The 144179-nt window shown below is 35.1% G+C and overlaps 12 protein-coding genes, 1 long non-coding RNA gene and 1 pseudogene across 24 annotated transcripts in view; 7 read left to right on the forward strand and 7 right to left on the reverse strand.

Moving 5' to 3' along the window:
• The window catches only part of LOC117924636, a 3550-nt gene extending 1051 nt beyond the window's left edge, over positions 1–2499 (reverse strand). Inside the window, exons 1-2 of one of the 7 annotated variants that reach the window (XR_004652840.1) lie at positions 2161–2499; positions 979–1075 (exon numbers count right to left, since the gene is read on the reverse strand). Coding sequence is in view for 1 of the 7 variants with exons in the window: in XM_034843321.1 (XP_034699212.1) it covers positions 2161–2384 (224 nt within the window). In the remaining 6 variants the exon portion in view is untranslated. Of the gene's footprint in view, positions 1–978; positions 1076–1326; positions 1630–1780; positions 2004–2113 lie in introns of those variants that run through there. The other 6 variants (XR_004652837.1, XR_004652841.1, XR_004652839.1 and 3 more) reach the window with 6 other exon arrangements.
• A 9719-nt stretch (positions 2500–12218) lies between these two features.
• LOC117925322 (uncharacterized acetyltransferase At3g50280-like) lies at positions 12219–12683 on the reverse strand. The gene has a single exon (XM_034844319.1). It carries the CDS (start codon positions 12681–12683, stop codon positions 12219–12221), a length of 465 nt encoding a protein of 154 aa, XP_034700210.1.
• A 3394-nt stretch (positions 12684–16077) lies between these two features.
• Positions 16078–18620, forward strand: LOC117924658 (anthocyanidin 3-O-glucosyltransferase 7-like). The gene is made up of 2 exons (XM_034843356.1): positions 16078–16603; positions 17636–18620. The coding sequence occupies exons 1-2, from the start codon at positions 16114–16116 to the stop codon at positions 18520–18522; spliced, it is 1377 nt and encodes a 458-aa protein (XP_034699247.1). The 5' UTR covers positions 16078–16113; the 3' UTR covers positions 18523–18620.
• A 15292-nt stretch (positions 18621–33912) lies between these two features.
• Positions 33913–34768, reverse strand: LOC117924659 (pathogenesis-related protein PR-1-like). The gene has a single exon (XM_034843358.1). It carries the CDS (start codon positions 34754–34756, stop codon positions 34232–34234), a length of 525 nt encoding a protein of 174 aa, XP_034699249.1. The 5' UTR covers positions 34757–34768; the 3' UTR covers positions 33913–34231.
• Positions 34769–54280: 19512 nt separating this feature from the next.
• On the reverse strand, positions 54281–55091 carry LOC117925325. The gene is made up of 3 exons (XM_034844321.1): positions 54870–55091; positions 54334–54794; positions 54281–54290 (listed from the first exon to the last, which is right to left on the reverse strand). Exons 1-3 carry the CDS (start codon positions 55089–55091, stop codon positions 54281–54283), a joined length of 693 nt encoding a protein of 230 aa, XP_034700212.1.
• Positions 55092–62050: 6959 nt separating this feature from the next.
• Positions 62051–63369, forward strand: LOC117925326 (cytosolic sulfotransferase 15-like). Its single transcript, XM_034844322.1, is given in 4 exon segments — positions 62051–62120; positions 62232–62281; positions 62283–62468; positions 62918–63369. Coding segments are annotated over 4 exon segments (633 nt in total). The 3' UTR covers positions 63245–63369.
• A 4121-nt stretch (positions 63370–67490) lies between these two features.
• LOC117924467 (anthocyanidin 3-O-glucosyltransferase 7-like) lies at positions 67491–70812 on the forward strand. Its single transcript, XM_034843080.1, has 2 exons — positions 67491–68018; positions 69610–70812. The coding sequence occupies exons 1-2, from the start codon at positions 67529–67531 to the stop codon at positions 70497–70499; spliced, it is 1380 nt and encodes a 459-aa protein (XP_034698971.1). The 5' UTR covers positions 67491–67528; the 3' UTR covers positions 70500–70812.
• A 6047-nt stretch (positions 70813–76859) lies between these two features.
• Positions 76860–79486, forward strand: LOC117925327 (anthocyanidin 3-O-glucosyltransferase 7-like). The gene is made up of 2 exons (XM_034844323.1): positions 76860–77547; positions 78512–79486. The coding sequence occupies exons 1-2, from the start codon at positions 76860–76862 to the stop codon at positions 79387–79389; spliced, it is 1566 nt and encodes a 521-aa protein (XP_034700214.1). The 3' UTR covers positions 79390–79486.
• A 13403-nt stretch (positions 79487–92889) lies between these two features.
• LOC117925742 (protein DETOXIFICATION 16-like) lies at positions 92890–98224 on the forward strand. 4 transcript variants are annotated; one of them, XM_034844846.1, is made up of 9 exons: positions 92891–93249; positions 94925–95469; positions 95576–95662; positions 95790–95846; positions 95932–96170; positions 96539–96657; positions 96773–96859; positions 96957–97031; positions 98137–98224. In XM_034844846.1, exons 1-8 carry the CDS (start codon positions 92974–92976, stop codon positions 97002–97004), a joined length of 1458 nt encoding a protein of 485 aa, XP_034700737.1. In that variant the 5' UTR covers positions 92891–92973; the 3' UTR covers positions 97005–97031; positions 98137–98224. The 4 variants fall into 4 exon arrangements, with proteins under 4 accessions (XP_034700738.1, XP_034700737.1, XP_034700736.1 ...); XM_034844847.1 differs by lacking the exon at positions 98137–98224 and having other exon boundaries at positions 92890–93249; positions 96079–96170; positions 96957–97247; XM_034844845.1 differs by lacking the exon at positions 98137–98224 and having other exon boundaries at positions 96957–97247.
• LOC117925739 (protein DETOXIFICATION 16-like) lies at positions 98031–106919 on the forward strand. 3 transcript variants are annotated; one of them, XM_034844840.1, is made up of 10 exons: positions 98031–98423; positions 100617–100688; positions 104131–104675; positions 104780–104866; positions 104989–105045; positions 105133–105371; positions 105735–105853; positions 105966–106052; positions 106140–106212; positions 106626–106919. In XM_034844840.1, exons 1-9 carry the CDS (start codon positions 98127–98129, stop codon positions 106203–106205), a joined length of 1569 nt encoding a protein of 522 aa, XP_034700731.1. In that variant the 5' UTR covers positions 98031–98126; the 3' UTR covers positions 106206–106212; positions 106626–106919. The 3 variants fall into 3 exon arrangements, with proteins under 3 accessions (XP_034700731.1, XP_034700733.1, XP_034700732.1); XM_034844842.1 differs by lacking the exon at positions 100617–100688 and having other exon boundaries at positions 98034–98324; XM_034844841.1 differs by lacking the exon at positions 100617–100688 and having other exon boundaries at positions 98035–98423.
• A 930-nt stretch (positions 106920–107849) lies between these two features.
• Positions 107850–111719, forward strand: LOC117925744. Its single transcript, XR_004653022.1, has 2 exons — positions 107850–108234; positions 111228–111719. It is a non-coding gene; the product is annotated as an uncharacterized LOC117925744 (long non-coding RNA).
• Positions 108378–116415, reverse strand: LOC117925741 (protein DETOXIFICATION 16-like). The gene is made up of 8 exons (XM_034844844.1): positions 116112–116415; positions 110207–110751; positions 110016–110102; positions 109837–109893; positions 109511–109749; positions 109028–109146; positions 108829–108915; positions 108378–108741 (listed from the first exon to the last, which is right to left on the reverse strand). Exons 1-8 carry the CDS (start codon positions 116379–116381, stop codon positions 108676–108678), a joined length of 1470 nt encoding a protein of 489 aa, XP_034700735.1. The 5' UTR covers positions 116382–116415; the 3' UTR covers positions 108378–108675.
• A 10659-nt stretch (positions 116416–127074) lies between these two features.
• LOC117925328 lies at positions 127075–129932 on the reverse strand (annotated as a pseudogene).
• Positions 129933–132238: 2306 nt separating this feature from the next.
• LOC117925740 (protein DETOXIFICATION 16-like) lies at positions 132239–140599 on the reverse strand. Its single transcript, XM_034844843.1, has 8 exons — positions 140214–140599; positions 134006–134550; positions 133815–133901; positions 133636–133692; positions 133310–133548; positions 132828–132946; positions 132630–132716; positions 132239–132542 (listed from the first exon to the last, which is right to left on the reverse strand). Exons 1-8 carry the CDS (start codon positions 140481–140483, stop codon positions 132477–132479), a joined length of 1470 nt encoding a protein of 489 aa, XP_034700734.1. The 5' UTR covers positions 140484–140599; the 3' UTR covers positions 132239–132476.
• Between the last annotated feature and the right edge of the window lie 3580 nt (positions 140600–144179).

Consider the following 144179-nt stretch of genomic DNA (forward strand, 5'->3'; position numbering starts at 1 on the left):
ATGTCCGCAATAGAATACTCAAAGGCTGAACCTATTACCTTGAGGCAGGGTTTTCCCATTTGCAAAAAGTAGAGTCATCTATCCCATCTCCAACAAAACTCCAATACTTTTGAAGTTGCTTAAATGAGTAACAAGCACTACATTAAAAGCAATATTTTAGGTAAATTTAAAGCTGCAATCCAAACATATTTGAAACCCACAAAGAATCTAGTTTCCAACTCCCAGTGATAGCACCATATGCAAACCAAACTCAGCTTTCATTCTCTTTTACTAAATTTGTTTGTTGTTTTTTTTTTAAAGAAGTACATGCAATTCATATTATTGAAGACATCATCGAACATCCATCCATGCAGATCATGGTTGACACTACCACCCAATGTGCTCTGCTCCATCAACAATAATTCACTGGACACAAAATGAACTCATCCAAGGCTACTAAAACCTTGAGGCAAAACATATTTCAACCCATGTATTTTTGCTCTAAAATTGATACATGGACATGATAAAAAATCTTTAGTCCCTTCTATGCTATCAGCAATAACAGAAATTTAGATATCACAAATAAGCCCATAATGATATATTCCAAATAACCCATGTTCACGGATAATTGGGAGTGTGTATGGGGAGTTAATAGGACTATGTTCATCTATTTATTGCTAGATGACACTTTCATGTATTTTCTTCATTTATTTTGTAGGTAGACGATTCTGGTAGATATCTTCCATGAATGGTAATTCACTAAAAAAGTGAAAACAACACAAGCAATAATATTGGAAGAGAACTCAAAAGAAGCAAGTGGAAGAATAAAAAAGGAAAGCATGATAGAAGATTCAAGAAAGGTTTACATTGCAAAATGAATTTATGATATTTAAAAATTTGGAGTTCCATTTATGATGGTAGTTATAATGCTGCTCCAAAATGCACAAAAATGAAATTGGGTGGGGGTGCGCTTGCATTAAACTATTAAACCTCAGATACCTTGATTACTCTGCTTGCATTAAACTATTAGACCTCAGATAGTGCCTGCTTTGATCAACAACATATACGAAAGCATCCTCAATGTCATCCTAGAAAGCTTAAGAACCAAAAAAGAAAAAAAAGAAAAAAAAAGAAGAGCATTAGCACCCACAAGTTCTAGGCAGTGAACAATGAAGTTGATCCATGAACCAGCCTTCTTCGTTACATATTGAACACCAATCCAAAACAACCCAATTCTAGGCTGTGAGCAACACTTCTAGCCAAAAAAACCACCCCCTTACTCTTTTTGGAAGATATCAATCTTTTCAATATAATTTTCTGCCAAACGATTACTGGACCCATGTTCTCTTTAAGTTCAAAAATCATAGAATGACATCAAAATTTCACAAATTTTGCAATACAAAATCGAGATATCATCTAGATGCACTCAATTCATATGTTGAGTCAGGGTCAAGATGAATACAAACTGCTAGAACAATAAAATATTATTTCAAACAAATAATTTTTTGATTAATAGATAAAGTTTATTCCCAAAAAATTGCTATTAAAATTAAATTAGAAATGCCCAAAACCAACATACAACATATAGGAAATACTCCCAAAGTAATCCCAAGAGCTGCAGAGAAAGCCAATTGCTTCAGCTCCACCCCCCTAAAAATTCAACCCAATTTCTCATCAATACCTCAAAAAATGATCATTCATGAAGAAATCAGAATCTCGATCATTTGCTGCCAAATTTTAGATATAACAAGTATTTCAAAATCAATCCAAGTAGAGAACATCAAAAGGCAGATTATAAGCAAAACATAATAACCCTTGACAGAGTTGAGCTTGCTTAGTAGTGGAAGTGGAATGGCGTTTTCAGTTTTTCTTTCCTAGTGTTTGCATTTTTCAAAGCTAGTACCATCACGTCTTGTGAAAATGTCTCATATTCAGGAAATCTCCCAAAAAACCATTCCTTGAAAGTAGGTCGGCATAATTTTCCAAAACAGAAAACCGTTCTGTATTCCACCACCAAACGGGCCCTAAATATCCAAACATTTCAATTCAAATCAAATACAAAGAAGCACATTATTCAAATCCAAAACTTGAACTAATTTACACGGAAAAACATACAAAGAGAGATGAGAATTACTTCAAATATCACAAAATCCCAATCAACCGAGACAGAAAGGCAGTGACCTGTGGAGGATTTGGAGAAAAGGATCGAGGATCTTCTTATTGAACCTAGGGCCAACTCCGATCTTCGAGGGGGAAACCGACATTTTCTCGATAAAACTCCGCCCTATTGTCCCGGAAAAAAATGAACTAATTTTAGTTAGGGTTTCTTCAAGCCTCGTCTTCTCTTTAAATTCCTCCTCCATTTTTCTCGGTAACCAAACAGAACACAGTTCATTCCTATACATCTCCTGTCACTAAAAAAGAATCCTTTATTTTCCAAGGAGACACATACACACCCTTTTCACAAGGAGGATTTGTGTTAACTGGAATGGAATTAAACAGCTTCATTGGGAATACCGAAAAAATTGTCCAATAATTTATTGAAAGTGTAAAATTAAGGTATATATGTACTATTGGAATTTTGTATGTGTATATATACTTATGTACGTATTTAGAACATTACATCTACATCATCATCTACGTTATTGAAATTCTCCAAAAATTTGTTACTTCTTTAGTCGGTTCCATCTGTCTCTAGAAAATTTATATAACAACTTCGTTCAACCTGCCACTATTGGGAACCCATTTGGGAGCTCCTCATTTGTGTAAAGTTTGGCAAGCTTCGGAATTTGCTCTAATACCAAAAAAATACGCAGAAGAAAATAAATTATTAAACATGTTTAATATAATACTTGACCAAAAACACTTCCTAAAAGCACTAGTGTGAGCCTATTGATGTTGTATGAGCATGGTTTTAAAAATCGGACTGGATTGGCTAGTCTGATCGGTCCGAACGCCGACCGGTACCAGTTCGACCGTCAGTCGGTCATGGTTCCAATTCGGTCCGATCAATTGGCTTCGAAATAGGTTGAATCGGAATCGGATCGGAAGAATCAATCCAACCAGCAAACCAAACGAACCGACCGGTTCCATCTAAATCGGACGGTTGAATTAATTTTTTTTATTTTAATTTTTACAGTATCAAAATGACGTTGTTTTGATGCTTCTTACATCAAAACGACGTCGTTTTGGAGGATACAAAAACACCTTAACCCTTTCTCCTCCATCAAAACCGAAGGTGAAGAAGCTATTACCCCCTAACACGCCGCGACACCCACGCCATCTCCCATCAACGGTCTTCTCGGTTGTTACACCACTTGCCCGGCCGCCTCGGTGCAAAACCCACTGCAACCATCCCCCCTCTCTCTTCTTCCCTTCCGTTGCAAAGCCCCATCCTGGTGCCGCAAACACCCCCATCCCTTCCCTCTCATCTCTTTTTTTGTTTATTTATTAATTATTAGTCTTCACAACAACATCAACGGTGTTGTGCGGGGGTGGGAGATTGGGAGCTCAAATTGATAAAGTAAAAAAATGCCTTTTATATGAATTTACATGGATGGTATGAGATATGATTTAATGGTAAAATTAAAAACATTATAATTTTAAATAAATTTATGATTTTAAAATAAGTTTTTTATTTAAAAATAAATATTAAAAATTTAAATTTTAAATTAAAATTATGATTTTAATTTTAATTTCTAATTTGAAACTAATTTTCTGATTTTTAAATAAAATTTTAATTTTTAAATAACATATAAATTATTATTATTATTTTTATAATTATTTTAAAATTTAATAATTTATAAATTGTATATTTATGACATCATCGATTTGACCGCGGTTTGATCGCCGATTCGACTAGTGAACTGTGAATCGGTAACTTTTTCGGTTCAATGATCAGTCCGGTTCTGAAAACATTGTGTATGAGTGTTTATTTGTAGAGGAACCTAGGCTGTCATGGAGACGTGCTAATGCTGCAGCCCCCCATGCATAACCCCCGACTGCAACCATATATTCAAGTAGTGGCAGGTATACCTCTGGAACACTTGAATCGATAAAAATGCTTGGATGTATGGCAAATCTGGTTGTCAGTAGCTTTAATATTTTCAGGACCAATTTCAGAGTTGGATCCAAGCCATTGAAAGAATATTATTGCCCTTTTGATCACACCCTCCATACCTAGCAACGGTTTATTGGCTATGTTTTTTGCATATCCAAACCAGTTGTAATGGGTTTGTCATCCATAGACAAACCAGTAATATATAAAACTTCCTCTAAACTTAAAAAGGGATGTGAAGACCACATTTTTGAATGGAATACTTAAATGAAAAGGTATATATAAGTTTCTCAAACTTCCCAATCATGTTAATGGGTTAAAGAAAACACTCTAAGGACTCAAGCAAGCTTCTAGAGTTTGGTACAAGAAAGGGGGAGTTGATAGGACCAATTCATCCATAGGATTAAATCTAAACTCTTAGTGATAGATTTATATTGATGACATTGTTTTTGAAGACACTTCAAACGAATGTGCCCTTAGTTTTGTTGAGGAGATGAAAAAGGAGTTTGAAATAAGCATGGTAGGTGAATTGAATTTTTCTTAGGTTTGCTAATTAGACAACTTAAGAATGATATTTTCCTATCTTAGTCTAAGTATGCAAGGGAGTTAGTGAAAAAGTTTGGTCTTGAGTTAGCTAAACACTTTAGGACACCTATGAGTGTTATTACTAAGCCTTGTTAAGACATATATGCTAAAGATGTTGAGTAAAAGCTTTATAAAAGTATGATAGGAAGTCTCTTATATCTCATTTTGAGTTGTCTTGATATATCTTTTGGGGTGGGTGGGTGGGGTTAGAGGGGGAAGGGGTCCTAGATACCGACATTATCTCTTTTACTTGATTACTTACTTGATGAGTATCAATGTTTATTAAATAACTCCATTAAAGGTATATTTTTAGGGATTATTCACTAACTTAACTGATTTCACTAACAACCCCCTTCAAACTCAGGGTAGAATTTGGTTGACACTGAGTTTGACACGCATGGTGAGGAATCTAGAGTTGGGAACTACCTTGGTGAAGACATCTGCTAGCTAAGCAGAGAAAGGAACATGATGAATGTGGATTTGTTTATGAAGAATTTTTCTCGAACAAAATAGAGATCAATTTTGACATGCTTAGTGCGAGCATGAAGAATGGGATTAGCTGAGAGGTACATTGTGCTGAGGTTGTCGCTTCAGATGATTGGAGTTGTGGAGGAAGATATGTGGAGTTCTTTAAGGAGAGATTGTAACCAAGAAATTTTAGCAACTAAGGTAGTTACACTCTGATATTCTGCCTTGGTGAAAGATTTGGAGATGGTATGTTGTTTCTGTGAGTGTCAGGAAACTAAGTTTGGACTAAGAAAGAGGCAATATAATGATGTGGAGTGGTGATCATCAACATCTGAGGCCCAATTAGCATCACAAAAGCTCAATAAGTCGAAATGTGAAGTGAAGCAGCGCTGAAGATGGAGTCTAAGGTGGAGAGGACTAGCTAGGTAACATAGGATTCTCTTGACAGCCTTCCATTGAGTAGTAAGAGGAGCTTGCATGAATTAGCAAACTTTGTTAACATTATAGATGATATTTGAACGTGTGATGGTGGCATATTGGAAGACACCAATAATGCTTCTATAGAGTTGAGTGTTGCTGAACAAAGCACTTCCAGAGTTAGATAGGGACTGGTTAGATACCATAGGTGTGGGAATCGGTTTGACATGACGCATATTAGTTTTGTGAAATAAATTGGAGATATACTTGGCTTGTGACAAGTGCATTCTAATAGATGCATGCTTGACGTGAATACCAATAAAGTATGTAATATTTCCAAGGTCTTTGAGGGAAAATTGGTTGTTAAGCTGAATGATCACATGTTGAATAAATTGATCATTGTTGTTTGTGATAAAAATATCATCCACATATACTGGAATGTAAGTGGAATGAGTAGGTGTGATGTTGATAAATAGGGATTGGTTGAATTTAGTTGATGAGAAACCAAAACTTCCAAGTGCTTGATGTAGCTTTTCAAACCAAGCTTTAGGGGCCTGTTTGAGGTTGTAGAGAGATTTATTTAGCTTGCAAACATAGTTTGGGTTGAAAGGGTCGATAAAACCTTTAGGTTGATGCATGAATATTTTTTCATAAAGGTCGCCATTGAGAGAGGCATTATTGACATCTAGTTGTCAAACTTTTCATTGTAGACTTAAGACAAGTGAGAACAATGTGAATGGTAGGTGGTTTGACAAACAGACTAAAGATTTCATTGAAGTCAAATCCAACAATTTGATGAAAGCCCTTAGCAACTAAACAGGCTTTGTATTTGTTTATAGTTTCATTGAGATTCTCCTTGACTTTGAACACCCATTTTCAGTAGATTAGTTTATGATCAGTGGGTGGAGGGATAAGATTCTAAGTATTGTTTTGGAGAAAAGTGAGATATTCATCAGTCATGGCCTATTTCCAGTGGCTAAGATGGAGGGCTTTAGGGACTGAAGTGGGAATGGTAGAAGTGAGATAGACCTTAGGTTTGCAAATGCCATTCTTGGACCAAATGACAATAGGATGAGTGAGAAGATGAGAAAAAGAAGATGGTGGAAGGAGTGATGCTACGTTTTGGTTAGAGGTGGTAGGAGGTATAAGTGGGTTGGTTGGAGAAGAGGTTGAAGAAGGGAGAATCATTAGGGGGAAAAAGATTAGACATGGAAGGTAAGTGAATTAAGAGTTGAAAGAAGAAGTTACTGTTAACCAAACTTTTATAAACTTTATGCAAAAATAATTATTTAAAAAATTTTTTTGGATGCATAAAACAAGATAAATATAAGTGCTAAAATAATGATCATATTGTTACTTTGATCCATGAAGTGAGATTGAGTCACCTTGTGAATTATATTGTCAAGGTCTTCAACTCACTACTCTCATATAGTGGATGGGTCACTTTGTGTGGTGTATGTTGTTAAAAATAAGCAACAAAAATGACATAAGAATGAGAGTGTGGCTTGGGACCTCAACTTATAAAAAAATTGTACATCTCTTAGTCTTCCCATCAAAGACTATATGGGAGTTATACTCATTATTTACACCCATTATTTATAAATTAATGGGTAATGGTGGGTTATGAACTTGAATGCATCTATATAATTGCATAGGTTATACTTTTCCATTTTCCTCCATTACTCATAAACATAATGTACAAAATAAATTTCATAATGATGGGGTTACAAAAGTTGTAACACCACATTCATATAAATTAAATTTTCTAACTCCCCATTTGTAATTTGAGTCTTCCATACATAAGATTCTTGGATGCCCAATCAATTGATTCACCTACCTATCAATATTTGATACCCATAAATAATATTCATACAAATATAATTGTATATGGCCACACATTATAGGAAAAAAGCTAACAGTTACCTGTTTTTGGGATTGCAACTGGGCAAATGGGAAGGTATGTTGATTAAAGATAACATTACGGGAAATCAATATGTTACCATCAGGGATGAGACATTTATAACCTTTGTGGTTGAGACTATATCCAAGGAATGTGTAGGGAATGGACCTGAATTGCAACTTGTGGTGGTTGGAGGGTTGGAGGTTAGGGTAGCACATGGAACCAAAGACTTTGAGTTGAAAAGAAAATGGATTTTTGTGGAAGAGAATTTCTAAGGGGGATTTGTTTTTGAGAATTGGAGTGGGCAATTTGTTAATGAGACAAACACAGGTGCGAAATGTTTCTTCCCAATATTTAAGGAAAAGAGAGGCTTAAGCAAGGATCGAGAGTAAGGCCATGTTGGACAATGTGTCGGTGTTTATGTTCAACAAGTTTGTTTTGTTCATGAGTATAAGAACAAGAGATGTGATGGATAATGTCATTGGAAGTGAGGTACTGTAGACCCCCATTTGGGGCTCGTTTTTGTGCAGCCCAATTTTGCCAAGTGTCACGATCTCAAGGAGCCACGTGTCCATTCATGGTTGGTGGGTGAGGAATCAGGCTAGTGGTTTGGAGGACCAATGAGAGGTCGACACATGGCAATAAGATTCCAAAGAGAAAGCTGCAGACGGTGGAAGAGGAGTGCGTTTTCCGTTGAGGTTGCCAGCTGCATGTGGGAGTGAGTGGAGAAAAAGCCAGCTGATGAGTTAGTGGAGGTGGTGTTTGTTGCAGGAAAAGAGGGTTGTAGGGGCAAATCAGGTAGTGGAGATCGGCTAGAAGAGGAAGGTGGCAGAAGTCTTTAAGCGAGGAGGGCTTTTGTTTGGTTTTTTTTAGGAGGGGGGGAGAGGAAGGATTCTAGAGTGTGTTTTTCCAGGAGGTTAGAGAGAGGCTTGAAGGAAGAGAGAGGATTCTGCAGGGGTGAGGGCTTTTTGAGAGCTTGGTGAGAGATATCCTAGGGGGGGAGACGACAGGGAGCTAGAAAACAGGGAGTGACTTGAGGAAGTTAGAGAGGAGGGTCTTTGCAGCCGGGGGGAGAAGGAATTACAGTGAGATATTTTTGGGAGAGTGGAGAAGAGGTGTTGGGAGGAGATCGGTCTACAGGAGGTATTTTGGAGTAGTGTTTGAGGAACGTTTGAAGCTGAACGGAACATCAGCACTCTCAGGTATGAAAGCAAAAGGTTTATTGTTAGTTTTTGATTCTTATTGCTCCTCCATGGTTGTTGTTGATATTGTGAATGTTGTTTAGTTTGTTGGGATGAAATCTTGCTTTCACGGTTGCCATTGTTGATTTTGGTATACTCTGCTTCTATTGTGAATGTGTCTGAATGTGGTGTTTAAAATGGATTTTCTCACTCTCAGAGGGTTCATGGATGGCTCATGAAATGAAACCTCTGAGAATCACTTCACTCGTTTTCTTTTATGCTTCATACTCCATCCATTTGGCTCTGTTTCTGGGTCTTGATCAATGCTAAAGCTGTGGGAAAATGGATCCGGTTTTGGACTGTGTGTTCCTTCAAAGATCTGACATGGAGGGGGGAAGGAGAGCTGTGGCTTTCTCTGGACCGCTTTCTCCATTGTTATGCTTGAACCATCTACTAAATCAGTAGCTTGGGTTCGTGGGATTGCAGAAGTTAAGAAGCTCGCTCTTCCTATAAGTATCCTTGTCGGCATTACTGCTGTTTCAGGAGCATTTGTGCAGGGATTGTGGCGACCATGCCTTCTACTACCAGCTACCTGAGGTGAGGTTTGGGGTAGCACCTTCCCAAGGTAGTGGGCTTCGAACTGTTTACCTCTTTGGAGATGGCTTGGTTCAAAGCAATTGGATCTAGCTCAGAGCTTCAAGAAATCATTATGGTCATGACTCCAGGGCTGTTCTTTAGTCTTGCATTGGTTCGTGATGGTCTAAGACTATATTGTGTGCAAATACCAGTGGTTTTTCTCTTGGATCATCATGGACTTCATGTAGCTGGGAACAAAGGGATTTATTGAAATGTTCTGCTATCTCTGAGCTCTCAAATCGGTTTGGAAAACTAAAGGCTGTCAATGGTTCGTGTTTAGAGAGGTTGGATGAGTGCTGATATTGGTGTGATTATGTGTAAATCATATGGAACTCATTTAAGTTATATCTCGTTACCATCTAAGATGCTTGCTGAAGTTGATAGTGCTGGCGATGCCTTTGAGAAGCAACAGAATACTGAGCATGAAGTTGACGTTTCATGGAGAGAGGAATATTTGCCCAGAAAATATGACAGTAAGTGCAGAAGGAAACACTGATTTGCGATCACCCCACGGCCTAAGAAGTGTAAATATATCAGTATTGGGTGCAACCGTTTCGGGTAAAAGCTTATAAATGGGTGCAAGCCAGAGAGGAGGGAGCAGGGTGCTTTTTGTTACTGGCTGAGAGATAGTTCTGTCCTCGAACGAAGCCGCCGGCGGCGAAACACCTTCGTCACCACCAAATGAAATTGCAGCAGCAGCTACAACAGTCTCATATTCAACAATTGCTTCTTGAATAGTTGTGGCATCATCGCATGTCTGATCCGGGTTTTGGGCAGTCAAAGATGGACCTTAGGGGAGACAACATGCTTGATCAGGCTTTGTTGAGGAAAAGCCTTCTCCATGAATTGCAGTAGAATTCGTTTGTTTCAAGGCAACAGGATCCATCTTTAGAATAGATCATTCAAGCAAAGATTGGTCAGAATGCATATAGAGGACGGTCAAATGATTTATTGGAGCTCATATCACAGGTAAAGCATGAGAATGCATCCCCTTCAGAACATCAGCTTCGTTTTCGCCAAGAACAGTCACATGCCAGGCCTCTTTGGGCACTTCAATCCCCTCCTTATTATCCAAAACTTCTTGCTCGCTTCCAGCTAATAAGTACACCCAATGATAAGCGCGAAGGGGAGTCTGTTCCATCAAAACCTGAATTCTCTCGCAGTGATAATGATGAAAATACAAGTGAAGGTGTTTTGGATGCTGTTCATCAATTGGTTTGTCTTGATCCAAGGAATTCAGATACAGGGATTACCATAGATCCATCCAACAAAGACCCAAAATCAGATGCTGGCTTCTCACAATCCCTGAAATATGATTGCACTAATCTGGAGGGTAACGGAATTCCCCACAATGATATTGAGACAGAAATTGTGCTAGAAATGGTACCGGCAGGCCAGAGATGAAGCAGACAACTCTGGGAATAATGAACTAACATTTGGCTTTGGCAGCAATCACCCTCAGCCTAACGAGGATGCTGTGACCTGTGTTGAGTGGGGAATAAGTTCTGGAAGCTGTTCTTTTGTTTCATCCTGGAAGGATCAAACATGCTTTAAAAATAACACCAATTGGGTTTACGCTTGCATAAAACCCTTGCAGGAAAAAGGTTCTGAAAGTGGTGCTCATACTCCATCACCCCACAATCCATATACCCATTTCATCCCACCACCTTTCTCTTTCTACACCACCGCCCAAAACTACTCAAACTCATCACTACTCACGCCCATGCCTCTGCTCTTCATACCTATATCTCCATGCTTACACCCATGTCTCATATCCCATGCAAATATACCCATTTCATCCACCATATTTTCTCTCTCTTCACCATATCAAATAATCATTGCCCTCATTATCTTGAATCCCCATGCAAACCTGCCTTTATCTAACCCATCGTCGTGCTCGTCACCCCACTCCACATCTCTATTTTTTATTCAGTCCCCAAACCCATTTCTTCCATCACCCCATGAACCCATTTCCTTCACCCATCACTCACACCTCCACTCTCCAGGCCCTCATAAGCCAATCATCCATTCTCGTACCTTAATCCTCACGCATGCATGGGTCTGATATTCACTGCTGGAAATGGAGATGAGAGGGTCTTTAGACAAGATCAGTGTAGGACAATCTGGGAATCACATACACTCATGAAGGACTACTCACATCCATGCATGTCTTTACCCTTGCATGCCCATCATCAATGAATCACTCTCACTTCATACCCATTTCCCTCTCCATCTTCAACTCGATTCATACCATTATGCCCATGCTCCCCTACCCATATTTATACCCACTTGTGGAGCAGCTGGAGCCTGAGATGGCGGCCACAGTGACTGGCATGTTTCTTGAGATGGACCAAACCGAGGTCTTGCACTTGCTCGAGTCCCCTGATGCTCTGAAAGCTAAGGTCGCAGATGCTATGGAGGTTCAAAGGAATGCAGTTCAGCAGCAGCAGGCCACCAATGCAGCTGATCAGTTGGGTTCTTTGTCTCTAGAATGACCGCCTTTTCTTTCAAAGTTGCTGAGCTTGAGATTGGGGATTTACTCATTGAAATGCTTGATTTTGGAACCTCTGGATGGAGCTAATTGGATGAAGACAACTGGTTTATCACCATATTGGTTGGACATGGCACCAGGCAGTGCTGTGCGTAATATAGTTGATATGAAATCATTGTTTCTTTTGACAGGACCTAATGTGGGAAGACATCTAGTGCATTTTCAGGACTGAATGGTTAATGAAGTCAAAGAACACCTGGGCAGTGTCTCATTCAAGGAAGCTGGAGCCGTGAAGCATCTAGTTCGACTTTTAGACCATAATAATGATTTCGGTCAGATTTGCTGTAACTTGTGCTTTGGAAAGGTTGTCTGTCAGCAACAGCATCTGCCAGCTAATCGAAGCTGAAGGTGTTATATATCCTTTACTTAATGCTCTGAAGCACTCGGGAACATCTGGAACTTTGATGGAAAAGACTTTGGATATTTTGGTACAGATTTTAGACCTTATGAATACCTCAGACCATGCGTTGAAGAAATGCCAGAAAGAGGCTCCATGCTGTGATTTGTGGAGTATCCAATGAAGATGCCATCCACAAGCCCTGTGACTTGAATTGATAGCAAAGACAAGGTGTGACCATCGTGGTTAATCACCCTATCATGATCAAAGAATGATTGGAGAATTTGGGGTACATAAATCGATGAAAGGATGTTAGATATTGTCATGTCTGCAGCCGCGTAGATGAATTGCGCTCCAGGACTGTCGTTACAATCTGCAAATACCATGTAAGAGGGGGAACTATCCTCCTTCTTTGTTACAAGGTGGCCTGCATGTGGATAGAAATGGTCGAGTGTGAGAGCGAGGGAATCCTTGAATCCGTCCAAGAGAGTTGCCATGAAGTTTTGTGGATCATCCACATCAGGTAGTTTGCTAAAGAGAAGGCCCTTTCGGGTAAAATTGACGAAGAGCATGGCCAGGCCCCATGATGTCAGGTAACAGGGCTTCTTGGTCTCTTCTGAAGTGAACTTTGGCTTAATAAATCATTCTGAGATGAGCCGTAACAGTCGGAGTTGCCATTAAACCACCAAGGAGTTTCCTCTGTTCGGGGAAGCCAATAGCTTGTCTTTAGCTTCTCCCACTCATTCTTAATGGGTGAATCTGGCTATAGCTACAGATGAGCAGGATTGGCCACTGCATTCTTCAATGAAAATAATCCGTCATTGGCTCGGGCCCTTGCTGAACTAATGCCAGAATCAAACCAAGAAGTGTCTGCTAGGCTTTCATGTTATGCAACTCGGTCTTCTTATGGCGGAGATAGAAGTAACGGTGAGTATGGAACTTCTGGCAGCATTTATGGTGGTGAAGAATGTGACTGCAGGATCTACTATAGGGAAGAAAAGCTACAAGAGACCATACCTCCTATATTGGCCACCTATGCATGGCTCATTTTTGGGCCACGTGCTTTCTCCTATCATTCCCTCTTCTTTGATTTTGAAAATAAATTTCCTGACTTTCACTTTGTGAATAGTTTGATAAATTATGGTTTTTAAGTAATTTCAAATCACCTAAACTTTTCATCCCTAGAGCCCCTTTAGTTCCCAAGAACCCCATTTTTAATAAAATTTGGTCGCCATTTTCTTTCCGGCAAGCCAATTTTGCATTTTCTTTGTTTTTTTTTAAATGTTTTAAAATAAGCAAGAATCAAATTCTGTAATTCCAATTGAGGGAATCTATAGAATTAATTCATGCTAAAGTGAAATGGGCTTTGGTGGGGGCCCCACATATGTGATTTCATGACTAGTTGATTGATTGATTGATTCATTTGTCATGTGTGATTGACTCTATTATGTTCCTTGATATGTGCTTAATTATATCTTGTTCATTGCTCACTAACCCTGTTTCATGATAGCACATTCGAGATTGTTGCCCAGGTACGCATTCACTCGTTCTGATAATTCATCTTATATATTCTGATTCTCATACATGCATGATTGATGTGGGTATTCATTGATTTTATTCATCCATTGTCATGTCGGTTTCATTTTATTAGTAGAGACCCGACTTTAGGGACTTAGAGGGGTGCTACGGTCTTTACCGTACCTTCCCGATAAGTAACCCGACCCTCGAACCCGATCCGGTTTTTCGCAGACCACCTTTTCCAAAAATAAGGAGTCACACTTAGGGTTTTTCTTTCTTATTTTGTTTACCCTTTAAAAATAAAACAAAAATAAGTGGCGACTCCAAGTCATTTTTCATAATCAATAAAAATCAATTTTTCTAAAATAAAAATCAAGCTCGTCATCTAGTGGGAAACACATTGAGCCGAAATGCGGGGTCCACAGGTACCGAGTAAAAGAGCGATATTCGCCACCTCAATCAGATTGCACAACATTGATGTTGTGGCCTAGTTGAAGTTCAACTTGTGACTTGAAGTGAAGAAAAACTTGAAGTGCTTTAGACTTTTGTTTAAGCATGTAAATCTAGGTGAATCAGGAGTAGGCATCAATGAAGTGAATGTAGTATCGATGTTCATGTGAGGAAGGTGTTGAGGCTAGCCCTTATAGGTCATTATTATGTATAATTTCTAAGGGTGTGGTGTAAGAGAATGTTGAATGCAAGAATGAGAGATGAGAGGGGGTATTTTATTAAGATGAAGGAGATTATATTTATTGAGTACATGTAAGAGAAACAATGTGAGGAAGGGTGACTAAGTCTATTATGCTACAATACAAAGGGAGATGTTAATGAAGCAGGTGCTGGTGGTTTCTTGGAGGGGAGAGTTGTAGATACAAATCTAAATATGTATAAATATAATCCCAACCCTTTACCCTTTGTTCAAAATAATTCTTATTCCATTCCCATTAAAAAAATTAAATGGAGTGGGGTACACCCTACCCAACATTGTTTGACCTTTTTATTTTGAAAATTTTTTAATTAAAAAAATTATTTATTTATTTAATTATATTATATAAATATTTTATAAATAATTAAAATATTATAATTTTTATGACTTATTTTATTGAAAAGTATTATATATATATATATATATATATATATATATATATATATATATTAAAAATAGGAAAATAAAATAAAATAAAATTAATTTTTAAAATTATATTATATATATAATTAGGGCGGGACAAGCCAAGGCAGGACAAGGTAATATCCAAATTCGCCTCGAACTTGGTCCCGGGTTAAAAAGAAGAAAAAAAAAATCTCAAATCTATTTCTAATCTGTTTATTTAAATTTCAAACTTATCCCATTAGGGGTGGGGTAGGGTAGGTACCAAAAAAACCCACCCTATTACCATCTCTATCCTATGGTTTTTTTTATTTATCTCTACATGATGTATGTGGAGTTCCACGTAAAAATTCTCTTGTTTTGTTTGTTGGATTGGTTTTAATGTTTTCTATTCTTTGACAGGGCTTAATTAAATTAAAATGATTCAACTTTTGGGCTAATAAGTGTAAAAATACCTCTTCACCCCCCCCCTATGCGTTTACCCTACTGGTAAGTAGAAAAATGTTTCTCATATGGGACTTTCCATACAAAATTTTGTTGATGGGAACAATTAAGAACTGTATTTATAAGTGTACAGCAGCTTCGTGAAAAAGATCATTTCCTTTATTTTCCACCTGTAGCCAAATAAAAAATTTTATAATTCCTTTCCTTAGAATTGTATTGGAAACTACTGACATGATAATATGATATTTCCCTTGTTAAAGGATGCCGTTGAACAATCAGAACGTTAAATTTTCACAATTAATGTCCCAAACCCCTTTAAACGAATGGTAGACGCAGACCATTCATGGCCATAAACAATTCAAAACAAATTTTTACCTATCCATTAACGTCGAAATCAAGTTCATTACCTAATGTGATTATAGTCTTTGGCAATATTTTTTGAAAAAGAGCAAAATTTGTTTAAAAATTTAAACATAAAATATATATATTTTTTCTTTTTCCCTATAACGGGTCATGCATTCATGTATAATACAGAAGTTATAGACCAATTTTTATTTTTTATTTTTTTGTATTTCTAATTTTTTTAAATACCATAAAAAAATGTTAAAAATACCTGAAATTTGTTCCCTAAAATCATCACATTTTAAAAATAAATTCTAAAAAACATTTTTAGTCCAAAATTTATAAAAAATGTTGAAAATTGGAAAAAGTTTCCAATGTGAACAGAAGCCATTTGCAAATTTAACGTACCAAGCACGGACTCTTCATGTCCACAGCCGAGTTCGTGGTGCCATAGGTCGCCACGATGAGCGCCTAAAAATTACCTTTCCTCATCCCCAATATTAAAGCCTCACCTCACCTCACCCCAAAACTCACAAAACCCCCATCACTGCATGCAACTGCCCCAAAAGTCACAGAATCATCAGCAAGCCATGACTGCCACCGCCAGCTCCATGGACAGGCATGTTGCAGTATTGGGGTTCCCTCCCCATGCAGCTACCCTCTTAAAACTCCTGCGCAGATTAGCATCTGCCGCACCCACCACCATCTTCTCCTTCTTCAACACTGCCAAGGCCAACAACTCCATCTTCTCTCCTCAAAGTCCCCACGGCCTTCACAATCTAAGAGTCTATGATGTGGCAGACGGCGTGCCTGAGGGTCATGTGCTTTCAGCAAACCCCCTGGAACGCATCGACCTGTTCTTGAAGGCGACGCCTGGGAACTTTTATGATGCCATGCAAGTGGCGGAGGCGGAGATTGGAAGGAAGATAAGTTGCTTGGTGAGTGATGCCTTTTTGTGGTTTACTGCTGATATGGCTGAGGAAATGCGGGTTCCCTGGGTGGCAATTTGGACTAGTGCGCTCTGCTCACTCTCCGTTCACATTTATACTGATGCTATCCGGGAAGCGGTTAAAGTTGTGGGTAAGAAAAACCTTTTGAGTTTTCTGAGTTTTTTCTTACGTCAAACTACAAAATTATCATCATCCTTGCCTTCCCCCGCTTATTTTCAATGATCATCAGTCATATCAGTAGTATGGTCTCTTGCTTTTAGTTTCTTTACTACCTTAATATTTTAGTTTCTTTAATTAGTAACTTAATATTGGAGGTTGGTATGCTCTTTCTTTTAGTCTCTTTACTACCTTAATGTTTTAGTTTCTTTAATTAGTAACTTAATATTAGAGGTTGGCATGCTAGTGGAAATGCTATAGCATATCTTGGGGAAGCAATAGCTAAGTTTGGAAATTAATGTATCATTTTTCTACTTTACAAACGGAGAAGTTAAAACATTTTATTGAAGGAAATATTCAAGTAAAATCAAGTGTATAAAGGGCATGCAAGAAGACACCCCATCAATATTTCCATAAATCTAGAACAATTAAAATTAACAATAATTGATACTCACAATAATTGATTTTTCTAGATTTATGGAAATATTAATGGGTTGTCTTCTTACCCTCTATGTGCTTGATTTTATGTATCTTCTTAAATATTTCCTTTAACTTACTCCCTTAAGTAAGAGTAGGAATGAATATGGATACCTAACTTATCCTAGTAAATATATCATTTGATAAAGATTTGCTAAAAATTTGAACACAGTTGGGACTTGGGAATGTGTGGAAATATAGCAAGTGAAAAGACTGCCCATAGGTACCTTCTCTAATATAAAATAATAATTAAGCTCAACATATTTAGAAAGAGCACAAAACATAGGATTAACAGACAGAGAATATTTCCTTAAACATACTCTAGGATTGCCAAATTATTTTTCTCATGATCAGCCTTATATACGAAACCTTTTCCAAATTAAAATGACCATTTTCTTGGTGTGATTTCAAGTTACTGCAAATACCAAGTTATTATTTTTCTCATAGAAAGCTTTTTTTTTCTTTGTCATTCATCTTGATCAGTGTTTGTCAATTAATATTAACGAATGCAGCTATTTGCCTATTATAGGGCAGGTGCAAGACCAAACCCTTGATTTCATTCCAGGATTCTCAGCAATAAAGGTTGAAGACCTACCTGAAGGAATAGTTTTCGGGGACATAGAATCTCCATTTGCATGCATGTTGCATAAAATGGGGCTCATGCTGCCACGAGCAACCATTGTTGCCACAAACTCCTTTGAAGAACTAGAGCCCATTGTCACAAATGATCCCAAGTCGAAGCTCCAAAAAGTTCTTGCTGTTGGTCCTTTTGATCTATCTTCACCACCACAGTTGATATTGGACGCTAGTGGTTGCGTGCCATGGTTAGACAATAAAAAAGAAGCATCAGTGGCATATATTAGTTTTGGAAGCATAGCAACACCACCACCCAACGAGATTGTAGCACTGGCAGAAGCCCTAGAAGCAACTGGGATACCGTTTCTTTGGTCTCTTAGGGATCATGCAATGGACAATTTACCAAAAGGATTTCTAGAAAGGACGACCGCTCAGGGAAAAGTAGTTTTGTGGGCTCCTCAGCCTCAAATCTTAGCACATGCCTCAGTTGGAGTGTTTATTACTCATAGTGGTTGGAACTCGGTGATTGAGAGTATAGTTGGTGGTGTGCCTATGATCTGTAGGCCATTCTTTGGAGATCAATGTATCGACAAGCGGATGGTAGAGGATGTATGGGGGATTGGTGTGGGAGTTGAGGGAGGGGTCCTCACGAAAAGTGGAGTAATGAGTGCTCTAGGACTAATTTTGTCCCATGAAGGGAACAAAATGAGAGAGAAAATTAGGGTCCTGAAAGGGCTTGCTAGAAGGGCTGTTGAACCAAATGGGAGCTCAACTCAAAATTTAAGTAATTTGTTGGAGGTAATCACAACATCTAAGTTACATTTGGATACCAATAAGTAGTTGGCTCAATGGTGATTGTTGAGACGTGGAACTTATTCAATATTACAATTAGATTTAGTTTCCAAAAAGTCAAGAATAATATTTTATTTTCAATGTTATTTTAGTTTATGTTTTTGAGTAGTTAACTCCTAGAAGGTTTCTATATATTATTATTAAGAGTGTTTATTTAAATAAGTGTGAGTATGTAATTTTCAATAGGAGATTATGTAATACTTGAACAAGAGAGAGTGGCGGAACACAATAAATTTTTAATTCTTCCAAATTTTATCTTCTTTGAAATTATTTGTATTTCTCTATCAATCCTATTACTCTTACAACGATTGTGTTTTGCCTAAAGTGACTTTAGGAATACAAGATGAAAATTAGTGTCTATATCTCTTATGATTATTAAAAGAGTGCACTAAACTATGCTTAGCCATATAAGAGAATGAAATTGCTAATTCAATCAAAATTAATATAAGATAATAACGAAGATGCACATGAGCAATCTTGAATGAGGTACAATGAAAGTCATGAAATGGATTCAAAGGCCATGATAGTTTTCTTTGGCAAGTAGAGGAAAAATGAAAAGATATGCCATGAATGAGATCACAATAGCTTTAGATTTATACATTTGATCACAAGAGAATATGAGTATGGAAGATTTTCATGTGATACATGCATAATCCCTTCTTTTGTTTATGATGGAAAGATTATTGGAATGAAGTTGGTCTAGATCTTACATAAGTACGATATTATTGTCATGATTTAATTTTGAAAGTGTCTAAATTGACGATTGAGTTAGCCAAAGATTGGAAATGAGGTCAAAGATGACATTTGGGAATCTCATGAGGTTAAATAAAAAAATTGATTCAACAAGGAAGGAGTTTGGATATTGTTTTGTTATATTATAGTTTAAGCTAAAGAATTCAAGGATGAATGGGAACTTGCAGCCACAAGAACAAGAGTTGTTGAGAAGAAAGTGAGTTGAACTGGGTTTGGATTTGGAGCAACTGACTTAAGCACCAAAATAATTCTAAAGAGCGCTTCTAATTATTGGATGAACATTTGATACGATTTTTGAAATTTAGAAAATCACTTTCATTAATTTTATTATTATTAATTAGCATATATTTATTTCGAAAATAAGTTTTTTATGTGTAACATATCACTCAAAACACTATAAATTGTTTTTTTTTTTTTTTTTTTATATCTAAAGAGTAACTAATTTTTCATAAACACATTTCCAACAAAATTGCTATACTTCAAATCACTTTCACTAGAATAATTCCCCATTTTGTAAAAACGTTTATTGATAAAATATTTCTAAATTAAAAGTATTTTTGCCATAATTACTTCCAAATGAGTCTTAAGTTGTAGTCTTGTTGACGGGTTCACAAATTTCACTAGTTTGGGGCTCATGTGATTAATTTTGGTATAGTTTTGATGAGGCATCCATCGTCATTCATATATACATATATATTGTGGGGACTCCTCTCCACATGGCACTTCCCCTTGATACTGCCCGGATAGTTGCCACAGTGTCTGGAGCCTTCCATTCGGACCACACAAACATACGACAAATGGCACCGGACTACTTAAGCGGACGATACTCTCCAGCTAGCCTTAAAGTCCCCTTTGCTACATGTAATCATCTCCATTTAACATGGAAGTGGCTGGTGGGATCTTCCCCAATCCTCACGTCAATGTCCATTAATTATCACGCATTGTCCCATACCTCCAACAAGTTGAAGAGACGGGCAAATGCATGATTGAACATCATGACACAACTTCTGATGGCACTTGCCAACCGCCCAAAACTGTAATGATTGCCCTGCCACCTGCAGGGCAGCCATTATTATAGAGAAGGTCAAAGTGCTTAGTCAGCACTACAGTGACTTTCTCCTGAGCACTATAAAAAGCCCTCCTGAAGCATAATCTAGGTACACACACTTAAGCTGATCTATTCATTCTCTCCCTGAAAGGGTCTGACCTACCTGTGTCTAACTTAGGCTTCAGAGGGGCGTGCCCAGACTACTTGTCCGAACATCATTTGTGCAAGAAAAAAGCTTGTCCATCCCTTTATTGTTGGGCAGAAGCTCTGAGAGGCACAACCTGAAGAGAATATGACTCCAATTGATCTAGCATCAACATTGGCCTCATTTGTGGGAAGTTTTAAGGATGTCAACGCCCTCGAGGAGCCGATCATTAGCCATGGGTAGTGACGGCTACTTCAACTAGCGAGAAAACATGGAGAAACGCCAGCAAGAGAGTGAACGACAAGTATAATCCCTACTTCGAGAGACAAGGAGACTTAAAAAAGAGAATGACGTGTTGCGTGCCCAAGTATCATCATCAGGCCCCTCTCATAGCCGACAACCTAAAAGCCAATGAACAAACTCCAACTTAAACGACGAGGTATTCTTTCCAGGAACACAAAGTTCCCTTTTGGCAGTTAGGAGATTCGACTTGATGAGAAGTTTTCACCAGCTTGTCAAGCGTTGCTAGACGAAAGCTCTGATTCTACCCGTTTGTCAACAAAAAGAAGGCGCGGTAGGAGGTCGCAACTGTCTGATGCGATGTGGGCCTGAGTGGGACCTTAAACACTTGGCATGGATGGAAGACCATGTGTAGAAACAACCCAGGAGGTCTGCCCTGGTCCCTCGCCTGTAGTAGTTATGCTAGAGTGACCTTTCTATCCATCGGTACAACAAGTAGGAGTTCTAACAGATCGATGTCTGTCCCGCTCTATCAATTGACGACTAGATGACATGTTTTCCAAGCCTTTTGGCCATCACATCATCAACTACGAGCCCTCAAGAAGGTTCATGGTATTGAAATTCATGATATACGATGGAACAAGCGATCTGTTCGATTATATCATGCACTATAAATACTCCATACTCGAAGACGACGTTCGTGCGACTATATAGTAGGTCCTGGTCACCAATTAACCTACCAGAAATGACCATGCTGGAAACTCTAATCCCTCAAACCAACTGAGGCAAGCTAGCAGGAGGCGGGATGGCCAGTAGCAGCTAAGCCAAGCTGGCCTAACCCCCCTTAACATTTCATATGATAAAATCCTCCCCATGGTCCATGACCTGTCCGATTTCAGATGACCATAACCAATTAAGACGGATCTGGTGAAATGGGATTGGAGCCGAAAGTGTGCCTATCATAAAGACCATGACCACACCACGGAACAATACAGAAATCTCCACTACTTAGTGAAGAGACTAATTAGGGTTGGGAACCTAAAGCAATACGTCCGCACAACCGGAGGACAAAATGAAACGACCCGGGATTTAGCCGCCCAAACCCCCACAACTTCAACAGCTCCCAGAGCTATCATCAACTACATTCACGGAGGCCTCATTGATGAAAAATACAATTCCAAATGGAAAAGACAAAGATTGCTTCGAGTGGCCTCCGTAAAGGAGCAGGTCAGCTCCATCCAACATAGCTTACCGAGTGGGGGTGCATGCCTAGTGGACGGGATAATCACTTTCCTTCCAATAAACCCCAACCGGGTCCTACAGCCACACGAAGACGCCTTGATCTTGATACTAGGGATAAGTGGGTTCGATGTAAGAAAAATTTTGATCGATCCGGGCAGTTCAGCTGACCTTTTGTAAATGTTGCCATACAGGCAAATGGGACTCCTACCATTAGCCTTGGAAAACCTTGAGTGGATACTATTTGGATTCAATGGAGCCTCGACAACTTTCTTGGGAGACGTCGTATTGCCCGTATAAGCCGGTCCAGTCACCTAAAACGTGCGATTCTCAGTGGTAAAGGATTTATCCCATTTCAACGCCATCATGGGATGCACATGAATTCACATCATGAAAACCATTTCCTTTGCATATCATCAGATGGTGAGCTACCTCACCGAAGATGGATGAATCGACATTTTTGGCAGTCAACTGGCTGCGTGCCAGTGCTATCAAGTGGCGCTTGAGTCTGGACTCCTAAGTAGTAGTGAACCAAGCATGGAACCATCAAATACGGAGGAACAATAACAATTATAGAGCCTGACGAAAAAAGACCTGCCTGCAGCCGACCCACTCCAACCCTTGTATCTCTCATATAGTAGTAATCGTGTTACCTATATGCCAACTCTCTTCTTGCACCGGAAGAATGAAAAGTACTTGAAAGTGTGCTTCAACAAAACAAAGACGTCTTTGTGTGGACTCACTCTCACATGCCCGAGATCCATCCATCTATAGCCTCACATTGGCTCAACGTCATGCCTTCCTTGCGGCCCATTTTCTAGAAGGTTCAACACTTCCACCCGGACATGCAAAAGATTATCCAGTCTGAGGTGGACAAATTGCTCCCAGTTGGGTTTATAAGGGAAGTTGAATATCTGGATTGATTAGCGAACGTGGTGGTTATTCCAAAGAAAGATGGAAAATGACGAGTCTGTGTCGACTACACTAATCTGAATGACATTTGCTTGAAGGATAGTTTTTCGTTGCCCCGAATAGATCAAATAGTGGACGCCACTGCCGGACACGGAATACTATCCTTCATAGATGCATTCTCCAGGTACCATCAAATCCCTATGTTCCCACCAACGAAGAGAAGACAACCTTCGTGACGTCCCACGATCTGTACTGCTACAAGGTTATGCCATTTGGGCTCAAGAATGCTAGCGCCACTTACCAAAGGATGATGACAAAGATATTCAAACCCCTGATCGACTGGACTGTAGAAGTCTATATCGATGATATTGTGGTAAAAAGAAAAACCTGGAGCGAACATGCCCAACACTTAAAGGTAACATTTCACCTAATGAGGACATACAACATGAAGCTCAACCTAGCTAAATACGCCTTTGGCGTCAGTGCATAAAAATTCCTAGGGTTTATGGTAACACAAAAGAGAATAGAAGTTAACCCAAACCAAATAAGAGCCGTTCTTGAGATGCTTTCTCCAAGCAGCAAGAAGAGGTTGCAATGCCTCATAGGTCGCCTAGCTGTATTGGGACATTTCATAGCCCATTTCATGGACAAGCTAAGACATTTTTTCCTCACACTAAAGGAGGCAAGAGCGACTGGTTGGACGGATGAATGTGGACGGGCATTTGATGAGGTTAAACGCCATCTCACCCAACCACCCATTCTGAGTAGCCCTCAATCCGGTGAACAACTCTACATGTATTTAGCCGTGTCTGATTGTGCGGGCAGTGCTGTCCTATTTAGTCATGTGAGAGATAAAGAACAGAGGCTCGTCTACTACGTGAGTAAAGCCATGGTTGACGTAGAAACCCAGTACTCTAAGTTGGAGCAAACGTCTTTAGCCTTGAAAAATGCTGCCCAAAAGCTTCACCCATACTTTCAAGCCCATCAAGTGACTATACTCACGAATTAGCTGCTCATAAGCACTTTGCATAAATCGAATATGTCCGAGAGAATGCTAAAGTAGGTTATAGAGCTGAGTGAATACGGAATCAAGTATTAGCCTAGATTGGCGTTGAAAGGACAAGTCATGACTGACTTTATAGCTGAGCTTCCCCAAAAACCATCCCACATAACGAACTCCCACGAGAAAGGGTGGTGGGGTACTTCATGTGGATGGAGCCTCTAGGGCCTTCGGTTCATGGGTAGGCTTAATTTTACAATCCCCAACTAGGGAGCTACTAGAGCAAGCTATTCGGCTCGGCTTCCCTGCCTCCAACAACAAAGCTAAGTATGAGGCAATCCTAGTCGGACTAGAATTTGCCCGTTCCTTAGCAATAATTAAATTGAAAATATGTAGCGATTTTCAACTAGTCATGGGGAAAATCCAGAAAGAATATGAAGCTAAGGATGAACGCATGGCTCGCTATCTCGCACTAGTATAAGACAGCTTAGCGAAACTAGGTGAATGGGTCGTTGAGAGAGTACCCCGGACAAAAAATTTAAAGGCTGACGTGCTGGCCAGAATAGCCGCTACTCTCGTTATAAAGAAAGCTGTGCTGCTACCCATTTACCTCCATGCCACATCGTTATTTGTGTTTGTGTCAATATGTAGTACTAGTGAGTCTGACACCGACTGGACGCATGACATTGTGAAGTATCTCTAGATAGGGGAACTACTTGGAGATGAAAAACAACGCACAAGCTATCTTTTGGGGGGCGTAATTGAAATATTTGAGCAATCCGAAAGCCCAGTACGTCCTAGCCGAGCTCCACGATGCAGGTGGACGTACCTTAGCACATCGCGCTTACACATAGGGGTACTATTGGCCCACCATGAAGCAAGATGCTAAAAACTATGTCAAAAGATGTGACTGGTGTCAGAAGTATGCTCTCATTCCTCGTATGCCATTTAAAGTCCTCAATCCGATCACAAGTCCTTGGCCGTTCACGCTATGGGGGATGGATATAGTTGGCCCCTTATCCTTCGCATCCACGCAGAAGAAGTTTCTACTCATAGATACTGATTACTTCAGCACATGGGTAGAAGTAGAGGCCTATGCTAGCATCAAAGACAAGGATATTTGTAAGTTCGCTTGGAAAACATCGTTTGTCGGTTTAGAATCCCACGAGCAATTATAGCAGATAATGGATTGCAATTTGATAACATCGCCTTCAGAACCTTCTATTCGGAGCTAAAGATCAAGAATCTATATTGCACGCACCGCTATCTTTAGAGTAATGGACAAGTAGAAGCAACAAACAAAACCTTTCTCACTGCACTAAATAAAAGGCTTGAGGAGGCCAAAGGAAAGTGGGTAGACAAGCTACCCAGGGTCCTATGGGCATACCGGACTACCCCCAGATGGCTTACAAGGACCATTCCCTTCGCCCTTACTTATGGGATGGAAGTCATCATTCCAACTGAGATAGACATGTCCATAACCAAAACAGCCGTTCAAGGCCAAATGAATGAAAATCAAGAGCTTAAGAGACACTTGGACTAGGTAGACGAAGTGAGGGGGAACATAGCCATCCAGATGACATCCTATCAACAAAGAACTATTGCCCATTATAATAAAAAAGCTCGGCTACGCGTGTTCCAAACCAGAATCTTGGTCGTCAGAAGAGTCTTTAAGAACACGGTCAAGAGAGGAGTTGAGAAACTCTAGGAAAATTGGGAAGGACCCTATGTCATGACTAAGACTGAGGACTTGGGGGCATACTATCTAAAAACACTAGACAAAGTGCCCTGGCTCCACCCCTGGAATGTATTTAACTTAAAGCAATATTATCAGTAAGTTTGGTCTGTGAGAAGTGAAATGTGTACGAAAAGAAAAAAAAGAAACAAGTATGTATTAGAAATTAAATTGTTCAGTACAAAACCATCCCCGACCAGGAAAATTAAAGAAAAAAATACAAATGTATCATGTCTGCCCACCAGAGGGGCTAACTATAACACTATCTCCGTTTTCTCGGGCAGGGCCGCCGGCTGCTGGTTTCTCATCATCTGAAGGATAGTTGGGGGTATCCTAGGTGATGCCATGTGTCTTCATGAAGTACCAGTAGCCGAAGAAAAACATGCCATCCACTTGCTTTTGGTACTCGCCCTTTAGTTCCTACAGTAAACCCTACTCGGAGCTCCTCCATCTCCTACTTCTTTTGCTCATTCTTTTGCTTGGCTTTCTTGAACTTAGCTTTCGTCGCTTCTTCCTTCTCTCTCAGTTGGTGGGCCTTAGCCTTGGCCACTTCCTTCTCATTTTCTGTCTTTCTCAGCAACCTGACTACCTCGTCAATAGCCTTCCAAGTAGCAGCAAACTTGTTCTCTGCTAGTTTTAGCTTCGAGCAGAATTTTTCACTACCATCCATGTGCTGAGCAATGTACGCTCTCATAGCCTCAGCAACCTTGAGCCATTTGAGGAGCAAAGCGTGCTGCCGCATCAGGTTGCGGACGTCAGCCACCACCTGAAAACAACAATAAGGAAAATGTTAAGTAATCAAAGGTAAATGTGTCATGAACTAGAGAGGAGCTAGACTTACCACTTCCCCGTCTCGACGGTTGTGCAATCCTGCATAGGCGAGATACAGGAGACAACGAACTTTGGGGTGCTGAATGGGAGATGAGCCACGAAGGAGATACTAGGGCCGCCGCCTAGGTCCATCGAGACCCATTGGGTGGCCAGGAAGAGGTCCCCTATATTATTCACAGGACCCTCACTCTCTATAAAGTAGAGGACCTACTTCAGCAATTCAACCATTTCTTCCCGGCTAGGAGCACGAGTCGTCAGGGGGTGTGGAGGGATATAGGCCACACACTCAACATAATCGTCATTGAGTGGGACCGGACTAGTAAAGGGCCCATCTAGCTCTGGGCGAGTATCTTTTCCAACAAAAAGCCTAACGGTCAACACTAGGCCTTGAACGACTGGGCCCTGTAATATTAGACTGAGGTTTTGGCATTGGATGAATGGTCGAGATGGGTAACGGGCAGAGTACCTCCATGCAGGGTTTCTTAGCAGAAGGAGGGACGACCGTGATAGATTCGGAGAGGCGCTTACGCTGCCTCTCCTTGAAGCTAACTCTCAAGTTTGTTGTCATGTCCTCATCTCCTTCTTTCTTATAAACGATGTGGGAGACCATTATATAGACCCCTGTCTCCTGCTCAGTCCTTGGGGAAGATGAGTTCGCTGAGGAGTCCTATTTAGTGTTAGTCGTGAAGGAAGACGCAGAAGAAGCTGAAACAGACAAAGATGCGAATGGTTGAGTCGGCGCCTTCTTAGTGGGTTGAGCTACAAGTTTATTTTTCTTGGTCGGAGGGCATATAGTAGAGCTAGAAGCCGGACGGTTTCTGCCCAGAGCTTGCCTTAGCGTTCCCTTTTGACACTTCTTCTCTCTTTGGTCCAGCTAGTCTTAGCGTGTCTTTGCGTCTAGCACGCACGACCTCATAAAAAGGAAGATCTTTCAGCACGTGATGCTCATCGGGCACCAAGACCTTAAGAGCCGGACGAGGAATGATAGACATGACATACGACTTGGGCTCCTGGACCATAACAATCAAATTCTTATTCGTCAGGAGGGTCTGGTGGTTTCACCCGACCTCTCTTGTCCTTTCATGTACCACGCAAAAAAAAAAAAAAAAAAAACAATCAGTAACTAATTTACAGCCAGGAAGTTACGAAGGACGCACAAAGAAAATTGCAACTTATTTTACTTGGAATATGCAACGAGTGGCGTGGATGAAATTCTTGGTCCAGACCCTCATATAGGCTAACCTAGGGACTAGAAACAAGGACGTGCCCAATAGCCCCACTATTGTTGGAGTTTGGAAGCCCCATAACCAGCTGGAAAGTGGGAATGTGAGCGGATAGGCTGAATATTCATTTCTGGCTCATTTTGGTGGTATAAACAAAAATGACCTCTAATAGGGAGAGGTCCAGGTGGAAAAACATGTCTAGGATCTTGCACCCCATCAACACCCTAACAACGTTCGGGAGAATGAAGGTCAGAGGGATTTTGGTGAAGTGAAGAAAGTGCTTGAAAATGGAAGGTAGGGAAAAGCAGCCCCAACATTGAACTGTTTCTTGTTGAAATAGGTGGCATTGTGAGACTGCTTTTCAGTGGGGGTAGGTTCGCTGTCGTTCAGGATGCGAAAGCGTTCTCGGAACTCCCATTCAGATAGAAGTTCAGTTGGGCGCTCCGTCCAGGTGCGTCCGACACCCGCTCCCTTCTGGCCACCTTTCTGGCCTTTACTAGCTGTATTGGTGGAAGCAATGTCCTTTCTTGTTGACATACTGAAACACTGGGTCACGTGAGACCTGCACGATACAACGCCGATTGTTAGAAAATAGTCACCTGACCCTTATGCCAACATGTAGTGCCTTAGATGTACAACAAGCAGCCTATGCGGGTCTTAAGCCCGCACCTGAGCAAGATACCTATCCCTGCTTGCAAAGCAAGCCCTAACCAAGCACTCATCCACCATACCACCACAATAACCTCAAACCAGAAGGCTTGGGTATACTCTTTAAGGGACCAACAAAAAAGAAGCATGTGAAAAACCCTAGTTCTAGCAAACACTACCAGTATTTCCCCCAACGACAACTACCTTATCCAGGAAAACACCAAAACCCTATATTCTAGACTTCACAGTGTCCATTTTACATCCAAAGAGTCATAGACTCCAAAAAGCAATCCCCAACAACAAAACAAATGAATAGTAAAAAGAAGAAGAAGAAACCAATGCGAATGGTGAACGAGCTTACCGATATTAGGGGAAAGAGTCCTCTAGTAGAAGAAAACCCGATCGAGGCAAGTGTGAAAGTAGCAGTAAAATAATGGGAAGAGATGGGCAATGACCAGAGTTACAACAACACAAATGCAAAAGACTGGAAGAAGAAGAAGAAACTCCAAAAGCAAAAATGTCCAAAAAAGTAACCCAGAAGGACTAGAGTCCCCTATTTATAGGAGACCAAAACCTTAAGGATCCCAAAAGACAGGCCGCCTAGAAGCGCACCCTAAAGCGACATTCCACTTGATAGGTGGCCTCGGTGAAAACGACCCTCATTAAAACCCTTAAGTGACACGTGTCTCACAAACATTGGGATAATTCGAAGAGACATTTAACCCGTTCACCTCTACTCAGACGTAGGTACACAGATTAAAAGGGTCATTGTGGGGACTCCTCTCCATGTGTCAGTCCACATGCCACTTCCTCTCGGTATTGCCCGGATAGCTACCACAGTGTTTGGAGCCTTCCATCTGGACCACACAGACATACGACAAATGACATTGAACTCCCTAAGCGGACGACATTTTCCAGCCAGCCTTAAAGTCTCCCTTGCTACGTGTAATAATTTCCATCTGACATGGAAGTGGCTGATGGAATCAATCATCACGTCCAAGTCCATTAATTATTACGCATTGCCCCATACCTCCAATAAGTTGAAGGGACGGGCAAATGCATGATTGAACATCATGACACAACTTTCGACGACACTTGCCAGTTACCCAAAACTGTAATGATTGCCCTGCCACCTGCATGGCAACCATCATTATAGAGAAGGTCAAAGTGCTTAGTCAGCACTACAATGGCTTTCTCTTGAGCACTATAAAAAGCCCTCCTGAAGCATAATCCAGGTACGTACACTTAAACTGACCTATTCATTCTCTTCCTGAAATGGTCTGACCTACCTATGTCTAACTTAGGCTTCAGAGGGGTGTGTCTGGACTACCTGTCTAGATATCCTTTGTGTATGGAAGAAGCTTGTCCAGTCCTCCATTGTTGGACAGAAGCTCTGAGAGGCACAACGCGAGGAAGATTTGACTCCAGTTGATCTAACATCAACATATATAACATAAATTATGGAATGAATATTTTCATATATCTCAAGTATATTTATACGAGTATATAAGATTATTTTGAGATAGCCAACTATGCAAAATAATAGATAACTATACAAAAAAAATACAATTGTGTAAATCACCACTATATAATCAATTATAGTTGTAAATCACAACTATGAATATATGCTAACTCTTCTATTCAATTTGGTGCATAGATATTATACATGCCCAACTTGGATAATGATACATAGAACAGACAACTAGTAACAACATAAGTCATCATAATCGTCAACTGATTTGTACTCTTGATGTATGAAACCTTTATCATGTTATAATCTAGGTTATCTTTGTTGTCATCTTAAATCTAAGCAATGGAAGTAATATCAATTTTTGAAAAAATTGATTTTTTAGGGTTAAAGTACCGACCTTTAGGTTTAAATGCTCCCAAATCTTGGATGCAAGTGTTGAGGAATCAAATCGATGTCGTTGGAGGTCTTATAGACCCAAGATCTTTTGCTCGATGGATCTTTCTTGATCTTGACACACTTTCAATGAGGGGGAAGAGAGGGTGAAGATTGTAACTCTTTTTCTCTCTAGAAATGGAAGATAACTCTATGGAAAAGCTATGGAAACCTTAACCCTTAAGAGAGTATTTATAGGGTTTCTATGGGCTTAAGTGACTTGAGCCCATAAAGGGCTTAGGTCACTTAATTTAGCCTAAAATGGGTCTTAATTAGTTAATGACCTAATAGTGCCCATTAATTAATCAATTAACCCAATCCAGAGACCTTGTTCACTTACCTGTGTGCAACCTTGCACAATTACCAAAACGTCTTTATGCATAAAAGTGAGCCTTAACCAATCCAACCCTCACAAACTGTGCCAACAAGGTATATAAGCTTAAGTGGGGACCACTGGGACCTAGAAGACAATACCGAATCCCTTAGAATCCAATTCTAAAGTTGATTCAACATCTTATAACAAAGAATCAATTGCGCTCCAGTACCATATGTAAATAACAATGAGACATTAAGTGCTCGGGTTTGTGACCTACTATCCATTACATTTAGTTTCCCCATGAACTAGTATCCATGGTTTAACATGGTGAAAGCTATTAGTCTTTCAAGACTATCTTCATTATCCTTGAGTTACAAATTTTCCTATCGTGTGTTCAATTTACATGTCTTAGCCCTTAAAGAGCCCATGTCAAGTTCTACTTAAGGAACTACTATAGACATAGTTTTCATTAACATACCTCCTTAGGATCACTTAAGGGGACATTATGTCTCAATCCCATGAGATATCGTGGTGCCCCTATTGAGAATACCTATTGCTATCGAATTCCATCAATAGTGACTCAATCCATAGGAATATATGATCTACTTATGATCTTTAGGTCAATGTCACTATTAACTTTAGCACAAACTCAATATTTTCTCAAGGTTGAGAGACAATAGAATGAAGCTGCTTGGTGAGGTCAGGACCACTTGATAGTCTTATGATTCACTATAGGTCTTTTCCAATGTGTAACATACACACTAGTGCACTCACCTTGGGAAATCCATTCTGATGGTCAAGACCAACCATTCTTCTAATTATGAGGTAGTGCACTACAAACTCTAAGGATTGCCTAAGTTCATGAATCGATTGTGAACAAGTCATCTACTTGTAAGGAACTCATAACTTAGATATTCCGTACAACTCCTAATACATCCAAATAATGTATAATGTTAAAGATACTAGGCGAGAATGCTTATAAAGTTTAATGTCGAAAAATGATAGATAAAAGTGAAACTAAAATATCATTTAATAAAAAATGAATTTTCAAATCTGTTACATCATGTCATACTTTTAAGAGCTCTATCCTAACATTTTTCCACTAGCCCATAAAGCATCATGCTATCAAAGCATACTAGATATTCATTTGAAACTTTTGCAATCCTTATGACTAACAAAGACTCTCCCTGTCAATGTCTTGGTGAAGGGATCTGTCAAGTTCTCCATAGAAGGTATCTTGTCAATCATTACATCACCCCTCTATACTATATCAACACTTTGGAGCACAAGCAAATAACCTCTCATTCTCTAAAGATACTTGAGTATATGCTTGACATAGTGTAATTTTCCTATTCTTGTAATCCTTAAGGACTTTAAACCTAAGAATATATTATGCCCCTTCTAGATTTCCATTTAGAGCCAAGTAAACAACTAGATCTTAACTAATGAAAATATCCTTACATCATTCTCAATAAGTAGATTGTCATCTATCTATAAGATCTTAGAGTACCACCATGCTTTCTTGCACTTTCTTATACACACAAGACTCTTTGCTATGAAAATATTTGGTTACATCATGTAAATGCTAATATCAAGATAATCGTTTAAGAACACTATCTTGACATCTTATTGCAATATTTCATAAATGAGATACACTGCAATGCATATGAGTACTCCAATGGATTTGAGTATGGCTACTAGTGTAAATGTTCCTTATAATAGAAACAATGTTTCGAACAGTAACCTTTAACTACAACCTAGCTACATAAATCTCAACTTTTCCATCTACTCATTTGTTTCTCTTATAGATCAACTTACACCTATGAGTTTTATCCCTTTAGATGCTTCTATAGGAACCTAGAATACATTAGAATCATAAGAATTCCAACTATCCTTTTGTAGCTCCTTGCCGAGTTATAAGCACCAACACGCTTATTGCTTCATCATAATCTATGAGGTATAAAGCTTCTGCTATGATAAGGTACTCATCTATTGGAAGTAATAGGAATGTTATGTTGTCTTGTGTATAGTAGGACTATCTTCTAGTGTTTTCTAATCTATATCACTATTTACCTTTTTACATATCATAAAATCTTCATAAAAAATTTGATATTTTTAGAAACAAATACTTTATGATAATCTTGACTATAAAGTATTAATCCTTAATGTAGTTCCAATCAAGTTCAATGTGCTTAGTTCAATCGTGTTGTATTAGGTTATTTGCAATCTCAATAGTTGTTATGTTTTTACAAAATAGTACCATAAGTTTCTTGGGATTAGACTCAAGCTCACTTAAAAGAATTATATATATATATTAATGAGTCTTTGTTAATTTCTTTTTTCTATTAGTTAAATATAATAGAAATATTAAAAAACTATAAATATTTTAAAAATTATACATATATATATATATATATATATATATATATATATATATATATATATATATAATCATTTCTTTTGTATCATTAATTGCATCTAAATTACATATTTTTGTATAAAATATCTTTTCAAGTTCTTTATATATTATTAATTTAACATTGAATATTACAAACTATATTATACATAAATATTACACATTATTTACAAGTAACAACTTGAATATGAGTGTTATTTCTTATTATATTATTTTTTATTTTTTCTTAAAATTTCTCCCATTGATATTTTTTATAAAAAATTTCATCAATATTTCTTGATATATTTGTCAAATTCAACGACCGATATTTTCACCTTTCACCCTTAATTATATATATATATTAGTGAAAAGAGATGAAAGGAATGCAATAAAATATTAGTTTAGTAAAAATATTATCAATAACCAACCCTACCTGTGGGTTCCAACAATGTAATCAAATTTATTAATATCTGGGTAAGGGCCATGCTTGGGTTAAGCATTAATTCCGGGTCAGGTCTGTTATAATGCCTTAATTCTCAAGGAGGGAGTTCCCCAGAATAAAAAGTATTAAGGATAAATATTTGTGGGAGATCTCTGCATGATATTTTCCCTTGATTGTAGCCTTATTCTCTCCTTGACCACTGCACTGCTTGATGTATATATGCAGAAGCTTGCATTTTTTTTTATTTTTAATTCTTGACTTGAGTGAGGAGCAGCAGCTCCACGTCTTACATATGCTTCAGGGTCCAGATCCCAATTTCAACCACAATTTTTGTAATATATTTGTTTAAATTGCTTCCTGATAAATGGGGTGAGACTCAAGATAAGAAAAGGAGTTGTGAGAACGAGGTTAAGTTAATTTAGAATTCTTTTCCTACACTCAAAAACAAAAACAAAAAGACAAATGATCAGTCGGCATCTCAAATTACGCCATAAATTTAGTGAAAAAGTAACAACCAGTTAGACTATTATGAGGATGTGGATGATCTCTAAGAAAAATCAACATAACCCATTTCCATTTACTTGTTTGACAACATTGAAATATCATCCTCAATAAGTGGAACTTAGGTGTGAAAACATTGAACCATCCTTACAATGTGTAGCAGCATTTTTGTAGCACCAGTTGCGACTTTTTTTTCTCTTGTATGCCCTTTTATTTTTCTTATTCTTTCCTTAGGTTTAGACTCTAATAATAGATAAATTAATATAGGATTATAAAGAGCTGGAAAAAAACAAAAAGAGGACCCCCAAAAGTGTTCATATTACCAGACTCATCCACCATAAAAATGATAAAATAAGGTAAAATGTCTCAGTAAGGCCTCTCTCCAATGTAATTCCCAGGAGGGTCGTAGTTGCAAGTCATGAAGACACCCTTACCACCATAACAATTCACCCTGGCACACCCAACTCTCCGTGTTGAGCCCCACACAATCTGGGTGTAGTGTCCGCATTCTTGGCCATAAGCACAGGCGTTGGACCCGTAGTCGTACCACCTGCGCTCCGAAACCCATGCTGCAACAGCCTGAGCTGGTGTCCACCCACTGCCACTACCCCAGAAGATGTTCTCTCCGTACTGCCCATTTGAGTGCTTCAAGGCACAGTCCCTCCTCCTCTGGTTCGCATACCATTCTGCATAGTGCGCCAGCTTGGAATCCCACACCAGCCTCCTCATTCCCACCGCCGTGCGGGCGGCATTGTGGGGAGCCAAGAACTGGTTCGCAAGGCTCAGGTAGCTGCTGCTGCTGCTGCTGCTCGGCTTGGTGATTGCATCAACAGCACTGCTTGATGTGATCAAGATGAGGTAGATGACAAGAACACAGTGCCATGGACTCATAATTGGGAGAGTTGTAAGGAGTCATTGCACTAGAACCAGACCAAAACATTGTGTATATATAATAAACAATTTGTGGGGTGGTTGGGTGAGAGGCATAAAGTTTCAACTCTGGGGTGGCACCCATGTTCGATAATGATTGCCACATTTTTTGGTGGGGACAAAGGTTCCAACCCATCCTCTTTACTAGATTTTCATAACTAAAATACTATTTTTATCATTATTTATTTGACCAGTTCTTTCACCAAAATACCTACAAGATTTTTTGAAGGCTTAATTGACAGGATTATTAATTCATTCTCTTTATAATTAATAGGAGATTTGGGATTTGAGTAGGAAGTATCATGACAGCTATGTATAGTCATAAAGTTAGTCCTTTGTTATACCCTATATTAGAAATGATAGCTAAGCATCCCCTTCATATCTGTTTTTAATACCAATTTTCTATTTTTGAACTTCCAAAAACAATTTTGGTAACTATTTTTGATAATATTGTGAAACTGTTTTTGTTTTAATTTTTTGGTTTGTTGTGATTAGGGAAGGGCATGATTGGCTTCCACTTTTTCAAGCCGAAGATGGCCTTTGGTGTTAGGAGGGAGATCCGGAGATATAGATAAATTTAAAGCAGAAGTCAAGTGAGGAATGTGTTGGCTTTTAATGCCACCGATATCAGCGGGAGGTCTTAAATACCACCGAAATCAACAGCTGAATTGGAGGGGGTTCTTTACGCTTACTTCACAAGTTATGTCACTTCATTACCAAAGGACAATTATGACCTCGCATGAATTGGATGGGTCCTGTTTGACACAATGTGTGCTGGATTAAAATCATTTCATTTGCTTAATTCTCTTTTATTTATCGGATAATTGCTATACATATCGAATGAAACAAATTTATAAAGTGCATGATTAGTGATGCTCCAATTAGGTTTGACTTTTCCTTCACTTTAATTCTTACCCACCCATCATCCCAGCATTTTAAAACTTATGAATATTCACACTCCGATTATAAAATACTCATTCTAGTTATATACCTATTCAATCAATCAATCAATCTTAGAAATCAATCAATCAATCTTGGAATGACTTGACTAATATGCATCCAATTAATATTAAGCTGATTTCATACTATATATTTACCCACTTTGAATTATTGAAAAAATAACATTCCAAAATTTACCATCGCAAAATTAAAATGATTTCTTACCACATATTAAATTAATTTTTTTTTATAAATAAATCCAATTTAATCTAACTAATATCTATTCAAGTTCAAATTCTAGTATAATCTCCGTTGTAGGAATTTTGATGTGGCAAAATTCAAATTCTCTTAGTTGGACCATAATTCTATTAATTTATCCACTTAAAAGCCAACCTATGTGCTTTGATTGCATTTTTTTTAATTATTATTTCTATGACAAATTTTTGTCATGTCAAATTTAATTTAAAATGTAATTGGAAACCTACTCAATTTCTATCATGATATTTCCATCTTATTTAAAGCAAACTAAAAGTGGTCTACGTAATTTATACCAAAAATGAAAAGAAACCCCGCCCCACCCCCTCACCCCCACCCCAAAATTAGGGCATAAAATTAAATTCTTATATCTTTCACCCAAGACATAGATGAAAGAAGTATTTTACACATATAATGCAATAGTGCATTGATCTCCTTTTTAACTGGACGTGAGAAGAAACCCTAGAAATGTCAAAGGTCAAGGCATACTTACAAGGAGTAATCAAAATAGGCAGTCGAACTCGGTTTTTATTTATTTATTTAATATTAATCCATACTTTATTAGTCCAATTACGTTTAAGTTACTTAAATAATTAATCTCAAAGCTTTCTTTTCTTTTTTTTTTTTTTTCTCTTCAAAACACCCTAGAGTAGGATTAGGACTTAAAATTAACATGCCTTTTTGCCTTACTCAACCAATCAACTAAGGAAGCTTGATCGACCAAACATTATTGCCGATGGATTGGCCATCAACCTTTTATTCACATTTGGGTATTGATAATATTTTATTACATTCTATTATATTTTTTTCAACATAATAATAAATTAACCGTACTTGTACTATGACTCGAATTCACATTAAACCAAAACTCCAATTAACATAAGAAACTTAAGTAAATAACAATTTCTAATGTTTCTCAAATTTCTAAAATTCTTCTAATTTGATTTTAAGTTGAATTAAAATTTCAATAGTATCCCTTATGTCAAGCTATAAAGTTAATCATACAAGTACCATCTACAACTTCTCAAGTACATATGTTTTTATTGACTTTGTAAAAATATCTGCAACTTAATCTTTTGATTTGCAAAACTCAATGTTCAACCTCATCATTTTTCATGAGTTTCTAATGTAATGAAATTTGACGCTTATGTATTTGCTTTTACAATGAAACATTAGATTATTTGTTAATGCATTAGCAAACTTATCATTATACAAAATCTTCGTAGGACTTTTTTGTTCATACTTCAATTCATTGAGTATCCTGCAAAGTCAAATTGATAATGCCATAACTTGTTGTTTCTTTGATGACCATGAGAATGCTCATATTCCAAGATTAAAAATAAAAAATAAAATACCTACTAGTACTCTTTCTAGTCTCTACATCACCTCTTTAGTTATTATCGTGCAACTCACCAAATTGAAGTTCTTTGAGTAGGAGTAGAAAATTCTATGATCATGAGCACCACTTACATACCTTAAAATTCGCTATGTTGCTTGCAATTGTGACTAATATCATTTATCCATAAATTGATTGATAATTCCCACTTCATAAGCAATATTTGGTCTAATAGTCACATAACAATTAAAGACTTCCTATTATGCCATTGAAATATGTGAGATTTACTAATTCTCCAATGTCTTATTTTTTTCATCTCTAATTCCTCTACAAGGGGAGTACAAATTTCTTATTATAATTTCATCTTGAATTGCTTTAGAATGCTTACCACATACTTTTTTTGTGAGGTAAAGATACCATCATTTGTTTATTGGATTTTAATTCCAATAAAATAGGACATTAATCCCAAATTTGTTATCTCCAATTATTAAGTCATTGCCTCCCTGAAATCTTCAATCATCCGTTGACAATTTCCTGTAAAAAATAAATCATCCACATAAAAGCATACAACAATTACATCACCATTAACATTTGACTTGATGTAAAGTATGTGCTGAAAAAGGCATTTTTGAAAGCCATGTTGTAATAAATAAGCATCAATTCACGTGTAGCAAGCACGTAGTGCCTACTTTAACCTACATAACACTTTTTTGAGTTTATAAACTTGTTTCTCTTTTCCTTAATCTATTCTAGTGGTTGTTTAAGAAAAACCTCTTCTTCAAGTATACCATTAAGAAAACCAACTTCATATTTATTTAGTGAATTTTCCCTTTTTTTTTTAATTGTAAGTGCAATTATCATGCAAATGGTATATAGTCTAACAAGTGGTGCAAAAACATCAAAATAATCAATGCCTGACTTCTATTTATAGCCTTTTGTGACCAATCTTACCTTAAACTAAACAACTTTACCATTATGTTTATATTTTATCTTATAAATCTATTTAACACACTTAAGCTTCTTTCCCACTAGTAGAGTAGTTAGCTCCCATGTATTGTTCTTCTCAATTTCTTTCTTCATTGCTTGAATTCACTTCTCATCACTTGTTGCTTCTTCATACAAAATTAGGTCATAATATCCAAATAGACAAAAGTTAACTTCATTAGTAATTTTGGTATCTTTCATGACTTCATATTTTTTAAATGTGTAGACATAGTATAAGAATGTTTGGGAGAAAATCTAATAGTTTAAAATGTGTTTGAAATAGAAATATATGTTATAGAATCCTCCTGATGCTCATTACCTTCAACAAAGTCTTCTTCAATGAAAACTTCTTTTTTGTCACTTTGTTTTTGAGTTCATGTCCAACTCTCATTTTGTAGGAATTGAACATCTTTACTCACAATCAACTTCCTTGATTCTGGATTATATAGTTTGTAACCTTTATTGGTATATGGGAATATGCAAAACACTTAAAAACTCACAAAAGGGAAACTTCTGGCTTATGACCACTCTAGGCTTCCTTAGGCATTCTTCCAAAGATTGTTTTAGTAGGACACTTATTCAACAAGAACACTGTACATGTAATAACTTCTGCCTAAAAGGTTTTTGGAAATGACTTGGCTTTCAACATACTTCTTGTCATTTCCATAATGGTTTTGTTTTTTTTTTTCTTATACCATTTTGTTGAGGTTTATAGCTAATTGCCAACTATTATTGAATGCCTTGACTTTTGCAATAATTATAAAATTCATTGGAGATAAACTCTCTTCTATCATATTTCAATATCATAATACTACAACTGTTTTGCCTTTCAATTAGAACTTTGAATTCTTTTTGGTTTAAAAGAAGATGTAAATGAGATTGGATAACCACGATGACGAGACAAAAACAAATAAAAAAAATGCTATTCCATGCCATAAACTAACCCTTAGTTAAGAAACTTCATACCTCATGGGGTTTAGATGAAGATAAAAAGGAGAGTCCTATGGGGATAGGGAAAGATGAGTTTTGATTAATTAAAGAAATCATGGAGTATAAAGTAGGCAAAGAAGTTTCTTCTCATGGCACCAAATAATTTTATTATAAAGGATTTAAATTTTAGTAGTTAATGGATTATATGTCATCCATTTTTTTTTCACAACCATTATCAATAAGGGGCTTAAGGCTTGCTCATCCAACTCACCATTTTTTTTTCTTTCTCAAAAAAAAAAACTATAATTAAATTAAAAATTCCCAGTTCTAAATTTATTATATCATGATAATTTGAAATATTTTCTATGAAAAATAAAAAAGTTTATTTTATCTTGACCAATACAAAGATGAGTCACTGACATTGTGATTCCATTAATTTGTATTTTTGTCTGTAATCTTAATTAATAGATTTAAAATATTTGAATATGATCTGTTTTTTTTATTTATTTATTTAGGTCTTGTTGTTGTATATGTTTATTTTCCTTTAATGAAAAAGAAAAAAAACTTTACATAACACCTCAATATTAATTTCTATTCAAATTTAAGCCAAAATGGGACGCATTCAAGGGTCATAAAAGAAACACATGTCACCTTCCTCCTTCCTTCATATGTGATATTGAAAGTCATAGTCTAAGAGAATTTAAAGCTTGGCATTATTTACATAAGATGTATTATCCTATTTCATACAATTTTAAGTTGAATGATGATGTCTCTAACCACTATAACATTAATATTAAAATAATATGCAAGGTTATATGTATTTTGAGTAGTAATAATTTTTGAACTACTTCCATTGTTGTGGTACACTCTTTGAGATACGATATTCCTATTGCTGGTGAATCATGCATTAAATTTAAAAGAGACTTTAAATAAAAACATAAAAAGGAATCAATAACTTTTGAAGTAGTACTAGTTGCACGCTCATGAAAGATATATATATATATATATATATATTAAAACAATTTGCTATATAGTATCTCATGAGTTTTATAATATTTTTCAAATTATTTTGATATAAATTAATTTACCTTCTTTATCGGATGCTATTATCTTTATATTGTAGTCACTTTTTTTTTTTCAATAAGTGTTTTAAATTTCTTAAGAGTACTAAATAGTGGAATTTTTTCTTCATCTAAGTATTCCTATTAAAATCATTAATAATTTTTTTTTTACTAAAAGAATTTAAATGAATCAGTTTGCATACATCTGCATGAATGAGTCCTAGAGAATTCTTTGTACTTATAGTTGCATCCTTGATCAAGGTGATTTACAGAGAATAATTCTTTCATGACTCTTTTTTTTTTCTTAATTAGTTAATAATTCCAATCCTTAAATATTAAGATGTTCAAATCATAAGTACAAAATCCAAGAAGAATTATTGACACAATATTTTAGGTATTTTGCAACTTCATTTTGAATGTCCGACAAGAACATCCTATTTCTTGTCGTGGAGACTTTAACAATTAAATTGGCACTGATTTCTTTTTGAAAGATTTTAATTTTTCATGCGAATATTATAACTCTCTCTAAGAGTTGAGTTTATTTTTCATGTTAATCACATAGTATATATTTGAAATAAATTGACTTCTATATTCATTAGATCATATTTTTATATTGAAGTTGAGATTCATCATATCTTTCATTTTACATTTCATTTTACCTTGGATTTTGCTTGTTTCCATGTCCTTGAGAGAAATATGAATTTTGACTTGTTCCTTCATTGTTTGGTTAATTGAAGTCACCTCTCCTTTTATATCCATGGAGACAATCGCGTTAATGATTATGTCTGCATGATTATTTTGACTTCTTTCATTACTAAGGTATTCTTTATTTTTCTATAATGAAAGTTTTATTTGACAAACTTATTCTAATTTTTATTTGTTCTAATTGTTGGGAACCTTGAATTACTTTGTTTCCATGCCCTAAATCTCGTAGGGTGTATGCATCTAATCCTAAATATTTCTAGATCTAACACAATGGAAAATAATGATTTCAAAACCATTTTAAAATAAAGATATAAAGATTTGAAATTCATACTTGTGATCTAGATGTTCCTATATCAAAATCCATTTGATGAAGAACATGCCTAAAAAGCAATGTTTTAAAAACCGGACCGGACCGGCCGGTCCGACCGGTCCAACCGTCGACCGGTCACCATTCCGGTCCGATCCGGTCATTTGGATCGGATGGGGATCGAACCGGGGTTGAACCGCTCGAACCGGCGGTTCAACTGGTGAACCGAACGAACCGACTGGTTCCAAGGGAACCGGTCGATTCAAATAATTTTAATTAAAAAAAAAACAAAAAAAAAACATTACCCTCTCATTGTAAGCATGAAAGGAAGGATTCCATGTTGGGCCTGTCTTATGACACAGCCCACATGCCCACTCCAATTGCTGTAGGCTTTTTTTTGAGCCCACAAGACCATGCCAAGCCAATGCTGAGGATGGCTTTTATAGGAGTCATTTGACTCCTTGTTCCTCTCACTTTCCGATGTGAGATTGCTAAATATCAATGAAAAAAAACATAACAAAACTCCACCAAGAGGATTTGAACCTTGGACCAATCTTTTACCATAGTCCACCTAAGGCACCACTCGGCTACATGCGTTTTATTAACAAATATGCCAAACAAAACAATATATATTAGATTTTAAATTTTTTTAAAATATTAAATAAAAATAATATAATATTTTTAAAAATTATGAAATTAGTTTAAATTTTCATTTTTTTTATATATTCACATTTAAATATTATACACATTTCATTTAATAAAATTTAAAATATTAATATGATTTAATTTGATAATATCAAAGATATAAAATAATATTATTGATGTTTAATTTATTCATATATATTTTAAAATTTTTATAATTATTTTTAATTTTAATAATATATAAATTATATATTTATGACGTTACCGGTTTAATAGCGGTTTGATAGCGGTTCGACCGTCGGTCCGACCAGTGAACCGTGAACCGGTAACTTTTCCGGTTCGATCACCGGTCCGGTTATGAAAACATTGCTAAAAAGTCTAGAGGTCTCGTACACCCAAGATATTTCGCTGGATGTCTCAAATCACGATCTTGGTACTCCAAAGTATGGGCTTAATTTGGAAGAACGGAAATTGTTGAAGGATGACCCATATATGTCAAACCCAACAAAGCCCATATGATATGAACATTTTTGTCTTCTGGTATAGGGTATTTTTTTACAACCACAAAAAGGATTCATGTAGACCCTCCATTTTGTCTTACTAGCACACATTCTATTACATGTTCGTTTGGTACTTTACAATAATTCCTTGGTGTCCCATTAGACGCCACCTTGGAGACTCTAGTTGAGAGACCCATCTGACCCCATTGTGATTATGGGCATCCTTAATTTAGACTTAGGTTTTGTTTTGTTTTGTTTTTAATCCTTGTTAGGCTCATTTAGATGCACTTGGCCCATTCAGTACCACCTTAGGCCCACTTATGCACTCTAGGCCCATTTAGATGCACTTGACCTATTAGGTACCACCTTAGGCCCACTTAGGCATCCTAGGCCCATTTAGATGCACTTGACCTATTAGGTACAACCTTAGGCCCACTTAGGCATCCTAGGCCCATTTAGATGCACTTGGCCCATTAGACATCACTTTAGGCCCACTTAAGCACCCTAAGCCCATTTAGATGCACTTGACCCACTTAGGTTCATCTAGGCACACTCTGTCCACTTAAGTCACCTTTCAAGTAATTTTTGCATGTTTGCATGGTTGCATGACATTCTTACATGGCCTACATGACACTTGATTTATTTATTTATTATTTATTTATTTTATTTATTATTTTGTTTATTTTCGTTTTTATTATTTTTATTTTTTTATCATTTTCTAAAACACAACTTTTATTCATTTATTTAATCTAATAATTCTGTGCTTTTGTAGGGAACCAAACCAATTGGAAAAAGAAGAAAGTGCATGGGCATGAGATGACACTAAGGATGCCATTTTTAAGATGGTAGAGTACCAAATTTGATTAGCATGTGAAAAGGAAGGTTTTTGGAAGATACCAGATTGTACTTTGATGTGAAAAGGTGTAGGATTTAGTTTTGGTGGTCTTTTGGTAAGGTTTACCAAAAGGCACATGAAAAGAAAGTTTTTTTGAATTGGAAGATGTTCCCAAGAGAGGAGTCATGAAGAAGGAAAGTCAACACCTTTTTTTGGAAGCTTGAGACCACACCTTGGAGAGAATTTCAGCATATTTTGGAGGATATGATTTGGTAGGTGATGGAAAGGATTGGAGAATATCTTTGAAGGAAGATTGGAGGGCTATGAAGTGGTGGCATTCAGCCCACAATAGATATGAAGAAGGAAAGAAAGGGGAACTGACATGGAGAGGTGCAAAGGAAAGATTCAGCATGTATATAGATGGGAAGGAGGGCTGTGTTCAGAATGAAGAGAAATTCTGAGCGTGATGAGAAGGATGATTATGGGAAGGAGGGCTGTGAGAGGTAAGGAAGAGAAATTCTGATCCAATATGAAAATGACGCTTATGGGAGGGTGATTCAGCAGCATGTGGATGAGAGATATCCAGCATTCTGGTGGATGAATGAAGAGGATTTTTGGGGAAGATACAAAGGAGGAGGAAAAAGTTTTTTTGAAAGGAAACTTCCAGCACTAGGAGGGCGATCTGGAAAAAAATAAAGTTCTAGATTGATACATGAGGGGTTTTGAAGAATTTTAGCAAGGGCAGATGTCATTCTTTGTAACCGTGAGCGCCATCTTCATAGTTGATCATGTTAGAAATACTGAAAGATTGTATTGTATTTCCTGAGGGAAAGAATATACATCAGTGCCTTTATATAGGAGGCATATGTGTGCGGTACAAGTAACCTAACTGGGCCTAAAGCCCATAACATAATATACCCTTAATATACAATAACAGCCCCCCTCAAACTCAAGGTGGATGTGAGACCAACTTGAGGTTGACAATTAAATCACGAGTGCGTCTTGTAGGAAGTGACTTGGTGAAGATATCTGCAAGCTGATCTTTGGAGGAGACGAAGAAAAGCTTAAGAGCACCATGAACAAGATGATAACTGATAAAATGACAATCAATCTCGATGTGTTTAGTCCGTTCATGAAAGACATCATTGTGAGCAATATGAATGGCACTCTGGTTGTCACAATAAAGGGGAGTAGCAGAGGAGGTGGACACACCCAAATCCTTAAGAAGCCATCTTAGCCAAAGGAGCTCAGATGTGGTATCAGCAAGGGCACGATATTCTGCCTCAGTACTGGAGCGGGCCACAAAAGTTTGTTTCTTACTTCTCCAAGAAATCAAAGAAGAACCAAGAAGGAAGCAGTAACCTGTAGTGGACTTGCGATCAATAGGATCTCCTACCCAATCAGCATCAGAGAATGCACGGAGTACAAGAGGAGATTGAGCTGAGTAGAAAAGGCCATGAAAAATGGTACCCTTCAGGTATCGAAGAATGCGCAGAACAACAGCATAGTGAGTTGATCGTGGAGCAGACAAATACTGGCTCACCTGATGAACAGCATAGGAGATGTCTGAACGAGTAACTGTGAGATAAACTAAGCTGCCAACCAATCGTCTGTAAAGAGAAGGATTAGACAATGGTTTCCCCCCGGAGGGTGTCAGATGCGCATTAAGTTCGACTGGAGTGTCAACATTCTTACTGTCAGTGAGTCCGGCTTGAGACAGCAGATCAGAAGCATACTTGGCTTGAGTAATATAAAGACCATCTGTGGAATGAGTAATTTCAAGACCCAGGAAATAGCTGAGATGTCCAAGATCTTTCATCTCAAACTGCTGACTGAGAAAATCCTTGAGTTCTTGAATGCCACTAAGGTCATTACCAGTTATGATCATATCATCCACATATAGAAGAAGCAAAATAGTGCCTTTATCAGTACGATGAAGAAATAAGGCAGAATCATACGGACTGGCAGTGTAACCCAAGCGAAAAATAGTGGAGCTAAACTTGGCAAACCAAGCTCGTGGGGCTTGTTTAAGACCATAAAGTGCACGTCGAAGATGACAAACCTTGTTTGATTCAATAGAGAGACCAGGAGGAGGTTGCATATAGACTGCTTCACTCAGATCCCCATTAAGGAAGGCATTTTTAACATCCATCTGAAAAAGGTCCCAATGACGAGCAGCAGCAACAGCTAAGAGAGCACGAACAGATGAGATACGAGCAACTGGAGCAAAAGTCTCTTCATAATCAATCCCATATTCCTGTGTAAAGCCTTTGGCAACAAGACGAGCCTTGTAGCGCTCAACGGATCCATCAGAGCGAGTCTTGATCTTATAGATCCACTTACAACCAACCACAGACTTTCCAGGAGGGAGAGGAACCAGGTCCCAAGTATGGTTTTTGGTTAATGCATCAAGTTCCTCTTTCATAGCAATCTGCCATAAAGGGTCAGTAGAGGCCTCACGATAGGTTTGAGGCTCGTGAAGTGTAGCAAGGACAGTGTAACAATGATAGTCAAGTAGGTGTGGAGGAATGGATCTTACCCGGGTTGAGTGGCGAGGTGGAATGTCTTGTGGAGGATCTTCAGGCAGAGTAGGAGCAGGGGACCCAGTCTCAAAGTGGGGTAGCTCGTCATCAATCTGTTCATCTGCAACCTGTCTAGGAGAAGCATCAAAAATATCTGGAGAGAAGTCCAAAGGAGGATCAAAAGTATTTGTAGAAGGAACAAGAGACTCAGCTGGAAAGATTTCTAAAACAGAGGAGTTAGTCAAGGAAGAACGAAAGTGAGAGAGTTCAACAAACAATCAATGTTCCCAAAAGACAACATTACGAGAAACACGAAGACGATGACAGACAGGATCATAACACCTATACCCCTTTTGAGTTTCACCATAACCAAGGAAACAACAGAGTCTAGAGCGAGGCTCAAGTTTGTTGTGCTCATGAGACTGAAGAAGAACAAAACAAGCAGATCCAAATGAGCGAAGGTGATGATAAACAGGGGGTGACCCAAAGAAACGCTCATACGGAGTCTGATTATGGATGACAACACTTGGAATACGGTTAATTGCATGAACAGCATGAAGAGCCGCTTCACCCCAAAATGGGGCAGGAATTTTGGCAGAAAGAAGCAGAGCACGAACAGTGTCAAGAATATGACGAAGTTTTCTTTTGGCTCGACCATTTTGCTAAGAGGTACCTGGACAAGTTAGATGATGTACAGTGCCATAGGAATGTAACAGAGCTTGAAACGCATGTTGAGTATATTCAAGAGCATTATCAGATCGAAAGGTTTTGATACGTTTGGAGAATTGTGTTTCAACCATTTTTGCAAAATTGCTATATATTGATAAAATTTCGGAATGAGATTTCATAGGGAAAATCCAACTATAACGAGAATAATCATCAATAAAAACAACAAAGTATCGAGATCCACCAATACTAGCAACAGGAGAAGGTCCCCAAACATCAGAATGAATCAACTCAAAAATATTATTAGAAATGGATTCACTGTTATTAAAAGGCAAAGCTGGCTGTTTTCCTAACTGACAAGAAGTACAATAAAAAATGTCTTTAGACACAGAACCCAACAGACCCCTAGACACTAACTGTTGTACCCGAGAGGATGATGCATGACCAAGACGAGAATGCCAAAGTGCAAGAGAAGGTAAGGAAGAAACTGCAGCAGCTGCAGTAGCAATAGAAACAGGAGCAACAGGTGGAAGATGAAGATTGCTCACGGGAAACATACGCCCAACTCTAGGACCGGTCCCAAGCTCCTGCCCCGTCCTCGGATCCTGCACAATACACCCAGAATAGTAAAAAATAAGGCGATAACCTAGTTCAGCTAATTGTCCCACAGAGCACAAATTATAGGATAGGTCAGGAACATGGAAGAATCCAGGAACAGAAAGATTAGAGGTTGAAACACTACAAGAAAACTTATTTTTCCTGACAAAAATTTAGGGGCAAATTGTAATTTTGTCGCTAAAAAGAACTTTTACCGATGAAATTTTAGATATCGTTGCTAATGTCAAATTTCTGAAAACTTTTTGTAACGAATTTGAATTTTTTGTCTCCAAAAGACATGGCGGGAAAATTTGGCGGTTTTTTTTTGGCGCAAACGCTATTGTGATGAAAAAAAGACTATTTGCCAACGAAAATATTTGTTACTAAATACAATTTTTTTTGTGACAAAAATAATTTCCTTACTAAAAGTTACAAATTTTTATCCATATTTGCTTACAAAATGGTTTCATCAGTAAATATATTATTTTATGACAAAATGAGTAATTTTGTCACTGAATAGTGTTGCTAAATTGTAATAGTAATAAGTCATATTGACAAATAGATAAAAAGTTTATGTTATAAAATAATATAATACGTATTTTTTGAGACTTGATATTTAAATTATAATATTTTATTTATATATATAATAATAATACTAATTAAAGATTCATAAAATTAAATACTAGAATATAGATTTATAGAAATTTAAATGTTTTTTATGTAATAATAGTATTGTTATGAAATAATAAAAAGGTAAATTATTTAAGCAATTAATTTTTATAGTGTAATATATATGTTATATTTTTTTTATATAGATAATAACAAATAATCCAAGATATAATATAAATTTATTTAAATTTCAATATTATTATATGATGTTAACCAAACATAAATAATTTTAAATCTTTTTTATTATACAATGTAAAAGTTATTTTTGCAAGTTTAATATAGTAGTATTGAACTTAAATTAGCTATGAATAAGTAATGATCCTCTAATTTGTTCTCATTCAAAATCATGTCGTCTGAAGTAAATTTATACTAATATTTAACTACCTAGTTTAAATTAATAGTTTTTTATAATTATTACTTGGTTTTTAAATAGTTTTTCATAATTGAAATTATCAAATAAATTACCTAATGTCTATAAAGACATTATATTTGCATAGAATTTATACTTGTGTGTATAAAAATATCATATATTATCAATACATATATGATTGCAATTAAATATTATATGATATGATATATGGCATTATATGCCTAACTACTATAATATTAATAACAAAATAAAAAATGTGTCATATATATATATATATATATATATATATACACATATTATAATGGGTATATGAAGAAATTAATATATGAATGATATAAATTGTAACATTTTATAATAATCAACAGTATTTGAAAGCATATTTAATGTTAAAATGATAATTTATTTACTTTATAATATGTGAATAATTATTATATTTTTATTTCATTCATGATTTTTGTGCTTTCAATAATAAATTAAATGGAAAATAAAATCAAACATTTAAAATTAATAGATTTATTAAAACTTTATTTTAATATTTTAATATTTAAAATGTATATAAAATTTAGGTGTAAACATAATTATATATAATGTAGGCACTTTAATAACTCAAATAAATGACTATCCTAGTGGTGTATAGTTAACTTTGTAAGGTTGGGAAGTCTGAACACTTTATTGATCTCATTATAAATTTTTATTTTTAATTGTTAAATATTAATTTATCATAAATGATTACTTATTAAAAAAAAATCATAAATTATATCACAAAATAGTAAATGTTGTATACTAACTTGTAAAGAAGTTTTTATATTTGTATACAATTTTTTAATAAAACATGTAAAACAAATATAGTTATCAAAATAATTGTAACATATCATAAAATAGTATATCATTTATATTTATAGTGTTTTATTGCATTTGATATTTTTGTTTGAAATATAAGAGAAAGAAAATGAAAAAAGATAAAGATGACTTTTTGACACGAATTGTTATACTTAGGCTTATTCACTTTGAAAGTAAATTTATACTAATATTTAATTACCTAGATTAACCTAATAAAAATATTTTTTTTAATTATTGTTTAGTTTTTAAATAATTGTTAATATTAGAAATTATCAAATAATAACCTAATTTTTGTCAAGATATTCTATTGACGTAAATTCCAAATATGGTTTATGTTTATAAAGATATCATATATCATTAATGAATATATGATTGTAAGTTAAATATCATATGATACAATACATTGTACCATATGCATAACTACTATATTATTATTTTAGAAATAAAAAATGCATTATATATTAGTAATATATTATATACATAAAAAAAATTGTAAGGTATCTAACCACTTCTTAATTAACAATTGATTAGTTTAATTTTTAAATAATTTTATGATGTATTAATGATCTTTAGCTTAACTACTAAATTAAGATAATAAATTATGCCACAAAAGTAGCAATTATTATAGCTACTAATTTGTTAAAGATTGTTTTACACTTTTATATGTTTTTTAATAAAATATTTAATCTATGATTTTTATTCCTTATTTTAAATCTCAAATTTTATTTTACTCTAATTTCTAATATATAAATTATGATTTAAAAATTTTTAATTTTAAATTTCTAAATTTTAAATAATACAAAACTCATAAATCTTACATTTTATTTTTAGTCAAATTTGTAATTTATAAATTCTAATTTTTTTATTTTTTTATTTTCTAAATTTTAAATAATAAATAGTCCCAATAATAGGCAAATAATAAAGTTTCAATTTTATTTTTAATCTAATTTTTAATTTATATTTTTAATTTTAAAAATTTTAAATTCTAAATTTTAAATAATATAAAACATAAAACATCATGAAATGCATTAAATGCGCCGAGTTGTAGCAGCATGCTACTGAGATTTGGTTGTAGAGACGGCACAATGGATGGTGTGGAGTATTGGTTGGGAAATGAAATGAAAAGAAAGTGAAATAAAAAAGAAAAAAACAAATCTCCCAAGCACCCACGTAGCACTGGGACTTTGAAAAGTGTGAAGACTTTCTCACCAACTCTCCATCATTTGCCTGCAACTTTGAAAATGAAAAAGAGCATCACTTCCCACCACATCTCTAACATCTACCATAACCTCCTGAACCTTCCACCATTTTCACCATCTCATCTACCTTCTTAAAAAATCGTTTCCCACTTGCAAGCCATATCCACCATTCTCCACCAAAGTTTACCGAGCCGGCAAAGCTTCTTATCTGCCATTTTCATAGGTCTGTTATACTACAGAAATCTACCACCGGTATGTTCCCTTATAATTTTTATTGGTTTTTTTATTTGTTTACATGTTTGTTAATACTTGATTATTCTCTTTATTTCACATAAAATGTTGAAATAATTTGTGTTTAAATTTAATAAGTATTTATTTTTCTTTCTCTCCAATGGACTTATAATTCTTAATATTAATGCATAATACTTGACAGTCAACAGAGAATGGAGAGATGGTTGGCCAAATTGAACTATTCAAACTAGTTCATTGGAAAAGTCAAGATGGATGGATAAATCAAGAGGCTAGAGATTATTATGTAAGATTATTTTGATAGCTTTCTATGTTTAAATCATGTTTGGGATTATGAATCTTTGTGGAAGTGTCATCGTGATAGTTTATTTACCATGTGATGATAAATAAGGCACTTCCTTGGTAGTTTTCATAAATCTTTAAATTTTGATTTGGTTATTGATTGCTTGGGTGTTCAATGTTGTTAAATTGATTAATAGCAGGGAAAATTTGGCAAAGTCTAAAAATTAGGGGAGACTATGCCAAAATTTCTATTGAAATTTTATCTTACCAACTTATTATTATAACTTTTCTTACTCAAAATTACATTTAAGATTATTAGTACTTGTAAAGTATTATTATATCAACTTGTATACTAGATTCTTATTTCAATTTTTATATTATTTAATGTGTGATTACAAGCTAATTAGGTTCTTCTTAGGTAGAATCCTTGAAGTAAACTTTTGTTTGGGCATTAACTAATCATAAATCTTTATTGTTAAATATTTTATTATGTGGTTGGTAAAAATTTGTGGAAATAGTAAAGAATTAAAGAGGGATTAGTATATTATTAACTTAAATATATAATAGGTCAAATTTTGGAAAAAAACTAAGAAATATAAGGGAATATGCCAAAATTTAAATAGGATTTTTAACTTGTTAACTTCTTGTTATAATTTTCCTTGCTTAAAATTAAGTTGAGATTCTAAGTACTTTTCAATTTTTACCATTTTATTATGTATATAAGAATCTTGTTTACGTGATAACAAGTTTAGATACTTTTTTAGTCATTTCTTTGCTTAAAATGAAGTTTAGGATTATATGTGCTTGTGGGGTGTTACAATATTTGTATAAAAAATATCATATCCTTATTTGAAATCTAATATTAAGGGATTATTCCAAAATTTAATTAGGATTTTTAACTAATTAACTTCTTGTTGTAATTTTCTTTACTTATAATTAAGTTGAGATTCTAACTACTTTTCAATTTTTATCATTTTAGTATGTATATATGAATCTTGTTTATGTGATAACAAGTTTAGATACTTTTTTAGGAATTTCTTTGCTTAAAATGAAGTTTAGGATTATATGTGCTTGTGGGGTGTTATAATATTTGTATAAAAATATCATATCCTTATTTGAAATCTAATATTAAGGGACTATTCCAAAATTTAATTAGGATTTTTAACTTGTCAACTTCTTGTTATAATTTTCTTTACTTATAATTAAGTTGAGATTCTAACTAATTTTCAATTTTTACCATTTTAGTATGTATATAGGAATCTTGTTTATGTGATAACAAGTTTAGATAATTTTTTAGGCATTTCTTTGCTTAAAATTAAGTTTAGGATTATGTGTGCTTGTGGGGTGTTACAATGTTTGTATAAAAATACCATATTCTTGTTTGAAATATAATATTAAGGGACTATGCTAAAATTTAAATAGGATTTTTAACTTACTAACTTCTTGTTATAATTTTCTTTACTTAAAATTAAGTTAAGATTCTAACTACTTTTGAATTTTCACCATTTTAGTATGTATATATTATTCTTGTTTATGTGATAACGTGTTTATAAACACTTTTTTAGGCATTTCTTTGCTTAAAATTAAGTTTAGGATTATGTGTGCTTGTGGGGTGTTACAATGTTTGTATAAAAATACCATATTCTTGTTTGAAATATAATATTAAGGGACTATGCTAAAATTTAAATAGGATTTTTAACTTACTAACTTCTTGTTATAATTTTTTTTACTTAAAATTAAGTTAAGATTCTAACTACTTTTGAATTTTCACCATTTTAGTATGTATATATTATTCTTGTTTATGTGATAACGTGTTTATAAACACTTTTTTAGGCATTTCTTAGCTTAAAATTAAGTTTAGGATTATGTGTGCTTATGGGATGTTACAATGTTTGTATAAAAATACTATATTCTTGTTTGAAATCTACTATTATTTGCCATATAATAACAAATTAAGGCACTTGGATGTTTTGTTGTGCTAAAAATCAATTTGATTATTAACTAATTTGAAATTCCAATGCTTATATTTATTATATATAGTAGGTATAATTTAAAAAATATCTACTAAATATGGGAGATCATGCCCAAATTTAATGGAAATTTTAATTTACTAACTTATTAATTATGTTTTGGTTCTTTTTTATTTTTTTTTTATTTTGCATATATAGGAGAAGATGTTGGAGCTCCAACGCCAGCCTATTGCAGAAGGAGCTGTGGCTATGACTGAGACAGAAATTTGTGAGAGAGTTTTGGGACAAAAATCAGGATATGTCAAGGGCCTTGGTTTTGGCCCTAAACCAATCTCATTTTCTAAATCTAGACCATCATCTTCTGAACATGAAATTGAGTTGGAGCATAGACTTGTTGAGACTCAACTACTTGTGGAGACTCAACAACAACAACTTGAGACTCAACAAGATCGAATTGACCAATTGGAGGCCTTGGTACAAAAACAAAACCAACAACATCATCAACAATTTGAAGAAATATTGCGTCATCTACGATCAAGCCAAGAGTCCTCATGATCCCTTTTTTTATGATGTGCATATGATGGACGTTCATTTCATTTTTTTGCCTATGCTAATATAGTTTTTTGTGATAAACACTTTGTTAAACTAATACTTTATTTTGTTATGTAGTTATATTAGCATAGATATTATACTACTATGATCACATGTTATGGTTACATATATTACTTACCAATGAAGTTATGTGATATATATTTTGATTTTTGTAAGCAGGTTTCAGAATTAACTTTTCTATTATAATTAATGTTTTAAATACCAAATACCATACATTTGTAATATGAAAAATAAAAAATGTAAATACATTTCCTGACAAAAAAAAAAAATTATTACTAGCATACGTTTTAGGGACAAAATCATTTTGTAAATAAAAGGATTTAGCAACGAAATGAATTCGTCAGTATTAATGATAAATATTTTAGTTGAAAAAATCCTTTAGCAATGAAATATCTATTTCATCAAGAAAAACTTTTAGTGACAAAATGGAACTTTCGTTGGGATTGCAAAGCCTAGGGAGACGAAATTAAATTGTTACAAAAAATATTTGGTAGCAAAATAAATTCGTCAGCACTAAGTATTGACGACTTGGAGGACAAAAATTTATATTTTTTAGTGGCAAAAATTCTTACTTTTGTTAATGAAAAATTTCGTTGGGGAAAATATTTAGTAACAAAATTTTTATTTCATCAGGGAAAATATTGGGCAACGAAATAGGATTTTTGTCGGGATACTTTTAGCGACGGGTCTAGGGCGACGAATGTGACACGAAACATTTTTCGTTGGGAAATATTTTTGCAGACGAAATTTAGACTTTTAGTGACAAAATATTTTATCACTGAAAGTCAATTTTCTTGTAGTGAAACAAAACCTAGACTATTCCCATGCATGGTGGAACCATCAGCTATATGAATATTTAGAGGATGTGGTGCAGGGTCAAGTTTGGAGAATAGGGATGAGTGAGGTGTCATGTGATTGCAGCAGGCAGAATCAAAAAGCCAAGTTTGAGACTTACCAGGTAGAACAGATAAGGCAGTGGAAAGAGATGCATTACCAGCTATACGAATAGCCTGAGCTATGATCTCCTGTAGTTCAGTGGATGAGAGGTTGATAGTAGATCCAGAAGACTTGGACTCAACTAAGGTGGAAGCCATTGGCGGAGTAGGCTCAATATTAGCAACAGCAGCAGTAGATTTGTTACGACGGTAACAAGTCTCAATGGTGTGGCCAGGACGCTTGCAATAGTTGCAGAACTTTTTGTTGGTCTGCTTGCGACGATTGCTAGAGCCATAAGAATCACCTGATTGCTGGGGTTGCTCTATGAGTGGAGTAGATGGAGTAATAGCCAAAACATTGAGCTTATTCTGGGCTTGAAGGGTTGCAAGACGAGCTTCTTCTCTAACCAACTCATTTACAGCAGTATCAAGAGAGGGAGTAGGACTGCGATTGAGTAGCTGACCACGAATGGGCTCAAAGTCCTTGTGAAGTGACATTAAGAATTCATAGAGGCGAAATTCATCTCTAATGGAAGCATATTGCTGAGCATCTTTTGTGCATGTCCAAGTTGGATCAGAAAGGTCAATTTGGTCCTAAATAAAGCGAAGCTGATCATAATAGTCATTGATGGATTGCCCTGGTTCTTGCCTGAGTTGATGTAATTCAACCACTAACTGATATTTCAAGGATCCATGAGTAGTGGAGTACCTTTTAGCCAACATATCCCATGCAGATTTTGCATCATCAAAGCTGCCCATCAGATTGGAAATAGAGGGAATGGAAGTGTTCCGAATCCATGTGAGGATCATGTGGTTATGACTATCCCATTCAATCATGCGATTAAGAAAAACAACATCTCCTTCACTTGCTCCCTTGACAGGAATAGTCATTGCACCGGTACAATAATTTCAGAGCATGCGACCCTTAAGAAAACTGCGCATAGCTTGAGACCAAGATAAGTAATTTTTATTTCCCTCCAATACAGTATTGATGGGGCGAGAAAGAAAAATATCCTTTTTATCCATTTAGAGACACAATATGCAAAAACAGACTGCAAAATTGAAATCTACGCGAAAAACTGGGTAAGAAGAACCTGGTCAACCTTGGAAAAGTCAATGGTCAAAGTCAACGCTGGTCAACGGTCAGCTGGTCAACGGATGACGTGGAGATGATGTCAGCTAGGGCTAGCGTGGCACTGACACGTCAGCAGTGGTGACGTAGCTAGGGCTGACGTGGCGCTGACGTGGCACGTGCGGGCTCCGATGGCGATGAGGTTTCCACGAATGTGTAGATCGGCGCTGGACGATCTCAGTGGTACCGTCAAAATTGAAATCGGAGCAATATTCGCAACGGTGATGCGAAAAACAGTGATCTTGTGCGGTGTGAAACTCCTTAAGGACGGTGGCTGCAGGTCTGGAACCCAAGGACGACGCTTAGATGACGTCGGAGTCGGAGGTTCAACGGCAAAAGGCTGCGGCGGCAGTTGTGATGGCGGAAGCGTTAAAAAGAAAGGAATTCACACTAATGAAGAGAGACTGCTAAGAAAGGGTCAGAGTAGTGGCTCTGATACCATGTTAGAAATATTGAAAGATTGTATTGTATTTCCTGAGGGAAAGAATATACATCAGTGCCTTTATATAGGAGGCATATGTGTGCGGTACAAGTAACCTAACTGGGCCTAAAGCCCATAACATAATATACCCTTAATATACATTAACAATCGTCACTCACATCTCCATCATTGACTTGGAAAGAAGGGCTACAACTAGAGATTACCACTTGTCTCTGTCTTGAGAAGTTCATCAGCAGCGTGCTTTCTCTCAGATCAACTAGACGTCTCACCACGGGAACACTGGCTTCACCACTGCCAGTCCGCTCGTCTTGATCATTCTCCCATCACCATAACAAGAAACACCTGAAATGCCGTATTAATCATCATCGAACCGATATCTTCTCATCTCGGCATTTGCATCTCAAAATTCTTTTGGTTTTTGGGTGCATCAAATCTCCATAGAAAGGCTGAGGAGTATGCCTTCATCTAAGAGGAGGTTTCAAGTTTCTGTTGGCATCTCCATTTCCGACGTCTTCTTCTTAGGAAATTTTAGATTTTCGTTCACACCTTCGGCACCAACTCCACGCTGCAATTTGTAGCTGCATGCGCCCCCCCCCCCCCCCCCCCCACGATCTGTATCCACCGCCAGTCCACGCATCAAGTCTTCATCCCCAAGGGCTGCATCCACCGCCAGTCCACACATCAAGTCTTTCCCCTAGGGGCTGCATCCACCGTCAGTCCACGCATCAAGTCTTTATCCCCACGGGCTGCATCCATCGCCAATTCACGCATCAAGTCTTCATCCCCACGGGCTGCATCCACTGCCAGTCTACGCATCAAGTCTTCATCCACACAGCTGCCACTTTGAGGAGAAACCAGTCCACGCACCAATAGAGCCTCCATGGGTGGCATTTCTGGGCATCATCCTTATTTTTTGAAGGAGAACACTTCACAACCATTGAAGATCTGCACTAGCATGCTAGTTCCATTATTTGAGCATCACACCTAAATCTCCACCTCGCTGGTTTTCAGACAACCATCCTCACGCTGCAACTAGTCGCCATCTGCCCACACCTCACCACATCAGCCACGCACCATTCTCTAGTAAGACACTGCAACACGCATTCTTGAAGGTAAGTTCTTTTTTTAAAATTTTATTTTAGTTTAATTTTAGTTTATTTCGTTAGTTCAGATGTTTCTTATAATTAGTTTAATTAATTCTTCATGATAAAGTTCTAATTTTTCATTCCGATTTAGATTAGTGTTGATTTTTCTTTTAGTTTAGATGTGTTCGTGAATTTCTGATTTTTTTGGTTTAATCAATTTTATGTGAAAAAAAAAATCATGTTTTTAGTCTATTTTGATTAAATTTAATTCATCTATTTGGTTCAAATATTTTTTTGTAATTTTAGATCGTTGACAAAATTGATTCTACATTTGAAAGTTCACCATTTTAGTTTGCTTTCACTTAATCTAGTTCATTTTAGTTATTTTAGGCTCTTTTATGATTTTAGTTCATTAATAAAATCAATCCCATGTTTGAAAGTTCACGTTGTTAGATTGCTTTAATTTAATTTGATTCATTTTAATTAGTTTAGGTACTTTTGCAGTTTTAATTTATTAATAAAATTGATTTTATATTTGAAAGTTCATGTTTTTAGCTTACTTTGATTTAGTTTCACTCATTTATTCAGTTTAGGTATTTTCATAATATTAGTTCATTAATAAAATTGATCCTATGAGTTGGAGACTTTGTTTTAAATTTGCTCTAGTTGGTTTCTGATTCATTGTTTTAGGTTTGAGTGTTTTTATATTTTTAGTTAGTCAATATAATTGATCCAATGTGTTAAAGATTTTGTTTTGAATTTACTTGGGTAAATTTCTGATTCATCTTTAAGTTTGAATTTTATTTATTTATTTGTTATTTATTTATTTATTTGTTAATATAATTGATCCCCTAGGTTAAAGATCTAGTTTCAAAATATGTTTTGGTTAGTTTTTAATTCATTTTTGGGTTTAAGCGTTCTTATAAATTTTTAGTGTGTTAATATAATAGATCCTATGTGTTAAAGATTTGGTTTTAGATTTGCTTTAGTTAGTATTTAATTCATTTTTAAGTTTAGATTTTATTTAATAATTATAATTTATTAAGAAAGTTGGTTCCATGTTTGAAAATTCATATTTGTTTTTAGTTTACTTTAATTTAGTTTGGTTACTCCATTAGTGTCATGTTTAATATATTTAAAAAAAATGTTAGTTCAGTTGCTTTGTGAACATTATGCATAGTTTACTTTCTTTTAAAAATTATAGTTTAGGTATCCCATTGATCTTGATATTTCATGTTCCTATAATTTATCGTCGTTGGCTTACTGATTTAAATTGAAGGATAATAAAAATATTCTTAAGTTATTTAAATTTAGTTTCCATTAATTTGTTTACTAATTTATACTTTTAAAATTCCATGTTTTAGTTTTCAAAATTTGGTGCAAGTTTGTGTCTTAGGATCTTTATGTCTGGGTCCCCTTGAAGATGTTATTTTATGCGTTTATAGTCGTTTATTGATTAAAGACTGGCCTATATGACCTGTGTGATAATTGATGTTTTCGTATACTCTTGATAATTTTTTCTATGTTATTTAGATACCAAACATGCTAGGATTCTTTCCTTCACTACTCATTATTATAACTTTGATCTAACCCCCATGTCTTGCGGAAGCGCATAATAAGCTATCTATGTCATCCAGGTACACCCTTTATCACCCATCTTCTAAATTATGTGAATATGTTTGTCACTGTGAACTGTTTTTATGTTTGATAGTGTGTGGATGTCTTGATACTCGTTTCATTGTTCGATTATTTATGATAAATCGCATGTTGGGTAAAATACTATTTGAACTAACTTTGATGTTTCTGTGATAGTGCTTGAGAAATAGTTCAAGAACACACCCTAAATCTTCTTTAGGATTGTGATTGGTTTTCTTGTTTGGCATGCTATTTTTGAAATCACCTAACCTATCTAGGTATCCATAATCAACCAAATTAATTGCCACATTTCCCTCAACTTAGTCAGTAGAGACCTTTGTAGGGCTTAGAAAGATGCTACCTTTTATAGGTACTTTCCCAATAGGTAACCTGATCCCCGGACCTAGACTCGGGTTTTTCAAAGACACGCTTTTCCAAAAACTATGGAGTCACTTCTTTAGGGTTTTCTTTCTTGTTTTATTTTCCCTTTTAAAATAAAATAAAATAATTGGTGACTTCCAACTTTTTTCTCAAAACTAATTTTTCACGAATAAAAGTGAGTTTCGCCCATTGGGTGGGGACGTACATGAAAAATGCGGGTCCACAATTCACTTCTCAGAATATAGAGTGAGAAGAGTAAGAGAGAAAAAAGAAGAAATTGAAGAGTGAAGGAGTCGTTTTCATCCAAATAATAGATCTTCGTGATATATGGTTTGTTTAAGCCGAAACTTGGTGAATTGGTTTATCACTTATAGCTGTTCATTTTGGATGGTGGGATTATTGATCGAAGTTGTCTATTTCATTATATAGTCGCCTAAACAGAGTTGGTAGGAAATACAATATCTTCATAGCATTGTTGATCAATCCTCTTGATATTTGTTTTTCACCATTGGATCATGCTAAAATTTGGACAGCAGTTTCGTCTCTTACGCCCCTTAATTCTGGTTGGTTGGATCGTCAATTAGTAGTCAAATATAAACTATAATCATCCAAATAGAGTAGAACGCAAAAGGAGAGGAGAACATCTCGATTCTATGTAGTCTTCATCAAAGACTTATATCTCTTTGATCCATTGTTTGATTGAGGTGAAATTTTAATAGGAGGTTCAACACTCGTGGTTCTTCAATCTGAATGGTTGGATCTCCGATTGGAGTTTTCTGGATGATTAGTTTATCTGAACAGAACATCAAATTTGTAATATCTTTCTGTTACTTTTTTATTATTTGGTGTTTATGTTTGTGAAGCCAAGAATTTTTTTTTCTTGATGATTGTTGTTGTTGATGGTCCCTAATTAATGTTAGGACAAATTGTGTACTCTCACTTTAGTTGATAGTGAAGCCTTTTTTAGTGGACTCCGGTCCCATGGTTTTTACTCCTCACATTGAAGAGGTTTTCCATGTTAAAAATTTTTTGGTGCATACATGGTTGATTTTAATTGTGATATTGTGTTGAACTTTATCCCAACACAAACCTTGACTATCTCTCTTTTTGGAAGTGGAAGACGACTAACTAAAGTCATTAGGAAATCCTAACCCTTTAAGGGGCTTTTTATAGGGTTGCCCGCTAGGCTTAAATGACATGAGGCCATCAAGGCTTGGGTCACTTAATCTAGCCTAAAACGGGTCCTAATTGATTAATTAACCATATAGGATCATCTAATTAATCAATTAGCCTAATCCAGAAACCTTGTTCATTATTCTCTATACAATCTTGTGTAATTACCAAACACTCTTATGCACAGAATGAACCTAGAGCCAATCCAAGTCTTATAGACTATGTCATCATGGTATATGAGCTTGGAGTAGGGACTATTGGGACCTATAGGAGTATTGGCTCTCTCATAATCCAATTTTGAAGTTGATTTGACATTTTATTAAAGAGAATCAACTGCATTTCAATACGCTATGTAAACAACAACAAGATGACACTTGGGTCCATGATCTACTATCCACTACATACAGACTCCCTATGAACTGGTGTTTGTGATCTAACAAGGTAGTGTTATCACTTATCAAGATTACCTTTCAAATCCTTGAGTTTTAAATATCACTTATTATTTGATCAATTGATATACTCTAACTTCAAGGAGTATATGTCAAATTCCACTCAAGGAATTATTGTGGTAATAAATTTCATGATCACATGTTGTTTGAATCACCCAATGGAGCACACTGTCTCAATCTCTGGAGATATCATGGTACCTCTATTAAGAATACCTGTTGTCAACAAACTCTATCAACAGTAACCTAATTCATAGGGATATATCACCACTTTAAGGTTTTATTGATAAGTCAAAGCCTCCTGTTGATTTTTGTGCAAACCTAATATCATCTCAAGGTTGAGAATCTATGCAGTATAATAGCTTAGCAAATTATGACAACTGGTATTCTTGTGTCATGATTCACCATAAGTCCTATCCAATGTGCATCATATACACTAGTGCACTCACCATAGGAAACTCATTCTAATGGCTAAAATAAGTTATCTCTCCAATTAGGAGGTGATGTACTACAATATTTATTGAATTGTCCAAATCTACGAACCAACTGTATTATCTACTTACAAGGAACTCATGATTTATATTTTATATACAATTCTTAATGTACATAAGTTATGTACAGTGTAAAAGACATAGACTAAATGCTCAAATCAATATCAATACACCAAAAGGATAACAAAAGTACAACTAAGTCCTACATTGTTATATCATGTTTTATTTTTAATAGCTCAACCCCTAAAAGATGTTAATTTTTTAATTAAATTATTAAAAAATATATTAATAATTTATCTTATCAAATTAATTTTAATTTATAAAATATTAGAACTTCATTAATTTTTTTTATATTTTAGTAATTTTTGAATAAATTTATATTTTTAATATTTTAAAATAAAAATATTTACTATTAATGAGATAAATATGAAAAAAATAATTAAAAATAAAAGGATCATATAAAATAAAAGGTAATATAAATTTAAAATAAAAGATAAATCCTAAAAAATAATTTTAAAAACAAAAAACACAGATAAATATCTAAAAAACAATTGACATTTTTTGAAAAATTGTTGATAAATCGATAATATTTAAAAAAAATGACCAAAATATTGACGATATTTTTCCCTATAAACGTGTGCTCCCTTTGTGAGGAATTGACAATAAATTGATCCCGAAATCAAACCAATATTTCGTCAATATTTGGATGATTTTATCGATTTTTTTTATGATGTTTTGCCCGACGGATAACCGGTCCCAACATTTTTATAGAAGCAGATGCCATAGATGGACCGATTTATGAAATCTGAGACCTGACAAATAAATGCCTAGTGGACCCGGTTTCTGCACGTGAAGCAGAATACTGCAATGAATAATATAAAATAAACAAAACACCATGCCCTATAAATGCCTAGTGGACCCGATTTCTGGACCTGAAACAGAACACCATGTCTTCACCCAAATCATTCATTGTGCTTGACTACCCTTCAAAACTGCTCATTCAATAGAAATCTGGAGCAATTACAACTCGTTCATCTTCTCTGTATGGCAGATTTCTCCTAAAAAATGAGTTATGGAGAAGAGGAAGATTCATGCTCACGAGGCAGCTATGGAGAAGATGATAAGAAGGTGAGCAGCAAGGAAAAGTTAAAAGAATTCATATCAACCCTACCCAGAGAGAAATGTTGGATCACTGAGCATTTGTACCATTACCAAGGATTTTGATACTGGGACGAACGACTCTCAGAAGTCATATTAGCTCATCAAAGATGCTTCAAGGTACGACCCACTAATATCCTCGATCTAGAGCAATAGTCCAAAATCTGGCACCACATGGCTTAAGACCCTTGTGTTCGCTATCTTGAACAGAGTCCGATATAATTATGATTCCCACCCCTTCCTCTCAACTAATCCTCATGACTACATACCTTTCTTGGAGGTCGATGCTAGTAAGAACCGTACAAGTCTTAACCAAGACCTTCCTTAGATCTGTCACACCCATAAATGGTAAATGGTTTTAAAAAGGGGACTGGACCGGCTAGTCCGATCGCTGGCCTGTCACGGTTCCGATCCGATCATTTAGACAGGAAATAGGTTGAACCGGGATCGGACCGGTTGAACCGGTGGTCTGAGCGATGAACTGGACGAACAGGCTAGTTCCCTCCGAATCGGACTGTTTAATTATTATTATTGTTATTATTTGCATCAAAACGACGTCGTTTTGAAGGACCTCCTTCCAAACTCTCCTCCTAATATTTGCAGCAGTTACCGCCCGCCTCTAACACGCTGTGACAGGCTCCCACCACTGTAACCCCCCCTCCCTTCCCTGACTTGTGCAGTGGTAGTAACTACTCCAACCCCTGGTTGTAACTCCCCCTCCGACCTGCTGTAACCCCACCCCCCTCCTCTTCCCGGCCTGTGCAGCGACAGTAGTTACTCAATTTTTATTCTCAGTCTCTCAATCCAACCTCCCTAGACCATGGGTTGGAGATGTTTTGCCGGGGTGTAGAGTTATTTGGACCCTACTGGGACCATGTGTTAGAGTATTGGAAGATGAGCAGGGAGAGGCCAGACAAGGTGTTGTTTTTGAAATATGAAGATCTCAAGGAGGATATCAGTACTCACATCAAAAGGTTAGCGCACTTCTTGGGCTTTCCTTTTTCTGAGGAGGAAGAGAGAGTGGGGATTATAGAGGAAATATCAAGGTTGTGTAGTCTTCAGAGTCTTAAAAATTTGAAGGTGAACAAGACTAGAAAATGACCCTGTGGATTTAAAAACTTGGTGACTTTAAGAAAGGCGAAGTGGGACATTGGGTGTAGATCGCACTCCACCCCCTCTTCCCCGGCTTGTGCAGTGGCAGTAGCTGCTTTATTTTTATTTTTTAAAATTTATTTTATGTTTTATTACTTTAATATTTATTATTTAATGTGTTATTTTTAATTGTTGATCATAATTTTGATAGATATTGTAAAAATTTAGATAGAATTTATTATTATTATTTTTAAATTAATAATATATAAAATAATAAAATATAAATTTATAACGTCACCGATTCAACCGCGGTTCGATCAATGAACTGTGAACTGATAACTTTTCCGGTTCAATGACCAGTCCGATTCTGAAAACATTGCACCCATGTTTTTTTTTACTTCATTACCAAGCTCCATATTAGCTTCAAGTTGCAAAATTGTTTACGTGTATCGCAATCCAAAGCATGTGCTAGTTTCCTTGTGGAAAGTTGCGAGTAAGGTGAGACCCAAGGAATTGCCACTCCTTTCCTTAGAGGTGGCATTTGAGCATTTTGCTAAAGGGGCTTCGGGATATGGACCATACTAGGATCATGTTTTAGGGTATTGGAAAGCAAACTTAGAATGGCCTCATAGGGTGCTATTGTTGAGATATGAGGACTTGCAGACTGAGCCTATTATCCATGTCAAGACACTAGTCGAATTCATGGGGCATCATTTCTCTTTGGTGGAAGACCAAGAAGGCGTGGTACAAAAAATAATAAAGTTGTGCAGGTTTAAGAACTTGAGCAATTTGGAGGTGAATAAGATGGAACACTTGCCGCTCTCCCAACCCGTGTGCGTGCAAATGATGTATATTTTAGAAGAGGTAAGGCTGGAGATTGGAAGAATCATTTAACTACTGAGATGGTGAAGTTCGAGGGAACTGGTTTACCGAAACAGTACTAGGTTTGTGAAACTCTGATTTGTATTTCTGATAAGATATATATGTGATCATGTGTTTAATGCTTTATTAGTAGTGGATTTTTTTTTGGAACGTTTATTGTAGTTGATTCTCAATGTGTAAGTGAGTTGATGAGTGGGGTGTTTCCCCTTAACATGTAATGGTTTATGTGTTGAAATAACTTCATTTTATCTTATATATATATAGTATCAAATATCTATAATAGTACTAAATTTATAACCAGATCATTCGAGTATATGATTACATTTGGATCATAGCAAAATCTCACCAAATCTTTTTAAAACCATTAAGTTTTTAAATTGTATTTTTATAAAATATGATTTCTAAATTGATTCCAATTCTATTGGTTTTTCCTAATCAAGCAAGTTATTAGATTTCATATTTTAAACTAAAAAGATTTGAAAAAAATTTCCATTTAAAAATTTTAATTTTAAATCCTTAATTTAAGATTCATTTCTAAATTATTTTTATTATTTGAAAAGATTTTTTTTTTTTAACTTCTCAATTTAATTTTTTTTTCTAAATAATTAAAATATTTTAACTCAATTAAAATTTCTAATTCAACCCTATCTTATTAGATAAAAGTTTCATAATTTTAAAAATAATTGGAACAAAATTGTCAAGATACAACGTAGACTTATTGTCCTAACTATCTTCCTTTTGACAATTTTGTAACCAAACATCGTTACATAAACCCATCCAAACTGTCATAATGAAGTTTGCTTAACACTCAAGTATGCTCATCTAAAAAAGATTGGATGGAAGATAATGCACGCATCTCCCGATCCTATATTTTGTACACATAGAAATAACTTTTCCAAAGGTAAAGCATTGTGTGGGATAAAATATAATCAAGAAGCAAAACAAGATGGTAAGAAGCTACACTTATGCATTGAACATTGTTAAGGAAGTAAAACAATAAAAAAAAATTTTTCCCCCAAAATGAAAATTCTTAACCTTTTTAAAGTCACTAATTATCTCCCTTTTTCAAAGTTATTAATTATTTCTCATTTTTTTAAGCTATTAATTATCTCTTTCTTGATAAATTCTTCCCATTCTTAATAAAAGTTTCAACCTCTATTTTTAATTTATATATTATTTTCTTTTAATAAAATAACTTAAAAATATGTATTATTATTTGTTAGAGTTTTTCTCAGCTCCCTCAATATTTTGATTGATATTTTTAGATATATTCCTAAAATTCAACTACCAATATTTCTGTAATAAAAACCAATATATCCTTGTATATAAAAAGATGAAAAATCGAAATGCAATAACTTAGATAGTGTTTGTTTTTTGGTTAAATAAAAAAAGTCAAAATATTAGGTTATTTCTATTCCTCTAAAAGTATATTGGTGATATTAATCAACAAAACTAAAATGATGTTATTATCAATAAATTTTAATTTAATTATGTTAATTGATGTCTATAAATTATTTTAATTGAATAAAAAAAAGTCAAATATTCAACCAGAAAAACAAAGAACACCTTAAATATCGAAAAGTTCCAATCGGGTATCACAATAACAGTGACTGACATACAAATGCATGTAGTGGACTCCAAGTGGATGCCCATTGGTGACTCAGTATGGGACGGTTCCCTGGGATATTGATTCTAAATCTCAATCAAAGAAGACAACAAAATAAATTATTTGGATAGAGGATGGCACAGCCAGTGAATCTCATGTTGGAACTCAAAATTATACAAGGGAGTTTTTTTTTTTTTTTGTATTTCTAATTATTTTCTAAAATACCATAAAAAATGTTAAAAATACCTTAAATTTGTTCCCAAAAATCATCACATTTTAAAAATAAATACTAAAAAACATTTTTAGTCCAAAATTTATAAAAAAAATGTTTAAAATTGGAAAAAGTTTCCAATGTGAACAGAAGCCATTTGCAAATTTAATGCACTAAGCTCGGACCATTCATGTCCACAACAGAGTCTGTGGTGCCATAGGCCGCCATAATGAGCGCCTAAAAATTACCATTCATCATCGCCAACATTAAAGCCTCACCTCGCCCCGAAACTCACTGAATCGCCAGCAAGCCATGACTACCACCGCCAGATCCATGGACAGGCATGTTGCAGTATTAGGGTTCCCCACCCATACAGCTACCCTCTTAAAACTCCTGCGCAGACTAGCATCTGCCGCACCCACCACCATCTTCTCCTTCTTCAACCACTATTTTTAATTTATATATTATTTTTTTTAATAAAATAACTTAAAAATATGTATTATTATTTGTTAGAGTTTTTCTCAGCTCCCTCTATATTTTGATTGATATTTTTTGATATATTCCTAAAATTCAACTACCAATATTTCTATGATAAAAATCGATATATCTTTGTATATAAAAAGATGAAAAATCGAAATGCAATAACTTAGGTAGTTTTTGTTTTTTAACTGAATAAAAAAAGTCAAAATATTTGATTATTTCTATTCAGTTAAAAGGACCTTGGTGATATTAACCAATATAACTAAAATGATGTTATTATCAACAAATTTAATTTAATTATGTTAATTGATATCTATAAATTACTTTTAATTAAATAAAAAAAAGTCAAATATTCAATCGAAAAACAAATAACACCTTAAATATTGAAAAGTTGCAATCGGGTATCACAATAACAGTGACTGACGGATAAATGTATGTAGTGGACTCCGAGTGGATGCCCATAGGTGACTCAGTAAGGGACAGTTCCCTGGGATATTGATTCTAAATCTCAATCAAAGAAAACAACAAAATAAATTATTTGGATAGAGGATGGCTCAGCCAGTGAATCTCACGTTGGAACTCAAAGTTATATAAGGGAGTTTTTTTTTTTTTTTTTTTTTTGTATTTCTAATTATTTTCTAAAATACCATAAAAAATGTTAAAAATTATATAAGGGAGTTTTTTTTTGCATTTCTAATTATTTGGATAGAGGATGGCACAGCCAGTGAATCTCACGTTGGAACTCAAAATTATATAAGGGAGTTTTTTTTTTTTTTTTTTGTATTTCTAATTATTTTCTAAAATACCATAAAAAATGTTTAAAATACCTGAAATTTGTTCCCAAAAATCATCACATTTTAAAAATAAATACTAAAAAACATTTTTAGTCCAAAATTTATAAAAAAATGTTTAAAATTGGAAAAAGTTTCCAATGTGAACAGAAGCCATTTGCAAATTTAATGCACATTTAATGCACTAAGCACGGACCATTCATGTCCACAACCGAGTCTGTGGTGCCATAGGCCGCCACAATGAGCGCCTAAAAATTACCATTCATCATCCCCAATATTAAAGCCTCACCTCGCCCCAAAACTCACAGACTCACCAGCAAGCCATGACTACCACCGCCAGCTCCATGGACAGGCATGTTGCAGTATTAGGGTTCCCCACCCATACAGCTACCCTCTTAAAACTCCTGCGCAGACTAGCATCTGCCGCACCCACCACCATCTTCTCCTTCTTCAACACTCCCAAGGCCAACAGCTCCATCTCCTCTGCTCAAAGTCCCCACGGTATTCATAATCTAAGAGTTTATGATGTAGCAGACGGCGTGCCAGAGGACCTTGTGCTTTCAGCACACCCCCTGGCACGCATCGAGCTGTTCTTGAAGGCTACGCCTGGGAACTTTCGTGATGCTATGGAAGTGGCTGAGAAGGACATTGGAAGGAAGATAAGTTGCCTGGTGAGTGATGTCTTTTTGTGGTTCACTGCTGATATGGCTGAGGAAATGGGGGTTCCGTGGGTGGCAATTAGGACTGCTGCACTTTACTCACTCTCCGTCCACATTTATACTGATGCTATCCGGGAAACAGTGGGAGTTGCGGGTATGAGAAGACTTTTGTGTGCTTATTTTCAAGTTTTTTCTTATGTCAAACTACAAAATTATCATCATCCTTGGCTTTCCCCCTTATTTTCACTGATCATCAGTCATATCAGTAATATCACCTCTTGCTTTTAGTTTCTTTACTACCTTAATGTTTTAGTTTCTTTAATAACTTAAAAGTTGAGGTTGTTATGCTAGTGGAAATGCTATAGCATATCTTGGAGAAGCAATAACTAAGAGAAATAGTTCAGAAATTAATGTATCATTTTTCTAATTTTCAAATGGAGTATGTAAAACATTTTGTTGAAGAAAATATTCAAGGAGGTACATCTAAAAAATCAAATATTGACAACAATTGATTTCCAGTACTTTCTTTAGAACTTTATACAAAATGTAGATGAGTCATATACGGAAAGAAATAAAGAATATTTGTAACAAAAATATCTACAAGAAGATATCCTAAAATTAAGAAAATCAAACAGTATGAATACCAAATATTGTTAATATTTGATTTTTTTCAGATTTATGGAAATATTGATTAGGTGTCTTCATACCATTTATGCGCTTGATTTTGTACATTTCCTTGAATTTTGATTCTTTGTATCTCCTTAAATATTTCGTTTAACATACCCCTCAAGTTAGAGGAGTAATAAATATAAACACCTAACTTATCCCAAAACATGGTGAAGATATCATTTTACAAAGATTTGATAAAAATATGAACAAGTTGGGAATGTATGGAAATATAGCAAGTGAAAAGAGTGCCCATAGGTTCTCTCGTACAAAATGATAATTAAGCTCAACATATTTAGAACAAACATGAAACATAGGATTATGGAACATGTAAAGAACACTAACATTGACACAAAATAATTATGGTGATTTAGGGAGGGACACTCCAATATCTCATAGGAGATAAGTAATCTAAGTCAACTCAATTGCATAGAAGGCCAAAGATACTCTGCCTCGGTGCTTTAGTTGTTTCTTTGAACATCAAGAGGTGCAATTTGCTCAAGTAAAGACACAATAACATGTGGTGTAGTGGGATAACCTACCCAATTAGCATCACTAAACCCATAAAGAGATATTGGACGGTGAAATGACTGAATACTGAGTCCAAGTTCTATATTTGGGGAAGACACATTTTGGCATGCAAGTTTATGACTCTGTGTATTGGTAATGGAAGTTGTTATTTCTATTACTTCATTTGGAACTTTATACAAAAATATAAATGAGTTATTTATGAAAAGAAATAAAGAATATTCCTACAAAAATCAAATATATTCTCTAGATTTATAGAAATATTGATGGGAGTGTCTTCTTGCCCTTTACATGCTTGATTTTGGGTATCTCCTTGAATATTTCCTTCAACAATTTCTAAGATTGCCAAATTATTTTTTTCATGACCAGTTTTTTACATACGAAACATATTCCAATTAAAATGACCATTTTCTTGTTGTGATTTCAAGTTACTGCAAATACCCAGTTATTATTTTTCTCATAGAAAGCATTTTTTTTTTTGTTTGTCATTCATCTTGATCAGTGACGTCCGTCAATTAATATGAATTAATGCAGCTATTCGCCTATTACAGGGCAGGTGCAAGACCAAACCCTTGATTTCATCCCAGGATTGTCAGCTATAAAGGTTGAAGACCTACCTGAAGGAATGGTTTTCGGGGACACAGAATCTCCCTTCGCATGCATGTTGCATAAAATGGGGCTCATGCTGCCACGAGCAACCATTGTTGCCACAAATTCCTTTGAAGAACTAGAGCCGACCATTGTCACAAATGATCTCAAGTCCAAGCTCCAAAAAGTTCTTACTGTTGGTCCTTTTGACCTATCTTCACCACCACCGCTGATATTGGACGCCAGTGGCTGCCTGCCATGGTTGGACAATAAAAAAGAAGCGTCAGTGGCATATGTTAGTTTTGGGAGCATAGCAACACCACCACCCAACGAGATTGTAGCATTGGCAGAAGCCCTAGAAGCAACTGGGATACCGTTTCTTTGGTCTCTTAGGGAGCATGCAATGAACAATTTACCAAAAGGATTTCTAGAGAGGACGACCGCTCATGGAAAAGTAGTTGCGTGGGCACCCCAGCCTCAGGTCTTAGCACATGCCTCAGTTGCAGTGTTTATTACTCATAGCGGTTGGAACTCGGTGACTGAGAGTATAGTTGGTGGTGTGCCCATGATCTGCAGGCCATTCTTTGGAGATCAACGTCTTAACAGGCGGATGGTACAGGATGTATGGGGGATTGGTATAGGAGTTGAGGGAGGGATCCTCACAAAAAGGGGAGTAATGAGTGCTTTGGGACTAATTTTGTCCCATGAAGGGAAGAAAATGAGAGAGAAAATTGGGGTCCTAAAAGAGCTTGCTAGAAGGGCTGTTGAACCAAATGGGAGCTCAACTCAAAATTTAGGTCATTTGTTGGAGGTAATCACAACATCTAAGTTACCTTTGGACACCAATAAGTAGCTGCCTCAATGGTGTTCGTCAGGACGTTAAAAAGTTCAGAAAGAATATTTTATTTTGAGTGATTATTTTAGTTTATATTTTCGAGAAGAATATTTTATGTTGAGTTATTATTTTAGTTTACATTTTCTTGAAGAATATTTTATGTTGAGTTATTATTTTAGTTTACATTTTCTTGAAGAATATTTTATGTTGAGTGATTATCATTTTCGAGTCGTCAACTCCTATAAGGTTTCTATATTTTATTATTAAGGATTTCTATTGAGGTAAGTATCAGCATGTAATTTTCAATAAATTTTCTGTTGAGGTTAAGTAATACTTGAACAAGAGAGAGTGGTGAAACACAATAAATTTTTAATTATCTCAAATTTTATCTTCTTTGCAATTATTTGTATTTCTCTATCACTCTTATTACTCTAACAATGATTGTGTTTTGTGTAAAGTAACTTTAGGAATATAAGATGGAAATTGGAGTCTGTATCTCTTATGATTATTAAAAGAGGGCACTAAACTATGCTTAGCCGTATAAGAGAATGAAATTGCTAATTCAATCAAAATTAATATAGGCTAATCACAAAGATGCATATGAGTAGTCTTGAATGAGGTGTAATGAAAGTCATGAAATGGATTCTTAGACACATGATCATTTTCTTTAACAAGTAGAGACAAAATGAAAAGATATGCCATGAATGAGGTCACAGTAGCCTTAGATTTATACATTTATTCACAAGAGAATATGAATATGGAAGATTTTCATGTGGTACATGCATAATCCCTTCTTTTGTTTATGATGGAATTATTATTGAAATGAAGTTGGACTAGATCTTATTTATGATATTATTGTCATGGTTTAATTTTGAGCTACTTAAACTTGATCCACAATTTTAGAGTCATAGGTTTGATTGTGTCAAAGGTTTGATTGTAAGGACGAAAGTGACTAAATTAATGATTGATGAATCAATTTAACACTTTTTTGGAAGTGTCCTAAATTTTTAATTAGAATAGAATCGTTTTTGTAAAGAGTATTGTATAAAATATTTTCTAAGTTGATATATTATTGTAATATTAGATTTCCTTATAGAATAAAGAAAGTTGTAATATTAAAATATTTTTATAAATATTCTACGTCATAAAAGGAAAATGTTATGAGAAGGAGATGTGCTTGTAAAAATTATACGAAGTGAATAGAGATGTGAGGAAGAATGTGAGACATGCAATGAAGTGAGAGGCTTGTGATATAAGGTGTGGATACGAAGAGTGTGGAAACATGTGATGTTTTGGAGCCTAATAATTGGATTTGGTTTTATCCTTTGTAATATTCTCTATGATATAGTGAAAATATTTTCTTTCATTAATGGATGTAAGCATGGTTAGTCAAATCATGTTAAAATCTAGCGTACTTTTGTGTAATTATTTCCTCTTTGTGTTCTTAAACTAACATTATTTGCATTAAACATTTGGCTAGCACAACATAGTTAATGAATTTATAAAAAGATCTCAAATTCTATTATTTTCCTACATTTATTTGAGCCAAGTTAGCTTAAGACTGAAAATGGGTCAAAGAGGACATTGGGGAATCTCGTGAGGTTAAACTGAAAAATCGATTCAACAAGGAGTTTGGATATTGCTGTGTTATGTCATGGTTTAAGCTAAAGAAATCAAAGATGAATAAGAACTTGCGGCCATGAGAACAAGGGTTATTGATAAGATAGTAAGTTGAACTGGGTTTGGATTTGGAGCAACTAACTTAAGCACCAAAGTAATTCTAAGAGTAGTTCTAATTATTGGAGGCATTTTTCTTAGAAATATTAGACATTTGATAAAATTTTTAAAATTTAGAAAATCACTTTAAATGATTTTTTATTAGTAATTAACAAATATCTCTTTGAAAATCGGTTTTTTATATGTAACATATCACTAAAAAACACTGTAAATTATTATTATTTTATTTATATCAAAAGACTAACTATGTTTTCATGAACACATTTGTAACAAAATTGTTATATTTAAAATTGTTTTCACTATAATTAGTCCCCATTTCGTAAAAGCATTTATTGATAAAATATTTATAGATTAAAAATATTTTTATCACAATCACTCCCAAACAAGTCTTAAGTTGTACTTTTGTTGATGGGTTCACGAATTTCACTAGTTTGGTATGGTTTTGATGAGGCATCCATTATCATCATATATATATATATATATATATATAGGTCATATAGATACTTGACATCATTTTTATTATGTTTTATGGTTAAATTACTGAATAAATATTTTCATATATCTCAAGGGTATTTATATAGGGTATACAAAACTATTTTAAGATAACAAATTATACAAAATAATATACAACTATATAAAATAATTTACAACTATATAAATCATAGCTATATAACCAATTATAGGTGTAAATCATAGCTCTAACTTAAATCATAGTTGTGAATATATGTTAATTCTCCTCCTCAAGTTGGTGTATAAATATCGTACATGCCCAACTTGGATAATGATGCATAGAATGGATTGCTAGTAACAACACGAGTCTTCATATCCACTAGATGATTTGTACTCTTTACAAGAAATTGGATTTGTAGTAAGTTTTCTTTTCATTCCTATATCATTTTTTGCAGTATTACAACCTATTTATATATTTCTTGAAGAGGAGATAACTAAGTAACAATTTACAAGTCCATTAGTTAAGTTATAACAGAATAACAAATGAGACTGTTATTTGGTGCAGATGAGAAGAAAAGATCCAACTCAGGATCATGTGATTGAAATGTCGCCAGGTGAGAAAATCCGGGTTAACTTCACCTGTTACAGTCATCTGGGAAGGACAAGGTTTGAGTCTTTCAATGTGTTCTTCGAATCCATTTGCATATATGACGTTCTCCATTTGAGTTTTCCAAAGAATGTAGTTGTTTCTATCTAGCTTAACAGGAAGAGGATGATTCAGCATGTGCAGTGACTGAATCATGTTAAGCTGTTGTGATGAGGTGATTTCTGGACCATGTAATTGCTGCAGATTGGAACTTTGCATGGAATTGGCCATGGATTTAGCTAAAAGAAAATCTGGGTGATGAGGATGGACGATGGCTTTGATACCATATAAGAAATTGGATTTGTAGTAAGTTTTCTTTTCATTCTTGTATCACTTTCTGCACTATTACATCCTATTATATATTTCTTGAAAAGGAGATAACTAAGTAACAGTTTACAAGTACATTAGTTAAGCTATAACAGAGTAACAAATGGGAGTGTTATCTGGTACAGATGAGGAGTATTCTGGTGCAGTTTGGTAGTTAGTTTTGAGACTGTTATGAGGTTCATTACTCTTAATGTAAGGAACCTTTATCATGCCAAAATTTAGGTTATCTTTGATGTAGTTCCTATCAAGTTCAATGTGCTTAGCCTAATCGTATTGTATCATATTATTTGCAATCTCAATAGCTATTGTGTCATCACAAAATAGTACCATAGGTTTCTTAGGACCAAACCCAAGCTCGCCTAAAAGAATTCTTAGCCAAGTTCCCTAGTTGCATGATGGAATGCTTGGTATTCAACTCCTGCACTAGACAATGAGACCACCTTTTGTTTCTTATTGCTTCAAGTCACCAAATTTCCTCCTACAAATGACACATACCCTGAAGTAGACTTTCTATTCAATCTGGATTTGACAAAGTTAGAGTTTATGTAATCCTCAATATCTAAATGTCTATGTTTGGAGAACAAAATACCTTTACTTGGAAAGGATTTCACTTAGGCCAAGATACAATTTACTTCATTCATGTGTTAGTCACTCAAATTATGCATAAATTGACTTACAACACTAACTGCATATGACAAGTCAAATAGTATAGGTCAAATAGATTAATTTCCCCACTAGTCTCTGATATTTTTTCTTGTTCGTTGGAATCTGATTAAGATAGATGGACAGATAATGATTTATCTCAATGGAAGTATCTACAGGATCATAAGTGGAGTTACCAGTTTCAACCAAGAGATCCAATATATAATTTTGATGTAAGAGGAAAATGATGGAAAAAACTCGGATCTCTATGTTTCCTAATGGTTGAATCATGTTAAGAACATGTATAACTATCTTATGGATAGTCAGTATGGAAGCTTCAGAGTGATCTTTTGTTCTCATGGTGACTTGCTTCTACGTTTCACGATGGATTAGTGAATAGGCTTATTCTAGACTTGAAAATATGTATTATTATTTGTTAGAGTTTTTCTCATCTCCCTCAATATTTTGATTGATATTTTTAGATACAACCGTAAAATTCAATTACCAATATTTTCATGATAAAAACCGATATATCTTGTAAATGAAAAGATGAAAAATCGAAATTCAATAATTTAAACATTGAAAAGTTGCAATCGGGTACCACAATAGCAGTGACGGACGAATAAATGTATGTAGTGGACTCCAAGTGGATGCCCATTGGTGGCTCAGTAAGGGACAGTTGCCTGGCATATTCATTCTAAATCTCAATCAAAGAATACAACAAAATAAATTATTTGGATAGAGGATAACACAGCCAGTAAATCTCGCGTTGGAACTCAAATTCAAGTTCTGCAAAGAGCTCGGTGATCGCCACTATAAAAATGAAATAAATCAACAGAAAAGGAGAATAAAACGCAGGCTTGTACTCCAAATCATTCATAACCCATATTTCTCACCATAACCCAACTACGAAGAAGAGGGAGCTTTGTTCCCCAGGAGAAGGTGAACACGAACCAAAGGTTCAAAGAATTATTGGCATACTAGCCCAACAACGCTGCTTCAAGGTACGACCCACTGATATCCTCTCAGCCACTTATCCAAAATCTGGCAGCACATGGCTTAAGGCCCTTTTGTTCACCATTTTGAACAGGAACAGATACAGCCTTGCTCTCAACTAATCCTCATGATTGCATACCCTTCTGGGAGGCCCGTGCTAAAGAGAATCCCACCACTACTGCCAGCGAAGACCTTCCTCTCTGCCACATCCACATTCCTTTTACCCCTCTCGTGACTCAAAAGATGTGCTAGTTTCCTTTTTGAGACTTAAATTAAATTAATCAATATTTATATAAATTAAATTTACAATGTTTTTAAAAGCAACCTATCCAAATATTTTTTTTAAATAAGTATTAGAAAAAAATACATAAAAACAATTTTTAAAAATAAGTATGAGGAAAAAAAAATACAAACTTACCTATAAACTTTTCTATTACAAAGTCCTTATGTAGTGGAATAAATAAAAAAGGTTTTAGAGTATATTTGATAGTGATTTTATGAAATTCTTTCAATAGTGTTAATATTTTAAATTTTTTATCATTTAAATATTAAAAATTATTATAAATACTTTTTAAAATCACTTCTAAACATATTTTTTAATATCACAAGACATAGAAAACCAAGTCACATATGCAGGATCGGATCCCTTTTAATAGGACCTATATCAATTTTATAATAATGTCATGATCAATTCTAGAAGTAAATAGATCTTAGTACTCATGTATATCCAACAAAAAGTTGAATTAAAACGCTTTTGGTGTGGGGCATACAACAAAGTATTCTTTGTTGAAGGATTCTTTACTTTATGGTGTACCATAATTAATTGGTCGAATAAAAAACATTTTTTTTTTAAGTAGAAGAGATAAAAATGTCATGCTAAAGAAAATTCATGTTTAATTTAATTCCATATTATGAATTTCATGAATTTAGCAAGCCAAACAAGGTTATTTTATTTTATTTTTATTGATTTATTTATTTTTACAAACTTTTGCTCTTTGAGTTTATTTTCATTATATTTTCTTCCTAACAGATATATTTTACTTTTTGTTAAAAAAAAATTATGGTGAAAGAAATTGCATAATCCATCACATATATATATATATATATATATATATTTTGTAAACAAGTTATAAGAAAGTTCATGGATGTAATTCAGTTATATTTCAATAATTTTGTATTCAAATGTGTTACCATAATTTTTTTTTGTTACTAATAAATTTTTAATTTCTAATAATTTACATTGAAAAATCATTTCTTTTATAGTTAAAAAAATCCATTTCTTAGGAGAAATAAAAAAAAATTCAATTTCATAACCTAGGAGATTATTCTTCTTTCCTCATCAGTATATATGATCATTTAAAATAGCAAACGTAATGAAATTAAATGTATGAAATTTCGAGAGTTGAACAGAAAAAAATTAATCAATTAGTGATCCATGTTATAAAATTATGGCGTATTAATTTCAATGAAGACTTCCCCGATCCAATTGGTCCAGTCAAACTCACATGTTCCAATCATTTGAATGAAGATCTATCAATAATCCTCTAGTAATGCCAAATTCTAGGGTTGAAAAGTCAACGATGGTAAAGAAAAATTATTGCAAAAGCGTGGATGATTCATGGCCACAGCCTTATACCACCTTTTCAAACTGCGGGTACGTATCATCTTTGAAATTGTCCATTGTCCAATCATCTCGTCTTTGGACTCGGATCATCGCCATCGTCGCCCACAACGGAAAAACAGTAACATCTAAGCATTTACATTTACAGAAGTTTGCTTCCTTGACCAGCATGAGCCAACATGTAGCGGTCTTCGCTTTCCCGTTCGCCACCCACGCCGCGCCTCTGCTCAGTCTGGTAAGGAGGCTGGCAAGGGCCGTGCCGAGCGCGAGATTTTCATTTTTCAACACAGCGAAGTCCAATGGGTTGATCTTCTCGGGGCCTAAAGACGATGTGGATGACAACATCAAGGCGTATAACGTTGCGGACGGCATGCCGGAGGGGCATGTGCTGTCGGGGAATCCCCAGGAGGGTATTGAGTTGTTCTTGAAGGCGACGCCGGGGAACTTTAGGGAGGTAGTGGAGGTGGCGGAGGGGGAGACTGGGATGAGGATTAGCTGCTTGTTGACGGATGCGTTTCTGTGGTTTGCGGGGGAGATGGCGGAGGATAAGTGCATTCCGTGGGTGCCACTTTGGACGTCTGGGCCTGTGTCTCTTGCTGTTCATGTTTACACTGATGATATCCGCAAAATGGTATTAGGAGCAAATGGTAAGCCAGATGAAACCTTAAATCTCCTTTAATTTGCTTGAGTTTCTCTTTTTCATTCATCAAGTGAGTGTGTTTTCAATGGGTCAATAAGTTTATTCAATTGTCTTGACGCAAAAGTATTTCATTCATGTGAAAAGATAAAGAAATCTCGCGAAAGCCTTTGAACAACCCTATAAGCTAACTGCACAGAAGAAATGTAATGACATAATATACATAGCTAGTGCATAAAAGTTTGTGGGCTTGTAGAAAAATGATAAAAAAAAAAAAAAAAGTCTTGGTATATATATATATATATATATACATACTAGGACAAAAGAAAATATATAAATTACAATACACATTATTATATTCATGTTTGTTATGAAATAACGGGAAATAAATAGGAAAAACCATGATTAAAGGAGAAGAAAATTCACTATATCAAAAATTGGTATAAGATGGGAGAAATGCGAATATGTATAGGGGGGTGGGGGGAAGTAATAAATCAAGTAGGTCCATCATAAAGGCAAACCCCCACATTTCAATGGGATCAGAGATGGAGTGATGGTAGCAGAGGGGTTGGGCGCCCGCACTCCCAATGGGGTCAGTGGTTATAAAATCTCATAATTTTAACTTTACCACATATGTCGCATCATGATCTTCCATTTGGTTCACCAAGCTCTACCAATGTTATTGTATATATACGCGAGAGGCAATTCAGACAAAAAAAAAAGTACTAATTTATGAAACGGAGAATTAAGTTGTTAATCCTGGAAAAATGAGTTGGGTATTTTTTTTCTCATGAACAAAGTTGTATATATATATATATTCGGTGAGTTTAATACTAATGGAGGGAAATTATAGTAGAAGAGAGGAATCTGAATTCTAAATACATTAATGAATAAACCAGTATTCCAAAGGCTCATATGGTTTTTAAAACAGCATTTTCATTCACCATTCTTCTGCTTAATCAATGCAAATGCAGGTATTGAAGGGCATGAAGTCCAAACCCTGGACTTCATTCCAGGATTGTCATCAATTCATGCTGTAGACTTACCAGAAGAAATAGTTTCTGGGAACTTAGATTCGCCCTTTTCGCAGATGCTACACAAAATGGGGCTCACTCTGCCACGGGCAGCTGCTGTTGTCATAAACTCCTTTGAAGAGATGGAGCCAACTGTCGTGAACGATCTCAAGTCGAAGTTCAAAAAGTTTGTCAATGTTGGTCCTTTCACCCTATCATCGCCACCGCCACTGGCTCCTGACTCCAACAGCTGCCTGTTATGGTTGGACAAGCAGAAAGCAGCATCAGTAGCATATATTAGCTTCGGAACCATAATCACGCCACCGCCCCATGAGCTAGTAGCACTGGCAGAAGCCTTGGAATCGACTGGGGTACCATTTCTTTGGTCTCTTAGGGACAATTCAAAGGACAATTTACCAAAAGGGTTTCTAGAGAGGACAAGCCAAAATGGAAAAGTGGTACCATGGGCTCCCCAGTTGCAGGTCTTGGGACATGCCTCAGTTGGAGTGTTTGTAACGCACTGCGGTTGGAACTCAGTGACAGAGAGCATCGTATGTGGAGTGCCTATGATCTGCAGACCATTTTTTGGAGATCAAAATCTGAACAGGCGAATGGTACAGGACGTATGGGGGATTGGCGTGGGAGTTAAGGGTGGGGTCTTCACAAAAAGTGGATTAACGAGAGACTTGGAACTTATTTTGGCGCATGAAGGGAAGAAAATGAGAGAGAAGATTGGAGTCCTAAAAGAGCTCGCTACAGGGGCTGTTGAATCAAATGGAAGCTCAACTAAAAATTTCAGTACTTTATTAGAGGTAGTCTCACATGTAGCTGCCAACTAGTGGCTCAATTATTGGTGTCAAGTTCAAGTAGAAGTAGGGATAATGTAATATATATAAATAAATATATGGACTTTGATCTTCTAATTTGTATAAAAAAAAAAATAAAAAAAAAGGAGATTTGGTCGCAATATATATATATATATATATATATACATTTGTGTTTGAGAATATCTTGAATCATTTCTCGTTTAGATATTTGAAAACAATTTTATGTTTCTTTATAATAGAAAATAATTTTCTAACTTATAAAACATAATGTTTATCACATTTTTTATTCATATTTTTTTTTTGAGAATTTGTTCTAAAAATAAGGATTTATTTGACTATATTTTCTACACTTGTTTTAAAAATTCCTTTAAAGTTGAAGAACTTGTGTTTCATAAAAGTAAAGGTGTCAAGAAAATTTATTATTAGAAACTGTTTTAAAAAAAATAAAAAATAAGAAATTTGGTTAGATAAGTTGTTTTAAAAATAATTTTTCTACTTTGATTGTGCAAAAATATTGTAAATTGAATTTATATAATACCAATTAAATTTAATTTAAATCTTGTTAAAAATAAAAATAGTTTGTAATTACAAATAAAATTAAAAATAATTATTTTTTTTAATAAAACATGAATTAAAATATTATAATAAAATATATATTTTTTAAAAATATACTTAGAAAATATGGATATTAACATCTTGTAAAGACATAATTGATTTCCCTTTTTAAAAATGAAAAATATTAACGATATAAAGACAACCTCAATATTATGATGGTGCATAAGGTTCACGCCATGTGATATATACCATCCAAATCTAGATGCTTTGTTGGAAAGTCAATCTTCCTAAATCTTTCATATTAAGAATAGATGATCTGTATATGTTAGTTTTCCTATTGTAATTCCTGACTTATAGCTGCATAGCCTAAAATATAGTAAGCTAATTCCTGACTTGTAGAAAAAGATCACAAACCTCTCTGTATAAATACACACTTCAGCATCAATAATATTATTCAGCCAATTCCCTCTATCATTCATATTTTCATGGTATCAGAGCAGGACTAAAATCCTGATTCATCGCTGCACTCTTATCTCTCATGTAGCATCTCTTTTCTTCAATCATCATGGCAAAATCAGAGATTCCTACAGATTTCTCAAAGGCAGATCTCTCCAATCCCTATTTCACTCACCATTCAGATCACCCAGGTTTGGTTTTGATTTCCAAATCTTTGAATGGAGACAATTATTCGACTTGGAAAAAGACTATGATTCTAGCTTTAAATTCCAAGAACAAATTGAGTTTTGTTAATGGCTCAATCAAGGCTCCTTTAGAAGAAACTGATCCTGAAGGTTATGCGACTTGGTCATGGTGTAATGACATGGTTCACTCCTGGATTGTCAATACCCTCAATCCAGAAATTGCGGACAGTGTAATCTATTATTCTACTGCTCATGAAGTTTGGGAAGATCTCCGTGAGCGATTCTCTCAGAGCAATGCACCTCGCATCTTTGAAATTCAGCGAGATAATTCTTGTCTTCGACAAGAGCAACTCTCTATCTCTGGGATGAACTAGCTTCCTACAACACTGCAGCACATGGGGCACAACAAGATCAACAAAAATTGATGCAATTTCTGATGGGTTTGAATGAATCTTACAGTGCTATTCGCGGGCAAATCCTCTTGATGAATCATCTCCTTTCTGTCCGCCAAGCATACTCCTCTGTCTCTCAAGAAGAAAAGCAGTGCCTCCTCACTTCGACGAACGCAGCAGCGGAATCTGCCTCAAGTGCTGCTGTGGCTGTGCACAGCAACGACAAGTCTTCGGCTACTTGGAAGGACGGAATAGATTAATTGAACATAGGAAAGATGGAACCAACTGATCGCCCCTCTGGTTCTCAAAATTTCCGAGTGAAACAGTCTTCTCAAGGGCAAGATGGCAGACTATTTTTTTTATCAAGATCGGCGCTGCATGGGTTCTGGAAGAGGACACCCCCGGTGCTCGTATTGTGGAGATATGGGTCATTAGGTCCAAAAGTGTTTTCAACTACATGGATACTCACCAGGCCATCCTAAAGCAAGAATGAACTTAGGCTCAAACTCAAATCGGAATAAAAGTTTTTATGCGGCTAACCAAGTTTTTGAAACAGATGAAGGAAGACCTGCAGTTGCATTATCAGAATCCCAACTCAAGCAACTTTTATCACTTCTTAATAACCAAGATGAAAACTCTAGTTCCAAAGTGAATGCGGTAACAAAGCCAGGTTTGTCCAAAGTTGCTTCCTGCAATTGGATTATTGATAGTGGGACGACAGATCATATTACTTCATCCTCTAAGTTATTGCATAAAGATAAAAATTGCTCGTTACCACCCGTATTGTTGCCTAGCGGAGAAAAAACGAATATTGTTACGAAAGGGTCTTTGCCTCTGAATTCCGTCTATTATCTGCATGATGTCTTATCTGTGCCTACATTCAAAGTTGATTTAATATCAGTTAGTCGTTTGACAAGAGGTCTAAATTGTTTAGTGACGTTTTTCCCTTATTGGTGTATTTTGCAGGATCTGGCTACGAGGAGGACAATTGGTTTGGGTAAACAACGTGATGGACTATACTATTTGGTGGCACTAGCGACGGAGAAATCTTTAACCAACCATTCCTCATCCACAAACCTACCAGCCTACAATCTCGCCATCTCTTCCACCGATCTCTAGCATAGTTGCTTAGGTCATGTATTACCTTCTCGTTTGACTTTCATTACCAAGAATTTTTTGAATTTTTCTGTTTAATCCAATAATGCTTGCCCTATATGTCATTTGGCTAAGCAAAGTCGTTTACCTTTTGGTATTAGTGCTATTTCTTCTACAAAACTTTTTGAGATTATTCATTGTGACATTTGGGATTGTTATCAACACCCTTCTCTGTTTGGTGCCCATTGCTTTCTCACTATTGTCGATGATTATACATGTTTCACATGGATATTTTTAATGCGACATAAAGATGAAACACAATCACTTTTAAAACGTTTCTTTAGCTATGTGTTCACACAATTTGAATTTCGCATTAAAACTTTTCAAAGTGACAATGGTGAAGAATTTACCTCACTTCGTTCTTTTTTTCAAGATAACGGTGTCATCTTTCAGCATTCTTGTGTTTGCACGCCTCAACAAAATGGGGTTGTGGAATGCAAACATCGTCATATTTTACAAGTAGCCTGAGCTTTGAAATTTCATGCTCAAGTTCCCATTCAATTTTGGGGGGAGTGTGCTCTCACTACCGTACACATCATCAATCGGTTACTGTAGACCCCTCTCTTTGGCTTTGTTTTTTTATATATATATTTGTTTCATTCATTCTAAGCTTTCCCGTCACTTTAAGGATCACCCGGAGGAGGACATCTGAAGTGGGGGACCAGCTTCTTAAAATGGAGCTGCTGGAGACGCGTAGCAGAGTAGGTGGGCGGACCATGCTGGTGGTCAGGGACGCCATGCTTGCTGAGCGGAGGAACAGTAGGGCAAATAAAGGCTTGCCAAGGAAGATAGAAAAACACAGGAGGAAGACATTTTTCAGGCAGATTTTGGGGGGGAGCTAAGAGGAAAACGGAGAGATGTTCCTTTTGGGAAGGGATTTTGGAGGTTTTCTTTGAGAATGACGAATCCCACTCGAAGCTAAGGGTGTGCATGGTTTGAGCAGAATTTTTTCCCAGGTATGTTTTTTTAGTCGTTTTGCTATGATCTCATTCACACTTCTATTCTTCTTTATTCCTTTTTTTTGAATTCCCAGACATCGTTTGTGTTGGTATGGACATCATGATCACTTGTTCGTTTGCTGAATCTGATTGCTGGTTACTTTGCTCTGTTTTAGTCGTATTCTTAGGTTCTTTGTTTTTCTCTCTGTAAGCAGCTTGACTCATTCTTGAGTCTGATACTTGGTGAACACATGTATGTTTCCATGTTTGTCCCACCTATTCATAGCCCACTGATTTTGAAACATGAGACCTGGTTATCTTGGTTCATTCCACTTCTATATTTTCATGCTCTGTTTTTGGATGCCTTTCCCGGTCTCTGATACTTATTTATGAAGAACGGGATGGAAATTTATGCTGAGAAAAGATATCCTGAACCTTTTTTTTTCTTTGTCATCAATATTGTGAGTGGTGGGGTGCATGCTGTTGGAGGGATTGGCAAACCCTTGAGTGCAAGACCAGTTACATGGGTTCTATTGGCTGAGCTTCTCGGTCAATATTTGGTTTCCTGTTGGGTGGTCATCAGGGACAAGGAAGCTTGACATTAGGTATTGCAACAATTGGTACCGTGCTGTGTATGCAATTAGGGCTCCATTTTGAGAATCAAAAGCTAACGAATTTCAGTCCAAGGGCAATGAAAATGAAGATTCGACTGTGATTAATCTAGCTCAAAGCATTAGCAGTGCTTTCTTCCCAAGTTTTAGCCAGGATGGGAAGTTTCTTGTGTTTTTATCCGTAAAAGAAGTTCTTTGGATTCTGCAGTTGTTTCACTTCACAAAATTGCTTGGCCTATCAATGGGAACCCTGCCCGCCTACATAGTTGATGTGATTCCCTGTTGTGATGGCTGCTAAGAATGAGGAACCTAGAAAGAGTGATGAGGTATTAAGATCGGCAGCTTCTCCTTGGTGCTGTTTGCCATTGTGGTGGCAGTGAGCACCATGTTGATCCTAACTTTCCACCCTCAACCCCCTCACCCTCTCATCACTCACGTTTCCCATCCACTCTGCCTCTATACCCATATCTCACCCCCAATGCATGTCATCACACTCCCACACTCCACTATACCCGTCATTCATCTATCCATCTCTCCCTCTAAGTCTTCATACCCATTGCCATCCATTATAGCCATCAAGCCATCCCACTAAACCCATTTTCCTATTTCCTCATATCTATGTCACATACTCTCCATGCATATTGTCATTTCTTCTCAAACACCACCATATCCATCATCCATATCAGCTACCCTTCCGCCCATGCACCCAAATCTCACTGCATGACCGCTCAACATTCCCCCCAAGCCTCTTTTTAAGAGCCCTAAGTTCCTACTTACCTTCATGCACGAGGAATCGACGTCAATGACCACTTTTCATACCCTCCATGCACGCCCATCTCCCTTGCCATTGCCATCTCCACCATTACCTGCCCTTCTAGGAATCTCATGGTGGCTGCTGCCGCCATTGCCGCCTTCCACGTCAAAAACGGTAGCCACGTCAACCCACTCCTATCTAATTCCAACGCCCATGGTCCCTTCTTCCCTAGCATGCCCGCCTTAATCGTGCAGTCAGCCACCATGAGGAACGACTTGGCCGACGCGCCCCGTCAGTTCCTTGCCGTCGTTAGCACTTTGGACACCACCATGGCTTCACCCCAGCTCCGGCTTTCTTTTTCATTTCTTGTTGAGGCTAGGGCTGTGAAGGTTCCAGCTCCTGCTTCAGCGCCGGAGGCGCTGAGTCTTCCAACACCGCCGGCTGGAGCTCCTACACCGCGGCTGGATGCGACCCCATCTCCATCTCTGCCAGATGAGAGTAGGGCAGAGAAGATCACGTGTGTGACGCAGATGATAGAAATGGATAAGAGGCATAGAATAGGCTACAACAATGCATGGACTGATTGGTAAAAGAAAAGAGAAATGGGTTTGTTGACACGTGAAGGAACTATGGACTTTAAAATCTTTCTTTTTTTTCTTTTTTTTTTTTAAAAAAGAAACTCTCCCTGATTGTCTTACATATTCCCAAACTATCTTTTAAAAAAAAAAATCCCCCAAGATCTCGAAGTTCTAAATTTATTCACTTATTCATGTTTTTTTTATACACTTCAAATTCTCATAATTCAATCTTTAAATTTAATCCTTCAAAGTTCTATCTTCAAAATAACTTTTTTAAGATTCTAATTTTAACTTTAATTCTCCAAGACCCAAAATTTTAAATTTACTTTTCCGAAAATCCCACCTTTCCGAATTTAATTTTAGACCTCGCGTATTATTATTATTATTTCATATTTACTTATTCATTTCTTTTAAAATATATATATATATATATAATAATAATAATAATAATAAATTCCAATCATTAAAATTCAATATTTCAGAACTTAATTTTTTAATCTCACAAATCTCACTATTCACTTTCATCCGTTCCAATATTGTTTTGATCAATTAGTAGCATTATTCCATACTTACTCATTTATTTCTCTTAAAAATCTCAATCATTAAAGTCTAATTCTTCAAAATTTCGATTTCTAAATTTAGTTATCTGAAATTCCAATTGTCCTATCCCCGAACTTAATTTTCAGTTCCCCATGCTCCAATTCCTGTATCTATCCCGCTACTTATTATTATCATTATCACTATTATTTTATCCATTATTTCTTAAAGGTCCGCCTTCAAATGATTTTCGAGATTTCCAATTTTCATAAATCAACTTTCATAATTTCTACTTCTCAATTAACTTACGATTCTGATCTCTTTCAAAATTCAACTCCCAAAGTCTCAATTTTCGCAACTTAATCTTTCTTTAAAATCCCAAACCCTTAAATCGTTTTCAAAATTCCAACCTCTTTCAAATTCAGTTTCTAAAAATTCTCATTCTCACATTCAATCTCTAAAAGTCTAATCTCCAAATAAACTCTAAAACTCCAATTTTCTAGTGATCTTCGAGATTTCAATTTTTCAATTAAATTTCAAAAATCTAATTTTCTCCCGAATAGTTTTAATTCCGCTCTGGCTTTCAAACAATCTTCTGCTCCTCTTGACTTTAATAAGCATGAACAAATTTTCCGTAATTCCGAATAATGGAATTTATGGGATTAATTCATGCAATATAAATCGGGCTTTGGTGGGGGCCCAACATATGTGATTTCCTTATGAATGATTGATTGTTTGTTTGATTTAATGGCCATGCATGATTGATTTTATTCTGCTCTATGACATGCTCGAAATTATTCCTTAATTGTGCGCTAACCTCACTTCTTGATAGCACTTTATGGATCACTGCCCAGGTATGCATCCACATCCGCTCGGGGTCATTTTCTATATGCATGTTTAGATTCTCACATGTGCATGATCACTCTGAGTATTCATTGATTCCCTCATCAATTGCCATGATTGCTTCATTTTATTAGTAGAGACCTGACTTTAGGGACTTAGAAGGATGCTACGGTCCTCATCGTACATTCCCGATAAGTAACCTGACCCCCGAACCCGATCCGGTTTTTCGCAGACCACCTTTTCCAAAATAAGGAGTCACATTTAGGGTTTTTATTTTTATTTTGTTTACCCTTTTAAAAATAAAACAAAAATAAGTGGCGACTCCAAGACATTTTTGAATAAATAAAATCAATTTTTCGAAATCAAAATCGAGCTCGCCTTCGAGTGGGAAACGCATGAGTCGAAATGCGGGGTCCACAGTTACCTTCACCAGTATTGCCTTTCAAAACTCCTTTTGAATTGGTTTACTCAAAACCACCTTCTTACTCCCATCTTCGTGTTTTCGGATGTTTAGCCTATGCCACCAATGTTCACACCTCTCACAAATTTGATCACCGTGCCATGCCATCCATCTTCATTGGTTATTCTGCTGGTCAGAAAACATACAAATTATTTGATTTATCAACCAAAAAGGTTTTTACTAGCCGAGATGTCAAATTTCATGAAGATATTTTTCCTTATGTCTCTCTCAAGCCCAACTCTACTCTCCCTTCATTGACCCATAATTCTGGTCCAATCCTCTTGGTGGCCCACGACATCTCTTCCTCCCTTGACTCTACTTCTCACGCATTTTCCCCTCTTCTTTCCAACCACACAAGCACACTGTCTCCCACCACAAAAAATGATGACTTTTCATCTCCTTCTCGACCTTTTGAACTCGTTATCGAACCTTCTTCTTAGATCGATCCAAACCCTCAACCATCACCTTCTGCAACTCTAGTATCGCCTTTTCCGATGCCACCGTTTACATCCATCCCGTCCGCTCCTCTAGCCGAGACACCCATCTTTTCACCAGAAACACACTCACCCAGACTAACCGCTCCGCTTCGTCGCTCCAGCCGTTGTATCGCCCCGCCAATCAAGCTCCACGATTATGTTTGCTCCCACGTTTCCTCCGATCAATCGTCTTCCTTGATTCCAGGTCCGACTAAAGGTACACGATATCCACTGACCAATTATGTTTCTTATCACAGATATAAGTCTGCATATAGATCTTTTGCTGCTCAACATAATGCTGTCATAGAACCCAGGTCTTATTCGAAAGTCGCCGCTCATCCTGAGTGGCAGGAGGCAATGCGTTCTGAATTACAGGCTCTCCAAGCTAATGGCACTTGGTCTCTCACTCCACTTCCGGCAGGAAAGACACTGATTGGCTGTCGATGGGTGTATAAAATTAAACACCGTTCAGATGAGTATATTGAGCATTACAAAGCACGATTGGTAGCGAAGGGCTTTACTCAATTAGAAGGTGTCGATTATTAGGATACTTTTTCCCCCACTGCCAAGATCATATCTGTCTACTGCTTGCTTGCATTGGTCGCAGCCCGTGGTTGGTCTCTTCATCAAATGGATGTTAACAACGCTTTTCTTCATGGTGACTTACATGAGGAAATATATATGTCTCCGCCACCAGGGCTTCGACGACAGGAGGAGGAAAACTTGGTATGTCGCCTTCATAAATCACTCTACGGTCTGAAACAAGCTTCTCGCCAATGGTTCGCCAAGTTCTCATAAGCTATTCGATCCACGAGTTATGCACAATCTCGAGTCGATTATTCTTTGTTCACCAGAAAACAAGGCAAGTCCTTTACTGCCCTCTTGATATATGTTGATGAGATTCTGATTACTGGAAATGATCCTATGAGCATTGCTACAACAAAAAAATTTCTGCATAGTCATTTTCATCTCAAAGATCTGGGTGATTTAAAATACTTTCTTGGCATTGAGGTTTCTGCTTCTAAAAATGAGATTTTTATTTCCCAACGTAAGTATGCATTAGAGATTATTGAGGATGTAGGATTGTTGGGCACTGCCCCTATTGATACACTTATGGAACGAGGATTGAAATTGTCTGATAAGAGCGATCTGCTCAAGGATCAAGGTCGTTATAGGAGATTAGTTGGAAGGTTAATATATCTAACTGTGTCGAGGCCAGATATGACTTATGCAGTTCATGTGTTAAGCCGGTTTATGCATCAACTGAGAAAGGCTCACATGGAAGCAGTGTTTAGAGTTGTGCGTTATCTCAAGAATGCACTTGGTCAAGGTCTGTTCTTCTCTTCAAATAATGATTTCAGATTGAGAGCCTACTGTGATTCTGATTGGGCAGGTTGTCCACTTACTAGAAGGTCCACTACAGGCTACTGTGTATTCCTTGGACCTTCACTAATTTCTTGGAGATCAAAGCGATAGAAAACAGTGTCACTCTCTTAAGCCAAAGCAGAGTATCGTGCAATGACAGGAGCTTGTTGTGAGTTGACGTGGCTTCAGTACCTTTTGAAATATTTGGGTGTTTTACATCAGGAACTTGCCTTGCTGCATTGTGACAACAAGGCAGCGTTGCACATTGCAACTAACCCTGTTTTCCATGAGCGTACTAGACACATTGAGATGGATTGTCACTATATTAGGGACAAGATCCAAGATGGTTCCATTATTACAAGACATGTGAGCTCAGCGCACCAACTTGTAGACATTTTGACCAAACCATTGGGAAAGGAGATTTTTGCTCCTATGATTCACAAGTTGGGAGTGCAGGATATCCACTCTCCAACTTGAGGGGGAGTGTTGGAAAGTTAATCTTCCTAAATCTTCCATATTAAGAATAGATGATCTGTATATGTTAGTTTTCCTATTGTAATTCCTAACTTATAACTGGATAGCCTAGAATATAGTAAACTAATTCCCGACTTGTAGAAAAAGATCACAAACCTCCCTGTATAAATACACACTTCATCATCAATAATATTATTCAACCATTTCCCTCTGTCATTCATCTTTTCATGCTCTTATATCTCATGATGCCAAAAATTATTCTAAACCATTTCTAGATATGGTTGGAAGATAAATAAATTAAATAAAACAATTCTAATTTCAATCACACTTAAATCTACTATTGAGAATGATAAGGTGCCAAAAGTCAGTAGTCAAATGAATTAGTTTGAAATTGTTTTTGAAGCTAGAGTTTAATATATTAACTTATTATAACAGGAGCTTAATTTTTTCCAAAGCTTTTTCTGCATTATTCTAGTAGTTGTAATTAGTCTTTATGAATATCATTGCAGGTCTTATAGCTCATTATTGAGCCATCTCATTTACCATTTTTTTTAAATACTTGATTTCCACCTTTTAAGGTGCCAAAAGTTATATTTCTTTCACACTTTACAACTTTTCTATGTAGAGAGATCTTTGAAGCAAGACTCCCATTAATACAAAAATGTAAAACAAAAATACCTTTTTGCCTTTACGTATTTTTGGATTATCCCAAACATACCAGAAAATATCTAATTCAATATTTCTAGATTAAGTGGGTGTTTGGTAAAACCACTTAATAACTTAATGTAATTTAATAATTTAATTTAAACCATTAAATAAATTGAGTATGTTAGGTAAAATAACTTAATTTTATAATTTATGAAGATAAATATGTCAATTTAATGATTTAGAATAAGTTTTAAGTTAATTTTATCAAATAACTTTAATATTTAAAATAAGAATTAAGTAATAACTTTTAAGTCAATAATTTAAGTATAATTTAATTTAAAGTCAATTTAAGTAATTAAGTAATAAATATTAAATTTTACCAAACATCTTCTTAGGGGATGTTTAGTAAAACTTAATACTTATTACTTAATAACTTAAATTGACTTTTAGTTATTAACCTAAAACTTGTTATTTATTTTTTTATTTTAAGAATTGAAGTTGTTTAAGAAAAATTAACTTAAAATTTATTTTAAATTATCAAATTAACATATTTGCATTTATTAATTTTAACTAATATTTATACTTTTACTAATATTAAATAATAAATTTATTTATTTATTATTCATAGTTAAAATATTATAGATACATAAAATAACTGAAAAAAAATATTTACTATGAAAGATGAATTGTAAATATAGAATTATAGTTATATAATATACTTTTACTAAACATAGGTAAATAAAGTAAAAAGAGATTTAAGATTGAAAATAAGTTAACTATTTTAACTTAACAGTTAAAGTTATTTTCTACTTTAAATTTTAATATTAAATTATTTTACTAAACATGCTTAATGATCTGACATTAAATTAATTTACCAAACACCTTCTAATTTGCACTCACACATCTCTTTTTTCATTTTTCTTTCTCTATATTTTCGAGTAATTCTGTATTCTCATTGATAGATTTTGTTTATTATGTTGCTCTAGAATTTAATTAATCATGTCAATATAATTTAATCAAATTAATAATGAATAAAATTTAAATCTATCCCTCAAAATCAATTACCAAACCATAATAAATAAAATAAAACCAAAATCAAGATTGTCGCCCGAATTATGGAGGAAGTGATGGGCGGCCAGATGGTGAAGAAGAAGGTCATAGAAAGAACTTTACCGACAGTAGACAATAATACAAATATAAAGTTGAAAAACTCAAATTGTGTACATAAATGTAGGTGTGGACCACGTATATAAAGCCAAAAAGATGTGTATGGTCTGGACCAAACCACACCCAAAAACTTCCTTCTTTCATCATGTGTGGAGAAGACTCAGAAGAGGTAAGACAATAATGTAACTACAAAAATCATGTCTGGTCATCCTCCAGACATGATTTTTCAAAGCTGATCATGTGGGAATAATTAAAATCACACTTGCCATACCAAACATAAAATATCGGTTTTTATGAAAATATATAAAAAAAAATGGAGTTTATAATTAACTAATTAACGAATATATTTAATGTTAAAATTAAGCCTAAAATAGATTTTTTTACCCTTATTATGATGCATCATATTACATATATCAACCACCTAACTTTGAATATGATAAGGAATAATTAGAAAAAAAAATCACCAAATATCTAGTAATAATAAATAAAAAAAATAACATAAAATCTTTACAATGTCGAATTGGTTTCATTTTTATCCATGAGGAAATGAAGAAAAAAAAAAAAACAAAGAAACAAAGAGACCTAAAAATTGGTTTATGTAACTCTTGGATTAATTTTATATTAATGATGGGTGAAATTAAAATCTAATTATGATTTTTTATGGTTTTGATTAAATCAAATCAATTTTATCCTTTTTTTTTTTAATGAAAAATGACTGATTTGATTAAGTAAATAATGTAAGAAGGGGTGGATTGAGTATGGACAATTTTTTAACAAATAATCGATTAATAACAAAAAGAATAAGAAATAATGAGGAAAAAAACTATTAAGTAAATGATAAAGAAAAATATGTACAAACTCTTTTATAATTGTTTGACACTTAGTCCATATTCACTATCTTTAAGCTCCTAATTGAGGTGATAGTTTTACTAACAAGACTTCCAACTTAAGCTTTAAAATTTGACAAATTGGATTCACAGCTCCAATAGACATACAATTCTTGCAAATTCTCAATCTATTTAAAGTTTTTTTTCTCACAATGATTAAATAAGAAATTTTTTTAATGTTTTCGATCCTTAAACAAGTTTAGCTCACAATAGAAAGAAAAGTTAGGATGGATTTGAAATGTGTGCTAATGAAATTTGTAAGTCGAAAATCAATCCACTTAGATGAAGAGCTATAAATGATTGAAAAAATATTTTTTCAATTGAATCGAATTGTTCTTTTATCAATAAATGTTTTGTAACTCTTCAATTTATAATTTCTAGCTTGGGACCAAGCTAAGTCACAAAAATGCTATGACCTCAAAAGATGAAGCCCAATCAATAAATTCTAATAATATTATATTACAAGTATGCTTTGTTGGTTGTCTTTCAGATACTTGTAATATTATATTACAAAGCATTGTATGATTTAGTAATAGTCCAAGAATCATGCGACAAAGTCTCCAACTCCAACGAATTCTAAGGTGCTACAAGAAATTTTAGAATATCATAGAAGGTGAATGATTAATTCTAATTTTGTGTGGTTGTAAGTCATCTTCTTTCACTTCACTGATTCCTGAAAAAGGGATGATCTCCTTTTCACCCATCGATCTGTTTACTTCGACTTTGAATAAGAATGAAGTGTGGTCTCCTCCTTAAAATTCATTTTTCCATAATCGAAAATGCGTTTCTTTTGTTGAGCAGCTCGAGATCAATCAATCAATTTTATTTTAATTTTGTTTTTCAATTATGCTATAAACTTCCTTTATTTTTATTTTTTTCAATTTTCTTCATATTTTTATTAATGGAAAAATTCTAGAAACCTCTGAACAAACTTGGTCCATAAATATTGGACTATATGAAGATGGGTCTATCCAAAAAAAAAAAAAAAAAAAAGTTAAAAATTAAAGATACTTCAAGGAGAATGGTACTTCTATAATAATATCTTCAACTTTGTGAGCTCTTGACATCTGTGATTTGTATGCCAAGCGGCGAGAAAAGTGGTCACCCCTACCTCTATGGATAGAGAAGACCATAAACCATGTTTGGAATCACCATTGATTCAAGTGTCTCAAGAAGCTCTGCCTGGATCAAGAAATAGAGCAAAAAGAGAGGAGATCTTGGGTGAAGTGAAGAAACAGTTGAAGCTAGCAGGGCCTTTGATGTCAGTCAATCTCCTAATATGTAGCTTACAGATGATCTCACTAATGTTTGTGGGTCATCTGGGAGAGCTAGCTCTCTCTGGTGCTTCCATGGCCACTTCCTTTGCATCAGTCACTGGCTTCAGCTTGCTGGTAAGTAACATGGGTTCTTCCCTTTTTATTCATTTTCTCACACATCCATGTTTTCTTTATACCATCCACATTTGATTTAGCTACATTGGATTGCATCCTTTCCAATATATGTTGTATTTGTAAGTATTTCATATTTATTAGGCTGAGTTCTTCATTGGATTATTGATGTCATAGATCAGAAAATACACATCTAATCAAACTTGGAGGTTTCTGGAATCCATCCTACCTTTCTTTCCATTTCCACGTCTTCTTTCCAGTTTCTTCTTCTGGACTCAAAATTTTATCAATTTTTTTTCTCCTCTGACCATTCTCTCTCTCTCCCTCCTTGATTCAAGGCTCTTCTTCTCTTGGCTAAATGGAGCTGTCCTTTCACCTTTGCGATGGGTGGCTGAGGCCGCCTGCAAAAGAGTGGGCCCTCCCTTACATGTAGTATTAATTATTACTGGAGCTTTCTGCTGTAGCGGACAACTGTGTCTCTGTGTCTATGTTTTATATACATATATAGATAAGAAAAAATGGTCTTACTTTGGACTCATTAAGACAATAGGACAAAGACAATAACTCTTAGAGGTTGCAAAAATAAGAGGGGAAAAAATGAAGGATAAAAAACAAGTAAAGAAGAGAATATTAGCTTATATAATTATGATAATATGGACGTTTTAGATTAAAAAAAAAAAATGGAACGACTAGACACGAATATGGGTATATACTATTACCTTGTTTAATTTTCCTATGATTATTTCATGTCATATGTGTACTTGTGCTTTGTGAGTAAATTTGTCTGTTTCTTTTGACTGAGTTGTGCGCCTACTTTACAAGGATTGTGCAGCTCATTCTTTCCATGTGTGGAAACTTACTTTGATGACACAGCACTGATGAGGCTGGGAAGCCATTTAGCTATATGCGGAGTACATCCTAAATTATAATTCTTTTCTTACTGATGAATGCATTTAGAGCCTGGTTAAAAGGGAGTCTGAGAGGGTTAAAAACAATTATGAATATTTGAAGTATTTTCTTATAAGATTTAGGCAGTTGATAAACTTTTGAAAATCATTTTTAAAAATCTAAAAGATCACTTAAAATCATTCTTGGATGATATGGGTGATTATTTCAAATATCACTTTTTTATGATAAAGGCATTACCAAAATCACGGTCAAAATTCTCTTTTAATTTATACTCAAGCATTAATTGATTTTTTTATAAAAGCACTTTTAATATAAGCTTTATTAATAAAAGTGTTATAAACTAAAAGGGGTTACCAAAATCACTTCTAAACCAACCTCTTATGATAGAAAGCCCACTAAATAGTACTCTAATCGCATAGTGATCATAGGACTTGATGGTAGTCTTTTCATACTCTTGTTTCCATGACAAACATGGCCTTTACTATTCTTGGAAACAATCCAGAGAGATCAGGGATTGAACAATTTGGAATGATAATACTTGGAGGTGGTGGATTCTTTTGGGTTCTATTCCTGAGAGTGGGCACATTCCCAAGCATGTAAAACATTCCTTCTTTCTTTATATTCTATGGTTGTTCCCTCTCAATTTTCATCTTTTGTTGTTTAAGCCCATGGTTCATTGTTGGGCTTCTTTTTGTTAAAATAATTATGCTTTCTTCATCTTTTCTTTCTGAAGTTATTAGCCTTAATTTAATTTGCTTTTGTTGAATAGTTAGGAATGGGAAGCGCATTAGATACCTTCTGCGGTCAGTCATTTGGAGCAAAACAATATCATATGCTTGGTATACATAAGCAAAGAGCCATGGTTGTGCTTCTATTGGTTAGCATTCCTGTTGCTTTTATTTGGAGCAATACAGGCTATATTCTTGCATCATTGGGACAAGATCCAGAAATATCAGCTGAAGCCGGACTTTATGCTCGCTTTATGATACCTAGCATTTTCGCTTTTGCACTTCTACAATGTCATATTAGATTCTTACAAGCTCAAAACAATGTAGTTCCCATGATGATAACCACAGGATTCACAACTCTACTCCATATCCTCACTTGTTGGATACTAGTCTTCAAATCAGGGCTTCGAAACAAAGGGGCTGCACTTGCAAATGCCATATCTTGTTGGATGAATGTCTTGTTGTTAGCGATTTATGTCAGGATCTCCCCTTCTTGCAAGAAAACTTGGACGGGTTTTTCAAGGGAAGCACTGCATGATGTGCCAAAGTTTCTGAGACTAGCAATTCCTTCGGCTGTGATGATATGGTATCTCCAGGTTCACTTCAACAATGAAATTGTTGTGTATTCGAAATGTTATATTAAGTATTATATATATCTTGTAGTTTCATTTGTCTAGTGTATCTTGAAACAGCTTGGAAATCTGGTCATTTGAAATGATGGTATTGTTATCTGGTCTTCTTCCTAATCCAAAGCTTGAGACATCAGCTCTATCAATCAGGTACCATATCCCATACCTGTACACCTCAAATAAGTTTAAAGCTTTAATAACATACGAAAACTCCTTAAAGATCAATAAAAAAAAAGTTACATATTACTAATGGATTATATATATTTTAATGTTACAGCCTTAACATATGTTCAGTAATTTACATGATACCCCTTGGACTTAGTGGCGCAATAAGGTACGATTTATTTAGTATAAGAATTGCAGCTCCTGCAAATGCAATATGTTGCTTGAATTATTCTTCTTTTCATTTTCCCCTTCAGTGTAAGAGTTTCAAACGAATTAGGGGCTGGACGACCACAATCAGCACGTTTAGCAATATATGTTGTGTTATTCATGGTCACTATAGAAGGCGTTCTGGTAGCCACAATCCTGATCTCAGGGCATAAATTTTGGGGCTATTCTTACAGTAATGAAGAAAAAGTAGTGAAATATGTTGGAGAAATTATGGTGTTGGTTGCAGTATCCCACTTTTGGGATGGTATTCAATCGGTGCTTTCAGGTTTGTGCCAATTTGTAATATGTACTTATAATCTATCAATTTGATCCTTCATGCGATAGCTGAAATTTCTATACTAATTTGTTTATGCTAAACCTATACCTATACTTATGTGAAAAGATGAAATTCATCATATATGTATAGCCCAGTGTTAGATATGAAAATTATCTTCCTAATGTATAGTCCTACCATGTCTACATGAAATATCTTAACACAGAAACATATACTGGCAGTTCCCACTCACTGGCTATAAGCATTTATTTCTTACTAAATTTGTTATGAATAAGTAATGATAACACACTTACCCTGTTCTCTAAAGAAAGGTTAATCAACACTTTAATTAATTGGGTTCCTCTGATAATATTTGTCAGGCATGTTTAGAGGAAGTGGCAAGCAAAAGATTGGCGCTTTGATTAACCTAGGAGCTTATTATCTTGTTGGAATTCCATTTGGTGCATTATTAGCTTTTGTGTATCACATTGGAGGAAAGGTGACTCTTATTCTACCTTCAGCCTTTCTCCTACTTTTAATACTCCAGTCTAGTTTATATTCTCCGGAAAGAAGAAAAGTTAACCCTTTTGCATGTCTACTTGGTTGGTCCACAGGGGCTCTGGACAGGAATTATAGTTTCACTGTTCATGCAGGCAGTATCCCTTGCAATCATAATTTTTTGCACTAATTGGGAGAGAGAAGTATAGTTCTTTTTCACTGATGGTTGTGTTTGTGTCTGTGTCTGATAATTCTCTTGTTGAATTCACTAATGCTTTATTTTATCTCTTTCTTTTGCAGGCAAAGAAGGCTACTGATAGAGTTCATCATGACTCAATAGTCCTGTGAATGTAGCATCATCAAGTTCACATTGAAGTAATATTGTTTTTCTAACTAGATCCATAAAACTCATGCCCAGTCGTATATTCCGTTTCAATAAAGCATTTTGAAAAGTAAGGAATATATGATTTAGTAATAGTCCAAGCATCTAGTGATAAACCCCAACCGATATTAAAATTAAAGGTGACGGATAGTACAAATTAAATTGCTTTCAATTAAGGACCCACTGGTTCTAGTTTTGTGTGGTTGTAAGTTATCTTCTTTCACTTCACAGGCAGAATCTTGACTTATTCCCGACAAACTGTGGTGCCTTTAGAATTAATTTGATATTCCATCGTCCAAAATGGATTGCTCTTGTAAAGCTAAATAATCAAATTTTGATTTAATAATAAATAAAAAAATGAATATTTAATAATAAAAAGGTAATCCTTTATGTTAAATATTAAATAAAAACATCTCTAATTTAAATCATTCCAAATTTCTTTATTGATAAAATAATAGAATATATAAAAATAAGTTGCGTCCAATAGGATTTGAACCTATACCAAAGGTTTAGAAGACCTCTATCCTATCCATTAGATAATGGACGTTTTTCATTTTGATTTGTTTTTTCTTTTCACATTTTTGCTTTCTTATCTCTTGTTCAAAAAAAAAAAGAATCGGATTGTGTGTGAGAGTCTATTGTGAATAGTAGTTTTTCGTGCATGAATAGTAACTCATCATTTAAAAATGAACAGTAAAATTATTGTAACACTTTAGACTTAGACTTTTTGGTAGGGAATCTTACTTTCGGCTCAATAATGATGACCGAAAGCTTTTTGACTATGGTTTATATATATATATATATATATATATTTTATTTTTTAATTTCTATTTAATTTTTTTTTTTTTTTTTTTGCAAAAATTTTAGTAAACTTCTCACCTTATAAGATTGAGAACCATATTTTAAATTTTAATTAATGGAAAACTACTAGGAAGCTATTGGACAAACTTGGACTATGAAATTTGGACCATATGAAGATGTATCTATGAAAAAAAAATTAAAAAACAAAGACACTTCAAGGTGGAGGGTAGTTTTGTAACAATATTTTCAGCTTTGTGGGCTGAGATTTGTGATTTGTATTCCGCGTGATGATAACAGGGACAAGCCCTATCTCCATGGATGGGGAAGACCAGAAACCAAGTCTGGAATCACCATTGATTTCTCAAGAAGCTGTCTCTCACTCCAGGAATGGAGCAAAAAGAGAGGAGATCTTGGGTGAAGTGAAGAAACAGTTGAAGCTAGCAGGGCCTTTGATGTCAGTCAATGTTCTACTATATAGCTTACAGGTGATTTCAGTAATGTTTGTGGGTCATCTGGGAGAACTAGCTCTCTCTGGTGCTTCCATGGCCACTTCCTTTGCTTCAGTCACTGGCTTAAGCTTGATTGTAAGTAACATGGATTTTTTTTATTTTTTATTTTTTGTCATTATCTCACACATCCATCCACATTTGATTTAGCTACTTTTGGGTTGTACCCTTTCGAATATATGTTGCATCGCATAATTATTCGGCTGAGTTCTTCATTGGATTGCCGACATAGATCAGAAAATATTTATCTAAACTTAGAGGTTACTATAATATTGTTGGGAATCCATCCTAACTTTTTTTTCCACAGCTTCTGTCCAGTTTCCTTTCTGGACCGAAATTTTGTCTCATTTGTCCATTCTTATCTCATACAATGACAACAGTGTCCCTTAAATCTTCTTGATTCAAGGCTCTTAGTTCTTGATCCACTCTTGACCCACTCTACGTTGGACAAAGCAGTAATATATTCTGAGTAATGATGTAACAACTTTCTCTGTTGTTTATTTATAAGAAGGAATCATCTTAATCTTAATTAGTAACTAAAACCTATGAGATAACAATTATTGGAAGCTACAAAAACAAGAAAAAGAAAAAAAAAATGTTGGATAAGAAAAAATATATAAAAAAAGAATGTCAGAGGAAATAATTATTATAATATAGATATTCTAGATTAAAAAAAAGAAAAAAGTGGACATACCTGTGGATATATATAGATTATTGCCAGTGGATATAGACATTATTATTATTATTATTATTAAAATATAGCAAATTGATCAATTAAATATAAAAAATAAGATTTAGATAAGAAAAAATGAGAATATAATTGTAAAGCTATCAAGAGATGCTCTCACATGGTCATAGTGAACTCTTTTCATTAATTGCTACTTTCTTATTAGTTACTACTTTTCAATATGACATGAAAGAAAAGTTATCGGGTGTTTTAAAAAAGCCCAATCAAGAAATGTGTTTCTCCAACTTCATTGGATTGATGAATAACAGTTAATATCAAGAATAATGAAAGGGCATGATCTAAGACCACCGTATTATTGGTTGGAGTCCTAATCCTAATTGATAGAACAATCTTTACCTTTTTGGTATGGAATGAAGGTGTAAGTGTCTATCTACTAAAATTTTTTAAGCATCCAACATCATTGGATTAGAGTTGGGGTATAGTAATTGATGAATAACTACTAGTATCAAGAATAGTGTACTTGTGCTTTTGAGTTATTACTTATTTTACAAAGATTCTGCTTATTTCTTTCTATATCTGTATAGAAACTTTGAGAAAGATTTCAAGTGTTAATTATTTAACACTCCAAAGACATTTCCAACCAAGCTTTTGAAATGAGTTTTATCCACCTTTTTTCTTTCATCTTATTTCTTCGACTTTTCATTCACAACTAAAGGAGCATTTTAGAGGTTCAGAGGTTCACAACCAATCATGCCAAATGTTTTGAGGATATTCAACATACCTTTTTTGACAAATAAACACTTAATCTTCTTTTTAATAGACTTAAATTCCCAATGCAAAAAATAGTACAACAATTACATGTCGCTCATTTCATTTTTTTTTCATCATTTCTTTTTTGAACTTTTCAATAATTTTTCAGCATTTTAACTAAAAATCAAACCAACAAAAGAAAGAACAACAATAAGTATGAATCTTAGAGCTACCTTTGCTCTTGAAACATAGAGTAGCTAGGTTCACTCTTGCTTCTCTAGAAGTCATTTTTGGTGAAGTAGCTATCAATTTAATTGTACTAGACATGAAGAACTTGTTTCAAATTGTACAAGGCCTTCTTCAACTTGTAAACCTTCTTTCCTTTACCAATAACAACAAAGTCTTGAGGTTGCTCAGTATAAATTTTTTCATTAAACTTTCCATTCAAAAATGTAGATTTTACGTCAAGTTGGTAAAGTAACCAACCTTTTTTAGGAGCCACAACAATGATAGCTTTAATAGTGTCAAGGCAAGCAATTGGAGCAAAAGTTTCATGGAATTGCAACCAACCTTGTTTCAAACATTCAAACCCTACTATCAAAATGGTTTTTCACCCTATAGATCCACTTCACCACAATCATCTCTTTTCCTTTTCCTTTTCCTTTCGTGACCGGCTCCCATAATGCATTTTCCTCAATGATATCAATTGTTTGTTCCATTGCTTCCTTCAATCTTCATCTTCTATTACCTTTTCAAAGCTTTGAGGTTTAGTAATGCAAAAATTGCATCCCTTATAAATGTCACTCAAACTCCTTATTTTTCTTGGAGTTAAGGAAAGTGATGATGAGCATGAAGTTGGAGACCCAGTGAAGGGGGCAATGGAACTGATCTTAGGGAGTTTTGAGGTGATAAAATTGAGCTTCCTCTATTATCATTTTCGATAGGGGCATTGGTTGGACTTTGTCAAAGAAATTTGTTTTGTTTTGTTTTGTTTTTTTGTTTGTTTGTTTGTTTGTTTTTTCTTTTTTAAACTTTAGCTTCTCCTAATTCCAAGCAACTTTTTCATAAAAAATGATATCTCTACTTGTCAAATTGTTTGTTTTTAGGTTTTACATCCTATAACATATGCCAATATATTTTTCACTTACTTCATCCAACTTACTCCTCTTTTCTTTTGGTACTTGTGAATAACATATGCAACCAGACACTCTTAAGTGTCTCCTAGATGGTTTTCTTCAACCCTATTATTGGAGTTCAATTTAACAACGCTTCTATTGAGTATCTATTTAATAAGCATGCAATAATGTTAATAACTTCATCTTGGAGGATTTTAGGTAACCCTTTCTCATGTAGCATTGCTTTAGCCATTTTCATAATAGTTGACTTTTTTCTTTTCAACTACTTTATTTTGTTGAGGAATATATGCAGCAATCTGTTACCTCTCAACCCCTTCATCTTGATGAAACTTCTCAAATTAACATAAAGTACATTATTTTCCTTTGTCACTTCTCAAGGTTTTTACATAACAACCCTTTTGTTTTTCAACAAAACTATTGAATTTTTTTAAGAAAATGAACATTTAAATACTTATTCTTCATTAAGAACACCAAAGTCAATGTTGTAAAATCATCAATAAATTGTATAAAATATTTGTTGTTACCTTGAGAAGTTGTACACATAGAACACAATCATCAACGTGAATTAGATCCAATTCCTTTGCTCTTCATGCAACTTCCTTGGGAAATAATTACTGTGATGCTATCCAAGAACACAACCTTCACATACTTTATTCTTTCCTTCAATGGTGTTGAGCAATCCTTATACCATCTTCTTTTGGCAAAGAAACTTTAAACTTATATTGAAGTTCAAAGTACCCAAATCTTATATGCAAAACCAACCTTCCTTAACATCTTCTACTCTGAAAGCTACATTTTAAGCATATTTGAAGACAATTAGAACATTGCTATTTTTTTATCCATTTTTATCTTTGTCACTACACTTCTTCTTTGCCCCTTATCATAGATGGTGCACTCATTATCTTCAAAGTGAAGTTTGTATCCATGCTCTACTAGCTAGTCCACACAAAACAAATTTTGCTCCAAAGCTGAAACAAGTAGAAGATTTCAAATGTACGTACATGGTTACTATTTTAGTTTGAATACTAAATGTGTCTTTTCCCTTGACATGCACCAAATCACCTTTTACCCATTTTGACTTATGATTTAATGGTTCTGTCCATGTCAAGAAAAATATCTTTATTATCAAACATGTGGTTTATGTAACCACTATCAATGAACCACATATTATTTCTCTTCTTAATATCTTTTTGACCAGTATAAAACATATTTTCTTTATCTTTTTTTTTCTTCAACACAATTTGCTTGTTGATTGTTGGAAGTCAACAATCTTTTCTTAACATACCCAAAATTTATTTATAATAGAGAATTGAGGCTTCCCTTTAAACAAACAATCATTTTCAACATGACTATTTTTTTCTTTTTTTCTTTTTGCAAATATTACATTTTTGGAATGTGTTAGTGAATTGTCGAAATTAGTGAATTTTCTTTGACCGTTGAATATTTGTCTACCTCTTCCATTTCTTCCTCTACCACTTCCTCTTCCATTTCTACCTATCCTAGATTGCAAATATTACATTTTAGGAACTTCCACTATTGAATCTTTCTTTACCTCTTCCATTTCTTGCTCTTCCTCTCTTTCTCATCCATTTCTACCAACCCTAGGTGAATCACTTTTATTTTCATTGCTTGTGGGTTTGTTTGCAACATTTCTCAAGTTAATGCTCAACTTGCACTAGATTGCACTTTCAATCGATTTTTCAAAAGGCCTCAATAGTCCCTACTCATAAGTTTTCAAGGACCTAGAAAAATGGCTCATGTAAGCTTAGATAAACGAGGTTTTTTTTATTATTTCTTCAACCATAGTCATAATTGGGTCAATTTTATCAAGTAGACTAATTAAAATTTTCTCAATAATTCTTCTATCATTAATTTTTTTCACAATATGACTTCATCTAATTTACTAACACCATGAATTTGAAAGAGGACTTATTTAAAGTTTCATTTTCCCTCATGTTCATATTTTCTAGCTCTCTTCATAGAGTTTGGAGCATTACTGATTACTCTTCCATCTCTTTGGAACTCCTATTGATGGGTGTCCCATACTTCTTTGACTTTTGAAGCTCTCATAATTCTTGAGAAGTAGTTTTGTCAATACTTCCTTGAGTGTTTTTGAATCCATTTTTCTCAACAATTTTAACTAATGCATTTATTTATTTATTTTCATTTGGAGTTAGTGTTGTTGCGTTTTTAGGTTGACTCAAAGCTATTTTTTTAGAAAAAAAATCACAAACATCTTGAAACATAAATAATGTTTTCATTTTCACACACCAAAAATCATAATTTTCCCCTATAAATGATGGAATAAAAGAAAGTTGAGAACTTATACTTTTGTTACTTGTGGCAACCACTGATTTACGCTAAAAATCCTTGATTTTCTGCTTCAAGGGTGAAGGTTCCTTATTATTCTTCTCAAATAACAACTAGGTTGTTGAGCTCATTGATCACAACTTTGATTCTACATAATCTTCTTAAACCATAACAACTCCGCCTTCTTTTGTTTCTCTTTCTCCATATACTTAGGTTGAAGCATTGAAAGGAAAAGGCAACAGAGACAGTCCCACCTACTTCATAATTTATATCCTTACAACAATCCTTTTGTATTATATCTTCTCTCCTCCACCAAACCCTAGACTCATTGCCACGGATTTGAGTCTTTAAAGAAGAAGAGAAACCTTAGAATTCCTCCTCTTTGCTATAATACGTGTTTGTCAAGATTCCATGAACAAGGAGCATGCCAGTACTAGAGACAAGAGATAAGAAGAATACTTAAAAGAGAGAGAGAGAGAGAGTGAAAAAGAAAGTATGAGTTTGGGAGAGAAACTGCAAATACAGAGCTATCCAACAATAAAACAATTTCGAGTGTTAGAGAAAGAGTTAGAAACATAAAATGACTAGCTTTTATTTAACTTTTGTTGGTTGTTATTTCAACCAAAAACATAGGATAGAAATTGAAGATAACAAGGATATTTAAAATGGAGGACTCAGCTGAAACTTGGTCTCCTTTTGTATTTTTTTTATTTCCTACTACTAATTTATTTGAAGATTGCAATCCACATTTTTAACAAATTTAATCAATTAAATCTCTCTACATGGATGAATAATATTCACACAAAATATAAACACAAAAACCTAATTTTTATATGAGTGACACATTATGTAACATTTTCTTTGTGATGTTTTTAGCGTTAATTTCGCTTTTGTTTAATAGGTAGGAATGGGAAGTGCATTAGACACCTTCTGCGGTCAGTCATTTGGAGCAAAACAATATCATATGCTTGGTGTACACAAGCAAAGAGCTATGGTTGTGCTTCTATTGGTTAGCATTCCTGTTGCTTTTATTTGGAACAATACAGGCCATATTCTTGCATCATTGGGACAAGATCCAGAAATATCAGCTGAAGCCGGACTTTATGCTCACTTTATGATACCTAGCATTTTCGCTTTTGCGCTTCTACAATGTCATATTAGATTCTTACAAGCTCAAAACAATGTAGTTCCCATGATGATAACCACAGGATTCACAACTCTACTCCACACCCTCACTTGTTGGATGTTGGTTTTCAAATCAGGTCTGGGAAACAAAGGGGCTGCCCTTGCAAATGCCATCTCTTATTGGATTAATGTCCTCTTGTTAGCAATTTATGTCAGGATCTCCCCTTCCTGCAAGAAAACATGGACGGGTTTTTCGAAGGAGGCATTGCATGATGTGCTAAAGTTTCTCAAATTAGCTATTCCTTCAGCTATAATGCAATGGTAATATCTTTGGGTGACCTTTCACTTCAATAGCACATTTTTTGTGTGTATTAGAAATATTCGTAGATATCATGTAGTTTTATTTGTCTGGTGTCTTGGAACAGCTTGCAAGTCTGGTCATTCGAAATGATGGTATTGTTATCTGGTCTGCTTCCAAATCCAAAGCTTGAGACATCAGTTCTATCAATCAGGTACCATATCCCATGCTTATGCACTTGAAATAAGCATAAACCTTTAATAACCTTTGAGAATTCCTTAAAGATTACTAAAACTAGTTACATATTACTAACGGATTATGTGTATTTCATCACAGCTTTAACATATATGCAATACTTTATATGATATTCATTGGAATTAGTGGCGCAACAAGGTACTTTTCAGTCATTAGTTTAATGGTTGTAGCTCCTGAAAATCAACAAGTCTCTTGAATCATTCTTCTTTCCATTTTTCTTTTTAGTATAAGAGTTTCAAACGAATTAGGGGCTGGACGAACACAAGCAGCACTTTTAGCCGTGTATGTTGCATTATTCATGGTCGCCATAGAAGGCATTTTGGTAGCCACAGCCCTGATCTTAGGACGTAACTTCTGGGGCTATTCTTACAGTAGTGAAGAAAAAGTAGTGAACTATGTTGGAGAAATGATGTTCTTGCTTGCAGGATCCCACTTTATAGATGGCATTCAATCAGTGCTTTCAGGTATGTGCCAATTTGCAATATGTACTTATAATCTTTAATTTGATTATTCATGACAACTGAAATTTCTATACTAATTTGTTTATACTAAACCTATATCCATGAAAAGATGAAAATTAATCAAAAATATATATAGCCCAGTGTTAGATAGAGAAATTATCTTCCTAAAGTATAGTCCTACGCTGTCTGCATGAAATATGATCTGAATTCACAAACATATATTGGTAGTTCCCACTTTTTGGCTCTAGGCATTTATTTCTTACTAAAGTTGTTATCAATAAGTAGTGACAGCACACTTACCCTATCATCTAAAGGAAGGTTAATCAACACTTTAATCAATTGAGCGACTCTAATAATATTTGCCAGGCATGGTTAGAGGAAGTGGCAAGCAAAAAATTGGGGCTTTGGTTAACCTAGGAGCTTATTATCTAGCTGGAATTCCATCTGGTGCATTATTAGCTTTCGTCTATCATATTGGATTAAAGGTAACTCTTACTCTATTTTTAATCTTTCTCCCCACTTCTCATATTTCGTTCTAGTTTATATGCTCCAAGAAAAAGAAAAATTAACCCATTTGTATATCTACTTGGTTCACAGGGATTCTGGACAGGAATTATAGTTTCACTCTTCCTGCAGGCATTATTTCTTGCAATCATAATTCTTTGCACTAATTGGGAGAAAGAAGTATGGTTCTTTCATCGATGTTTGTGTATGTATGAGAATTTTCTTGTTGAATTCACTGATGCTCTATTTCATCTCTTTCTTTTGTAGGCAAAGAAGGCTACTGATAGAGTGTATGACTCAATGGTCCCTGTGAATGCAATATCATCGAGTTGACATTGAAGTAATATTTCTAATTTCTAACTAGATCTATAAAAATTATGCCCAATCTTGTTTGATAATTTGTAATAATAAAGGTAATTTATGACTATAAAATAATTTGCTTTGAACATGTAAGCCCTACCAGTTTGGAATAGCTCATGGTTGTTCTGTCTAGTGTTCTGGGATTGTTCATTTCCACTAATGTAATCTTATAAGGTTAATTTTGATCAAGCAATACATTAATACTTAAAACCAAGGGTGTATTGTAGTCCTCATACTACAATAGGAATATTGAAATGACCTCATTTTTGCATCTGTTGGTTCTCATTACTATCTGTATGACTACATTGTCTTGTACCATACACCCAATTTCCATTAATCCTATCTAAACCTACTTGTTCAAAGCTTGGAACTAAGTGACTTAAACATGTACAGAATCCGCTGGAGACAGCTAGAGTCCCAAGCCATAGCAGATCTCCCAGCTGATTTCACTGTAGTAATAGAAAGAACATCCAGGGATCGCATACCCATGGTGTTGAGGTGAAGGATGGAGAGGCAAAGGCCAACGGACACTATTGATAGATGGGTCCTCTATCAGGGTTGGGGGTGAGTAGATCATAGGTTACTTATTTCTGAAAATGCTTTATTGAATATGTTCTTGAAGGCTTGTAATAAACTAAAGACAAATAAATATCAACACTGTCAGTATAGTGCATTGCTTCCATTAAAGCTAAAAATTATGTTTTAATCTAAATACTACTTTTTTATTCTAATAAATGGGAATCCACACTTAACTCTAATAAAATACCTTGATCTACAAAAGTAAGGATAATATTATTCTTTTTTTAGAAATTTTTTAAATAAAAGATAATATTATCTTTTTACAATTCTTTTTTCATTAATATCCATAGTTGGTAATTTATTTGACGTTATTTTAAATATGTTAATTTGGCTTTTGAAATTATTTTGTAACAACATGAAACACAGTTGGTAACAAGGCATTTTGAAAAAAAAAGGGAATATATTATGATTTAGTAATAGTCCAAGAATCTAGTGACAAAGTGATAAACCCCAACTAATATTAAAAGGTGAAGGATCGTATAAATTACATTTCTTACAAGGACCCACTACTTCTATCTTCTTTCACTTCACTGGCAGAATCTCTACTTATTCCCCAACAAAGTGTGGTGGCCTTAGAATTAATTTATTTTTCCATCATCCAAAATGGGGTTCTTTTGTAAAGCTAAAGAATCAAATTTTGTTTGGAGAATAATGTCCCTTTTTTCCTATGTGTATTTTAACCAAACAAAACTATGGTATAATGGAAAAATAAATAAATAAATATTAATTTTTTCCTCTTTTTTCTTTATAATCATAAATTTAAAATAAAATGAGTATTGAGATTATCATAAAATTATCTCATTAATTTTGTTTTCCGACACTATACAAATATATTAATAAAGTATTAAATTCTGATTCTATATTTTTTTTTCAATTTCTTTTCTCAAAAACTTTAGTAAATATCTCACCTTACAATGATTGAGAACCTTATTTTAAATTTTAATTAGTGGAAAAATAGTTGGAACCCACTGGACGCGCTTGGTCTATAAATATTGGACTATATGTAGATGTGTCTACGAAAAAAAAAAATTAGAAAATGAAGATTCTTCAAGTTCAAGGTGAAGGGTACTTTTATAATAACATCTTCAGCTTTGTCGGCTGAGATTTGTGATTTGTATCCCGAGCGGCGTGAACAGTAACCAGCCCTATCTCCATGGATGGAGAAGACAAGAAACCAAGTCTGGAATCACCATTGATTTCTCAAGAAGCTGTGTTTCACTCCAGGAATGGAGCAAAAAGAGAGGAGATCTTGGGTGAAGTGAAGAAACAGTTGAAAATAGCAGGGCCTTTGATGTTAGTCAATGTTCTACTATATAGCTTACAGGTGATTTCAGTAATGTTTGTGGGTCATCTGGGAGAGCTAGCTCTCTCTGGCGCTTCCATGGCCACTTCCTTTGCTTCAGTCACTGGCTTCAGCTTGATGGTAAGTAACATGGGTTCTTCCTTTTTTATTCATTTTCTCACACATTACCCACATTTGATTTAGCTCCTTTTGGGTTGTACCCTTTCAAATATATGTTCCATCTCTTATTTGTTATACTGAGTTCGTCATTGGTAGTTCGTCATTGCAAAAATGAGGTCATTTCAATATTCCTATTGTAGTATGAGGACTACAATACACCCTTGGTTTTAAGTATTAATGTATTGCTTGATCAAAATTAACCTTATAAGATTACATTAGTAGAAATGAACAATCCCAGAACACTAGACAGGATAACCATGAGCTATTCCAAACTGGTAGGGCTTACATGTTCAAAGCAAATTATTTTATAGTCATAAATTACCTTTATTATTTTAAATTATCAAACAAGATTGAGCATAATTTTTATAGATCTAGTTAGAAATTCGAAATATTACTTCAATGTCAACTCGATGATATTGCATTCACAGGGACCATTGAGTCATACACTCTATCAGTAGCCTTCTTTGCCTACAAAAGAAAGAGATGAAATAGAGCATTAGTGAATTCAACAAGAAAATTCTCATACATACACAAACATCGATGAAAGAACCATACTTCTTTCTCCCAATTAGTGCAAAGAATTATGATTGCAAGAAATAATGCCTGCATGAAGAGTGAAACTATAATTCCTGTCCAGAGTCCCTGTGAACCAAGTAGATATACAAATGGGTTAATTTTTCTTTTTCTTGGAGCATATAAACTAGAACGAAATATGAGAAGTGGGGAGAAAGATTAAAAATAGAGTAAGAGTTACCTTTCCTCCAATATGATAGACGAAAGCTAATAATGCACCAGATGGAATTCCAGCAAGATAGTAGGCTCCTAGGTTAACCAAAGCCCCAATTTTTTGCTTGCCACTTCCTCTAACCACGCCTGGGGAAATAATATTAGAGTCGCTCAATTGATTAAAGTGTTGATTAACCTTTCTTTAGATGATAGGGTAAGTGTGCTATCATTACTTATTGATAACAACTTTAGTAAGAAATAAATGCCTAGAGCCAAAAAGTGGGAACTACCAATATATGTTTGTGAATTCAGATCATATTTCATGCAGACAGCGTAGGACTATACTTTAGGAAGATAATTTCTCTATCTAACACTGGGCTATATATATTTTTGATTAATTTTCATCTTTTCATGGATATAGGTTTAGTATAAACAAATTATTATAGAAATTTCAGTTGTCATGAAGAATCAAATTAAAGATTATAAGTACACATTGCAAATTGGCACATACCTGAAAGCACTGATTGAATGCCATCTATAAAGTGGGATCCTGCAAGCAAGAACATCATTTCTCCAACATAGTTCACTACTTTTTCTTCACTACTGTAAGAATAGCCCCAGAAGTTACGTCCTAAGATCAGGGCAGTGGCTACCAAAATGCCTTCTATGGCGACCATGAATAATGCAACATACACGGCTAAAAGTGCTGCTTGTGGTCGTCCAGCCCCTAATTCGTTTGAAACTCTTGTACTAAAAAGAAAAATGGAAAGAAGAATGATTCGAGAGACATGTTGATTTTCAGGAGCTACAACCATTAAACTAATTACTGAAAAGTACCTTGTTGCGCCACTAAGTCCAAGGGGTATCATATAAAGTACTGTATATGTGCTAAGGCTGTGATGAAATGCACATAATCCATTAGTAATATGTAACTAGTTTTAGTAATCTTTAAGGAATTCTCAAAGGCTATTAAAGGTTTATGCTTATTTCAAGTGCATAAGCATGGGATATGGTACCTGATTGATAGAACTGATGTCTCAAGCTTTGGATTAGGAAGCAGACCAGATAACAATACCATCATTTCGAATGACCATATTTCCAAGCTGTTCCAAGAGACCAGACAAATAAAACTACATGATATCTACGAATATTTCTAATACACACAAAAAATGTGCTATTGAAGTGAAAGGTCACCCAAAGATATTACCATAGCATTATAGCTGAAGGAATAGCTAATTTGAGAAACTTTAGCACATCATGCAATGCCTCCTTTGAAAAACCCGTCCATGTTTTCTTGCAGGAAGGGGAGATCCTGACATAAATTGCTAACAAGAGGACATTAATCCAATAAGAGATGGCATTTGCAAGGGCAGCCCCTTTGTTTCCCAGACCTGATTTGAAAACCAACATCCAACAAGTGAGGGTGTGGAGTAGAGTTGTGAATCCTGTGGTTATCATCATGGGAACTACATTGTTTTGAGCTTGTAAGAATCTAATATGACATTGTAGAAGCGCAAAAGCGAAAATGCTAGGAATCATAAAGTGAGCATAAAGTCCGGCTTCAGCTGATATTTCTGGATCTTGTCCCAATGATGCAAGAATATGGCCTGTATTGTTCCAAATAAAAGCAACAGGAATGCTAACCAATAGAAGCACAACCATAGCTCTTTGCTTGTGTACACCAAGCATATGATATTGTTTTGCTCCAAATGACTGACCGCAGAATGTGTCTAATGCACTTCCCATTCCTACCTATTAAACAAAAGCGAAATTAATGCTAAAAACATCACAAAGAAAATGTTACATAATGTCACTCACATAAAAATTAGTTTTTTGTGTTTGTATTTGGTGTGAATATTATCGATCCATGGAGAGACATTTAATTGATTAAATTTGTTATAAATGTGGATTGCTATCTTCAAATAAAATAGTAGTAGGAAATAAATAAATACAAAAGGAGACCAAGTTTCAGCTGAGTCTTCCATTTTAAATATCCTTTTTATCTTCAATTTCTATCCCACGTTTTTGGTTGAAATAACAACTAACAAAAGTTGAATAAAAGCTAGCGATTTTATGTTTCTAACTCTTTCTCTAACTCTCTAAATTGTTTTATTGTTGGATAGCTTTGTATTTGCAGGTTCTCTCCCAAACTCGTACTTTCTTTTTCACTCTCTCTCTCTCTCTCTCTCTCTCTCTTTTTAAGTATTCTTCTTGTCTCTTGTCTCTAGTACTGGCATGCTCCTTGTTCATGGAATCTTGACAAACACATATTATAGCAGAGAGGAGGAATTCTAAGGTTTCTCTTCTTCTTTGAAGACTTGAATCCGTAGCAATCAGGCTAAGGTTTGGTGAAGGAGAGAAGCTATCAATACAAAAGGATTGTTGTGAGGAAATAAAGTATGAAGTAGGTGGGACTGTCTCTGTTGCCTTTTCCTTTCAATGCTTGAACCTAAGTATATAGAGAAAGAGAAACAAAAGAAGGCAGAGTTGTTATGGTCTAAGAAGATCATGTAGAATCAAAGTTGTGATCAATGAGCTCAACAACTTAGTTGTTATTTGAGAAGAATAACAAGGAACCTTCACCCTTGAAGCAGAAGATCAAGGATTTCTAGAGTACATCAGTGGTTGCCACAAGTAACAAAAGTATAAGTTCTCAACTTTCTTTTATTCCATCATTTATAAGGGAAAATTATGATTTTTGGCGTGTGAAAATGAAAACATTATTTATGTTTCAAGATTTTTGTGATTTTTTTTTAAATAGCTTTGAGTGAACCTAAAAATGCAACAACACTAACTCCAAATGGAAAAAAAAAAAAGCATTAGTTAAAATTGTTGAGAAAAATGGATTCAAAAACTCTCTTTTTTATTCAAAGTATTGTCAATACTATTTCTCAAGAATTATGAGATCTTCAAAAGTTAAAGAAGTATGGGACACCCATCAATAGGAGTTCCAAAGAGATGGAAGAGTATTCAGTAATGCTCCAAACTTCATGAAGAGAGCTAGAAAATATGAACATGAGGGAAAATGAAACTTTAAATAAGTCCTCTTCCAAGTTCATGGTGTTAGTAAATTAGATGAAGTCATATTGTGAAAAAAAAATAATGATAGAAGAATTATTGAGAAAATTTTAATTAGCCTACTTGATAAAATTGACCCAATTATGACTATGGTTGAAGAAAAAAAAAAAAAAACCTCTTTTAGCTAAGCTTACATGAGCCATTTTTTAGGTCCTCGAAAACTTATGAGCAGGGACTAATGAGGCATTTTGAAAAATCAATTGAAAGTGCAATCTAGTGCAAGTTGAGCATTCACTTGAGAAATGTTGAAAACAAACCCACAAGCAATGAAAATAAAAGTGATTCACCTAGGGTTGGTAGAAATGGACGAGAAAGAGGAAGAGAAAGAAATGGAAGAGGTAAAGAAAGATTCAACAGTGGAAGAAAATTCACTAATGCATTCCTAAAATGTAATATTTGGAACCTAGGATAGGTAGAAGTGGATGAGAAAGTGGTAGAGGAAGAAATGGAAGAGGTAGCTAGACAAATATTCAATGGTCGAAAAAAAATCACTAATTTCAACAATTCACTAACACATTCCAAAAATGCAATATTTGCCAACAAAAAAAAAAAGGTCATGTTGAAAATGATTGTTTGTTTAAAGGGAAGCTTCAATTCTCTATTATAAATAAAATTTGGGTATGTTAAGAAAAGATTGCAGGCTTCCAACAATCAACAAGCAAATTGTGTTGAAGAAAAAAGAAGATAAAGAAAATATGTTTTATACTTGTCAAAAAGATATTAAGAAGAGAAATAATATGTGGTTCATTGATAGTGGTTACATAAACCACATGTTTGATAATAAAGATATTTTTCTTGACATGGATAGAACCATTAAATCATAAGTCAAAATGGGTAAAAGGTGATCTGGTGCATGTCAAGGGAAAAGACACCATTAGTATTCAAACTAAAATAGTAACCAAGTACATTTGAAATCTTCTACTTGTTTCAGCTTTGGAGCAAAATTTGTTTTGTGTGGACTAGCTAGTAGAGCATGGATACAAACTTCACTTTGAAGATAATGAGTGCACCATCTATGATAAGGGGCAAAGAAGAAGTGTAGTGACAAAGATAAAAATGGATAAAAAAATAGCAATTTTCTAATTGTCTTCAAATATGCTTAAAATGTAGCTTTCAGAGTAGAAGATGTTAAGGAAGGTTGGTTTTGCATATAAGATTTGGGTACTTTGAACTTCAATATAAGTTTAAAGTTTCTTTGCCAAAAGAAGATGGTATAAGGATTGCTCAACACCATTGAAGGAAAGAATAAAGTATGTGAAGGTTGTGTTCTTGGATAGCATCATAGTAATTATTTCCCAAGGAAGTTGCATGAAGAGCAAAGGCATTGGATCTAATTCACGTTGATGATTGTGTTCTTATGTGTCCAACTTCTCAAGGTAACAAAAAATATTTTATACTATTTATTGATGATTTTACAACATTGACTTTGGTATTCTTAATGAAGCAAAAAATTTTAAATGTTCATTGTCTTAGAAAATTTTCAATAGTTTTGTTGAAAAACAAAAGGGTTGTTATGTAAAAACCTTGAGAAGTGACAAAGGAAAAAATTTACCTTATGCCAATTTGAGAAGTTTCATCAAGATGAAGGGGTTGAGAGGTAACAAATTGCTACATATATTCCTCAACAAAATGAAGTAGTTGAAAGAAAAAGGTCAAACTATTATGAAAATGGCTAAAGCAATGCTACATGAGAAAGGGTTACCTAAAATCCTCCAAGATGAAGTTGTTAACATTATTGCATGCTTATTAAATAGATGCTCAATAGAAGCATTGTTAAATTGAACTCCAATAATAATGTGAAAGAAAACCATCTAGGAGACACTTAAGAGTGTTTGGTTGTATATGTTATTCACAAGTACTCAAAGAAAAGAAGAGTAAGTTGGATGAAGTAAGTGAAAAATATATTTCCATAGGTTAAAACTTAGAATCAAAGGGCTATAGGATGTAAAACCTAAAAACAAACAATTTGATGATAAGTAGATATATAATTTTTTTTTTTTTTATGAAAAAGTTTCTTGGAATTAGGAGAAGGCAAAGTTGAAAAAAAAACAAACAAACAAACAAACAAACAAACAAAAAACAAATTTCTTTGACAAAGTTCAACTAGTGCCCCCACTGAAAATGATAATAGTGGAAACTCAATTTTATCACCTCAAAACTCCCTAACATCAGTTTCATTGCCTCCCTTCATTAGGTCTCCAACTTCATGCTCATCATCACTATCCTTAACTCCAGGAAAAATATAGAGTTTGAGTGACATTTATAAGAGATGCAGTTTTTGCATTACTAAACTTCAAAGCTTTGAAAAGGCAGTAGAAGATGAAGATTGAAGGAAGCAATAGAACAAATAATTGATATCATTGAGGAAAATGCATTATGGCTGCTAGTCACAAAAGGAAAAGGAAAAGAGATGATTTTGGTGAAGTGGATCTATAGGGTGAAACACCATTTTGATAGTAGGGTTTGAATGTTTGCAACAAGGTTGGTTGCAATTCCATGAAACTTTTGCTTTAGTTGCTTGTCTTGACACTATTAAAGCTATCATTGTTGTGGCTGCTAAAAAAGGTTGGTTACTTTACCAACTTGATGTAAGATCTACATTTTTGAATGGAAAGTTGAATGAAAAAATTGATACAGAGCAACCTCAAGACTTTGTTGTTGTTGGTAAAGGAAAGAAGGTTTACAAGTTGAAGAAGGCCTTGTACAATTTGAAACAAGTTCTTTATGTCTAGTACAATTAAATTGATAGCTACTTCACCAAAAATGACTTCTATAGAAGCAAGAATGAACCTAACTACTTTGTTTCAAGAGCAAAGGAAGCTCTAAGATTCTTACTTATTGTTGTTGGTTTGATTTTAACTTAAAATGCTGAAAAATGATTGAAAAGTTAAAAAAAAATGATGAAAAAAATATGAAATGAGCAACATGTGATTGTTGTACTATTTTTTGCATTGGGAATTCAAGTCTATTAAAAAGAAGATGGAGTGTTTATTTGTCAAAAGAGGTATGTTGAATATCCTAAAAAAAATTGGCATGATTGGTTGTGAACCTCTAAAATGCTCCTTTAATTGTGAATGAAAAGTTGAAGAAATAAGATGAAAGAAAAAAGGTGGATAAAACTCATTTCAAAAGCTTGGTTGAAAATGTCTTTGGAGTGTTGGAAGACTAATAATGCATACTAAATAATTAACACTTGAAATCTTTCTCAAAGGTTCTTACATATATAGAAAGAAATAAGCAGAATCTTTGTAAAATAAGTAATAACTTGATAAAAGAAATGGACAAATTTACTAAAAAACACAAGTACACTATTCTTGATACTAGCAGTTATTCATCCGTTACCATACCCCAACTTTAATCTAATGATGTTGGAGACTTAAAATTTTTGACTAGATAGATACTTACCTTCATTCCATACCAAAAAGGTAAAGATTGTTCTATCAATTAGGATTAGAACTCCAACCAATAATATGGTGGTATTAGATCATGCCCTTTCATTATTCTTGATATTAATAGTTATTCATCAATCCAATGAAGTTGGAGAAACAGATTTCTTGATTGGGCTTTTTTAAACCACCCGATAACTTTTCTTTCATGTCATATTGAAAAGTAGTAACTAATAAGAAAGTAGCAATTAATGAAAAGAGTTCACTATGACCATGTGAGAGCATCTCTTGATAGCTTTACAATTATATTCTCATTTTTTTCTTATCTAAATCTTAGTTTTTATATTTAATTGATCAATTTGTTATATTTTAATAATAATAATGTCTATATCCACAAGCAATAATCTATATCCACAGGTGTGGAAAAAAAAGTTAGGATGGATTCCCAACAATATTATAGTAACCTCTAAGTTTAGATAAATATTTTCTGATCTATGTCGGCAATCCAATGAAGAACTCAGCCGAATAATTATGCGATGCAACATATATTCGAAAGGGTACAACCCAAAAGTAGCTAAATCAAACGTGGATGGATGTGTGAGATGATGACACAAAAAAAAAAAAAAAAAAAAAATCCATGCTACTTACAATAAAGCTGAAGCCAGTGACTGAAGCAAAGGAAGTGGCCATGGAAGCACCAGAGAGAGCTAGCTCTCCCAGATGACCCACAAACATTACTGAAATCACCTGTAAGCTATATAGTAGAACATTGACTAACATCAAAGGCCCTGCTATTTTCAACTGTTTCTTCACTTCACCCAAGATCTCCTCTCTTTTTGCTCCATTCCTTGAGTGAGACACAGCTTCTTGAGAAATCAATGGTGATTCCAGACTTGGTTTCTGGTCTTCCCCATCCATGGAGATAAGGCTTGTCTCTGTTATCGCCACTCGGAATACAAATCACAAATCTCAGCCCACAAAGCTGAAAATATTGTTATAAAACTACTCTCCACCTTGAAGTGTCTGTATTTAAATTTTTTTTTTCACAGATACATCTTCATATAGTCCAAAATTCATAGAACAAGTTTGTCCAGTAGCTTCCTAGTAGTTTTCCATTAATTAAAATTTAAAATATGGGTCTCAATCTCATAAGGTGAGATGTTTACTAAATTTTTTGCAAAAGAAAAATAGAAAAAAAAATTAAATAGAAATTGAAAAAAAAAATACATACATAAATATATAAAATCATATTTTAATATAATGAAATTACTTTACCTTTTAAAAGGTTCATTATTCTTCTTTTACTGTTTTAATATTTAATTATTCAAAAAACAAAAACTATTCATTTTAAAAATTATTAAAAAAAATCTGTTTCTATGAAAATTCTCCTATCAAAATTTGATTCTTTAGCTTTACAAGAGAAATCCATTTTGGACGATGGAATATCGAATTAATTCTAAAGGCACCACAGTTTGTCGGGAATAAGTCAAGATTCTGCCAGTGAAGTGAAAGAAGGTAAACTAGAACCAGTGGGTTCTTGTAATCAATTTAATTTGTACTATCCGTGACCTTTTACTAAGAGGTTGGGGTTTATCACTTTGTTGCCAGATGCTTGGGCTATTAATAAATCATATATTCCTTTCTTTTCAAAATGCTTTGTTGCGGACTATGTTTCAAGGACTAGAACATCGGATAGTAGGACCACTAGAAATGGAATATACGATTGGGCATGATTTTTATAGATAAGCAATATTACTTCAATGTGAACTTGATGATGCTACATTCACAGGGACTATTGAGTCATGATGAGCTCTATTAGTAGCCTTCTTTGCCTGCAAAAGAAAGAGATAAAATAAAGCATTAGTGAATTCAACAAGAGAATTCTCAGACACAGACACACACAATCATTAGGGAAAAAGAATTATACTTCTCTCTCCCAATTAGTGCAAAAAATTATGATTGCAAGGGATACTGCCTGCATGAACAGTGAAACCATAATTCTTGTCCGAGTCCCTATGGACCAAGTAGATATACAAAAGGGTTAACTTTTCTTCTTTCTGGAGAATATAAACTAGACTGGAATATTAAAAGTAGGAGAAAGACTGAAGGTAGAATAAGAGTCACATTTCCTCCGATGTGATACACAAAAGCTAATAATGCACCAGATGGAATTCCAACAAGATAATAAGCTCCTAGGTTAATCAAAGCGTCAATCTTTTGCTTGCCACTTCCTCTGACCATGCTTGACAAATGTTATCAAAGGAACCCAATTAATTAAAGTGTTGATTAACCTTTCTTTAGAGAACAGAGTAAGTTAGTTATCATTACTTATTCATAACAAATTTAGTAAGAAATAAATGCTTATAGCCAACGAGTGGGAACTGCCAATATATGTTTTTGTGTTAAGATATTTCATGTAGACATGGTAGGTGTCACACCCCTGAATATCAACCCTTTTTTTTTTTCACTGAGTGTGCGATGCTAAGAACCTTTCCTTAGCCAACCTTTCTTCCCAGCCCTTAGAAAAACAAAGTAACAGGCAACCACACAATTACAGAAACACCCTTCCTAACTTGTATTATTCAACTCTACAAGATACAAAATTATTTTCCCAAAGTGTCTCAGCTTGAGTCAGAGTACAATGCTTAGAGCTGGAAACACTCTTTCAATCCAAGGTGTCTCTTCACACCAGCCATCAACACCACAACCATCTGCCAGTCCCTTGTAGTTGAATGTTGTCCTGATCACTCACTAACTGCCACTAGCTAGCTGCTATCTAAACCAGCAACATGCACCAACCAGCTGACCAGGTGTTTGGTGCATCAGTATGCCTTCTCTACACTGATGTGTGAGCCCATGCCATGTCAAGGTGCCCATGGTTTGGGCATGTGCCTAGCTCCCACTGTCAGGTCAAGCTCCACAGCAACGAGCCATGGCATTGCGCCCATGGTTGTTCATTCTTGGTGCATAGGGCATTGCGCCATTATGCCATGCATAGTCCTCATGAGCTCGAGTTAGCTATGTGTCTAATGACCCATTGAACCACGACATTACGCCCATGGCTTCTCCAGCTGGATCACTACACAAGGCTTAAGCGTTCTCGTGCCAACATGGGGAGGAGGTAGGCCATACCAGGCCCTGTGTCGTTGTGGCCACAGGATACACACCACATATGTCGTGGAGCCCACATGTGCGTGCTTGAGTGTCGTGCCATGGTGCCCCCTTGAATCGCCTACCCCACTCCTTAAAGAGCAATATAAGCCATTCTCAAGATGTTTAGAGGAGACATCATACATGCTTGAGGAGACATAATGGAATATTTAAATAATTATAAATTATATTCCAAAATAAACCTCACCATTCATCTACACCAACTCCATAGTCAACATATGCCTCGTGCGCGCACGGTACTCGTCTGATGCACACGTGATGCCTATTTGGTGCGCAAGCGGTGCCCATCTGGTGTGCACACGGTGCATGCGTGGTGCCTATCTGGCTCGTCCATGGTGCGCATGCGGTGCTTGTCTGGTTTGTTCGTGGTGCATGTCTAGCTCGCCCGTGGTGCGTGTCTAGCTCTCCCGTGGTGCGTGTCTGGCTCTCCCACGGTGTGCGTGCTGTGTATGTCTGGCTCGCCCGCGGTGCGTATCTGGCTCGCCCATGGTGCGTGTTTGGCTCACACATGGCCTCCTCATTTTAACTCCTAGGGTTTGAACCACCAAACCCTTAGGCTATCCTTGCTCTCCGTCTAGGCTCCCATAGGTGCAAGGCCTACCCATGAGGTCCTTTCCTTCAACATTGGGTCATGGGGCTAAGGGGTTGACAAACCCACCCCTGCCTATTGAAGTTGACGCCCTCGTCGAATTAGTTTGCTACTATGCCCGGACCGCCACTTCACACTGCCATAAGGTAACATCATTTTTCCATGTAGTTTCTTCTTTCGAAGTCCCCTTTCACTTAACCAAGAAATCAATTTGTCGGTTCTTTCTACTATATCCCATGGTCCTATGATCCAAGATTTTTTCCATCTCTTGGTCAAATTGCTTCATGACCAATGGAGGAGCCCGCTTTGTCTATACCTTCTCTGCATCCAGATCCTCATGGTAAGGCTCCAAAAAACTGACATGGAAAGTCGGGTGAAGCTTGAGTCTCTCAGGCAGCTTCAACATGTAGGCCACCTATCCCACCCATTTTATTGCCTCAAATAGTCCATCATACTTGGGAATTAGGCCACTTTGCCTTGTGTTGCTACTGATTTTCTTCCATATATGAGGAGTCAACTTCAGGAGGACCTTGTCCCCAACCTGAAATTCCAAGGGTCGCCGATCATGGTCTGCATACTTCTTCATCCTTCTGGTTGCCTTCTCTAGACTGTCCCGGGCCTCATCAAACATCTCCTGTTGGGATCGAGCCATCTTATATGTTGCAGGACTATTTCCTCCTGTCTTTTGCTTAGCCACTTCCAAAGGCATCCTTGGTTGCACCCTGATAGCCAATTCAAAGGGACTCAGCCCTGTTGCTGAGCTCCTTTACATATTATAGCACAACTGGCTAGTGTCCAGCAAATCAACCAAGTTCTTTTGTGTGTGCTGTCACATAGTGCTTGAGGTATTCCTCTAGTAAGGCATTGATCCTCTTTGTTTGCTCATCAGTTTGAAGATGATTGGCTATGGAAAATTTCAACCCTGAACCCAAGAGTTTGAACAACTCCACCTAAAACCGGCTTGTGAACCGTGCATCCCAATCACTCGCTGTCTTGAGGCAACCCAAAGTGTTTTAAAACATGGTTGAAGAATAGCCTAGTCGCTTCCTCCGTAGGGCATGCATTAGGAACAGATATAAACACAGAATACTTAGAAAATCTATCTACAATAACAAAGATAGATTTGAAGTCATGAACCTTTGGAAATCCGGTGATAAAATCCATGGAATGCTCTCCCAAGGTTTTTCTAGAAAGGGAGGGATTGCAACAACCCTACAACCTTCTTCCTTTTGGTCTTGTCCATCTGATAAACCAGACAGGATTTTCACTTACGCCTGCACATCCTCACCAATCTTTGGCCAATAATAGGATTTGGCCAGCAATGCTAGAGTTCTCTTTTCACTGGGATGGCTTGCCCACTTTGCATCATGAGTCTCCCGCAACAGTTCCCTTCTCAAGCTGCTTGTAGGAACATACCATCTTCCTCTTTTTTCCATAAGGAGGTCTCCCTCTAGCCAATACCTCATAATCATACCCCCCTTAACTTCTTGTTTCAGCCTACCATATGCAGCATCATGCTCTGCAACTTGCTTGATTATCTCATTAAAGTTAGAGATGACTTATGAGAAGGCCGAAATATAGGCAATCACATCTTTTCTACTCAAGGCATCAACCACTATGTTATGTCTTCTTGGTCGATGCAACCATTCAAACTGGAAGTCGATCATGAACTCCTACCATTAGGTCTGTCTGAGACTCAACTTCTTCTGAGTTTTGAAGAAGATGTTGGCCACATTATCAGTAATCACTATGAATATACTCCCCAACAAGTAATGTCTCTACTGTTGCAGGCAATGAACCACAACTGTCATTTCTTTCTCAAGAGTGGAGTATTTCTGCTTAGCATTATTCAATTTCCTACTTTCAAATGCCACAAGGTGCCCTTCCTGCACTAGGACCCCACCCAAAGCCTTAACTGAAGCATCCGTCTGGACTTCAAAGGGTAAGTCCAAGTCTGGCAAATGCAGCACAGGCTTAGTGGAGATAGCTTCCTTCAAGCCTTCAAAAGCCATCTGACACTGCATGCTCTAGTCTCACTGGTTGTCTTTCTTCAATAGGTCAGTAAGGGGAGACACCATTTTTGAATACCCCTTAATGAACTTTCTGTAGTAGTTGGCCAAGCCGAGGAAGGACCGCAACTCCGTAACTTTGCTAGGGACTGGCCACTTCTTAACAACTTGCACCTTGCCTTCATCCATCTTGATCAATCCTACACTGTTTTTGTGTCCAAGAAATGTGATATCCTTTTAAGCAAACTCACATTTCTCTGGCTTTACATAAAGCATGTGCTCACTCAGTCGTTGGAACACCAATCTCAAATGTCTTTCATGTTCTGTTAGAGTTTGGCTGTATACCACAATATCATCTAGATATACTACCACAAATGCATCCAAGTAATCAAACAAGACATCATTCATTAAATTGCAAAAAGTAGAAGGGACATTAGTTAGCCCAAAGGGAATTACTAGAAACTCGTATGAACCATACCGAGTTACACAAGTGGTCTTCCCTTCATCTCCTGCTATAATCCGCACTTGCCAATAGCTTGATCTCAGGTCCAACATGGTGAAATAAGAGGCCTTTAACAATCTGTCAAATAGTTCTGCTACCAAGGGGATCGGGTATTTGTTCTTTATGGTCACCTTGTTGAGAGCCCTATAATCCACACACATGCGTAGAGAGGCATCATGCTTCTTTTGGAACAACACTGGTGCACCATATGGAGCCTTTGAGGGTTGGATCAGGCCTGTATCCAATAATTACCTCAACTATTTGCGTAGCTCCAACAATTCTGTAAGGGGCTTGAGTCGGGGGCTTTGTTCTAGGCAACAATTCAATCTTGCGGTCAATAGGTCGTCGGGGTGGCAATTTCTTGGGGAGTTGTGCAGGCATCACATCTCTAAACTCTTTCAAAATTTTGACCATTGAATCAGGGACTTCCACAAACTGTCCTTCCTTAATCTCGATCAAGGCTACAACATAAGTATCCTAGCCCTGCTTCAATCCCTTTTTTAACTAAATAGCGGACAACATCTTATGTTGACCCTTACCGCCATCATTTGCCCTCAAGGCCTGCATGAAATAGGGTTGTCTTTCTTCCAACACTACCAATCCACCCAAATATAGGATCAAGGCCACCTTAGCATTTAAGAGGAAGTATACACCAAAGATCAAATCGAAGTCATCCAAGGGCACACAAAGTAGGCTATACATGCCTTCTAGTCACCAACTTGCATGAGAACATTCTTGGCTACCTCTTGGATCTTCTAGGCTTTGCTATTGGCTTCCTTGATCCGACTGGTATCATTTTCCAACTTCAATCCCAACCTGTTTGCCTCTTTGGTGGCCACGAAATTATGAGTGTCACCACTGTCCACCAAAGTCTTCACCTGCACACAATTTACAACCACATGAACATGCATTAGGGACTTTTAGACTAGGGTCTCACCATGAATTACATTTAGGAGTTGCAATGGGTTAACTATAGGAAGGGTCTTTGAGTCAGATTCTTCCTTGTCGTCTGTAATCGCAAGGGTCGAGAGTTTTTCTCTTTTGGGGCAATCTCTGGCTCGGTGTGGGCTATTGCAAATGAAGCACCTTGCCATCTGGGTGGACTGTTGCATAAATTTTGTGGTCTTCTCCAATAGTTTTACCTCTGCAGCACCCTTGTCGTTCTGTTTCTTCCATCCTGACTTCTTAGAAGTCTTGCCCTTAGCCTTGGCCTTCTTGCTCCCTTCTAACTTTGGTTTCTACATGGTGGAGATGGCGCCACCCATCTTGTAATCCACCATGCAATCTACTATAGCCATGGCAGTAGGGAGATCACGAACCCCTTGTCTCCTAAGTTCCATCTGAGCCTACCATTGCAATCCAAACATGAAATTAAAAAGCTTGTCCTTGTCTAACATATTCTTCATGTCCAGCATCAAGGAACTAAATTCCTTAACATAGTCCATCACTAATCTAGCGTGTCTTAGCATTTTCAATGATTCCCTGGCCACCTAAGCAATGTTGGTGTGGAGGAATTGATCTTTTAATTCCTTCTTCAAAGTTTCCCAAGTGATGATTTGGGGCCTTCTAAACTTTGCATCATCCTCCATTCTTGTTCACCACCATAATTTGGCATCACTAGTGAAATACATACCGGTAATGGACACTTTCTCGCCATTAGGAACATAAGCAACCCTAAAGAACTGCTCCATGTCCCATAAGAAATTCTCCAACTCCTTCGTGTTTCTGTTACCATTGGAGCCCTTAGGCTCTGGGACCCGGACTTTGAGAGGGGCTTTAGGGCCTGAGGAGCATCCTTGCAACACAACCTTCTTGAGGATTGCAATTTCTTCTCCATAAGACTGCAGGAATCCCTTGAAGTCATCTATCAGGGACTGAATTTCTACTTTCAAGCCAACAAATTTATCCTCAAAGAATTTGCCATAGATCTCCAGCAAACTCCTCTGCACTTGAATTTCTCCCACAGTGTGTTTTGCCCATGAAGCAGCCACGGTGCCATTCTCACGTGGCCATTCTCCCAACATTTCTTCCATCCGAGCAATCCTTTCCCACAAGGCTTTTGTTGCACTACAACTAGTCATCTTTGGTGTAGGCTTTGATATACTTGTCACACCCTTGAATATCAACCCAATTTTTTTTTTTTCACCGAGTGTGTGGTGCTAAGGACCCTTCCTTAGCCAACCTTTCTTCCCAACCTTTAGAAAAACAAAGTATTAGGCAACCACATGATTACGGGAACACCCTTCCCAACTTGTATTATTCAACTCTATAAGATACAAAATTGTTTTCCCAAAGTGTCTCAACATTTGGCCTGAGTCAGAGTACAATGCTTAGAACCCTTAAGTATTCAAAGGCAGTCTCATACTCTCATGCTCTATCTAAGAAATGCAGGAGACCCCTTTTAAAAGACTCAGCTTGCAGTTTACAATTTGAATTTCAAAACTAGGGAGGTTATTGGTGGTTATGCAACTGCTACAATCACCACAACTACCACAACTGCTTGCATAACCACCCAGTTGGAGGAACTGCTTGCATAAACTTCCAACTGGAGACACTTCTTCAGCTCAAGGTGTCTCTTCGCACCAGCCATTAGCACCACAACCGTATGCCAGTCCCTTGTAGCTGAATGCTGTCCTAATCACTCACTTGTTGCCACTAGTTTGTTGTTATCTAAACCAGCAACATGCACCAACTAGTTGACCAGGTGTTTGGTGCATTAGTGTGCCTTCTTCACACTCATGTATGAGCCCAAGCCATGTTAAGGTGCCCATGGCCTAGGCATGTGACTAGCTTCCACTATCATGTCAAGCTCCACAACAACGAGCCATGGCATTGTGCCCATGGCTGTTTATTCCTGGTGCACAAGGCATTATGCCCATATGCCATGCATAGTTGATCACTCGGATTTTCGTCGTTTATTGGATCAAAACAAAATTTATAACCTAATTCACTATTCTATAGCAATTTGTACCCGATCAAAAAGTGGTTTTAGTACAAACTATTATAGTATAGTGGGTTTTAGGTATCGTCCACAAATATGGATTATTCTTGGTAATCAAGGCTTGAATGAGATGAGAAGAAATGATTGAGATTAAGTGAAAATGATTTGACAATTCATGATTACAATTCAAAATGACAATGATTCCAAATTGAGAGGAAAATGAAATGTAAAATATAAGAAAATTAATAGAAAATGAAATTCTCGGAGTTAGGATTTTCTAGAAAGCAATTTCCATGGTGAATAGATGTTGAGATCTAATTTTCATCAAGTTAGATTGAAAACCTAAATTTTCATCTAAACCGATTTTTGATTTAGCTTTAAGTCTAGATCTAATTTTTCTTCAAATCAGGTCATCTGATCCAAGAGATCAATTCAAATCATATATTCAATCCATCTTAAATTATCTTCCAATGATTCACACAATACAACTATTCAATCTTATCAAATCTAGCATTAAGAATTTGATGAATCTACCTAGCTTGCATTGTAGTAATCATCCAAGACAATTTGAAGAGAAAAATCCCCAAATTTTAATTAATCAATCAATTGGATCAAATTACCTTTGCAATTCAAGTTAATTTTTCTAATTCACCATAGATCTTGCCTCTAGATCCTCCCTCTTTCGAGAAAAACGAGATTTAGTCCCTCATGCTTGGAGATTTGATTTCACAAGGCATGTTTGACTAATGAGAAAATGAGAGAAAATGAAGGAAAGTAGAGAATTCTATAAAGAGAGAAAATCTGGAAAGTTCTACAATTAGAAAAATGTAAAAAGTCCTTAAATGAGTAAATCAAGTTTCTATTTATAGGCCAAGGTCAAGTGGACACTTGGCATCATCTAAGAGGTCTTTCGGAGGCTTCTTTACCAAGAAATCTAGAAAAAAGTACAATTTCGCACGAGCTCCAACAATTTCGCACGATTGTACGAAGTGGAAAGTTCATCAACACCATTTTCGTCTTCCTGGAGCATTTCGCATGACTGTGCGAAATTTTCACATGGTCATGTGAAATCAGTTTTCACTTCTCCCCTTTGAGTGCCAGTCAAAATCTCCTCCTAGTCCATTTCACACGTTTGTGCGAATTTTTCGCATGTTCACGCGAAATTGAAAAACATAGTTTTTTAACTCCTTTTTATCATTTCCTCCATTTCTTTCTCTTGATTCCACTCCAACTACCTCCAAATCAACTCCAAATCCCGGTCCAAACCAATTGCATTACTTTTTTCATTGTGCATTTGAATTATCATCAACTTTATTTGTTTTCTTTAATTTGATTCATCTCTTTTGTCACCAATTTATCAAAATCATACTTTGAAATGACTCCAAAACTTCATAAAACTTGTTAGTAAGTCTTACAAGGGCAAAAACATGTTAATTGAGTGTTTTAGGCATAATTACTACTCAAAAGATGTGAAACTCGTGAGAATTATTCTTTAAAATGTGTGGTTTTTGAGTAGTAATCATTAGTTCTCATGAGCTCGAGTCAACTGCATGTCTAGTGCCCCATTGAACCATGGCATTGCGCCCATGGCTTCTCTAGTTGGCTCGCTCCATAAGGCTTAAGTGCTTTCGTGTTAGCACAAGGAAAAGGTAGGTCACACCAGGCCCTGTGCCGTTGCGGCCATAGTGTGTACACCACACATGTCATGGAGCCTATGTGTACGTGCTTGGGTGTCGTCTGTGTGTCCAAGACACGCCCAAGGTCGTGCCATGGTGTGGTCAAGGCCTTCCCTTGGTGTCCCATTGAGTTACCCAGTCCTTCCCCTTAAAGAGCAATACGGGTCATTCTCAAGATGTTTGGAGGAGACATCATACATGCTTGAGGAGACGTAATACAATATTTAAATAATTATAAATTATATTCCAAAATAAACCTCACCTTTTGTCTGCACCAACTCCATAGTCAACATATGACAGGCACGCGCGCGGTGCTCCTTTGGTCTGCACGCAGTGCGTGTCTGGCTCGCTTACAATACGAGCGTGGTGTGTGTCTGGCTCGGCCGTGGTGCGTGTCTAGCTCACATATGACCTCCTCATTTTAACTCCTAGGGTTTGAACCACCAAACCTCCAGGCCATCATTGCTCTCTGTCTAGGCTCCCATAGGTGCAAGGCCTACCCATGAGGCCCTTTCTTCCAACATTGGGTCATGAGGCTAAGGGGCTGACAGTATGACTATACATTAGGAAGATAATTTTCATATCTAACACTGAGCTATACATATATGATGAATTTTCATCTTTTCACATAAATATAGGTTTAACATAAACAAATTAGTATAGAAATTTCAGTTATCACATGAATGATCAAATTGATAGATTATAAGTACATATTACAAATTGTCATAAACCTGAAAGCACTGATTCAATACCATCCCAAAAGTGGGATACTGCAAGCAACACCATAATTTCTCCAACATATTTCACTACTTTTTCTTCATTACTATAAGAATAGCCCCAAAATTTATGCCCTAAGATTAGGATTGTGGCTACCAAAACGCCTTCTATAGTGACCATGAATAACACAACATATATTGCTAAATGTGCTGATTGTGGTCGTCCAGCCCCTAATTCGTTGGAAACTCTTACACTGAAGAGGAAAATGAAAAGAAGAATAATTCAACCAACATGTTGCATTTGCAGGAGCTGTAATTATTATACTAAATAAATCATACCTTATTGCATCACTAAATCCAAGGGGTATCATGTAAATTACTGAACATATGAGGTTGTAACATTAAAATATATAATCCATTAGTAATATGTAACTTTTTTTTATTGATCTTTAAGGAGTTTTCATATGTTATTAAGGCTTTAAACTTATTTGAGGGGTACAGGTATAGGATATGGTACCTGATTGATAGAGCTGATGTCTCAAGCTTTGGATTAGGAAGAAGACCAAATAACAGTACCATCATTTCAAATGACCAGATTTCCAAGTTGTTTCAAGATACACTAGACAAATGAAACTACAAGATATATATAATATTTAATATAACATTTCAAATACACACAACAATTTTATTGTTGAAGTGAACCTGGAGATACCATATCATCACAGCCGAAGGAATAGCTAGTCTCAGAAACTTTGGCACATCATGTATTGCTTCCCTTGAAAAACCTATCCAAGTTTTCTTGCAAGAAGGAGAGATCTTGACATAAATCGCTAACAACAAGACATTGATCTAATAAAATATGGCATTTGCAAGTGCAGCCCCTTTGTTTCAAAGCCCCGATTTAAAGAAGTGTATATATCCAACAAGTGAGGATATGGAGTAGAGTTGTGAATCCTGTGGTTATCATTGTTGAAGTAAAGAGAGGATTATTAAGAAACAATGGCTTAACTTTTTCATTGATTAAGAATGAATATATATACACAAACCTAAAACACAAAAATAGAAAACAATCTACCCAAAACACAAAAATAGGAAACAATCCTAGAATTAGCCCAAAACACTAAAATAGGAAATTACAACTAATTAGAAGAATTTAAAAATAGAAAGAAAATCTATTGTAATGAATTCTCTAATATGCCCCCTCAAGATCGAGCTCCGGAGGAGACGCTAATCCTGACCTGTAATTCTTGGAAGTGGCTTTGTGGAAGCGGTTTAGTAAGAGCGTCGACAAGTTGATCTACTAAGGAAATTGGATGACGACCAAGATGAACAATATAGGCACTTTGTGTTGAAGAGTAACCAAGAAAAACACAAGGAGTGGAACAAGAGTCAAGTTTATGCTGAGAATAAGGACAAAACCATGGATAACATAAGCAACTAAACACCCGAAGTTTAGTGTAGTTGGGTGGAGACTAAAAGAGTTTGTCAAAAGGAGATGAGAGATGTAGTGTGGGTGTGGGCATATGGTTGATGAGATATATAGCAGTGGCAAAGGCGTAAGTCCAATAAGTTAGAGAGCCCTTGGTACATCGCTGTAATTGTTCCTTCAATTGTTTAATATGACCACAAGATGGTTTGGCATAAGTATTGGCTAAGGTTTGCCATGCATCAAGGGAAGTGGTGGTGTGGGCAATAAGTAGTTGTAGTGAAACGGAGATGGCACCAAGGAGAGCGCTAAAGATGAGACGATCCTGACACTTCCAGGTTGTGTATGTTGGATTTGGGGATGCAACACCAGTGATGGTGATGGTGGGTGGTGGTGGAGTATGAGCGCCATCAATGAAGTGATGAAAATCATAACCTTCAAGAAGAGATTGAATTTGAAGGCTCCATGTGAGATAATTGGTGGATGACAATTTGGTGATATTGGAGAGATTGATTGTAAGGAGGGGATGGTGAGGATCTTGAGAGTGAAGCCATTGAGGAGAAGGAAAAAAAAAAGGAAGAAAATACGCCCAAGAAGATTAGGCTTTGATATCATGTTGAAGTAGAGAGAGGATTATTGAGAAACAATGGCTTAACTTTTTCATTGATTAAGAATGAATATATATACACAAACCTGAAACACAAAAATAAAAAATAATCTACCCAAAACACAAAAATAGGAAATTACAACTAATTAGAAGAATTTAAAAATAGAAAGAAAATCTATTGTAATGAATTCTCTAATAATCATCATGGGAACTACATTGTTCTAAGCTTGTAAGAATCTAATATGACATTGTAGAAGCGTAACAGTGAAAATGCTAGGTATCATAAAATGAGCATAAAGTCCGGCTTCAGCTGATATTTCTGGATCTTGTCCCAATGATGCAAGAATATAGCCTGTATTGCTCCAAATAAAAGCAACAGGAATGCTAACCAATAGAAGCACAACCATGGCTCTTTGCTTATGTATACCAAGCATATGATATTGTTTTGCTCCAAATGACTGACCGCAGAAGGTATCTAATGCGCTTCCCATTCCTAACTTTTCAACAAAAGCAAATTAAATGAAGGCTAATAACTTCAGAAAGAAAAGATGAAGAAAGCATAATAATTTTAACAAAAAGAAGCCCAACAATGAACCATGGGCTTAAACAACAAAGATGAAAATTGAGGGGGAACAACCATAGAATATAAAGAAAGAAGGAATGTTTTACATGCTTGGGAATGTGCCCACTCTCAGGAATAGAACCCAAAAGAATCCACCATCTCCAAGTATTATCATTCCAAATTGTTCAATCCCTGATCTCTCTGGATTGTTTCCAAGAATAGTAAAGGCCATGTTTGTCATGGAAACAAGAGTATGAAAAGACTACCATCAAGTCCTTCTATGATCACTATGTGATTAAAGTACTATTTAGCAGGCTTTCTATCATAAGAGGTTGGTTTAGAAGTGATTTTGGTTTCGTTTCCCAGGGATAGACGAGAGCTGCAGTAGAGGAGGAAGCAGTTGTTGAGAGGTTGTGGTTGGACCTGTGTTCACTCTTTTCTCTGTCTCTCTTGTTCTCGGTTGATGATAGGTTCTCTTGTGGTGTACAGAGAAGAATGATTAGAATACAAGAGCTGATAATATGTAGAAAGAACTTGGTTGTTTCTTTGCGGTTCCCTCTGTTTGGCTCTCTTTCTAGGAAAAATTTGGAAATGTTAAAGCATCTTAACTACTACCATGCCCAGCTTCGGTTTTCTTGGATCTGTGATAAAGATTTTGAGATTGTTTTTAATATTTTTCTTTGAAAGACGATAAGCTTTTGTTTCTCGGGAAACTTGAGGGAGAAAAGCAAGGGAAGTACGGAAAAACTTGTTCTAAGTTCTAACTCTTCCCAAAAAATAATTTTATATATATATATATATATATTTTATAAAAAAAAAAAAAAAAGAACTTCTAATGAAAAAAAAAAAGGAGATTGATTTTTTTGAAAATTATATTCCCCCTTTCTAACAATTTTGATTATGGAAATAAAAACTAGAAAATACTTTACTTTAAAAATAATTGCCAAAACTACCAAATATGTTGTATCAAAATTCTCAAGAATACTGAATCATCCAAGCTCTAAGGTTGGGTCGTGGGCCTCTATTTCTCTAAACTTTTTGGGCTTAACCCAGATGGACCCAAGGGTCTCATTGCAAATGTTGTTAAGCTGGCCACATTCAGGTTTCGAAAGAAACAACTCCATTCACACAGCCACTCTAAAATGTTGTCTAATGAGGAATTTATTTATTCTAAATTATGTTATATATATATATATTAAAAAAGGGTGGCCATTTAAGAAAACACCAAGCTTTTGCCACTGATGATGTTCATTTGATGTGATGCTTGTCTGAACCCTTAGCCCTTTTTTAGCTTCTTTGGGAGCCCATGTAATTGAATTAACGGCACAAAGGGTCCTTCTACCTTTTCCATGGGCGAAAGGGCGCCTTTCGAGGGATTATAATTTACAAATGGCCCCCAACAGGTTTTATTTTTTATTCCGGTGCTTTTGGGTAGATATTATTAGTGGGTTCTTACTATTTTTCCACTAATTAAAATTTAAAATATGGTTCTCAATCTTGTAAGGTGACATATTTACTAATTTTTTTATGAAAGGAAATTGAAAATATATATATATAGAATCAGAATTTAATACTTTATTAATATATTTGTAATAGTGTCTGAAAAGAAAATTAATGAGATAATTTTATGATAATCTCAGTACTCATTTTATTTTAAATTTATGATTATAAAGAAAAAAGTGGAAAAAAATAATATTTATTTATTTATTTTTCCATTATATCATAGTTTTGTTAGGTTAAAATACACATAGGAGAAAAGGGACATTATTCTCCAGACAAAATTTGATTCTTTAGCTTTACAAGAGAACCCCATTTTTGATGATGGAAAAATAAATTAATTCTAAGACCACCACACTTTGTTGGGGAATAAGTAGAGATTCTGCCAGTGAAGTGAAAGAATATAGAAGTAGTGGGTCCTTGTAAGAAATGTAATTTATACGATCCTTCACCTTTTAATATTAGTTGGGGTTTATCACTTTGTCACTAGATTCTTGGACTATTACTAAATCATAATATATTCTCTTCTTTTCAAAATGCCTTGTTACCAACTCTGTTTCAAGTTGTTACAAAATAATTTGAAAAGCCAAATTAAAACATAATTTTTAGCTTTGATGGAAGCAATGCACTACACTGACAGTGTTGATATTTATTTGTCTTTAGTTTATTACAAGCCTTCAAGAACATATTCAATAAAGCATTTTCAGAAATAAGTAACCTATGATCTACTCACCCCCAACCCTGATAGAGGACCCATCTACCAATAGTGTCCGTTGGCCATTGCCTCTCCATCCTTCATCGCAACACCATAGGTATGCGATCCCTGGATGTTCTTTCTATTACTACAGTGAAATTAGTTGGGAGATCTGCAATGGCTTGGGACTGTAGCTGTCTCCAGCGGATTGGATGTTTAAGTTACTTAGTTCCAAGCTTTGAACAAGTAGGTTTAGATAGGATTAATGGAAATTGGGTGTATGGTACAAGACAATGTAGCCATACAGATAGTAATGAGAACCAACAGATGCAAAAATGAGGTCATTTCAATATACCTATTGTAGTATGAGGGCTACAATACACCCTTGGTTTTAAGTATTAATGTATTGCTTGATCAAAATTAACCTTATAAGATTACATTAGTGGAAATGAACAATCCCAGAACACTAGACAGAACAACCATGAGCTATTCCAAACTAGTAGGGCTTACATGTTCAAAGCAAATTATTTTATAGTCATAAATTACCTTTATTATTATAAATTATCAAACAAGATTGAGCATAATTTTTATAGATCTAGTTAGAAAGAAATATTACTTCAATGTCAACTCGATGATATTGCATTCACAGGGACCATTGAGTCATACACTCTATCCGTAGCCTTCTTTGCCTACAAAAGAAAGAGATGAAATTGAGCATTAGTGAATTCAACAAGAAAATTCTCATACATACACAAACATCGATGAAAGAACCATACTTCTTTCTCCCAATTAGTGCAAAGAATTATGATTGCAAGAAATAATGCCTGCATGAAGAGTGAAACTATAATTCCTGTCCAGAGTCCCTGTGAACCAAGTAGATATACAAATGGGTTAATTTTTCTTTTTCTTGGAGCATATAAACTAGAACGAAATATGAGAAGTGGGGAGAAAGATTAAAAATAGAGTAAGATTACCTTTCCTCCAATATGATAGACGAAAGCTAATAGTGCACCAGATGGAATTCCAGCAAGATAATAGGCTCCTAGGTTAACCAAAGCCCCAATCTTTTGCTTGCCACTTCCTCTAACCACGCCTGGAAAATATTATTAGAGTCGCTCAATTGATTAAAGTGTTGATTAACCTTTCTTTAGATGATAGGGTAAGTGTGCTATCATTACTTATTGATAACAACTTTAGTAAGAAATAAATGCCAAGAGCCAAAAAGTGGGAACTACCAATATATGTTTGTGAATTCAGATCATATTTCATGCAGACAGCGTAGGACTATACTTTAGGAAGATAATTTCTATATCTAACACTGGGCTGTATATATTTTTGATTAATTTTCATCTTTTCATGGATATAGGTTTAGTATAAACAAATTAGTATAGAAATTTCAGTTGTCATGAATAATCAAATTAAAGATTAAAAGTACATATTGCAAATTGGCACATACCTGAAAGCACTGATTGAATGCCATCTATAAATTGGGATCCTGCAAGCAACAACATCATTTCTCCAACATAGTTCACTACTTTTTCTTCGCTACTGTAAGAATAGCCCCAGAAGTTATGTCCTAAGATCAGGGCAGTGGCTACCAAAATGCCTTCTATGGCGACCATGAATAATGCAACATACACGGCTAAAAGTGCTGCTTGTGGTCGTCCAGCCCCTAATTCGTTTGAAACTCTTGTACTAAAAAGAAAAATGGAAAAAAGAATGATTCAAGAGACGTGTTGATTTTCAGGAGCTACAACCATTAAACTAATTACTGAAAAGTACCTTGTTGCGCCACTAAGTCCAAGGGGTATCATATAAAGTACTGTATTTGTGTTAAGGCTGTGATGAAATGCACATAATCCATTAGTAATATGTAACTAGTTTTAGTAATCTTTAAGGAATTCTCAAAGGTTATTAAAGGTTTATGTTTATTTCAAGTGCATAAGCATGGAATATGGTACCTGATTGATAGAACTGATGTCTCTAGCTTTGGATTAGGAAGCAGACCAGATAACAATACCATCATTTCGAATGACCAGATTTCCAAGCTGTTCCAAGACACCAGACAAATAAAACTACATGATATCTACGAATATTTCTAATACACACAAAAAATGTGCTATTGAAGTGAAAGGTCACCCAAAGATATTACCATAGCATTATAGCTGAAGGAATAGCTAATTTGAGAAACTTTAGCACATCATGCAATGCCTCCTTTGAAAAACCCGTCCATGTTTTCTTGCAGGAAGGGGAGATCCTGACATAAATTGCTAACCAGAGGACATTAATCCAATAAGAGATGGCATTTGCAAGGGCAGCCCCTTTGTTTCCCAACCCTGATTTGAAAACTAACATCCAACAAGTGAGGGTGTGGAGTAGAGTTGTGAATCCTGTGGTTATCATCATGGGAACTACATTGTTTTGAGCTTGTAAGAATCTAATATGACATTGTAGAAGCGCAATAGCGAAAATGCTAGGCATCATAAAGTGAGCATAAAGTCCGGCTTCAGCTGATATTTCTGGATCTTGTCCTAATGATGCAAGAATATGGCCAGTATTATTCCAAATAAAAGCAACAGGAATGCTAACCAATAGAAGCACAACCATGGCTCTTTGCTTGTGTACACCAAGCATATGATATTGTTTTGCTCCAAATGACTGACCGCAGAAGGTGTCTAATGCACTTCCCATTCCTACCTATTAAACAAAAGTGAAATTAATGCTAAAAACATCACAAAGAAAATGTTACATAATGTGTCACTCATATAAAAAAAGTAATATTCCTAGTTCTATTATGTTATTAATAGAAGATATTTGGAAGTTATCTCAAGATCTAAATATTTATAACTATCGTTATATTTATAAGGAAGCAAATAGAATAATAGATTGCTTAGTTATGAAAAGTATTTGTAATTTAGAATTAATTATTTGGTGGTCAAATTTTCTTAAAGATGTTAGAAAGTTTAGTTTTGAAGATTAGTGACTCATTTTTCAATGTATTTGTAGTTATTATACTTTTTAGTCTCCTTTCATAAATAAAATAAAAAATAAAAAAAAAGATCAAGTTGAGTCTTGCGTTTTTAAATATCCTTTTTATTTTCAATTTTTATCCCATGTTTTTTGTTGAAATAATAAACAACAAAAGTTGAATCTAAGCTAACAATTTTACATTTCCATATTTTACTCTAACTCTTCGAATTGTTTTGTTGTTGGATAGATTTGTCTTTGTAGGTTTTCTCCCAAACTCATACTTTCTCTTCTTTCTCCAAGCATTCTTCTTGTCTTTTGTCTCTAGTAGAGCGCTCCTTATTTATGGAATCTTGATAAACACATATTATATCAGAGAGGGGGAATTCTAAGCTTTCTTTTCTTCCTAAAGACCGGAATCCTTGGCAATGAAGCTAGGGTTTGGTGGAGAAGAGAAGTGGTAAATATAAAAGGATTTTGTATAAGGAAATAAGGTATAAGTAGGTGGTTCTCTCTCTATTGCCTTTTTTTTTTTTCAATGCTTCAACCCAAGAAGAAAGAGAAAGAGAGGAAGGTGGTATTGTTGTGGTTCAATAAGATTGTGTAAAATCAAAGTTATGATTAATGAGCTCAACAACTTAGTTGTTATTTGAGAAGGAAAAATAACAAGGAACCTTCACCCTTGAAGTAGAAAAATCAAGGATTTATAGAGTAAATCAGGGGCTATTACAAGTAACTAAAGTATAAGTTCTCAATTTTCTTTTATTCCACTATTTGAAGGGGAAAACCATGATTTTTGGTGTGTGACAATGAAACTATCATTTATGTTTCAAGATGTTTGGGATTTTGTTGAAAACAACTTTGAGTGAACCTGAAAAATGCAATAATAGTGACTCCAATTGAAAAAGATCATCAGTTAAAATTGTTGAGAAAAATGGATTCAAAGGCTTTTTTATTTTTATTTTTTATTTATTTTTATTCAACAAGGTGTTGAAAATAGTATTTTCCCAAGAATTATGATAGCTTCCAAAGCTAAAAAAGCATGAGACATCCATCAATAGGACTTCCAAGGAAATAGAAGAACATGATCAGTAATGCTCCAAACTTTACGAAGAAAGCTTAAAAATATGAACACGAGGGAAAATGAAATTTTAAATGAGTTCTCTTCCAAATTCATGGAGTTAGTAAATTAGATTTGGTCATATTGTGGAAAAAACAATAGTGATAAAAGACTTGTTGAGACAATTTTAATTAGCCTACTTGATAAATTTGACCAAATTCTAGCTATGGTTGAAATAAAAAGACCTCTTTTTGTTAAGCTTACAGCTGTCTGGGTCCTTGAAAACTTATTTATAAGGACTATTGAGGCATTATGAAAAATCAATTGAAAGTGCATTTTAGTCCAAGTTGAGCATTAACTTAAGAAATGTTGAAAACAAACTCACAAGCAATGAAAATAAAAGCAATTCATCCAGAGTTGGTAGAAATGAATGAGAAAGAGAAAGAGACAAAAATATAAGAGGTAAAGAAAGATTCAACAGTGAAAGAAAATTCACTAATTCATTCTAAAATGTAATATTTGTAATCCAGGATTGGTAGAGGAAGAAATGGAAGAGGTAGAGAAAGATTCAATAGTGGAAGAAAATTCACTAATGCATTCCAAAAATGTAATATTTGGAAAAAAAATAGTCATGTTGAAGAGGATTATTGGTTTAAAGGGAAGCCATAATTTTTTAGTTATATTAAAAAAAAAATCGGGCTTGTTAAAAAAAATTGTAGACTTAGAACGATAAAAAAACAAGTTGTAAAGAAAAAGAAGGTAAAAAAATGTTTGTTTAAGTACTATTGAGAAAAGGAATAATATGTGGTTTGTTGACATTGGTCGCATAAACCATGGTTTGTAATAAAGATATTTTTCTTGACATGAATACAACCATTAACTCACAAGTCAAAACAGGTAAAGAGTAATCTGGTGCATGTAAAGGGAAAAGACATAGGAACCAAGTATGTTAGAGATATTATGCTTGTTTCAACTTTAAATCAATATTTGCTTTGTGTGGTAAAGAGTACAAACTTCACTTCAATGACAATGTGTGCACCATCTATGATAAGGGACAATGAAGAAGTGTAGTGAAGAAGATAGAAATAGAAAGAAAAAAAAAAACGCATTCCAATTGTCTTCAGATATGCTAAGAATGTGGCTTTCAGAGTATAAGATGTTAAAAAAGAATGGTTTTGCATAGCAGGTTTGAGCACTTTGAACTTCAAGATAAATTTGAAGTTGCTTTGCTAAAAGAAGATAGTATAAGGACTACCTAACACCATTGAAAAAAAGAATGAAGTATGTAAAAGTTGTGTTCTTGGAAAATATCACAAACAAGTATTTCCCAATGGAGTATCATGGAATGAAAAGGAGGCATTTGATCACGTTCACCCTGATGTTTCATGGAGAGAAAAAGAGGTATTTGAAACAATTATTTGGTATTCTTTAAGAGGTAAAATTTTAAAATGTTAGTTGCCTTAAAAAATTTCAAGAGTTCTGTTGAAAAACAAAGTGGTTGTTATGTAAAGACCTTGAGAAGTAAAAAATAAAAAAATATGCTCCATGCCAATTTGAGAAGTTTTGTTAAGATGAAGGTATTGAGAGACAACTCATTACTACATATACTCCTCAACAAAATGAAGTAGTGAAAGAAAAAAGTCAAACTATTATGAAAATAGCTAAAGCAACTCTACATGAGAAAGAGTTACCTAAAATCTTCCAAGATAAAGTCGTTAACACTACTGCATACTTATTGAATAGATGCCCAATAGAAGCATTGTTAAACATAACTCCAATTGAAACATGGGGGTGAAAGAACACCATTCATGAGACATTTGAGAGAGTTTGGTTAAATATGTTATTCGCAAGTACCAAAGGAAAAGAGGGGTAATGTGGATGAATCAAGTGAAAATTGTAGTTCCATGGATTAAAACTCATAATCAAATGGCTATAAGCTATAAGCTATAAAACCTAAAATCAAATAAGTTAATGATAAATAGAGATATCATTTTTTATGAAAAAACTACATGGAATTGGGAAGAAAGCAAAGTTAAAAACAAACAAACAAACAAACAAACAAACAAATTTCTTTTATGAAGTCCAACCAAAGCCCCCACTGAAAATGATAATGGTGAAAACTCAATTTAATCACCTCAAAACTCCCTAAGTTTGGTTTCATTACCATCCTCAATTGAATCTTCAACTTCATGATCATTACCACCATCTTTAACTCCAAGAAGAATGAGGAATTTGAGTGACATTTATAAGATATGCAGTTTTTGCATTACAACCTCAAAGCTTTGAAAAGAAAATAAAAAGATGAAGATCAGAGGAAAGCAATGGGCCAAGAAATTGATGTCATTAAAAAAAATGCAAGTTGGTAATTGTTTATAAAGCATAGTGGCAAGGAGGTAATTAAAGTGGATCCATAGGAGTGAAACACCATTTTGATAGTGGGATTTAAATGTTTGATGCAAGGTTGATTGCAATTCCATAAGACTTTTACTCTTGTTGCTCGTCTTGACACTATTAGAGCTATCGTTGTTGTGGCTGTCGAGAAAGGTTGGTTACTATACCAACTTGATGTAAAAAATCGACATTTTTGAATGGAGATTTGAATAGAAAAATGTGTACTAAACAATCTCAAGACTTTGTTGTTATTGGCCTAGGAAACAATGTTTATAGGATGAAAAAGGCTTTGTACGATTTGAAACTTCATGTTTGGTATATTTAAATTGATAGCTACTTCACCGAAAATGACTTTAACAGAAGCAAGAGTGAGTCTAGCTACTCTACATTTCAAAGCCAAAGGTAGCTTTAAGATCCTTATTGTTGTTCTTTATGTTGATGATTTAATTTTTTATTGGAAATGATGAAAAAATGATTGAAAAAAAAATGATGGAAAAAAAAAACCGAAATGAGTGACAAGAGATTGCTGCATTATTTTGAATTGAATTCCATCAAGAAGAAGGTCATGCATTTATTTGCTAAAAGAGGTATGTTGAATGTCCTAAACAAATTTTGTGTGGTTGGTAATGAACCTTTAAATGCTCCTTTAACGGTGAATGAAAAGTTGAAGAAAGAAGATGAAGGAAAAAAGGTGGATGAAACTCATTTTAAAATCTTGGTTGGAAATATCTTAGAGTGTTGGGACATTGATAATGCATACTAAATAATTAACACATGAAATCTTTCTCAAAATTTTCATACATGGAAAGAAATAAGCAGAATCTATGTAAAATAAGTAACAACTCAATCAAAACAAATGGACAAATTTACTTACAAAGCACAAGTACACTATTCTTAAAACTAGTAGTTATTCATCAATTACTATACCCTAATTTTAATTTAATGATGTTGGAGACGAAATTTTTAACTAAATATACACCTACCATGCACCATGCCAAAAAGGTAGACAAGATTGCTCTATTGATTAAGACTAGAACTCCAAAGAACTCCAAGCAAGGATAAGGTGTTCATGGATTAGGCCATTTACTATTCTTCAGACTAGTAATTATTCATTAATCTAATGATCTTGGAGAAACATATTTCTTAATTGGAATTTTATTTCTAGGGCACCCTATAACTTCTCGGTCATGTTGAAAAATAGCAACTAATGAAAAAGTAGCAAGTCATGAAAATGGTTCACTAAGACCATATGAGACCATATTTTGATACCTTTACAATTATATTCTCATTTTTTTCTTATCTAAATCTTGTTTTCGAATGCTTAGCTGATCAATTTTTTATATAATAATAACACAATAACAACAATGACAATAACAATAAATATAAAAATAATAATAATAATAAAATCAATAATAATAATAATAATAATAATAATAATAATAATAATGACTATATCCGGGCAATAAACTATACCCATAGGCATATCCACTTTTTGTTTTTTTTTTTCGTTTTCTTGTTTTTGTAAGTTCACAAACACACAGACCGTTGTTACGACATTACTCACACAATACCATCACCGCTTTGTCCAATGTAGAGTGGGCCTAGAGTGGGTCAAGAGCCAAGAGCCTTGAATCAAGAAGGTTGAAGGGACACTGCTGTCATTGTATGAGATAAGAATGGACAAATGAGACAAATTTTCGGTCCAGAAAGGAAACTGGAAACAAGCTGTGGAAACAAAGGTAGCATGGATTCTAGAATATTATAGTAACCTCTAAGTTTAGATAAATATTTTCTGATCTATGTCATCAATCCAATGAAGAACTCAGTATAACAAATATGAGATAGAACATATATTTGAAAGGGTACAACCCAAAAGGAGCTAAATCAAATGTGGGTAATGTGTGAGAAAATGAATAAAAAAGGAAGAACCCATGTTACTTACCATCAAGCTGAAGCCAGTGACTGAAGCAAAGGAAGTGGCCATGCAAGCACCAGAGAGAGCTAGCTCTCCCAGATGACCCACAAACATTACTGAAATCACCTGTAAGCTATATAGTAGGAGATTGACTGACACCAAAGGCCCCGCCAGCTTCAATTGTTTCTTCACTTCACCCAATATCTCCTCTCTTTTTGCTCCATTTCTGGATACAGACACAGCTTCTTGAGAAATCAATGGTGATTCCAGATTTGGTTTCTGGTCTTCTCCATCCATGGAGATTGGGCTGGTTACTGTTCACGCCGCTCGGGATACAAATCACAAATCTCAGCCGACAAAGCTGAAGATGTTATTATAAAAGTACTCTTCACCTTGAACTTGAAGTATCTTCATTTTCTAATATTTTTTTTTTCGTAGACACATCTACATATGGTCCAATATTTATTGACCAAGCGTGTCCAGTGGGTTCCTACTATTTTTCCACTAATTAAAATTTAAAATATGGTTCTCAATCTTGTAGGGTGAGATATTTACTAAATTTTTTGTGAAAGGAAATTGGAAATATATATATATAGAATCAGAATTTAATACTTTATTAATATATTTGTGGTAGTGTCTGAAAAGAAAATTAATGAGATAATTTTATGATAATCTAAATACTCATTTTATTTTAAATTTATGATTATAAAGAAAAAAGTGGAAAAATTAATATTTATTTATTTATTTTTCCATTATATCATAGTTTTGTTTGGTTAAAATACACATAGGAAAAAGGGACATTATTCTCCAAACAAAATTTGATTCTTTAGCTTTACAAGACAACCCCATTGATGGAAAAATAAATTAATTCCAAGGCCACCACACTTGGTTGGGGAATAAGTAGAGATTCTGCCAGTGAAGTGAAAGAAGATCGAAGTAGTGGGTCCTTGTAAGAAATGTAATTTATACGATCCTTCACCTTTTAATATTAGTTGGGGTTTATCACTTTGTCACTAGATTCTTGGACTATTACTAAATCATAATATATTCTCTTCTTTTCAAAATGCCTTGTTACCAACTGTGTTTCAAGTTGTTACAAAATAATTTGAAAAGCCAAATTAAAACATAATTTTTAGCTTTAATGGAAGTAATGCACTATACTGACAGTGTTGATATTTATTTGTCTTTAGTTTATTACAAGCCTTCAAGAACATAGTCAATAAAGCATTTTAAAAAATAAGTAACCTATGATCTACTCACGCCCAACCCTGATAGAGGATCCATCTACCAATAGTGTCCGTTTGCCATTGCCTAGGGATGGCAACGGGGCGAGTTTTTTCGGGTACCCGCCCCGTCCCGCCCCTAATGGGACGGAGTTTAAATTTAATAAACGGGTTTGGGACGGGTATGAGATTTTTTTTTTAAACCCGGGGCGGGTTCAAGTATTGCCCCATCCCGCCCAGATTATATATAAAATTAATTTTAAAATTAAATTAAATTTAATATTTAAAATTAAATTAAATTTAAAATTTAAAATTAATTTAATTTAAATTTTATTTTACTATTTTTAATATATAGATAATAATAATAAAAAAGTTAATAAAATAAGTTATAAAAAATATAATAATTTTATTATTTATAAAATATATTTATTTTAATGTAATTAAAATTTTAAAAGTAATTTAAAAAAAAAAAAAAAAAGCTAAACGGGGTGGAATGGGGCGGGGCGGGTATGAGAATTTCCCATACCCGCCCCATTTAATTTTTTAAATGAGACGGGGATGGAAATTGTTTTTAATAAACGGGACAGGATTGGGATGGGGGCGACCTGTCCCAAACCCACCCCGTTGCCATTCCTAGTGGTATTGTGTGAGTAATGTCATAACAATTGTCTATGTGTATGTGAAGCTAGAAAAACAAGAAAACCAAAAAATAAAAAAAAAATGTTAGATAAGAAAAAAAAAAAAAAAAGGTAAAGAAAAGAATGTCAGCAGAAATAATTATTATAATATGGATATTCTAGATTATATATATACAAAAAATGTTGAATAAAAAAAAAAGTAAAGAAAGGAATGTCAACAGAAATCATTATTTTAATATGGATATTCTAGATTTTTTTAAAAATGGATATAAAAAAGTGGATATGCCTATGGGTATAGTTTATTGCCCGAGGATATAGTTATTATTATTATTATTATTATTAAAGTAGTAGAGATAAATTATATATTACATTGATAATACTATATAATAGGAAATAAGAAATCATAAAAGAGAATTGAGAAAGTTGAGAGAATGAAAAACAAAGAGAATGAGAGAAAATAAAGTAGTAGAGATAAATTATATATTACTTTGATAATAATATATAATAGGGAATAGGAAATCATAAAAAAGAATTGAGAAAGTTGAGAGAATGGAAGACAAAGAGAATGAGAGAAAGTAAGAAATTTCTTTCTTACTTAGGGATGCTTATTACAAGGGATGGGAAGCCCTTTTATAGGCTTTTCAATTGGCTTCCATTAATATTCCCATGAATGAGTATTAATGGAAGTCATAAATAATACTTAATTAACATTTATTATCATTAATGTGGTGGCATTCATTACTTTAGTTATAACACTCCCCCTTGGATGTCCACCACATTGAAGAATATGCCTCATTAAAACCTTGTTCCATATGGAAAAAACCTAGCGAAGGAAAAATAGTACAATATTCTTATAATTATTTAAGTTGCTCTTGGTATGTCAGGACTGCCTCGTTAAAAACCTTGTCAGTAAAACCCAGTAGGAAAAAACCTAGATGAAGGAAAAAAGAGTGCAGTACACTAACACCCTTTTACAAGCATACTCCTCCTCATGCCGATATCCTTGAGTTGACGTATTCCAATCCTGTGTATTAACTTCTTGAATGTTGAGGTTAACAATGATTTTGTGAATAAATCTGCTAGATTATCACTTGAGCGTATTTGTTGCACATCAATTTCACCACTTTTCTGGAGTTCATGGGTATAAAAGAATTTTGGTGAAATGTGTTTAGTTCTATTTCCATTAATATAACCCCCTGTTATTTGTGCAATACATGCAACATTATCTTCAAATAATATTGTCGAGTCACCTTTGATAGAGGAGAGTCCACATGATTCCTGAATATGCTGGATCATAGATCTTAGCCATATACATTCACGACTTGCTTCATGAATTGCCAGTATTTCTAAATGATTTGATGATGTGGCCACCATTTTTTGTTTGACAGATCTCCATAAAATAGCAGTACCATTGCAATTAAACACATACCCTGTTTGTAACCTACCTTTATGTGGATCTGAAATATATCGTGCATTTGCATATCCAACCAATTATTGTTTTAATTCCCTTGAGTAAAATAGACCTATATTAGTAGTTCCGCGAAAATAATGCAATATATGTTTGATACCATTCCAATGTCTTCGAGTTGGAGCAGAATTGTATCTTGCTAATAAATTGACAGAAAAAACAATGTTTGGATGTGTACAATTGGCAAAATACATAAGTGCACCAATAGCACTAAGATATGGTACTTCAGGACCAAGTGATTCTTCATCTTTTTCGCAAGGACAAAATGGGTCCTTTTTCTTCATCATTTCTTATGATATCGGAGGCCACTTGGAAAGCAAAAATATTGTTAATAACAATATTATTTCGATCCCATTTTCTCCCGTGTGCACATAACTTATTGAGATCTCACAATTTTCAGGTACTTGTACCTCTTCAAGGGCTTCTCGTTCAATATGTGCCTCTTCAAGAGCTTCTTGTTCAATATGTGCCTCTTTAGGGGCTTTTTGTATTATTTGTACCTCTTATGGGGCTATAGATTTATCAATTTTATACTGATCAGTTGTTTTGATGGCCTTTTCTAGAGTGCCAAGTTTTTCTTAGGTTCTCCTCTTTCGGGGAGTTACATCCTTTGAGCCGACAGGTCTACCACACTTCAAGCATATCTTAGATTCATTTGTTAACT

The sequence above is a fragment of the Vitis riparia genome, chromosome 11 (genome assembly GCF_004353265.1).
Source record: "Vitis riparia cultivar Riparia Gloire de Montpellier isolate 1030 chromosome 11, EGFV_Vit.rip_1.0, whole genome shotgun sequence".
NCBI classification, from domain to species: Eukaryota; Viridiplantae; Streptophyta; class Magnoliopsida; order Vitales; family Vitaceae; genus Vitis; species Vitis riparia.

Excerpts from the sequence above, each read along its gene's own strand:
- LOC117925322 (XM_034844319.1), bottom strand. The coding sequence starts at position 12,683 with ATGCTCTTCGTCAATTTTACCCGAAAGGGCCTTCTCTTTAGCAAACTA.
- LOC117925327 (XM_034844323.1), top strand. The coding sequence starts at position 76,860 with ATGGTAAAGAAAAATTATTGCAAAAGCGTGGATGATTCATGGCCACAG. Across the intron at positions 77,548-78,511 it reads AATGGTATTAGGAGCAAATG|GTATTGAAGGGCATGAAGTC; the intron begins GTAAGCCAGATG and ends ATGCAAATGCAG.
- LOC117925742 (XM_034844846.1), top strand. The coding sequence starts at position 92,974 with ATGGATAGAGAAGACCATAAACCATGTTTGGAATCACCATTGATTCAA. Across the intron at positions 95,663-95,789 it reads ACATCAGCTCTATCAATCAG|CCTTAACATATGTTCAGTAA; the intron begins GTACCATATCCC and ends TTAATGTTACAG. Across the intron at positions 96,860-96,956 it reads GCACTAATTGGGAGAGAGAA|GCAAAGAAGGCTACTGATAG; the intron begins GTATAGTTCTTT and ends TTTCTTTTGCAG.
- LOC117925739 (XM_034844840.1), top strand. The coding sequence starts at position 98,127 with ATGATAACAGGGACAAGCCCTATCTCCATGGATGGGGAAGACCAGAAA. Across the intron at positions 104,867-104,988 it reads ACATCAGTTCTATCAATCAG|CTTTAACATATATGCAATAC; the intron begins GTACCATATCCC and ends ATTTCATCACAG. Across the intron at positions 105,854-105,965 it reads TCTATCATATTGGATTAAAG|GGATTCTGGACAGGAATTAT; the intron begins GTAACTCTTACT and ends CTTGGTTCACAG.
- LOC117925741 (XM_034844844.1), bottom strand. The coding sequence starts at position 116,381 with ATGGATGGGGAAGACCAGAAACCAAGTCTGGAATCACCATTGATTTCT. Across the intron at positions 110,752-116,111 it reads TCACTGGCTTCAGCTTTATT|GTAGGAATGGGAAGTGCATT; the intron begins GTAAGTAGCATG and ends TTTGTTTAATAG. Across the intron at positions 109,147-109,510 it reads CATTCAATCAGTGCTTTCAG|GCGTGGTTAGAGGAAGTGGC; the intron begins GTATGTGCCAAT and ends TTATTTCCCCAG.
- LOC117925740 (XM_034844843.1), bottom strand. The coding sequence starts at position 140,483 with ATGGATGGAGAAGACCAGAAACCAAATCTGGAATCACCATTGATTTCT. Across the intron at positions 133,902-134,005 it reads CCTTCAGCTATAATGCTATG|CTTGGAAATCTGGTCATTCG; the intron begins GTAATATCTTTG and ends GTCTTGGAACAG. Across the intron at positions 132,543-132,629 it reads GCACTAATTGGGAGAAAGAA|GCAAAGAAGGCTACGGATAG; the intron begins GTATGGTTCTTT and ends TTTCTTTTGTAG.
- LOC117924658 (XM_034843356.1), top strand. The coding sequence starts at position 16,114 with ATGACTGCCACCGCCAGCTCCATGGACAGGCATGTTGCAGTATTGGGG. Across the intron at positions 16,604-17,635 it reads GGAAGCGGTTAAAGTTGTGG|GGCAGGTGCAAGACCAAACC; the intron begins GTAAGAAAAACC and ends TGCCTATTATAG.
- LOC117924659 (XM_034843358.1), bottom strand. The coding sequence starts at position 34,756 with ATGAGTCCATGGCACTGTGTTCTTGTCATCTACCTCATCTTGATCACA.
- LOC117924467 (XM_034843080.1), top strand. The coding sequence starts at position 67,529 with ATGACTACCACCGCCAGCTCCATGGACAGGCATGTTGCAGTATTAGGG. Across the intron at positions 68,019-69,609 it reads GGAAACAGTGGGAGTTGCGG|GGCAGGTGCAAGACCAAACC; the intron begins GTATGAGAAGAC and ends CGCCTATTACAG.
- LOC117925325 (XM_034844321.1), bottom strand. The coding sequence starts at position 55,091 with ATGACTATTCCTGTCAAGGGAGCAAGTGAAGGAGATGTTGTTTTTCTT. Across the intron at positions 54,795-54,869 it reads CCTTGAAATATCAGTTAGTG|GACCAAATTGACCTTTCTGA; the intron begins GTTGAATTACAT and ends CGCTTTATTTAG.